Here is a 144,179-nt window from a genome sequence, read left to right on the forward strand (position 1 = left end):
TCTTCACTATCTCATCTCTGTTGTTACTCTCTCATTCTTTTAAACCAGGTTACTCTACCCTTTCTATTCTGTTATAAAACTTTCTCAATGTTTATTGTTTTTCTGAACATTTCTATTCTCTTTTCTCTTCAATGGAAGTATCTTAACCATGGTAGCAAACAAACCATTTTGAGTAGATTTCAGTGCTTTTATTTGGTGATGCTTTACAGATTTTGTATTTTTTTAAAGCTAAATGAAATAATATTGAAAAGTTTACATGTTTGATGACCTACTTCCAGTCACAATCTCCTTTTATTTCTGCAGTAACAGGCACTAAAAGACTAGAAATGCAGAGGCAACCTGAGAACCTAAACCCTGAGGTATGAGAGGATGCTGAGCTAATTAGGAAACATTGCAGTGATCATTGTTCTGTGCTTATGGGCAAAGTGCCATCTACATGGCATACATTTGGGAATCACTGGCTTTGGAAAAGGGGTGTCATATTCAATGTACTCTTCACTCACATTCAGAAATTCCCACACATCTGTGTTATTCTCTACATGTGATGAGAATACACCATCTTCTCAAGCATTTTTGTGCAATATTTGAGATAAGTCGACTTTTACTCAATCGTGTAAGGGCCGTAGACATTAACAGAGAACAAAGTTAAAAAGATCTTGACTTCCAGCTCCCAAAGAGGAAAGCAACAAAATTCTGAGCCTGTTGTCACAGGCTATTTCTTGCTCAGTAGAACAGGGTGGACTTAAGAATATGAGAGCTGTTACAGAAAGTTGTAGTATTTCTGATTTTTTCCTAGTGCTCTTAGTCTGTGCCTCTCCCTAGCACCTTCCACAGAGCCCCCTTCACATCCTTGTTCCTAAGGGTATAGATCAGAGGATTGAGCATGGGGGTGACGATAGTATAAAAAAGGGCCACAAACTTCCCCTTGCTTTCAGAATAACTGCTCTTGGGTTGCAAGTATGTGTAAATGGCTGAGCCATAGAACAGGGAAACGACCAGGAGGTGGGACCCACATGTCCCAAAAGCTTTTCTGCGTCCAGCTGTTGACTTGACCTTTAGTACTGCTTTAGCAATGTGTCCATAGGAGCCAAGAATTAATGTTGCAGGGAAGACCAAGATTATGGCTCTGGCCACAAACATCTTGGCCTCTGTTCCTCCTGTGTCCTGGCAGGCCAACTTGAGGAAGACAGGCATCTCACAGAAGAAGTGATTCAGTCGATGTCCACAGAGTGGCATGGTCATCATGAGGCCTGTTTGAATCAGAGAGTTCAAGAAGCCTCCTACCCAGGAAGAAATAGCCAATGCCTGACAGAGAAGTGGGTGCATGATGGTTGTGTAGTGCAGTGGACGACACACAGCAGCATAGCGGTCAAAAGCCATCACCACCAGGAGCACACACTCAGTGGATCCCAGAGCAAGATATATGAACAGCTGGGCCACACACCCTCCATAGCTGATGGTCTTGTCTTGTCCATAGAGGTTGATGAGGAGCTGGGGCACGGTGCTGGTGGTGAAGCAGAGATCCAGGAAGGAGAGATTTGAGAGGAAGAAGTACATGGGGGTGTGCAGTCGAAGGTCTATTCGGGAGAGAGCAATGATGGTAGTGTTGCCAAAGATAGTTAGGGAGTAAAAAATTGAGATAAAAACAAAAAGGATAAGTTCCAGCTGAGGCCAATCTGAAAAGCCCACCAAAAAGAATCTTTCTTCTAACGTGGCATTGAAACTATCCATAATCTTGTATGTGCACAAACAACACAGGGATAACTTAGTGCCCACTATGAAGATCACGAATCTAAACAGCATTTCCTGAACCAGGCCCTTTGATTTCCATGATGCTGCTCAGTTACATCTGTTGAATAGTCTTTCTCTCATTATTATAGCGACAAGTGGATTAGTAGGACAGAGCATTTGTTTGAACTTTAGCGCTACTGCCTGCGTGTTCTAGAACTCTAGCCACGTTTATTCAATCCCTTGAATCTGATGCCTCCTTTTCTGAAAGTAGAGTTGATGTCTTGCCTCACAGAACAGATGTTTGTATCCAAATGCACTAACCTGGAAATTGTGTGTTCACAATCCAATGCAGGGCTCCTGTTTGTCTTGCTAATAGAGTGTTTGGTTTTGATTCTAAGCACTTCAAAAGTCAAGCAAAATAAATGGAAATTGAACGTGCAAAGATGCACATAGAATTCTATGGTCTTCTCTTTTGCTCTCTACAAGGCACAGAGTTTCTGTCAAATAAGTCCCAGACTAAGCAGGCAGAGATGACGCGCTTGCCCCCTTCTGCACATCTGTGGCCTTCTGCTCAGTGTATGTAGTTTTTGCACCAATCTGCAAAGCCTTGTTCACACCACTGCCACCTGATATAAAAGATGATGAGGAGTGGAGCTCTGTAATTTTAAGGGGAAATTACTTATAAAAAATTTGTTTCTCTTCATTGTGATGTATGGCATCTTTTCAATCAACTTCTCAACCCACCTTTGGACTTCACGGGAGGAGTTTTTCTCATCTCTCCAATCCAGAGTTCTTTGCATCAATATTCTCTAGATTTTTTTGCATTCAATGAAAATATTTCACACCTCTTTATTCCTCAAAAGCTCAGTTTCTGGGTACCACACAACACAGTGAGCTAAAAAAGGCATGTCACCCCTTATGGCATGCTAACATTGACATATTAGCATTTTCTATGTTACTTTTCTATGTTACTTTTTTCTATGTTACTTCTACTTTCTTCCAGGGCATGTAGAAGATGTAAATAACTTTGCTTCATGTGAAATAGTTGATTTTTCTCTTTAATATAGTTTCATAAAATATAATTGACCATGAACACACTTTGATGAATTATAAGCAGTGGGATATGCATGAAATTCCTTGTCATTAAGGGTTAATAGTTCTAGTGGTGAAAAAAATGAAATATATATAAAAAAAACTTCATCACAAAGAAAGAAATAAGTGATTGATAGAAGTCTCATCTCTGCTTAGTATGAGAACTTGTTCCAAGTTCAAACATTTCCTTTTCATTAAATCTGTGTTAGAAGGTCACTAATGGCACCATGTTGGATAAATGCTCAAAGAATGTATTTGAGTACCACAATACTGCCATCTTGGAAAAAAATGTAAATTATAAAGATACAATGTTCAAATATATGGTTCTTTAATTAACACAAGCACGATAGATTTGACGGGGATTGAATGCTTTGAGGCGTTTTTACATTTTGAGAGATGTGCTGTATTTTTATTACTTGAATATCCTACTAATATTCTCCAAAGACCATCCAACTGGACCTGCTGAACTTACTCAGCATTGTGCCCTCAACTCACAGTACTGCATTGGAGGGGTAAATCTCTCAATGAACACTGCTGTGTGAATTAATGAATTGTTCCATGCCCTGAGATTCTGTGTAAAACATCCAAATATCTCAGGCATATTTATTTTCTGTGTAATAATGAAGAATGAACACTGCCCTATTGTCATTTAGAGATAAGTTAGATGCTAACCACAGATGCTGTAGATGCTAATATCAATTATATTTATACTATCATGTAGACATTCTTAACATACTACAATTCAACAAACATCAAAATAATTATTATTTGAAAATTCCTGAATCCTCGATTCCCAAAGGATTTAACACAATGTTACCAAGAGGGACAGACATTAAGCAGCTTCCACAGTCTATGAATCAATACTGAAGAGGCAAACTTGAAATGAGGTTCAAAACCTCATCTGGACTGAGGTAGAACTGAGGGGACCATCTCACAATCATTTATAAGTAGAAACCAAAGATTGACCCTAGAGTAGTGTCCAAAGGGTCGGCATGAATAAGTATTGCCCACTTGACAAATGGATTTTAACAAATGCAAGTTAAGATTTCATAAAATGGTGGTCCAGAGCCTAAAAATACCCTCAGTTTGGGAGGAAACCCAAAGGTAATTTCTTCATGTGCAGGTTCTCAAATCAAACCTGCTGAATAAAGCCCTGAGCTAGATTAATCGTGGGGATTTTTCTCTTTGACTCATTGATATATCATGTCAACTATTTTCTGGATAAAATCTTTAGTCTTCCATTTTCTTATGAATATAGCTATGAAAAAATTGCAAGCTTTTATAGTATCCCTGACAAAATCAGACTAGGAAGTTGGCCTTGTTCAGATTTAAGATTGTAGTATTTAGATTAATGACTGATGCATGAGAGTGCTTGATACACCCCTGAGCCTACAGGCACAAACTGGTTCCAGATTTGAGTAAGTCCTTAGGTATGAAGCACTGCCATTGTGTCTGTCATAGACAGTTGGGTGTTTATTTGGAATCTGGTCTTGTATTTGGAATCTAGTGTGCAGTGAGAGTCTCAATACCATGCTGACTGTAACTTGACATCTCTTCCATCTCCACTCCACTGTCTGACTTTCATCTGCCTCACAAAGACTCATGAATGCTTCTGTTTGTGAGAAAGGGTGTGAGGTTCTGATCCCCAGGGCCCTGTGGAGAATGGTCTGATCTTCAGAACAACAGCCATGCTGTCTGATGTAAAATTCTAAGTCGCATCTGAAGCCGATGCTAGTGACTGTCAATGTCTAGTAAAGCTTACCTCCCTCTCCCTGTGCGCCTCGTACTTAGGTGCCACTTGTTGCAGCAATGACAACTTCCTATCTCTCACAGAGGTTTTCTCTACTCTTTCCTGGGCTCAGATGTGCAAGTCAGCCTCACTGTATCTATACTGTGAACTCACACATTAAAATATGCTGGGAGCCTTTTCTAACTTTCAAAATTAGATCCAAATTTCTTTACATATGAACTGATGGGTCTTTTCTATCATTTCTAGTTCTATACCTCATTGCCCAGGCAAATATTAGATTGTGGTTGCACTAGCTCAGGGACTGGGTAGCACTGAAGTTTCCTGTGGGAGTCTAGTGCCTGTGGATAAGAGGTGGGGAACACACAAATAACAAGTAACAGTCTAAGACTGAATGTGAAGGAAAATAGTTCCTTTACAATCTTGAGTGAAGGTGACAACTTAAAACTTCTATTTCACTCTGTATTGCTTAACTATTGTATTCCGTTTAAGAAGAAAATGATGTTTATCTGACATATAACCATTTCATGATGGCTTCTGTTTCCATCACATCTATTTACTATTTTCCTACAACTGCATCCCTAAATAAAAAAAATGGTGTCTGACATCAGATAGAAAGCAGAGTATTAAGTCCTCGGTGGAAGGTTGCTTTAAAACTCTGATAACAGGCCAAAGGACAGTAAGATTGACAAAGCATGCCAACATCCTACATGTGGAGCAGGTGATTTAAATGAAAACAAGTGTGTAAATTCTTTACAAGCAGCTTATAGAAAACACACCCACTTTGTTTAAGGTCAAAATTTAACCAGCTAATACCATTTCCAAAAAGGCAGGTTGTGATTTAATGTGAGCAAAGCTCGAAAGAGGATGGAGTGATCTAAAAATACCATGCTGTGAATGGAAGGGACTCTCCTGTACCTGGAAAGGCACCTGCTCACTTAGAGCTGAAGATCTGATCAGAAAAATAAAAGGGTTCTGCAGTCATTGTCGGAAACATAGCAATGTTGGAGACAGCTTCCAACCCTGATCGTTGTTCTGTATGTCTTTTAGAAGTTTATTTCTTGTACCAAATCTCTATGGGCCATACAAATAGCTCTTGATATTTATGTAATTTATTTTTGGCTACAGCAAGGTCAGTGGTTGTCTGTGTTTATCTTGCTGTGTGTTTGTGTGCATGGGCCAGTGTATCTATTCTATAATCTCCATAATTACTTTACTGGTCAGGATTTATGGTTGAAGTTCTTTTCTAACAGCATGTGTTATTACATGATTCATGCCAGTCCACTAACTTAATATTGTCAGACTGCAGTGGAACCTTACTCATACCATAACATTTAATCTTCTGTCTGAGCAAGAAGTGGGGGGGGGGGCTTTTCAGGAATTCTTTTCTGATTACCTTCACCATGCCCTGTATTTTATAATCAAATCTAAGTCCACTTCTTTTTCCTATGACACACAGGTATCTCTGTCCTCAGTATCTGGGATATGAACTTATGGTCAAACCTTTTCAGGTAACTGACTAGTCTCCTGCCCCACATGTAAAGCTACAGTAACAACCATTTTCTGATCAGGATATTGTCCCTCCTCATTAGAACCCCATCATCCCATGCTATCTCACAGGTTTTATCAGGGTGATCTTCAATACTGAGAATCACTCAAAGCAACATGATGACATTGTCAGTTTACTGCAACAAAATCATGATTTTAATCCTGCTACCTTTACTGACATGAAAGACAAAATTGACAAATTGCTTATCTTGTGTCTCTGTCTAAGGCTGGATTCCCTCTCCTTGTCTATCTTCCAGAAAGTCTTCTTAGTTTTGAAATTTGAAAATGTAATATGCTGTACATATTCAGGTAAGAGGATAGATGCCAATGGAGACTGTCAATAATAAAACACCCTGTTTAATAAATTTAACGTTTTTATGTGCTCCAACCAGGAAGGTGGAGAGTAGGACCCAGTGCCCATTGCCATTAAATTTTTGACTGTGAATCCTTAGCATCTCATTCAATCATTACTCACCTAGAGCTCCAAGAGAGAACCATTTCATTTACAGCCTTTGATTCTGTTGGCTTGTGAGACACATTTGCAGTCTGTATCTAGAGTGGTTCAAGGTAGACTTATTTCTTTGATGTACTGCTACCCCTTTTATGGGGTAGAGTTCTTGGGTCAGGGCTCCTGTCCTGGAGAGGGCATGATTGACCTAGAAAGTAGAGGTACACCCCGTGTACCCAATGTTTATCCTAGCTAACAGAGACCAGGCAGGACCTGGTGCTTTATCAGAGAACCTTTGGACTTTAAGGCTATCTACACTTATCCTGACTCTCAGAGTATGAACACCTCAGTTCTGTCCTGGGGGCATTGTCTGTTCCTCCTGGCAAAAACATTGTTAATCAAGAATGGCCTTGGAGACCTCTGTGCCCCAAAGTGGCAATTATGTTCAGCTGGCAGACTCTCTGATGTGTCCTACAGGTCTACCTATACTCTATGCTGCATTCAAACTAAACAGCTCTATTCAGCATGCTCACAACACACCTTATTCACTCTCCAGACTCTGCATATTGAGATCTTCATATTTCCTCTGCTTTGACCCAAGTCCTATCAATAGTCAGACTGAATTCCACATCTCATTTGGAATTTGACAGCACATCTCTTTCTATGGACTCCTCAGAACAACACTTTGATTCTTCCCTGTGTGTGACCATGAGCCAACTAAACATTTACTTCCTTGATGAAAAGCTTGAAATGAAATACACAGTATTTTATGTCACCACCAATATTTAATGTATTATTGTTCCTTATTTTATCATGTTTTATCCACAATAATCTGATCTGAAAAATCATTTTTTCTGCAGCAATGCAGACTCAGGCAGAAAATGGGAGATTTTTAAAGGGGCCCATGGACAACCAAGGCACTGAGAACACTGCTCTCAACAAGTTCTAAGCCTTGTTTGTTTTTGTTTCTTGAGACTTTGCCATCTCTGCAAAGAGGAAAACCCTAAATGAGGGAAAGTCTCTCTTCTAAAGGGAAGATGGGCCTTCAGCTCTAGTGATGGCTGTCCTTGAAGACTATGGTTGTCCAAGTTTTTCTGGTGAAGCCCCTTTATTGATAACCATGTGATCTCTCAGGTAACTCAGCTCATCAAGTACAAATACATATTTCTGTCTGTATAAGAAGGCTTTCTTCTCTGCCTTGATTTGGATTGAGTAGTAACTTTACAAAAGATCACTAAATACTGCAGTATAGGAAAAATTCGTTTCCTTTAGTGGAATCTCACTGGTTAAACAAACTATGCTTAAGGCAGCCCCATGGCCAGCAGGAGATGACCAAACAAAGTGAACTCAGTGGCATTTTGGGCTTTATTTTATTTATTTATTTTTTAAATCTTACCAGATTTTTTTTACAGGATTTCTCTAGAGGTGTGTGTGTGTGTGTGTGTGTGTGTGCGCACACACACACACGCTCACACATGTTTATTTTGCTGGTTAATTTGTTTATTTAATTTCCTATTGAGAGAGAGAGAAATAAAGAGTGTGAATTTGGGTGGTTGAGAGGATGTGGGAGGAGTTTCAGGGAGGAGAAACTCTGGTTAGAATACCCTATGAAAAAAATCTATTTTTAATAAAAACAAAACCCTTTGCAGTAGATGTCCGCAAATACAAAGAACCACAGCCATTCAACATGCAGAGACTAAGAGACTCTGAAGAGCTCAGCTCTACGTGGGACATTTATATTAGGCCATCTCCCACAAAGCTCAGATATCATTGCAGGAGAAGGTTTATAAAGATTAAAAGAGCCACAGGCAGTGGATACCTGCAGTGAAATAGTATCTTTTAGGCATAACAGGGTTATTGTACACATGTAGTCATATTGGCCGCGGTCACATGCTCACTAAACATCACATTGGCCAAAACTCCAGCATGGAAGCGGGAGAGTTCATGAAGCACGACTCCTAGCTGAGGAGCTATTGACAATTGATGATTGTTGGTGGAGCAAAGGTCAGTTTCCCTCAAGGGTATGTTTCTGGAGAGTCACCACGTGCTCTCACACATGCCATAAAGGCAGTCAAGTAGACAGAGTAGGTTTAAAAACAAAGCACATGAAATTGGAAAGGAAAGATGTAAGGTGGTAGGGGAGAAGCTGGAGGGGACGTTAAGGGGAAAGTTTATCAAAACACATTATACACATATATGAGTTCTTAAACAATAGAAAGAAATTTTAAAAAGTCAGTAAATCTTTGATAGCAAAAATTTCAGGAGCAGCAAACATCTTCAACAAAATTATAGAAGAAAACTTCCCAAATCTAAAGAAAGAGATGCCCATGAACATACAAGAAGCCTACAGAACTCCAAATAGACTGGACCAGAAAAGAAATACCACCCGACACATAATAATCAGAACAACAGATGCTCTAAATAAAGATAGAATACTAAAAGCAGTAAGAGAAAAAGGCCAAGTAACATATAAAGGCAAGCCTATCAGAATTACACCAGATTTTTCACCAGAGACTATGAAAGCCAGAAGATCCTGGACGGATGTTATACAGACACTAAAAGAACACAAATTCCAGCCCAGGCTACTATACCCAGCCAAACTCTCAATTAACATAGATGGAGAAACCAAAGTATTCCACGACAAAACCAAATTCACACATTATCTCTCCACGAATCCAGCCCTTCAAAGGATAATAACAGAAAAAAACCAATACAAGGACAGGAACCACGCCCTAGAAACAACAAGAAGGTAATCCCTCAACAAACCTAAAAGAAGACAGCCACAAGAACAGAATGCCAACTTTAACAACAAAAATAACATGAAACAACAATTACTTTTCCTTAATATCTCTTAATATCAATGGACTCAACTCCCCGATAAAAAGACATAGACTAACAAACTGGCTACACAAACAAGACCCAACATTTTGCTGCTTACAGGAAACTCATCTCAGAGAAAAAGATAGACACTACCTCAGAATGAAAGGCTGGAAAACAATTTTCCAAGCAAATGGTATGAAGAAACAAGCTGGAGTAGCCATTCTAATATCTGATAAGATTGACTTCCAACCCAAAGTCATTAAAAAAGACAGGGAGGGACACTTCATACTCATCAAAGGTAAAATCCTCCAAGAGGAACTATCAATCCTGAATATCTATGCTCCAAATACAAAGGCAGCCACATTCATTAAAGAAACTTTAGTAAATCTCAAAGCACACATTGCACCTCATACAATAATAGTGGGAGACTTCAACACACCACTTTCACCAATGGACAGATCATGGAAACAGAAACTAAACAGGGACACAGAGAAACTAAGAGAAATTATGAATCAAATGGATCTGGCAGATATCTACAGAACATTCTATCCTAAAACAAAAGGATATACCTTCTTCTCAGCACCTCATGGTACCTTCTCCAAAATTGACCACATAATTGGTCACAAAACAGGCCTCAACAGATACAAAAATATTGAAATTGTCCCATGCATCCTATCAGATCACCATGGACTAAGGCTGATCTTCAATAACAAAATAAATAATAGAAAGCCAACCTTCACGTGGAAACTGAACAACACTCTTCTCAATGATACCTTGGTCAAGGAAGGAATAAAGAAAGAAATTAAGGACTTTTTAGAGTTCAATGAAAATGAAGCCACAACATACCCAAACTTATGGGACGCAATGAAAGCATTTCTAAGAGGAAAACTCATAGCTCTGAGTGCCTCCAAAAGGAAACTAGAGAGAGCACACATTAGCAGCTTGACAACATACCTAAAAGCACTAGAACAAAAGGAAGCAAATTCACCCAAGAGGAGTAGACGGCAGGAAATAATCAAACTCAGGGGCGAAATCAACCAAGTGGAAACAAGAAAAACTATTCAAAGAATCAACCAATCAAGGAGCTGGTTCTTTGAGAAAATCAACAAGATAGATAAACCCTTAGCCAGACTCACTAGAGGGCACAGGGAAAGCATCCTAATTAACAAAATCAGAAATGAAAAAGGAGACATAACAACAGATCCTGAAGACATCCAAAACACCATCAGATCCTTCTACCAAAGGCTATACTCAACAAAACTGGAGAACCTGGATGAAATGGAGAAGTTCCTAGACAGATACCAGGTACCAAAGTTGAATCAAGATCAGGTTAATGATCTAAACAGCCCTATATCCCCCAAAGAAATAGAAGCAGTCATTAATAGTCTCCCAACTAAAAAAAGCCCAGGACCAGATGGGTTTAGTGCAGAGTTCTATCAGACCTTCAAAGAAGATCTAATCCCAGTTCTTCACAAACTATTCCACAAAATAGAAACAGAAGGTACTCTACCCAACTCATTCTATGAAGCCACAATTACTCTGATACCTAAACCACAAAAAGACCCAACAAAGATAGAAAACTTCAGACCAATATCCCTTATGAATATTGATGCAAAAATCCTCAATAAAGTTCTTGCTAACCGAATCCAAGAACACATCAAAACAATCATCCATCCTGACCAAGTAGGTTTCATCCCAGGAATGCAGGGATGGTTCAATATACGGAAATCCATCAACGTAATCCAGAATATAAACAAACTCAAAGACAAAAACCACATGGTCATCTCGTTAGATGCGGAAAAAGCATTTGACAAGATCCAACACCCATTCATGATAAAAGTCTTGGAAAGATCAGGAATTCAAGGCCCATACCTAAACATGATAAAAGCAATCTACAGCAAACCAGTAGCCAACATCAAAGTAAATGGTGAGAAGCTTGAAGCAATCCCTCTAAAATCAGGGACTAGACAAGGCTGTCCACTTTCTCCATACCTATTCAACATTGTACTTGAAGTCCTAGCCAGAGCAATTCGACAACAAAAGGAGATCAAAGGGATACAAATTGGAAAAGATGAAGTCAAAATATCACTTTTTGCAGATGATATGATAGTATATCTAAGTGACCCTAAAAATTCCACCAGAGAACTCCTAAGCCTGATAAACAGCTTCGGCGAAGTAGCTGGATATAAAATTAACTCAAACAAATCAATGGCCTTTCTCTACACAAAGAATAAACAGGCCGAGAAAGAAATTAGGGAAACAACACCCTTTTTAATAGTCACAAATAATATAAAATATCTTGGCGTGACTCTAACTAAGGAAGTAAAAGATCTGTATAATAAAAACTTCAAGTCTCTGAAGAAAGAAATTATAGAAGATCTCAGAAGATGGAAAGATCTCCCATGCTCATGGATTGGCAGGATCAACATTGTAAAAATGGCTATCTTGCCAAAAGCAATCTACAGATTCAATGCAATCCCCATCAAAATTCCAAATCAATTCTTCAACGAATTAGAAATTGCAATCTGCAAATTCATCTGGAATAACAAAAAACCTAGGATAGCAAAAACTCTTCTCAAGGATAAAAGAACCTCTGGTGGAATCACCATGCCGGACCTAAAGCTTTACTACAGAGCAATTGTGATAAAAACTGCATGGTACTGGTATAGCGACAGACAAATAGACCAATGGAATAGAATTGAAGACCCAGAAATGAACCCACACACCTACGGTCACTTGATCTTCGACAAGGGAGCTAAAAACATCCAGTGGAAGAAAGACAGCATTTTCAACAAATGGTGCTGGCACAACTGGTTGTTAACATGTAGAAGAATGCGAATCGATCCATTCCTATCTCCTTGTACTAAGGTCAAGTCTAAGTGGATCAAGGAACTTCACATAAAACCAGAGACACTGAAACTTATAGAGGAGAAAGTGGGGAAAAGCCTTGAAGATATGGGCACAGGGGAAAAATTCCTGAATAGAACAGTAATGGCTTGTGCTGTAAGATCGAGAATTGACAAGTGGGACCTCATGAAACTGCAAAGCTTCTGCAAGGCTAAAGACACCATCAATAAGACAAAAAAACCACCAACAGATTGGGAAAGGATCTTCACCTATCCTAAATCAGATAAGGGACTAATATCCAATATATATAAAGAACTCAAGAAGGCGGACTCCAGAAAGTCAAATAACCCCATTAAAAAATGGGGCTCAGAACTGAACAAAGAATTCTCACCTGAGGAATACCGAATGGCAGAGAAGCACCTGAAAAAATGTTCAACATCCTTAATCATCAGGGAACTGCAAATCAAAACAACCCTGAGATTCCACCTCACACCAGTCAGAATGGCTAAGATCAAAAATTCAGGTGACAGCAGATGCTGGCGAGGATGTGGAGAAAGAGGAACACTCCTCCATTGTTGGTGGGATTGCAAGCTTGTACAACCACTCTGGAAATCAGTCTGGCGGTTCCTCAGAAAATTGGACATAGTACTACCGGAGGATCCAGCAATACCTCTCCTGGGCATATATCCAGAAGATGTCCCAACCGGTAAAAAGGACACATGCTCCACTATGTTCATAGCAGCCCTATTTATAATAGCCAGAAGCTGGAAAGGACCCAGATGTCCCTCAACAGAGGAATGGATACAGAAATTATGGTACATTTACACAATGGCGTACTACTCAGCTATTAAAAAGAATGAATTTATGAAATTCCTAGCCAAATGGATGGACCTGGAGGGCATCATCTTGAGTGAAGTAACACAATCACAAAAGAATTCACACAATATGTATTCACTGATAAGTGGATATTAGCCCAAAACTTAGGATACCCAAGATATGAGATACAATTTGCTAAACGCATGAAACTCAAGAAGAATGAAGACCAAAGTGTGGACACTGTGCCCCTTCTTAGAATTGGGAACAAAACACCCAGGGAAGGAGTTACAGAGACAAAGTTCGTAGCTGTGATGAAAGGATGGACCATTTAGAGACTGCCGTATCCAGGGATCCATCCCATAATCAGCTTCTAAACGCTGACACCATTGCATACACTAGCAAGATTTTGCTGAAAGGACCCAAATATAGCTGTCTCTTGTGAGACGATGCCTGGGCCTAGCAAACACAGGAGTGGATGTTCACAGTCAGCTATTGGATGTATCACAGGGCTCCCAATGGAGAAGCTAGAGAAAGTACCCAAGGAGCTAACGGGATCTGCAACCCTATTGTTGGAACAACATGATGTACTAACCAGAACCCTGGAGCTCTTGTCTCTAGCTGCATATGTATCGAAAGATGGCCTAGTCGGCCATCAATGGATAAGAGGCCCATTGGACTTGCAAACTTTATATGCCCCAATATATGGGAATGCCAGGGCCATAAGAATGGAAATGGGTGGGTAGGGAAGTTGGGGGCGCTATGGGGGACTTTTGGGATAGCATTGGAAATGTAATTGAGGAAAATATGTAATAAAAATATTTAAAAAATACATAAAAAAATTTCGGGAGCAAATGGAGTTATTGTTATAAGTGTTATCCTTGAGCATTCCCGACTTCAAAATATTTTGCCCTATATGTGGTGAAACCATTAGACATGGCATTGGAAGTTCTCAACCAAAAGTCAGGGAACATACATAGACCTGAATCAACTTTCTGTGGCTAGACTCTGTAGCATGGTATGTTCCTGGCCATGCATTGTAACCCATCTCAATCCCTATCAGATACGACAGCTCTGCTACCAGCATGACATCTTGTTCTATTTCCTTATCTAAATACCTCGTGGATCTTGAATGGGACTTTATAATCTCCTCTTAAACACCCCAAAGATTATCCAACTCCAGAAAATTACTGGTTGGCTTCACCTGTCCTGATATAAACAATAATACCTAAAATATTACAGTACATTGGACAACAGTGGTTGACAGCATTTAATTGCACATTTCAAGACAGCTACTTGAGATGATTATGATTGTTTTCAGAATAAAGAATAATAAATGCTTGAGGTGACAGACATGCCAATTAGCCAAAGCAATCATTGTATACATCGAATACACTATTTAAGCATTATGCCACACTCCAAAACTACTAAAGGAGTTAGGACTAGGCTATCTCAAAATATAAAATAAAATAGAAATAAAATAAAAAAAACAAAAACATTTTATTGGCATATAATGATTGAAGCTGAAATGATGTGAGAAAATGCATTTTTAGGCATGCCTATGTAGTCTGGCTTTCCCTGCAATCAGGAAGCCATGATGACTTTGACTTAGTCACCAAGACTTGTAATGAAGGATTGTAATGAATCTGAATAAACAAGCCAACTAAAGTAATCCTCATCTTAAGCTTGCTTTTATACTTACAGTATGTCTCTTAGTGAAATCTCTAGAATTTACTACTCTGGAAGAGATCTATTTGGTTGCCAGTCTTTTATAAATTATTTGTTCTTTTTCTGAAAAGTGTAAAAACAACTTGTTTCAGCATTTTTTCTTGGAAAGTTACTCTCCTGTAAAGCTCTTCATGTATACATAAATTAATAAAACGTGTACGCTTTTTTTTTCTTGACAATCAGCTTTGTATGAATTTGTTTATTCTACTCAGCCAAGGAACCCAAATAAGAACCAAGAGTTGGCCTCGGGAAATCACTCCCTTCAAAGTGACATTCACAATTACTATGTATCAGTTAAGTTGCCTAATATTAAAATGATCTCCACGATAAAGCCACAATAATTTTATGATCTTCTTTTAATAATTTAATATTCTTCCTTTTTTATGTTAGTTCCTTGAATCTATTTGGAGTATTGGGATGAGGCTGTCAAAGCTTCTCCAGAAGGATTCATACATAAGATCTGGAGCTGTATTTTTGCTGCTTTGTGGGTTCTTCTTTCTTCCATCCTTCTCCACCCTTTTTCTACCCCTTCAAACCCCTAGCACCAGATAGGACAGAAAAAAAGAGGGAGAGAAAAATAGAAAATCAAAGAGGGGAGAGAGGAAAAGGAAGAGATCCCTGAATTTAATTTCTTCTTGTTTCTTCTTTGAGCATAGCAAACAACAAACCACAAACCCCAAACCCCAACCCCAACGACAACCAACCACCAACCTTGCTTTTCAGGGCTCTAGCATTTATACACCCTCTGAAGAGTTCCCAGAGTTCCAAATGTCACACAATTGCAAAAACTATGTGCAGCTGGCAAAACACACCTCTGCTAGAGCATGAGGCAAATCAGTCAGCTAATGCAGACAGTTGGAAGCAGCCCCTTATCCTTTAACCTGGGATTAAAACAAAAACACCTTCTTATAATATTTCTGTGTTTGGAAACTAAAATTCCAAAAAATTCACTACAAAGCTCCAAAGCTCCATATGCCAAGTAAAATGTCTCAGGGCATGATTTCCTTATTTTCCCAGGAGGCTAGAAGGGTAAACCATGTCAGGAAAGTGAGGGACAGCCTTAAGCTGTTGGGAGGGTGTGAGCAGTGCCACAATTACTTAGGAAATAGCTGGTGAGCTAATGACTTATGTGTTTAGTGTTATCTGTGTTAGGAGTCATTGATTTTGTAAAAAGTGATGTCACATTTAATTATATCTCCTGTCACTGTCCCAAATATTTACAGCCTATTACAACTTTCTAGTGTGGCCAGAATATGCTCCCCAAGTACATTCTTGTGGAAAATTGTGATATAAATCACAGATGACTCTGTTTTACATGAAGACCATAGACACTGACCTATAAAGCATCTCAATGTATGTGTACTCAAAAGAAAGTCTTTAAAATCCTGAGAGCTACTGAGCTGTTTTCTGGGACCAGAGAAAGATCAAGGTGGGATTCTAGACATGAGAGCTACTACAGAGATGTTATGAGCTCTTCTCTTCACCTCCTACCCAGAGTCTGTGCCTCTCCCTAGCAACTTCCACAGAGCTCCCTTCACATCCTTGTTCCTCAGCGTATAGATCAAAGGATTGAACATGGGGGTAACAATAGTATAAAAAAGGGCAACAAACTTTCCCTTGCTTTCAGAATATCTATGGACTGGTTGAAGATATGTATAAATACCTGAGCCATAAAAGAGAGAAACCACCATGAGGTGGGACCCACAAGTCCCAAAAGCCTTTCTGCGTCCAGCCATTGATTTGACTTTCAGTACAGCCTTAGCAATGTGAACATAGGAGCCTAGTATCAGTACTGCAGGGCACACCAAGACTATTGTTCGAGCCACAAACATCTTAGCTTCTGTCCCTTCTGTGTCCTCACAGGCCAACTTCAAGAATATGGGCATTTCACAGAAGAAGTGATTGATTTGATGGCCACAGAGTCGCATGGCCATCACAAGCCCTGTTTGGATCAGAGAGTTCACAAGGCCTCCCACCCAGGAGGAGATGGCCAGTGCCCTGCAGAGGATGGGGTTCATAATGCTGGTGTAGTGGAGTGGATGACACACAGCAGCATAGCGGTCAAAGGCCATTGCCACCAAAATCAAACATTCTGTGGAGGCCAGAGCAAGGAAAATGAAGAGCTGGGCCACACACCCTCCATAGCTGATGGTCTTGTCAAGTCCACGGAGGTTGATGAGGAGCTGGGGCACAGTGCTCGTGGTGTAGCAGAGGTCCAGGAAGGAGAGGTGGGAGAGGAAGAAGTACATCGGTTTGTGCAGTCGAAGGTCTAGTCTTGCAAGAACAATGATGGTGGTATTGCCAAAGATAGTTAAGGAGTAGAAAATCAAGATAATGACAAAAAGGACGACTTGCAGTTGAGGCCAATCTGAGAAACCCACCAAAATGAAACTCTCTTGTGTACTGGTGTTGAAATTTCCCATAGCCTTTCACTTGCACAAATAGCAAACTCTCCTCATTGTTTCCTGTAAGGAGTATGGGTTAAAACACTATTTTATAAATACTCAAAAACGATGCATGTTATCTTTTAGTTTGCTATTCTATCCCATCTGTCCATTCTTCTTTCTATTTCGCTCTTCAAATGGGAGATCACTGGCTTAAGGTGTTGTGGCTCTTGTTAGAACTCCAATCTTGCTGTCTGGACTTTGCCAGACAACTCAGTACTTTCAGTCCAAATGCTTCTCTTTGTCTGAAAGGAGAGAGGTTCTATATTGCTTCCCTGAAAGCACGAAGGTGCAAGATCCAAATGCACACTCTTTGAAACTGCATTTAGAAATCTGATGTTGGTATTTGATACCTGCTATGAGAGAGAGAGAGAGAGAGAGAGAGAGAGAGAGAGAGAGAGAGAGAGAGAGAGAGAGAGTTAGTTTTATTTAATGATATGACCCAGTAGGTCGAACACACACCAGGTCAGGCCCTGATCCCAACATTAGTTGGGCAACACAAACCAGACTGGATGGGGGGGGCAGGGAGGGAGGGAGAGAGAGAGAGAGAGAGAGAGAGAGAGAGAGAGAGAAGAGTTAGAAGAAAGAGAGAAGAGAAAGTCAGATCTCAAATTTGGATAGGAGGGTAGAGAAGGGGGTTATGAGAGGATTTAGGAGAGAGGTGAATATGTGAAAAGTACAGTGTATGAAATTCTCAAAGAATTAATAAAAATACTATTAAAAATCTGATGTGGGGCCCATCATGGAGATGGCTGAAAAAGAAGTTGTCTAGCATGTGTAGGATTCCCATATCCAACCCCCAGCACTTAAGAAAACTAAAATAAATATATAGATAAAATAAACTCTGCAAAAAAATGGCACAAGAGCTATTCTCCATTCTTCCTCTTTTTGGTTTATGAAGCAGAATTCTGCAAGTAGCTAAAGATCTGAATTAACCAGGCTAAGGTCACAAACCTGACCTTAGTGCTTATCTGCTTCCCTTTGCTGAGCATACACGACCCAGGTGGCACTCGCAGAAGAATCACTGCTTCAGCTGTTTTCTATCACAAGGGTAAAGAAGAGTACAGATCTGTTTCTGTAGGAAAACAAAATGACTTGCAATGCATATGTGACTTCCCATGTATCACCATGCCTGGAACACGCTCCTACTTTGCACCCACTGTTAAAACCCACCTCTGAACGTCACTGGAAGAGGACTCTTCTCCTCTCAAGCCAAAATTTCTTTGTATGCTTTCTATCTACATGTATATACTGATTTTCAGTTCATAGCACAAGGATTTTATCTGTCCCTGCTTTATCAATGATGCCTATAATGAACTCACTAAAAATTTTCCACTCCCTTGTCTTCTTCCAACCTGAGAAGCTCCTAGGCACTTAGGAACATGGCCAATTAAAAAAAAAAAGCTAAAGTCTTCTCTTACAGTATATAAGATGCATTGCATTAGTGCTAACTTCATTCATGGCATTTAGTCAATATTAAATAACGGGTAAAACATTTGACTCTCCAATTTCATGAAAATCTGCCTTCTACATCTTTGAGAATTAACTATGAACCCATTTCATAAACTATATTAGCAAGGTATGGATAGAATTAATTACAAGTGGACATTTATCATAGTTTAAAAAATATGAATTGGATATAGGAAAGCAGAAAAAGATGTTAGTAACCAACAGAACCTTCACCCATGCTCCACACAAGTAACTATGGCAAATTAACACATTCTCCTTTTCACTGAGTCTACTATACTGGAAGTCATCACCAGTGACCTAGTGTTGGGATGATGACTCGAGGAAGACACTTGACTGCCAAGCTCGAAGCCTCCCTGGGAAACACAAACAAGAAGTGAATTGTGAGAGAAAGTGAATATACATGCACTATAGCCAGAACACCTAAGATGGTTTTGAGTGACTCTGTTGAACACAGCTGATTCTGAATGGCTCTGACAGTCGAGTATAGCTGTTTATGAAGGTCACAGTCACCCCCTTCCCCTATATTCAAATGGACTCCCTCCTCTCCTGACACATACGCATATGGAATTTACCACCTGTTCTGGAAGTTTGCTTCACGTAAGTATAAAATAATCTATTTTACAAGATTTTGATGGGGATTAAGTTCTCTAAAAGAGTTCTTTACTCTTCTTTTCTTGACCTGGCTAACTGGGGCCTTCTTGATTATGCACATGTTCTGAAATCACAAAAGGAAAATCTCTTGGGAGGCTTTTGCAGCTTTTAGGATCACCTGTAAGCTGCTCCTCACATGAATCCAACGGAGGACTTTGGCAGATGCCACACATCACTCCTAGTTGTACAACTCATATCCCAGGTTGATTTTGACCTTTGTAATACTGGCTCAGGGACTGGACAGGACTTTCCATGTGAGCCCAGAACACATGAGCAAAGATGGGGCAGAGGTGCTAGGGTACCCATATTCAGACATAGATCTTTCCCAGCTGACTTCTCTCCATACAACAGAAGAATAATGACCTTCAAGTAGAGTAACATTTCAACAATTTATATTTCCTTTTATACTGCATAAATCTTTTATTCAGTAAGAAAATGACATTATGTTAACGAATGCAACAGGTCTTAATTATTCATTCTTGCATCTCAGCCACCCACTAGCTGCTCAAACACATTATCTTGCTATAACTTTACACTTTCTTGGCTCAGTGTGAAAAACTTTAAAATAAAGAAGTATAAAAATAGACTGTCTAGAAAAAAATTGATCTTCTCAAAAAGACAAAGCTTCTATATCAAATTCTGAAAGTTGAACATTCCATGAAGTTAGAAAAATGTTTCTGCATTAACTGAATAATTGGGTGCACTTGGACCCTCCTGCTGAGCTGTGATTTTCCTTATTTTTCTGATCTCAAGTTTTTAAAGGTTGCATCCACTACTCCTAATCTCCTCGGCACACATAAGGCATTTTGACATTTATGTGTTTGCTTTCTGAAATATCATAGTCAGTAGCCATCTTTGGCTCATAAAATATGCGTTTATGTCTGAGCAGGTGCACATACCTGTGAGCCAGTGCATGAGCTCTGTAGATAATGCTTATGATCAGCCATCAGGAAGAGTGTCCATGCTATATCCTTCATGGGAGCCTCCCTACCTTTTAAAAGGTAGAAACTTACTGTATAGTCTAGGATGACCATGACCTCAAATCCTCTCGCCCTTTCCTCTCAAGTTCTGGGATTATAGGCTTGAACCACCATGGCCAGCTTGCAGTCAACTAATCGCATGGCATTTTCAAATTACAATACAGTGACATTCAAGAAGTGACATTCAGCCTACCTCAGCAAAGGGCACATTGTTCATTTCTTCCTGTACCTCTATTGTTCAACCATCTACTTTTAACTTTTAATCTGATTTCTCTTCCACTTGTTATGCCTGTGTGTGGGGCTCTCTTGTTACTCTATTAATGGTTAACTTACTTTCAAACCTTTCCAGCCACCTGAGTGTCCTACTAACCTCCATTACCATTTATTATTCTGTAAACTGTTGTTTTCTGATCTGGACCATATTCCTTTCTCACTAAAAATTATCCCATATCTCTTCCAGTTTCACAAATGTTTAAGGTGATCTTTATTATCTCAAACACCCCAAGTGCGACTACAAAATTTTCTAGTATAACAACAGATAACCAAGGTTTGAATTCAGTCAGGTTAGTAGACAATGACTACACTGAGTTAGTGGTTTAAATAGCAACACCTGATACAAAATGTCAGCTCTATCTAAGACCAACTCCCAGTTTTAAACTCATCTTCTAGCTAGCCTGCCTTGATTTCACTTCAATGTTGATTGCCCCCACTCCTGTTCTGTACTTGGAGAATATTTTTACATGTTATGTGTAGTGAAATGAGACGATAGAATGGATCTTAGAGAAAGCTGACTAGTGATAAAACGTTCTTGTTTTAATTTAACATTTCTCTATCCACAAACCAGGCAAAGAGCAGAAGGAAATTCTATTAGTCACCTAGTGGAATTATTTTTGATTCTGTTTAAGTTGTGAGGGTGGTGTAGCCCATCCAGTCAGTACTCACTCAGACCTCCAGCAAAGGAAACTGTTGCACTACAACCATTAATTTTCTTGGTTTCAAAGGTGATGTGTGTGGCCCATTTGCAGCTAGAGATGTTCTAGGTAGAGCTGATTTATTTATTCTGTAGGATGTCAGCCTTGGATGGGAGCTCCTATCTGGAGATATTATTTATTTTTTATGATTATCCATGATTCTCTCTCCAGGGAGACTTTTCTCACTGGTGCCAATAACCTGGGGGTGGCTGCATCTTCCCAGTTTGTCACTTATCAGTGAGACATGGAAGGACCTGGCATATTACCAAACCTCCTCTTAGCTTAGTGCATCATACATGCCATGGGGAAATTGTCAGAGATTCAGTAGTGGCAAAGAAAAATTGTTTAGTAAGGACAGCCTTGGAGATGTCTGAGCCCCAGGGAGGCAATTACAACCAACCAATGGACTCTAAGTTGTGAACTTAAGTCTTCAATGCTCTATATTCCTAAATGCCCAAGTGAAATTGCTCTAGTTAGTATCTCCATATACCATGATCTCTTGCCCTGATGAATCTACCATCTGAGATTCTGCAGACTGCATTTACCTTCATCTCATTTCTTATTTCCTTTGACCAACCAGGCCAAATCTCCTTTCCCAACTGAGGTGTACTGTGTTGACCACACTTTAGACTTTTTCATAGTCTTACTTATATGCACCATTGACCTAAGTATTTCCTTAAGGAAAGTCTGATGTTTTATCGTTCACACACAGACTCAACGTATTGCTATTGTCCTAGGTTAGTTTCTAATACTGTGATAAAATACCACAATCAAAAACAACTTAGGAAGAAAAGCTTATTTCATTTTACAACTCTGAGGTTATAGTCCACCATTAGGTGAAGTCGATGTATGAATTCAAAGCAGGAACCTAGAGGCAGAAAGAACCAGTGGTCACTGAGGGATGCTACTTACTGGCTTGCTTTCCGTGTTTTGCTCAGTTTGCTTTTCATCTCACCCGAGACCCCTGCCAGGGGTTGGGGTGGGACACTGCCCACAGTGCCTGGACCATCTTGCACCAATCACCAATCAAGAAAATGTCCCCACAGACTTTCCAACAGGCCAATATGACTGTCAATTATACAACTGATGCCCTCTCTTCCCAGATGGCTCTAGCTTATGTCAGGTTGGCAAAAAACAAAACAAAACAAAACAAAACAAAACAAAACAAAACGAACAAAACAAAACAAAACCCACACCCCAAACCAATTATCTTTTCCTATTGTCTAGTTTCATCAATAACAAACTCAAAAACAAAATTTCATTAATGTACTCCAGTTTATATACTAAAAATTAATGTTATTTTATATGGAGTTAAATTTTTAATAATCAAAATTATTTAATTTAATTTTAATTAAATGTAAATATTTAAGGAGTTATAACATAATATAGAAAAACAGCTGTAGATTACAAGCTTTTTAATCCTGAAAATTTTAATTAACCTGTTTAAGACTCAATTTCTCCATGAGGGAGGTGATGATGTGACTTATCCTGTAATGCTGTTTAAGGATTAATGAAAGTGTATGCAGATGCTTGGGTATGGTAGAAATTCATTAAGAGGAAAGCTTCAGGGTAAGATGGCAGGTTAGAGGTTGGTAAAGGAGAGATGGTAAAGGAGAGTTAGAAAAATTAAAATTAAGAAGAGAGTTCACCCCTAAGAGAATTTTGAGCGTCTATTGTCAAAATCCATATCCATTGGAACTTAAATCATGTGTCATATGACTTGGGTGTTTGATGCTGGACTGCAGGCTTTAATGTGTGAGCTGCTGTTTCAGTCTTAGTTTGGAGCCATCTCTTCTTTCTATGTTCCCATCTCCCTACTTTAGGAAAAGAATGTTCATTTTTTGTTACTGTATGTTGGAAGTATATAGACTCATTTTTTTGTTGTTTTTGCTTTTGCTTTCACTTTCAAGACAGGATTTTGCTGTGTAGCTTTTGAATGTTCTGGAACTCCCTCTGTAGACCAGGCTGGCCCCAAACTCATAGAGCTCTGCCTGCCTCTGCCTCTTGAGTGCTGGGATTAAAGGCATGGGCCATCACCACCACAGAGTTATAAATCCCTTTTCAATGTTTACAGTGGCTCATAGTCAAAACTTTGCAGTGAGTCTGACAGGAGAATTTGAACTTGACCTTCTAAACAATTCTTGAGTTGTTAAGACAAAAGGGACTCATGGTGAGAGGCTGGATAATTTTTTTCCTGATAAAACAGATATGATCTTTTTGATGGAATCATAAGCAGGATGCTATAACTTCAAAGTGATATGTTTGGGTTTCAGGTTGACTGGCTGATATATAGTGATTGTTCTTCTTTGACAACTTGACTGAATTTAGAATCACCAAGGAATAAGATTTGAGACACGTCTTTGGATGCGTCTGTGAATACTGTTGTAGAAAGGATTGTCTGAGGTGAATGCATGTGGCAAGACTTATGGACTAGAGGCTTGGAGAGAATAAAAGGGGAAAAGAGGAAGCAGTGTATCTGCATTTTATCCCTCTCTGCTTCCCAGCCATGGTGTGAAGCTGCTTTGCTCTTTTGTTCGTACCTTCCCCATCATTATAGATGGAATCTTCTGCAGCTGCAAGCAAAATAAATCTCTAAGTTGTCTGGTAATTTGGTCACAACAGGAAAAAAAGCTACTGGAATACAGAAATTTGATCAAATGTTACTAAGATTTTAATCATTGTAGCAAATTTATTTGTCACCAACTGCCATGACTCAGTGAAACATTTTCTTTGTTTGAGATGGAATTTGTATAACTTTCCTGACATGCTTTTATCACATAGAGTAAAGCCACAAACCTGTAATGAGAAGTTAACTACACTCAAGAAACGAGTAGCTAGGGATGGCCAAATTAAGAGCTAATTCTTTAGATTCTGGGTATGAAAATGGATCTCACATCTACTAAAATGCATAGCAGTGAACTCATGTACTTTGCAATAAGATTCAGCGTTTCCTCTTCCCCACAGGGAATTAGAGACTATTTTGGAAAATATGCTAGCACATTTATGGGTCTTTTCTCACTCTGAGGATGTTCACTAGTCAGTAGACTCTGCATGGAGCTAGAACACATCATCTTCCCAAGCCTTTTTTTGAATGTGATATAAGCCAACTTTCATTCTATGGAAATGATACTGAAAGAACTTCAACCAGTCCCACCTCCCCAATAGGAAGACACTAAAACTCTGAGGTCTACTGAAGGCTTTTTGCTAGTGACCAATGGTCCTAGAACAGACTATGAAAACTGTAACAGAAAAAATATCCCGGTCCTTCTTCTTTCCACTTACTCAGAGTCTGTGCCTCTCCCTAGCACCTTCCACAGAGCCCCCTTCACATCCTTGTTCCTCAGCGTATAAATCAGAGGATTGAGCATGGGGGTGACGATAGTATAAAAAAGGGCAACAAACTTTCCCTCACTTTCAGAATAGGTGTGAGTGGGTTGAAGGTATGTGTAAATGGCTGAACCGTAAAACAGAGAGACCACCAGAATGTGGGATCCACAAGTCCCAAAAGCTTTTCTGCGTCCAGCTGTTGACTTGACCTTCAGTACTGCCCTGGTGATGTGAGCATAGGAACCCAGGATAAGTGCTGCAGGGCAGACCAAAACTATTGTTCGGGCCACAAACATCTTGGCCTCTGTTCTTTTTGTTTCCTCACAAGCCAACTTGAGGAATATGGGCATCTCACAGAAGAAGTGATTCAGTCGATAGCCACAGAGTGGCATGGCCATCATGAGGCCTGTCTGAGTCAGAGAGTTCACAAGGCCCCCTACCCAGGAGGAGATGGCCAGTGTATGACACAGCTGGGGATGCATAATGGTCGTGTAGTGCAGTGGACGACACACAGCAGCATAGCGGTCAAAGGCCATGACCCCCAATAGCACACACTCTGTAGATGCCAGGGCAAGAAAAATGAGGAGCTGGGCCACACACCTTTCATAGCTGATGGTCCTGTCAAGTCCATGGAGGTTGATGAGGAGCTGGGGCACAGTGCTGGTAGTGTAGCAGAGGTCCAGGAAGGAGAGGTGGCAGAGGAAGAAGTACATGGGTGTTTGCAGTCGAAGGTCCAGTCGAGAGAGAGCAATGATGGATGAGTTGCCAAAGAGAGTGAGGGAGTAGAAAATTGAAATGGTGACAAAAAAGACAAGTTCCAGGTGAGGCCAATCTGAGAATCCCACCAAAAAGAAGGCCCTATCTGAACTGGAATTGAAGGTTCCCATTGCCTTTGACCAGTGCAAACCATGAACAACGCAATGCTTTCAACGAGTAGTGTGGGTTTCCAAATTATATCTTAATACTACAAATTCATAGGTTGCGTTCTCCATTTTGCTATTTAGTTCCACATATACAGTTATCTGTCTCTTTTCATCTTTAGATCCAAGACATGGATGTCCTCTTTGCTTGAGTTCTAGTTCTGATGATTTGTGTCAAAATTTCATTGAGACCACTCAATTTTGTGGATTCAATGTTTTCATGTCTGGAAGGAGAGATGATATATTTATTGCTAGAATCACAACACCGAGATATGGATCCAAATGCAGTAATGGGAATCTGCTTTTAAAATCTAGTGTGGAGTTGCAGATGCAGCTCATAGGTTAAGTGCTTGTCCAGCACATGCAACTCCCTGAGTTTGAGCTCTGAGACAAATACTATCAGTCAATTAATAAAATCTAATGTGTACACTCGTGGTTCATTTTGCTCATCATCTTGGTCTATGTGACAGGGTTTTTCAGTAGTGAAGACTCCAGAATCACAAATTTGTCCTCTGATATTCATCTGCTTTTTCCTGCATAGCCAATGCTGTCATTACACCTGTTCTGGGCTCCACACTCGCACAACTGCCATCTGTCATAAAGGACTCAAAGAGTTTAGATCCCTTTAGATAAAAAAAAATATTACATATGTTCTCTGTCACAAATAAGCATTGCAGAACATACTCTGATTAATTTATTCCTGAAATTACCAGAAAGAGCTATTTTCTGCCCTCAAGCTAAAATGTTTTTGTACAATGTTCTCTCTAGAAATGTTTACATTCTGTGAAGACCTCTTCTATGTCATTGTCTTGTGAGATCTTGGGTGGTAGAGAACACAGTAAGTTTTTAAAATTTGAAGGAACCACTATCATATTTTTTAACTTGGAGAATCAGTTTTCTTAATTTTGAATTTCTTTTATTTTTGAGATTAGAATATAATTATACCATTTCCTCCCTTTCCTCTCCCAAACCCCTCCCATATACCTCTCCTTGCTCTTATTCAAATTCATGGACTCTTTGTTCAAATTTATGACTTATTTTCTCATTAATTGGTATTCCATGCATATATGTATATGTGTATATATTTCTGCTCAGGCTGTATAATGTTACTTGTACCTATGTTTTCAGAGCTGGCCATTGGCATTAGATAAATGATTGTTACATTATTCCCCAGGGAAGGCTATTTCTCCCACTGTCAGCATTCCTTAATTAACAGTTCTTTGTGTAGAGTTGAGGCCTTGTGGGTTCCCTCATCCATGTTATTCTACTATTGTCCTTGTTCATCTCACGGTGAAGAAGTCATGTAAAGACTTTTAGCATGTAACTTCTAACACAGTCTGAGCCTCTGGGTCTTATATTCCTTCTGCTTTCTCTTCCAGCACGATGTTCCCAGAGCTTTAGAAGCAACAGTTGTTCTGTAGAAGTATCCTTTCCACCATGAGCTTTGTCAAAACATCTGCTCCAAATATCTATGGTCGCTCTTATACCTTAGTTATTAGTAATTATTTACCTAAGGACAGTATGCAGAAATTCTAATTGGAAACAAGCTGTTATTGACCTGTAGACATAAATGTACCAAATAAATTTCAGTCTTAAAAAAATAGCTAGTGGTTGGGGGACTTTTGGGATAGCATTGGAAATGTAAATGAAATAAATACCCAATTAAAAAAATAGCTAGTGTCTTACCTCATGAAGTATAAGAGGTACCTAGTGTTACTTCTGTTCATATAATTTAGTAGATGTTATATAACTTTTGTTGATGGAAACATTTGATTCTATCTTCAAATCTTATGAAAATCCATTTCCATGAGAAACCTTGAGAAGTAACAGGAACAAATTTTAAAATGCCAGATACATAAAAGTTTGTTTTATTTCAAGGTTGAGACTTCTTATGATAGAAGTCAAAATTGGGACCAATGGAGAGAAAGCTCAGAGGCTAAGAGTGTTGTATTGCTCTTGTTATACTAGAGCTTGGTTCCCAACGTATTTGCTGGGTGGGTCAAACTAATAATTTCAGACTCAAGGATATCCTACAACTCTGGCCTCCAGCAGCACCAGTGTCCATACTCTGCCCCACCCCCACAAATACACATAACTGAAAAAAAATGCCATTAAAAATCAAAATAGAACACAGGTAAGTTCATCAGATAAGACTAAAAGAAAGAATTAATGGAAAGTTGACCTCTCAATATGAGAATATTTGCCAAATTAGCATCATCTTATCTTTATAGACAGTCCACCATGCTCCATTTTGATTCCAGGAAGTGTTTGTGTATCATACTTGAAGCCTTTTGTAGGAAAGATGGAAAGTGTGAATTATAAAGATGAAGTAGTAGCCACATATTAGCTGGCAAAGTCTGTAATCAGATTCCTACATATAACCTTTGTCACCATGTCACCTGTTCTGAAGACTTGCTTCTGTAAGTCTTAGATATAAAATAAAATTTTCATATAATCTTGAGATCTTGATTGACATTGTATGCTATTATAAATTCAGAAATGACAAGAGTACATGACACATGCTTTGGACAGTTGTCTATCTCTCTTCCATTCTTTAAAAAAATTATATACATATATATAGAGAGAGATACATATATACACATATAGGTGTATGTGTATATATGTATCCACATATATATGTATCTCTATATATAAAATTTATGTGTATGTAGGGTATGTGCACATAAGTGCAGTTACCCAAGAAACCCAGAGGAGTGTATTGGATCCCCCTAGAGCTGGACCAAAAGGAAATTGTGAGTCCCCTAAACATGGGTGCTGGAAACTGTATTCAAGTCCTCTGATAGAGCATTAAGTTCACTTAGTCACTGAGCTACCTTTCCAGCTCCTGCAATTCTATTCTTTGATGATCATGAAAGGGATACTTAACTTATTTAGCATTTTATACCATGTCAAATGCACTAGTGAGTCTCAGTGGTCACATGGCTTAAAATCCATCTTTCCTAGACTGCCCATATGTCTGTCACTCAGGGAAATAATCATGTTTATGACACATCTCTAATCTCTCATAGAGGCATTCTCTGCTCTTTCATTAATTTTGGTGATATGCTCTGCCTCATTATGTCCACATCTGGAAAATGTGAACACATGTTCCTGGAGGTCTTTTTCATGTGTCAAGAACACTTGTGAAAGCCTATTTACATGTGAAATAAATGATTGGATTCTGGTTTATTATACCTACTCTACATCTCTTATTCTAGTTGGGCTTTGACATGGCCACATTGGCCAAGACATTGGGCAGCACTAAGCTTAACCATGGAAAGCCAACGTATGGAGGTGAAATGCAGATCTATTTGTCAACCTCAGTTGACAGTCCTCCACAGCACAGTGATAATAACATCAGAAGATTTCCAAGCTCAACATTCCTCAATACAGAGGACAATTTGCAAATCTTCACTTTCTTATAACCCAAATTCTTTACCTCTATGAGCCAATGAAATTACGATAAATGCAGACAACTTAGTCCATTTGATGCAGCTTTTCACCTAAGGTGCCACTCTTTAGGAGTTATCCTTTTACAACTTCACACTTAAAGGATTAAAGAACAGCCCAACCAATATTTGGGCAAGCACACCGCTTGAGAAGCAGATTTTTTTTTAGTGACGTTTTCTAGATTAGAAAAAGACATCAAAAGACAACCATGATAACTTGCTCATGCCTAAAAATCTACCACATAGCAAAGATATCCAATTTGCTTTCTTCTTTGCAAAAAGCCAGAACTCAGACAAACTGATGAAGTTTACAAGACTGTGGTTCAGTCAGGAGTAAACTTGAAAATGAAGTTGTCTGAAATGGAGCTTACTGGCAGCTATCTTCTACCTTTGTATCTGTCTTCTCACTCGGAGACAATAAACTGATCTCTCAGTATAGGTTAAAACACTTTTTTACATTAACCAAATAGTTGGCTTAATAGTTTGAAGCATTCTACTCGATCTTAATGTTTGTTTTTCTTTTTTTTCCACGTTTGTTTTTCAAACAATAGAAAATCGCTTTTAAAATTTTCATCACTATTCTTTATTTTCCATCAAAGACAAAATATTTTGACACTTGCATACTTAGTTTTCTGTAATACAAATGTCAGTGATTTCCTGTGTCTTTTTGTGCCCATATGTGTCTACTCATGATCTCTATAAATGGTGAATTCACTGGTGAGAAACCATGTTTACTTCCTCAAACCGCGTAGTACTACTTCATTTACCCACTGGCTTAATGTAGAATTATTAGAATCACATTTAAATAAAAAATATTATTTTACATCTAATCAGAAGTTCCAAAAATTATTCCTTAATCATCTTCAGAGCTAACAGTACATATTGTATAATCTGAATTTAACTTAAATCTTCCCTTTGTGCCTATAGGTATAGATTTCTCATTAATTTTTGAGAAGCTAACTCAATATTAAACCTTATGACCAAAACATCCCTCTACCAATTCCCCATCACCACCTGTATGTTCACCTGCAGACTGACACTCTTTGATCTGGACCTTATTTCATTCACATGAGAAACCATACAGCAGCCCATTCTATACCACAGGGTTTCACAGCAACCTTCAAGACTCTTGAACACTCAGCATATCACAACTTCTACAGCAATGATTCTCACCTTTCCTAGTATTGAGACTCTTTAATCCAGTTCCTCATGTGGTGAGACCCAACCATAAAATTATTTTTGTTGCTACTTTATAACTGAAATTTTGCTACATTTATGAACCATAATACAAATATCTGTGTTTCCAATGGCCTAAGATGACCCCTGTGAAAGGGGCATTTGTCTCCAAAGGGGTCGCGACCCACAGGTTGAGAACAAGTGTTTTAGCATCATACCAGGTAACAAAGGTTTGAATCCAGGTACAGTATTAGACATTACAAGACTAAGTTAATAAATTGGTTTAACTTGTATGAATTACGCATAACACTGTTTCATTTAGAGGACATTTCTTCCCTGTCTATTCTTACAAATCTTCCTTAATGTATTGTCATATGGTCACACCCCTATTCTTACCTCCTGGTTCTGCTATGTACAAGTTACATTGCATATTAGAGCTTTGGATTTTTCAGATTTAGGTTTTAGAAAAGATTTTAAAGTTATTTTAAATTGATATTTCTTCTTCACATTAGAAAAATACTTATTCCTTTAACTGTGTGCACTTGGAGATAAATGCATGCAAGCGGGAATATTTTGGCATGCTGTGTCTAGTGAAGGTGATAGAGAAGGAAAGATTATCAGAAGTAAATCATAACTTCAATATCCTCAAGCCAGTCAACTATCAGATTGGAGGCCAGCCTTGCTTGCGTAATGGGATATTTATATCTTGAGTTTTATTTGTGAAGTTAGAGTAACTCACCTGGTCAGTACTTACCTAAATTACTAGGAAAGGAAACCACCCTGTTATCAGCCTGAATTCTATTGACTTCAATGGAGAAGTGAGACCCACTTGGGGCCGTTTACATATCGGGATGTGCAAGCTGTATATGTCCCTCCGTGGTCCTGAATTCTTTCCTGAAGTAGAGGGCTTATTCTGGAGATCATCATTTCACACAGTTCTGCACAGGAAAAGAAGTTGCTGAATCCCATGGCATCCTCTAGTGCACTCCAAGCTCCCTTTGGTTGGTTAACTGAGAATTGGAAGGATCTGGTGTATAACCAAATCACCCCCACGAGACTATTTTTAGTGCATCACAAATGCCCTGGGCACATTGCCAAGGCTCTATGGTAGCAGCAAAGAAAAATTGTTTGCAAAGTGTGGCCTTGGAGACACGTGGGCCCCATTGTGGCAATTATACTCAACTAATGGGCTCTCTATGATCCACCTTGTAGTTCTTAATTCCCTCTGTTCTCCAAACATAGATGTATTCAGCATCCTCAGCACACCTCCTCCTATTCACTTGACTGAGTTTCCCGATGCTTCCCTATTTCAACAACAGTCCTATCAGTCCTTGACCCATCAGAATACATTCCAAGACTCACTTAGGAACAAGCATAGACTAACTTAAATCTCTGGACTCTTCAAGTAGTGCTTGTGTATTCTATTTATATGAATCATCAATTCAGCTAAAATTGATTTCCATGATAAAAACTTTTATGATTTACATTTCTGTTGTGTTTGATTTATGAATATTAATTTTATCCACAACAAAGCTAAGAAAGAAATTTTGTCAATGCATTCTAAAATTACATATTATACATTTAACGCTATTGTACATAGTATAGGAAATACTTTTAACTTTTTATTGGTCCTTTATGAAATTCACACCATGCCCGCTATCCCACTCATATCTTCTCCTCTCATACCTACCCTTCATCCTTGCAACCTCCTCATAACAAAGGGAAAAAATTCATTGTGGAAACTGTAGTATGTCACAGTGTGTCCTACAGTATACCTTTTGTTCATACTTCTTTGCTTGCAAATGTTCATTGCAATGACTCCATGGTCTAGTAGGCTTCTGCTACTCTATAAATACTGGAGCCTCACGGGGTCTCCTCTCAGATGTTTTTGCCGTGTGTCCTGGAGATCCTGTTGCTTTGGATCTTTAGGACCAGACCCTTCATGCACTCTAGCAGTTCATCAGTGGGATAGATGTTGGGGTGGATCAATTCAAATCCCTAGATCTAAGACTGAGAGGTATCTGAGTTTGCCAATAAAAAACATTTACAGATAAGGTAGTTTGACAACATGACCATTTACCAATGTCATGTATGATGAAAAATTAAAATCTACAGTTCAGTGGATTTTAGTCTGTTCACTGAGTTGAGTATCTATTACTTCAGGCTTTCTTTTGTGAATTTATGAAAATATTTTGAACTGGCAGATACACAAGAGATGAAAATGTGTGTTTTAAAAGTTTGGTTTTGTTATGTACTAGGAAAATTTGAATCAAAACCACAATGAGATACCATCTCACTCTAGCTTTAATGGCCATTACCAAAACAAGCAAACCATCAATTACTGACGAGGACACAGAGAAATAGGAAATCTGACAGTTGGTAGGAATGTGATTTTGTTCAGACGTTATATAGAATGGTGTGCATGTTCTTCTAAAGACTGGAGTTATAACTGATTTATCGTGCAATCGAGGTGTCCCATTTCTGGTGTATATCCAAAGGAACTGAATCAGCATTCCATCGATATACATGCTTACTGTGTTTGTTGTGACAATATTCACACTAGTCATAATGCAGAATCACTCTGTATGCCAATCAGTGAATGAATGAATAAGAAAATATTCCACATATGTATAGTTTAATGTTACTCAGCAATAAAGAAGAATGAAATTCCATCATTTGAGCAAATTTGATGAATTAGAGGGTATTATGTTAGGTAAACCAGACATAGAAAGGCAATCACCTCATATGTAGATGATAAAAACATTAGCCTGAAAGAAAGTTAGTGATTACTAGAGTTGGCTAAGAATGGAGAGGAGTGTTGATAGAGGTAGGATTTTATAAGTTTATTTATATTCATCTATCATAATGAACCAAGTTAACATGTAAAATTAATATTAGCCAAACAAAAATTGAAAAAATAACATTTGCAGTGATTGGGAAGAAATAAACATTAATAAAAGTAGGCATATCTATTGGTGTGTAAGGGTGCATAGAAAACAGATGAAATGTTAACAAAATATTTAGAAGCTATTATGAGACCTTAGACAATATTTAAAAATATACTCTAAATTTCTTGAATGTAAAACAAAGAAATAAATAATAAATTGCTTGTATGTATCTACTTGCCTCATCTTAAAAACACTTTAAGGAGTAAGACTGTATCTTAGCATTATTGAATCTAGCATAGCATTATAAAAATTAAATGCTCAGAACCACCAAAAAAATATACCCCTATGTGCTTGCCTATGAGATGGTATGAAATCATCTCAGTGTCATGCTAATTTGCATTTCATTGATTATATGGAGATGGGAACACCTTTTTCATGGTTTATTTTCTGTTTCATTTTCTTCTTTTATTACGTACTCACATTTTCCCCCATCATAATAAGATTTTTGTACTTTTCTGGAAAAGTTAGGACATTGGTTGTGCACATGTATTGGGATTAAAGGCATGTGCCGCCACTGCAGGTAATGTGTGAAGTGGAAATTTTTGGTTTCTTTGGAGACTCAGTTGTGTCATGTGATGTTTTTCTGGAATCTGTCTTATCATAGGATGCTTTTGCTGAAGCAGAAATGTGGAGAGATGTTTTGTTGAGAACAGACGTGGTGTTTTTCTGGAAGCTGCCTGGAAAAGGGGCATATGATGTTTTGCTGGAGCAGATGCTTGACAGAACACATGATATTTGGAAAAGGTATAAATATAACCCAACAGACAGTAGATGATGCTGTATAGTGATCATAGTTGGGCTTTGCTGATGATGACAATGACGGCAAGGACACTGTGACTATGACTTGTATTGTATTGGTTCGCCTTACCATTCTTTGCTAGTCATCATTTGTTGTGACTTCATAGAGAGAAACGCCATCAAAGAACTTCTGGTGCTATTCTGGCAGCTTCTTGTTGCTTCCATGGACTCAGGCCCATTGGAAGAGCCTCTCAAACTGCTGTTGTTGATTCATTAATCAATTTTGCCAGTGGATCGAGCTGCCACTGCTGTTTTATGTGAACTGAACTACTGATATTCTGACATGGCATATTAGATTTGCTCAAAAGAACTATTTCTAAACATCCTCATTTGCTGTATTAACCTTTTCTTTCTACTACCTCTGATGGACGGAGGTCTGGAGGGGTCAAAGCACTTAAGAACTCTTATTAAAAGTAGGTTTTACAAAATATAAGCCTACAACTGTGCACATTGTAAGTCCTCATTTGCAGCTTGTTTTAGTTTTTTTACTTTATTTATGATAAGATAGATGGATGATAGGTAGATAGGTGATGGATGATAGATGATAGATAGATAGATAGATAGATAGATAGATAGATAGATAGATAGCATTTACTCATGCATCTAATCCTAATCCATTTTTCATGTTTTAAGGCTTCACAAAGACAACTACAACAACCAACTATATCTCTGTGAGAAAGGAAAGATAGTTCATAGGTCTCAGGGTTCTGTTGCATGAGAAGAACAACATCTTCTCCCTACATGAAAATTTAACTGTGGTTTATAACATTTGTCTCCTTCAAAATAGTGAGTAGAGGGATTTTGAATGTTCACCATACAAAAAAATGATACATTTTGAGGTTATAAATTTTCCAGTTACCCAGATCTAATTATTACAGATGTGTCTATTGTGATATTGCCATGGGCTTCATAAATATTAAAATAGTTGAGACTGAGCTGTGCCAAAAAAATACTGTCTAGGAAGAATCTTGATTATTTCAAACTTAAATCATTAGAGACAACAAAACTTCAGTAAGGGGCATTTAGATTGCCTTTTCCTAAAACAAACAAACAAACAAACAAACAAACAAACAAACAAACAAGATTCCTTGTGGAGATTGACAACACTCCCCTAACATGGTGAAAAAGACTCAACCACAAGATAGTAGGAGATAAAACTTTAATGCACCCAAATAAATAAATGATTTAAAATAATGATTATCTTACACAAGACTTGAGCCCCCCAGCCCAAGTATACCTCTTAGAGACATCCCTACACTCTTTGAGAAATGCACTCACTTTACCATTTATTTATATGTTATTTACTCTTTGTTTCAAAACATATAAAAGCAGTTTGCTTTAGTGATTTTCTTAGGATTTGTACTGTTCTATGAAGATCTCAATGTATATAAAATTTTATTAAAATGTCTCTGGGCTTTCTCTTGTTAGTCAACATTTTTATTAATCTGTGCACTATACTCAGTCAAATAGCTACAAATATTAGGGACTCTACTCTTCTTATGCATTCTTATTTTATATTTTTATTTTTTTGTTTTGTTTTTTTGTTTTGTTTTGGTTTTTTGAGACAGGGTTTCTCTGTGTAGCCTTGGCTGTCCTGGAACTCACTTTGTAGACCAGGCTGGCCTCGAACTCAGAAATCCGCCTGCCTCTGCCTCCCGAGTGCTGGGATTAAAGGCGTGTGCCACCACGCCCGGCTTATATTTTTAATTGAAAAATATAAACTACCTCCAAGATGAAGCTATATAAAATATTTTCCTATATAATCTTTTTTTTTTAAAGATTTTATTTATTATATGTAAGTACACTGTAGCTGTCTTCAGACACTCCAGAAGAGGGCGCCAGATCTCGTTGTGGATGGTTGTGAGCCACCATGTGGTTGCTGGGATTTGAACTCTGGACCTTCGGAAGAGCAGTCGGATGCTCTTACCCACTGAGCCATCTCACCAGCCCTCCTATATAATCTTAAAGCTTTAAAATCTGCCTTTTCGTATTCTTTGAATCAATATAGTGCTTGAGAATGAAACTTAAAAGTTTAGTTAGAAGGACATAGACACTTTGACAGAAAACCATCCTCTAAACATATGGAAAGGGCCATTGAGAGGGCTGGAGCTCCACACAGGGCCAGGAGAGCACTGATTGCTGTAAACTGTTTTCTGATCTCCACATGTATGCTCTAATGCACTTATACACACGTGGTCACATAAATAGGTAGATAGGTAGGTAGATAGATAAGTAGATAGATAGATAGATAGATAGATAGATAGATAGATAGATAGATAGATAGATAGATAGATTGATTGATAGATGTAAGCAAACTGTCTAATACATGGGGGAAATGACCATGATAGAATGTCAAGAACCCATTGTCTCTTTGAATTTCCCGGATCTGCCTATTTTAGAAACCTGGTTTTGTTTTCTTTCTTCTTTCATATACCTTTCCTTCATGGATCATTCCATTTATGCTCATGTCTTCTCTAGTCTCTTTCCTCTTACATGAAATCCTTTTCATGGCACTGAGCCTCCTGGCATGGTTTCCAAGTAATGTGAGCAACTGGAAGGTCAGTGGGGTAACTACTATCAGGAAATGTAGAAACAGAACATAAGGTGTTCAGGAATATTGAATTGAATTCATGCCCTATGCCTTTGAGCAAGGGTCTTCTACATGACATTACACTGGAAATCAATGACTTTAGATTGTATGATGTCATATATAATTAAGGCTTCCTCCACTTGTGAAATTCCTAGGGCCTTTATCTACTTTACTTCCAGTTTAAATGCAAGTCTTCCCTAATAGTCTTTTGGAACATAGCTAAATAGATCAGCCTCTCCTCTCTTGTACAAGGACCTTATATACTAACCTAGAAATCACTGCAAGAGACTCCTCCCATTTCCAAATTCCCAGAGGAATGGTTCTGGGACCCTGAGGGCTGTCACTAGTGTCCCTCAAAGGTGGGTTTCAGATTATGAGTGATATCACAGACAATGGTCTTACTTCCTCCTCTTACACTAAGTCTGTGCCTTTCCCAAGTACTTTCCACAGAGCCCCCTTCACATCCTTGTTCCTCAGAGTATATATTAAAGGGTTGAGAATGGGGGTGAGTATAGTATAAAAAACAGCAACAAACTTTCCCTCATTCTCTGAATATCTGTGGATGGGTTGGAGGTATGTATATATGCCTGAGCCGTAAAACAGAGAAACCACAATGAGGTGGGACCCACAAGTCCCAAAGGCCTTTCTGCGTCCAGCCATTGACTTGATTCTCAGAATTGCCCTGGCAATGTGTCCATAGGAGCCTAGAATCAGTGCAGCAGGAAAGATCAAGATTATTGTTCGGGCCACAAACATCTTGACCTCCGTTCCATTAGTGTCTTCACAAGCCAATTTCAGGAATATGGGCATCTCACAGAAGAAGTGATTCAGCCGATGGCTACAGAGGGGCATGGCCATAACAAGTCCTGTCTGAATCACAGAGTTCACAAGGCCAGAAACCCAGGAGGAGATGGCCAGTCCCTGACACAGCTGAGGGTGCATAATGGTTGTGTAGTGCAGTGGACGGCACACAGCAGCATAACGGTCAAAGGCCATGACCCCCAGGAGCAGACACTCTGTGGAGACCAAGGCAAGGAAAATGAGGAGCTGAGCCACACAGCCTCCATAGCTGATGGTCCTATCCAACCCACAGAGGTTAATGAGAAGCTGTGGTACGGTGCTTGTGGTGTAGCACAGGTCCAGGAAAGAAAGATGGGAGAGGAAAAAGTACATGGGTGTGTGCAATCTGACATCCAGCCTTGAGAGAGCAATGATGGTGGTGTTGCCAAGGAGAGTTAGCAGATAAAAGACTAGAATAAAGACAAAGAGGAAAACTTCCAGTTGAGGGAAATCAGAGAAGCCTACTAATATGAAGCCTTTCCCTAAACTGGCATTGAAAGTTCCCATCGCCTTTCACTTGAACAAAAAGTGGACATTCATGCAGAGCCTCTGATGAGCAGTGCATGTGAAAACATTATCCTCGTGGTTCCCTAAACATTCCAGAATCATTCATCACATTCTCCATTTTACTACCCAGTTCCACTTTTGCAGTACTTTCTCTCTTTTCCTCTTTAGAGAGGAGATCACTCAATAGGAGTGAATGGATTTTTTTTGAACTATGCTCCTGCTTCTTATATGTTCTCTGATTTTGTTCTTACCACTCAAGCCCTTGAGAGGATTCTTCTGATAGCAATGCTAGGCCTCCTTGTCTAAAGGTAATGTGACTACCGCCTCCCTCATAGCATGAGGCTAGTATTCAAATGCACCAACATGGAGGCTGCCTTCAGGATCCAGTGGGGACCTTTTGGCATGGCTGACTAATGGAGCATTTGTGGAGCTATGGCCCCCAAACAAAATAAAGAGGCAAAACAGAATGTAAAATGTAGCACTAGTGTTTCACTCTCTGTTGTTTGAATTGTTCCTCTTCTCTTTCTAGAAGGTGGAGTATTTCTGCAGATGCGGACTGAAGACTAACAAGGCTGACATCATGAGTCCCTCCTCTGAGCAGTCATCTGTTTCCATCCATCACTCCAGGTGCTGTCAGTGTGCCAACCCATTGGCAGCATCTGTTGCAAAGGATTGAGAAAAGTTCAGAATCAGTTTAGTGGTGACTGGGTTGCAACAAATTTTCTTTTTGCAAGTCACTATTTCCCAAATATATTTCACTTACAAAGTGTAGCTGGGAAATCCATCCCTGTCCTTCCCAGGAGGTCTTATTTTTTTTTCCTCTCTAGAAAAAACTCTTTGTAATGGCTCTGCTCTAGCATTTGTCATTCACAAGAAGTCGTTTGTCTGTCTGTGTCTCTCCCTGAGCTATGAGATCCTGGATGAGAGAAAACATAGTGAGTTTTCAAATAGTAATGTTCTTCTTTATGGTGTATAAGAGGCTGCCACATTGATAGTATTTTCATTCATGGCTTGCAGTAGATGTCAAAGTGAAAATTTGGGCTCTTCATTTCAACCTCTTACAAACCCATGTCCTCTACTCAGAATATTAGGCTACAAATGCATTTTAGTAAGTTGCAGCCTTGGGAAATACATAAAAGTAGCTTTCAGTGTTGATATTTCTGTGCTAAGAAAAACATCAAATAAGTGATAAGAAAGTTAATCAGAAACCAAGACAAGAAATTGAAAGCCAACTGAATTCTCACCTGTGCTCACTGGGAACAATTTTGGGATGCTGGTATGTTCCCTCTGTCTTAAACCTGCTGTAGAGGAGGGTCATCGATGCCTCAATGCTGAGCAGTGCTCCCAGGAAGGTACTCAGGTTCCATGCCTGAAAAGTGAGCAACAAAGACAAAATGTTATTGTACAGGTGGCATACCCAGCATGGCTAGGACGTCTTGGATGGCCACCTTAGGCACACATGGCATACCCAACATGGCTAGGACGTCTTGAATGGCCACCTTAGGCACACATGGCATACCCAGCATGGCTAGGATGTCTTGGATGGCCACCTTAGGCTCACACATACACCAAGCTCTGCAGTTAGACTCTGAGCTTTGCTTTCCCTACTTACCTGTCACTTGTTCCAAGGGACTTGGTTCACTTAATAAAAAAAAAAAAAAAAAAAAAAAAAAAAAAAAAAAAAAAAAACCTTGTTCACAAGATTTTGGTGGATATTAATTTCAAGTACATCCTAAATGACAAAAACATATTGCATATGGTTTCAACATTCTCTGTCTATACCACTGTTCTGCAAGTACTGTCCAACTGGGTCTGCTGAATTTATTCCGTGCTGCATTTCCATGCTCCAGTGCTGTTCCTAAGGCAGGAAAGGCTCCCAAAAAATATTGTTAAACCAATTAATAGATCCATTATATAGCTTGGCTCCAAGTCTGGTATACACAAGTGCCCCAGAAATGTTTATTTTCTGAGTCAGAAAATAAGAATACATCTGTCCTACATATAATTTAGTCATACAAGAATTCTTAGCCATCCATGATCTATACTTTCATTGCTGGTTATAACAACATTCAGACATGCTGATGACTTTTCAAATGAATAAAACCTCAAGCACGTTAAAATTCTGAAACCACAACTCAAAAGGATCTGAATATAATGAAATGTGAATACATAAGCAACTGTGGTCAGTTTGACAATGTTGTCAATTGTCAATATTGACACTATTGTCAGTAAGATGGTATCGAAGAGGAAAAATCAAATTTAGTTTTACCACTGCATCAGACAAACATGCATAGAGGGTATCATGCTGAAATCTTGATATGTACTTACTTACTTAGTATGTAGAAAAGATGACTTCTGAGGTAAGATGGAGGCTTGTAAACTTTCTATATGACTGTGAGAACACAGAAGAACTGGCTTGATTCCAAAGAGTGATGGAGGAAAAGCACCAGGAATCATGTAGAGCAAAGGGGAGCTAAGAAGTAGAGAATCAGAAAAGACACAGAGTGAGAAGTACAGAACATGGTTCCATCCCCAACTAGCAGCCAGGGGTAGTAGAGAAGGCCAAAGCCACAAGTTGTAGGGAATCCAGGTGAAAACACACCCTTGGCTTCAGCCAGGGGGTAATCCCATAATCCCCACAAGCTGTAAATGCACTGGGGGAGTGCGTGTGATGGTAACTATTCTTGGGAGGCCAGAGAACACCGAAAAGCAAATATGTTTGAGTAATCCCCCTATCTAAGAGAGTTTTAACCAAGCACCATCTTGAGAAGGTGCCTGTGTGAGATTAAGCTGCTTTGTGAGCTGAAAAACCAGTAACAGTTGGAAGTCAGAGACCCACCGGTGTTTAGATGGAAGAAACACCAACAGGGAATAGTGGAGAGAGAAAGTGAGGAAGTATGGGCTTTTCTATATATACTCTTGCTCTGAATATTTATTAAAAGCATCAAGCAATTTAGCTGGGCAGATAGCTATTCTAATCCAACAGTGCTGGCCTGGCCTTCTTCCCAGCTACTCGTTGAACTACATGCCATTTTAGTCTCTCTTTGACTTCACCTTCTTCATTTGTGTCCGATTCTCTCTCTCTCTCTCTCTCTCTCTCTCTCTCTCTCTCTCTCTCTCTCTCTCTCTCTCTCTCTCTCTCTCTCTCTCTCGATCTGAATGGAAGTTCCATCTTTTCCTCCCCTGCCCAACTATTGGCTGTTCAGCTCTTTATTTGACCAATCAGATGGTGATGGAGAACAATGTTTTTATAAAACATTGAGTCAGGAGATGCTTCATAGTAATGATAATACCAAAGTCTGGCCATCAACTAGATCTCTGGAAATCAGCATTTGAATACACAGTACACAAAATCATTACTCCAGCCAGGAAGGGAGAGTTGGACACGGAAACGTCAAGAACATCGACCAGCCAGTTTGGGTTCTGCAGACACAGTGGTCAGTGCCTGTAAGGAGCATACCTCACCATGTGGGCAATGACTGTAGAGTCTGTTAGCAGTGACCTGCTCAGTTTCTGGAGTGCCCTATGTGGTTTGCAACAAGACTGAGAGCTCTGAGCACAGATCCAGGAGTTTAGTTCTGCAGCCTCCTCCCTCTCACTGCATGATTCCCTGCTGGGGCAGACCTGAAAGGACCTGGCAGGCAAAGTGCCACGTCTCCTCTGCTTCCCTCCCTCCAGTGCATAGTTCAGTGCTATTTATGTTTCCCCTACACTCCAATGCCCCCAGGAGTCTTAACTTCAGTAGTAGCCACTTCTGGGTACACAACCTGAGATATGGGAGCTGTCCAGTTCACAAGTCACAAAACTAGGTGTGACCAACATCAGATGGTTTCACACAAAGAAGGAAAGCTCCCATAAACATGGCCATGGCAGACAACTGATTTTTATGGGCTCATGCTCAGCACCAGCATAGCCTCTTCCTGACTCTTCTGACTTGAGACTCTACCAAGTTAACTGGTCAAAGCTGAAGTCAAGTTTTCTGTTTCAGAAAATAATAATAATAATAAAAAAACAAAAACAAACCATCATATTCCAGTGCTTGTGCTGGCAACTCTCAGCCAGGCAATGGCCAACCTGTTATTATCTTGTGGAGACTCTCTAGCTGGAGCTCCCGAAACGTCTCCACCTGATTTGTCAAGTTCCCTCTGGCGGGTTGCTACCACGCCAACCCTGTACTTCAAATTCCCCACAGCCTTTGTGGTGCACATCTGGCAAACCCACGTTTTGCCTCTGTACCTTTATTTCTTGAACCCAGACAAGTTGACACGTGAAGACACAACACAAACTTAGTTCCAAACAACAGTAACTCAATTGCTGGGGGCAAAAACTAAAGTTTTAACTTGTAAACCTTATTAAATCTAAATCCTCCAGTGGTGAATCTTGATGGATCTGCCACTGAAACTGGGAGACACTCATAATTACATCTTGTCCTCACTCTATTCCCATCCAAAAGGACCTAACTCTCTTCTGCTTCCTCTCTTGCTCCATCCAACCCAGAAGTCCTGCCTACTCAACCAGTGATTGGCTCCTTTATTCATTAGGGGATTGGTTCATAAGAAGTCACCTGAGCATGACTCACTTCTTGTCCACAACCCCTCCTAGGAGAGCAGAGTTAGCATCAACATACAAACAGCACCAGGCCTATCCACAACAGTTCTCAACTTAAAGGATCCAGAAAGAAGCTGTTCAAATACTTATCATTTTTATAACTTCTCTGTACATAACCTCAAACCACAAACTCAGTGAAACCCCTGCCTAATTTCCTCATTCACAGTATTTCTTCACTCTAATCACCCATCTCTTGCTTCCAGTTCTTCAAGTGTGTACTTCTGTCTTTTACTCCACTGACTATCACCTACATCATTTTCTTGCTAATGCACGCAATCTACTATTCTGTGGTTTCCCTGACAAAAATCACATCAGCAAATTGATTTATTTAAGTGTGCAGTCTTAGTGCCCAATATAATGATTGTTCTCAGTATGACCCTGAGATTGGAGTCACTCACTTGCTCAAGTGCACTAACAGATCCTTAGAGACACAGAACCATGCAGTACTTTCTGCCTTGTTCAAAACTCTTGATGTGGAAGTAGTCCTTCCTCCTAGGGGACTGACCTTTTTCTCCCTTGTGATCTGGTGTTTGAAGAGAGAGTTTCAGTCTTTTGTAGCACCAAAGGTCATGTTTTCCTCTGTTACTATTCTAACATATTGGCTCTTATTTGCCTAAGGGGGTCCTTGGTCCCCCAGTTTAACGCTTTAAGTGAGCCATTTCTTTTAAGGATGTGTGCTGCTTCATAAATCCCATGATTCTGCTGATAACAGGACAATCTACATAGCAAAACATATATACCCGCCAAAGGATTGCATTAATGCTGTGCCAACACCGACTATAGTGGCTCTGTGTTCAGCACAGCTTACCTTCTTCTCCTTGCACTGTCCTTGAGCCTATAATTTATACACCACTGGGTGTAGTTATAGGACCTTCCTTGTCTCTCGAGAGTTTTCTTCCATTCCCTTCACAAAGCACTTGCTGAAGTCTGTCTCATCACATCCATAGCTGGAAATTTGAAAAGGAAACTCCCCTGGGAGCTCTTTAAGAACAGTTGAAAGTTCTCTATGTGAGACTAAGGATGGGCCTCAAGGAGGCATGCACATTATTCTTAGATTTACATGTAGGCTCTGATCCCAGACACCCTGGATAAGGAATGGGGCAGCACAGAGATTTCTGTGGGAACTTGGTACACATATGTGTGAGGTGTGGGAAAGTCCCATGAGAGTACACACATGTGAACATAGACCTTCTTAGGAAAATGATCAGGACTTGCAAGTACTAGTGGGACCCACATTCCACAAGAGAGGTTAACTCTTTGGTAATAATGTCTGTCTCCTTTCATAATGCCCCCAAACTTTCTTCTCTGTAAGAAAATGAAGTGATGTTGGGTGGGTGCAATTGGTTCTTAATGACCCACATGGAATATTAAGGGTTATGCATATGTTTGGCAGGAGAGCTGCTTTAACAGCTTAAAAAAATAGACTGCTTCAGTATAGTATCTAAATGAATCCTGACTGAAAAATGGATGCTTGTGATTGAGTTTCAGGTTGCAAAAAGGCTTCAAGATAAGCTCAACCCCTTGCATCCCCACTTGACAATATTTCACATGGAAAATACGTCCAACTTGGTTTTTTCTCAACAGGCTAAAACTCATCACAACCGATGAGATTTAGGAAGACAGATTGTGGTTTAGTATGGTGGAAAAGTGAAATAAAAATGAAGCAGTTTGAAGGCAGACTGCCTGGACAGGAAGTAATATCCCTCTGCCTAAACATTAGCCTGCTCTTTGGGAGCATGCAAGGTAAAATTCAGGGTTGATGTAAAAAACATTGACTTAACTAGCATGTTTAGAAACATCCACTTGGCCATTTTCCATATCTATTCTCCCAATGTAAGTTAACTTTGAAGGCTTATCTTCTACTATGGTCCTCCTTGGCAAACATAAAGCATTTTGATATGTGTCTGTTTGTGATTGTCTGTGCTCAGCTCTGTGTTTGCTTCTGAGTTGTGAATGCATCTGCATGAGCTGGCTTTGTAATGCATCTTTTTTTAAAATCAGAAATCATGTTTAAATGTGTACAACATTTTCTAGAATGGATTTACCTCTGCTGCACACTCTTCCTTTAAGTCTCCCTTGATTTATCAACAGCACCTGCAACCACGCCCCCATTCTTCGTCTCCTAGTGTGGATGTCTACAGTTTACTTTGCATATTAGTGCCTTGGCTATTCAGGAGTTGAGCTTCAGAAAGGACTTAAGATTATTCTAAACCAACATTCCCACTTTATTAAAGGGATATTTTTTCTTCTAATTTTATGCAGTTATAGAAAAAAAGATGCACATGAGGATGTTTTTAATGTGCCATGTATCCTTAGATAGTAGACGGATGTGTGGATGGTAGAAGGAATATCATTAGTAAAACCTTTTGCAAATCTTGACTTCTCTATGCTTCAATGAGATAATTAGCAGGAGTGGAACCTAATGCCAATTTCATCACAGAATATTGATTTTCTAGTTTTTAACTTTGAAGACAGAGTAGCCTATTTAGTCAGCACTTACCCACAGCAGAGGTAACTACTGCATTATCACCCTTGATTCTATTGGCTTCAAAGTCAATAGGAGACAAAATTAGGTCTGTCTATAACTAGAGATGTTCAAGGAAGACAAGCCTTTCTTAGTCTTAAATTTTTTGTGGGCAGAGACTGTGGATAAGGGCCTTGAGAAATCATGATCACATACCTTCTATCCCAGCAGAGACGTTGCAATGAGTCATAACTTAGAAGGTAGCAATATTCCCCCTGTGCACCCTAACACTTGCCCTATCCAACTGAGAACAGGAAGGAGCTGGTCCATTGTCAATCCACCTCATGAACCTAAGATTCAGTGCATCATACATTCCCTGGGGATATTGTCCCACATCCACAACAGCAGCATACAACCATTGTTTACAAAGTGTGGCTCTAGGGACATCTGGGCCCTGTAGTAGCAATTATAACCCACTGAGAGATTCCACAGGAAAAAAAAAAGTGTTTATCAAGTGCGGCCTTGGAGATCTCTGAGCCCCAGTATGGCAATTATAATAAATCAAGAGGCACCTATGTAAGAATTATTTCCTAAGTGTGGCTGTGGAGACCTGTGATTTCCAATGTAGTGATTATAACCAATTGACTGTGTCCCCAAGATCTGTCTTACAGACCTTATTTTCCCCAGTTCCCCACACTCTGACCAAATCAAGTTTCTGGAGCCAGAATCTTTCCTAGAATTCAGTTCCACAATTGTGCCTATCATCTGCTTGGAGTTCTCACACTCCCTCTACTCCAACCCCAATCTTGACAATAGCTCTTCACCAGTCAGTCCCACCTTCAACACACACTGAAAGTATTTCCTTTTCTAGAACTTTCACATCATGCTCATGTTCTTATCTGTGTTTATCATTGATCCAATTATCTAATTTCCTTCATGAAAAGCTTGATGTATATTTGGATCACATATAATGTTTAATATTTTAGTGTTCATTTTATCTCATTTTAATTAATATAAAAATATATTTTGTCAGTGTATTCCAGAGGTGTTTATTGAACAGTTAAGCTGTTTTACATAGTGTGGGAATAAAACTGACAATGTTAATCTCTAACCACTGAGGAAATTAGATCTCTCACTACAAACTAAGTACTGACTCAGAAGCTTTCTTGACCTCAGTTTCCTTGTCAGTAAAATAATATTAGTGAGACCTATAAAGTCCCACTGTTTGAGTGTTAGTGGTAATGCATTTGAAGTGTGTGATAGGAGACCAACAACACCATCTTTTCTGTGGAAAATACTGTCTCTGACTCCAAGGATGCTCACAATCTAAGGAGAGACAGGCATCATCCTGAGATCGTTGGATTAAAAGTAACAAGTGCAGTAACTCTTCCTTTCATCCAGAGGGCCATAAAACCATAAAGGGAAGGATTCAAAATACTTGAAATATTATTACTTTACTTAATCCTATTTATTGTACATTCAACATAAATGGCACAAAATACCATGTACAGTTGTGAGAGTGTTTTTAAGAGTGAGAAAGGACTTTTTTTTTTTTTTTTTTTACTGATTTATGAAAGAAAAGTATCATATGATACACCAGACCCTGTCCCATAACAACTCCATCTTAGCACGGGCCTCAAGTGCAGTGGAATTGAACAAAGCAGACTGCTGGCAATTTTTACTCCCTGATCCTTGACTGTGGATGCAATGTAACCAACCAACTTCTGCTCTCGCCACCATGATAGATTATTTTATATTATATTAATTATTATATTATATTCAGTGGGACCAACCACCTCCCACTCCTGCCACCATGAGGGATTATATTATATTAATTCTATTATGTTATATTCAATGTGATCAACCAACCCCTGCTCCTGCCACCATGATAGATTTTTATCATATTAATTATGTTACATTATATTACATTATATTATATTTAGTGTGACCAACCACCTCCCATTACCACTACCATGATGGATTATACCCTCAAAATGTGACCCAAATAAAAACTTCCTCCTTTAAATTGAATTTGTTGGGGTATTTTTATCACAGCACTAGGAGAAATAAGTAATATACCTTGCCTTCAATTTCTTATATTTTCATGTACGCTTCTGTGTTTTTATTGCTCATTATATTTTATCCTGCATCTCACCTAAGTAGCTACAGTTGCCCTTTCATCCTCTGAGTCTACTACTATACAATGCCTTCTCTGATATCTTTCATACCTCTAACCTATTCTTGGCTGAACATTCACACTTACTCTCTCCCTTTCTTTCCTCATTTTATTATCTCATTATTGATACTTAAAACTCAATAAAAGCACATTTCCTGAAAACATTACTCTCTGCTATTTTTTCTGAAAGTGTTCAGGAACACAAATGAAATACATGCTGTTTTCCAATGCAAGCTAACAGGGAATTGATTATTATCAAATCGTTGTGTTTGTTACTGCAGTCAGCTTCCCACTAAGTGGCAGTGGGGAGCATAAAGTCAAGTGAATATAACTGTACAGTACATATGAAAAGCAAAACAAACAAAAACAGTGTGAGGGGTGGAAGCAGAATAAGCAGGAAGAGAATTCATCCTAACAGATAACCAGACACAACAAAAAAATACAAAAGATATACGAGGAAAAGGCATTACAACACACCCGGGAGCTCACAAATCTTCAGTAGCAGAAACCAAAGACAACGAGGTAACTGAAATGTCAGTGAAACATTTCAGAATCTTACTTTAAAAGAGAAACCATGATTCCATAAGGCATTCAAATAAGACTATGAATGAAGTAGGAAAAGCCATTTAAGACATAAAAAAGACAGAGAAGTGGATTCAATGGTCAGAGAGTTCTCTCTCTCTCTTTTTAAAAATTTTAATATTTTTACTACGTATTTTCCTCAATTACATTTCCAGTGCTATCCCAAAAGTCCCCCATACCCTCCCCCCCACCTCCCTACCCACCCATTCCCATTTTTTTGGCCCTGGCGTTCCCCTGTACTGGGGCATATAAAGTTTGTGTGTCCAATGGGCCTCTCTTTCCAGTGATGGCCGACTAGGCCATCTTTTGATACATATGCAGCTAGAGTCAAGAGCTCCGGGGTACTGGTTAGTTCATAATGTTGTCAGAGAGTTCTCTTATCTCTAAGAAATGGAACTTAATGGCAACAACGTGCTGAGTCACAGGGTGGCAATCAACATACTGATTAAATGCAACCAAACAGCAAGCTCACATAGCTGAACTTATATATAATAACATAGACTTAAAATAAAACCACTTGTAAGCATAAAGATGAACATTGGTATTAATAAAGAGAACAATTCATCTAGAGGATATAACAGTTGAAAATATCTATACACTGACTGTCAGAGTGGCCAGATTTATAAATCAAATGCTAAAGGACTGACAGAGCAGATTGGACCAGATAAGGTAAAAGTGGAAGACTTCCAAGCCCCACCCTCCCCTTTAGATAGGTCTTCTAACTGAAAACCAACAAAGAAGCTTCAGAACTAAACTATGACTTGAATCAATTGGATTATTATATCTACAGAACACTCTGTCCAATAGCTGCAGAACTCACATTTTTCTCAGTGCTCAAAGAATAGCCTCTAAAATAGATCCCAATAGAAGTTAGAGAGATGGCTCAGTAGATAAGAGCACTGTCTGCTCTTCCAAAGAATCCAGTCAATTCTCAGTGTCCATATGCCATCCTTCAACCTCTGTACCCCATAGTACCTGATGCGCTCTTCTGGCCTTCATGGGTACCTAACCCCAACCCTAACCCTAACCTTTACCCTGTTAGATACATGGTACACAGTCACACAGGCAAGCAAAACACCCATACAAACAAACAAACAAACAAACAAACAAACAAGCAAATGAAATAAAGATAGATGCCATTAGAGACCACAAAGTAAGCCTGAACAAATACAAAAGAATTAAGTTCCTTATATTTTATTGGATTACAGTAGAATAAAATTAGAAAACACAATAGAAACTATGGAACTAGGGATTGGACAATACATAACTGTAGAAAAAGTCAGGAAGAAAAATTTAAAATTCTTAGAATAAAATAAAAAAATACAACTTACTAGAACATCTGGGATACAGCTAAGAATGTGTTGTCTTATAGAAGAATGTTTATAGCAATAAATGCTTACATTGAAAAATCAGAGATATCTCAGACAAGTAACCCACTGATGATTGTTCTAGATAAACAGAAGCTAAGCTACATTCAGTCGACAGCAGAAATAATAAATAGAGAAGAAATGAGTAAACTAGAGACTCAAAGAATGACACATTGTGATGGTTTGTATATGCTTGGGTCAGGGAGTGGCACTATTAGGAGGTGTGGTCTTGTTGGAGTAGGTGTGTCACTGTGGGCATGGGCTTTAAGACCTTTTTCCTAGATGTCTGAAAGCCAGTATTCTTCTAGCAGCGATGTAGAAGTCTTAGCTCCTCCTGCACCATGCCTGCCTGGATGTTGCCATGTTCCTGCCCTAATAATAATGGACTGAATCTCTGAACCTGTAAGCCAGCCCCAATTAAATGTTGTCTTTTATAAGACTTGCTTTGGTCATGGTGTCTGTTCACAGCAGTAAAACCCTAGCCAACACACACATAGAATCAATCAAAAATTGTTTCTGTGGATGGGGAGTGGATGGAGATGGGAAGATGGGGAAGGAGCTGGGAGGTGAGGAGAGAGAGGAAACTTCAGTCTGAATGTAAAATAAATAAAAATTGGTTATTGTTTCTGTAGTTGGGCATACTGGGCATGCCTTTAATCCCATCAATTGTCAGACAGAGGCAGGGGGATCTTTGTGAGTTCAGGGCCAGCCTGGTCTACACAATTCCAGAACAGCTGGAGTTACATAGTGAGACACTGTCTTGAAGAAAACAAACAAAAATGTTTCTTTGAAATGATAAACTGCCACAGACTATCCCTTTTTTGGATCTCCCATCTGCGTGGAACAGGTTTCTGGTTGCAGGTGGACCAGGAGTCTGCGAATGACAAACAGAAGCGACACACGAGATTGTGTAGAATCTGAATGTAATTTATCAAATCGAGCATCACACGTTTTATACAGAAGAAAATAGGGAAGTTGGGTGACACACTGGCAAGGTACAAAGAGGTTACTGGATTCTTACACAAAACAGAGGAATGCAAACACGGAAGGCCTGGCAGGAACCAACTGGGATAAAATTCAGTGTTAACAACTGGGATCAAAAACAGCTCCACCTAAGGTCCACTTAATCTTAGAAGCCAGGGTCAAGGACTTCGTGCCCTTGCCATAGTTTCTATTATAGTCTACTGTATAGTCCACCTTCCCCCTAGGCCATTATAAATACTTGTGTATGGGTGTAACTCAGCTATCTATAGTTCTAAGTATCTACTCTGGTTCCTTCTTAGATCACAAACTTCCTTCTTCTGAGATAATAGTAAATTCCTGTTTAGGGCAGTGACTTAGCTATCCATGCCCAAAGTCGGATCAAGGAATGCCTAGAATCTAACTTAGCTATATGTCAAAAAAAAAATCAATCCTTAGGAGCACTTATAATAAAGCAATATTAAGGGAAAGCACACAGATCCATTTACCAACTAAAGCAAGGACATTGGAGCATTCTTTATACAGGATGCCACGACTCCAGGAGACTAAGTTTCTGTGAACTTTTTGCTTCGGGACAGCACCCAGGTTTTCAGGGCCTGTCGTGCTTGTCACTACTGAGTGGATGTAGCAATAAACAAGATGGACAACTCCAAATTCAAACTAACCAAAGAAATAGAGAAGAAATACAAAGTAATGAAATTAGAGAGAAAAGGGAAAATGACCTCAGACTCCAAGGAAGTCCAGAGGGAATACTTTCAAAAGTTATATTGGCCAAAGCTTGAAAATCTGAAGAAATGAATAAATTTCTAATATATACGACCTGCCAAATTAAGCCACAAAGATATAAGTAACTCAAGTGTGTTCCCAACAAGCAATTATGTTGAAACAGTAATTAAGTCTCCCTACCAGGAGAAGCTCAGAGGAGTCCTGACATGTGTCAATGTTCCTTCCTCTTTCAGTTTAAGACAGGGTCCCCCACTCGACTTGAAGCTCACCAATTGGCTAGACTGTCTGGCTCCAGAGATCTGTCTCTCTGCTCTCAGGACCAGGGTCACAGATGCATACCATAGTCCCTGGCTTTGTGGTTTCTGGGGTTCTGAACTCAGGTCCTCATGATTGTACAGCAGATACTTCACTAGCTGAACCATCTCCAGGCCCTATAAATGTTTCAAGAAATAGTTAACATTAATACTTCTTATATTGGTCCACAAAATAAAAATAGAAAGAACATTACCAAACTCATTCTACAATGCCATAATTCCCTTATACAAAAACTGGATAACGATGTAACAAAAAACAAAATCATAGACCAACTTCTCCGATGAACACAGATGTAAATATTTCTTAATGAAAAAGATAAAACATCCTGCAAACTGAACATTGTACATCAAGACCAAGTGGGTTTCATCCCAGGGAGTCAAGTTTAGTTCAATATACGCAAATCAATAAGTGTAATATATCACATACATATACCTATGCATGCTGGTCAAGTGCTCTGCCACTGAGATTCATCCCCAAAAGTTGGAGAAAAAGGAACTTAAATCATATATTAGACAACAGATTACTATTCAGAATGTATAATAAATTCCTACAACTCTACACAAACAAACAGAACACACCACGATCTTAGGTTAAAGAGCCAGAAGTGGAACTACCCAATCATGCCATGTCATAGCTTCCATCCTGCCACTGTGGTAAAATACCATTAACAAAAACAGCTTGGGGAGAAAAGCATTATTTGGCTCACACTTCCACATCATAGTCTATGACTAGGGGTAATCAAGACAGGAATTAAAGGCAGGAACTTAAAGAGAGACCACAAAAAGAAAGCTACTTACTCCTTTAACAGCTAGGAGCACCTTCCAAGCGATGGCACCATCCATTGTGGACTGGACACTCCCATAGCAACCAATAAAATGTCCTACATTTTGTAGCAGGAACTACAGGGCCACCTCTATGTAAACACTGGGGGAAAGCAGCCACAAAAGCATCTCCTGCAGGAGGACCTAATTGAGGACTGCCTGAGAGACCAAGGATTGCTAGTGCAAAGAATGTCAGCCAATTAGGAATTGCTGTTCAGAAGAGATGCTTTCTTGGGACCGATGGGGGTGTGGGTGGAAAGTATTAAAGGAGCTTGCTGCAGTGCTCAGATGAGCTTGCTGCAGTGTTTCTCACCTGCTCTATGAGTCTGTGTTGTTGACTCTGTGCCAACTCACCCTTAACCCCCAAGGACAGATAGGATCCGGTGGTCTAGGGGGTTGGCAACAACACACCAGTCTGATGGCGACAGCTGAAGAGATCCTCTTCCCCATGATTCTAGTTTCCGTCAAGTTGACTAAACTAACCAGCATACAAAATAATTGAGAATTTTGTTTTGTTTGGTTTTAGGAAGTGACTCTATATGCTAACAACAATGGTGTATAAAAGTCCTATATTAAATATCTAGAATGAAGAAAGTTAATGGGGACAGGAAGTAAAATGGTGGTTATCTGTGGTGGAATGGGCAGGGAAATTAGTGTTTTCATGAAAACAGAGTTTTGGTTTGGGTTGAAAAATACTGTGATGAACACTAGTTATGAAAGAGGATATAAGGCTAATTGATTGTTTTTGTTTTTTGTTTTTAGTTCTAACAGCCATAGGTTTTTCATTTGAATGCTGGATAAATGCACAAAAATATGTCGGATAGTGGAAGTCTAAATCCAATGTGAGGCTCCACAAGGTCCATTCTGAATGACTATTCTAACCATATAGAAGTTCGTTGAGTTGCATAGTGTTTAGGTCTGGTTAACTTTGGTGTGTGATGGTGACTTTTTAAGCAATAAAACAATGCCTTTTTAAGCAATAAAGTTTACATTTAAAAAAAATAAGAGAGAGAAGGTTCTGAAATGGATGGTAACAATAGTTGCACAAGGTGAATGTAATTAATGCAATAAAAACTTCCTTTTAGGGCTGGAGAGTTGGCTCAGTGGGTAAGAGTACTTGATCTTGCAAAGGTTCCACGTTTGATTCCCCGCACCCACATGGAGGCTCACAACCTCCTCGGGAGTCAGGCATGCATGTGGTGGGCATACATGCAGTGAAAACACTCCTGCAACAAAATATAAAACAAATTTAAAATGTTTCAAATATTTTATTGCTATAAAAATTAATCTTGTGAAAATAATGTCATGTTGCTGAGGGAATTTAGGAATTTCAGAGCTTCTCAAGGCTTCTGGTCCACATCTACTTTTGGATAGAGAAGCCCTGCAGATCCCTGAAGGGTAGACAGCACTGTCTCACAGAGACTTCCAACCACTAGAGGGAGCTACAGTATTTAAAACAGGCCTTTCAAAATAGAAGACGCTCTGAGAGATGAGACCAGGGCCTTTGCCTTGCTTCTTCTGCTTGAATCTCAGGAGTGGTCTAAAAATCCACAGGCCTTCACTATGTATGCCCGGTGTTTTGTCAGTTTTAATAACACCTATACACATATAGTAACAACAGAGAAATCAGTGCAGTTATTCTAGAAAAACCAAAATTGCTGGGAGTTTTTGCTTTCATCTTTGTTTCCCCAGTGTGTTGAATATGACATTTCAACATTTTTCAAGGCATGCAACATGTACATTCTGTCTCCCTATATTCAGTACTGTTTCTAAGCTATCGGTGAGAAAATTGTGTTTGCAACCTGCTAACCTAATAAATACAGTGTTTAGGTCATCTTTGGGCTCATTGAGACAATATTCACATAGTTTTTAAATGTTTAAAATCTGACAGGTATTAAATCCATAGGTCATATTTTTATTCTAAGGGTAATTAATTTTCTGTGACTTGGGCCTATTCAAGGCTGATGCCCTCATTCCAAACCTCAGAAAATCCTCTACTTTGGAGAAAATGGAATGGGTTGCTTCAGTTACAATTCTGTATCAAGAAAAACTAGAACAAATTTCTTCTGTTGTGAACCCCGGTGTCAAAACAATAACAAAATAGGTTAGCAATGATAATTAAACGTACTTGTATACAAATATATACCAGAACTTCGATCAGTATCATCTCTTGGGACTGGAAAGATGGCTCATAGGTTAAGAGCACTGCTGCTATGCCAGAAGACCTGGGTTCAATTCCCAGCACCCACATGGCAGATCACAACTGTCTGTAACTCCAGTTCTATGGGACCCAACACCCTCACACAGCCATACATGAAGCAAAACACCAATGTATTGGCTGGCTTTGTGTGTCAACTTGACACAGACTAGAGTTATCACAGAGAAAGGAGCTTCAGTTGAGAAAAATGCCTCCATGAGATCTTGATATAAAGCATTTTCTCAATTAGTGACCAAGGGAGAAGGGCACCTGTGGGTGGTATCATCTCTGGACTGGTAGTCTTGGGTTCTATAAAAAAGCAAGCTGAGCAAGCCATGGGAAGCAAGCCAGTAAATAACATCCCTCCTTTGCCTCTGTATCAGCTCCTGCTTCATGACCTGTGTGAGTTCCAGTCATGGCTTCTTTTGGTGATGAACAGCAATGTAGAACTGTAAGCTGAATAAACCCTTTCCTCCCCAACTTGCTTCTTGGTTATGGTGTTTTGTCCAGGAATAGAAAATCTGACTAAGACAACCAATGTGCATAAAATAAAAATAAAATACTAATAAAAACATCATCCCTGATGTCCCCAGCCCCTCCTTCATAAGCACATTTCTGTCTCCTACTTCTATAAGTTTGACTTTGCACATGTAAGTGACATCATATGGTATTTGTTTTTTATGTCTGATTTATTTCATATAGTACACTTTTTTAGATTAATCAGTATTATAAATGAGAAAGTTCTTTTTATAATGCAGAATAATACTTCATTTAAATAGATCCTATATTTAATTTACTCATTTATGTGATATTTATAGCTATCATATATTTGTGACATATTTTCATAATTTTTTTAGGTATAATGGTTTCCTTTTGGCATATACCCAGAAGAGAGGTGGCTAGACAATAGAGTGGTTCTAGTTTCGCACAATAGCCACGCCTTTTCAGAAATAGGTTAGAGTGGTTATGTGCATGGCTTTTCTTTTTTTTTTTTTTTTTTGTTTTTTTTTTGTTTTTCGAGACAGGGTTTTTCTGTGTAGCTCTGGCTGTCCTGGAACTCACTCTGTAGACGAGGCTGGCCTCAAACTCAGAAATCCACCTGCCTCTGCCTCCCGAGTGCTGGGATTAAAGGCATGCGCCACCACTGCCTGGCTCATGGCTTTTCTAGAGAAGACATAAATGAAAACCTGCTCCCCCAGATGAGGCAACCAACAATAGAACCAAAACCAAGGCCCAGAACCAGGGTTCCAAATTAGCTCACTCCAACATCTACCCCATCTATGAACTTCAGGGGAGCATGAAGGAACCAGTTCTACAGATCCAAAGCTGCAGGATTTTCATGACACAGGACAACAACAGAATATCTAAAGAGTTCTGGTGAGGATCCAGAAATGATAGTGTAGCAGAAGCCAGAGGCCTCGAACCAGACCAGTGACTCATTGCAATGAACACTTGCAAGTAAAAAAGTTTGGACAAAAGAGTGTATAGTGGAACATGCTGTGGCACACTACAGTTTCCACAACAATTTCTTTTCCTTTTGAGTGGGAGGTTGCAAGGGCAGAGGTTTGGTATGAAGGGATGGGAAGATGAGAGGAATTGGGGTAATGCTGTGAAATTCACCAAGAACCAATAAAAATTTAAGTTAAAAAAAAAGGTTGGCATGTTTAAGGCCTTGATTTAAATAGAATTTATGTAACCTTATCTTCACATGTCAGCACAATGGTTTTAGATCCTTATATCATTCTCTAACACAGGAATCTCTCTCTCTCTCTCTCTCTCTCTCTCTCTCTCTCTCTCTCTCTCTGTGTCTCTCTCTTTTTCCCTCTCTCTTTCTCTCTGTGTGTCTGTCTCTCTGTCTCTATCTCTCTGTCTGTCTCTCTGTATCTCTCTCTCCTCCCTTTTTATTCTTTCCCTTATCTCTTCCTCTGGCTTGTTACATTTACGTTCACTTTTCTCTATTCTCTTCTTCCTTGAGTGGAAAGATTCTCTTCTTTCTATTACACAAAATTACACAATCAACATCTCTGTGCAGCTGTCAAGGTGTGGGGGGTCACCTTCTACTCAGCACTGCCTTAACCACACGGTTGTCCTTTAAGTGGGCAACTGCCATCTTATTGAAACTCTGACTGCTCTGGTAAGTACATTTGTTCACGATGTTTTCGTTTGAGTTAAATATAAGTGAAGGGAAACCAAGGTACAAGAAATTGGAAATGAGCCCTGAAATATGAGGAGATATGATCAGGGTCACAGCTAACTAGACAAAAAGAATGAACTCATGTCCTCTGGCTTTGGGTACAGTATAGAATAATCTGCATGGCACCATGGTGGCAAGTAGTAACTTTGCAAAAGCCATTGTGATTTTGGGTTAAGTCTTATACCACTCCATATAATGTTCTTTTATCCTTCTTTATGTGAATCATTGATATAAGTAAACATTTATGTCCTGTTTTCTCATACATAAGATTTAATAACTAAATAAACTAAATAACTAAATAGTCATTTTTATACCAGTTTTATCAACAAGTAATCTATACTGGCAGTTTCTCCATCAGTAAGATGTTAATATTTCTACCTCCACACAACCTGTACTACTCTATGTGAGGTGCCTGGTGTATGGAAGATGTTCATTCAGTGGGATTACTCTAAACCTAAAACTTTAATTTTTGTCTTATTTAGAACAAACGTGAAAATTCTGCCTATGATTCCAAAAGGATCCAAATCTAATGATCTAAGCTACAGTCAAAGTGCTAAGTGCAAAAGTTTCTTTATTTCAAGAGCTTAAGATGACTGAAGAAAAAGACATACTGAGTGATTGTAACCTTACTGGGTCTCACTTTATACACTGTTAGTGCAAATACTACAAAGCACGATGTGCAATTATGAAGGATGGGGAAAGGCTTCAATGAGCTGAGTCATCAAAATTAATAGCTAAAGCTGTGTAGAGTGTACAGTTTGTATAACATTACTATTACACTTCTCCATAAGTTGTCACCATTGGTCTTCATCATGATGCTCTGTTTACTTCTCTACTTTACTCAATGCAAATTCTTGAGATAATAAATTCAAAAGAAATGTTTTCTTTGGCTCATTTTAGAGTGCACCATTCCTTTGGCAACTGTGGCAAAGCAGCGCTCTTCAGCGAATGTGTAGAGGAACAAGAACATTTACTTTGTGGCCAAATGATGGACAAAAAAATACAAGACAGTGGTTAAGTAATCCCTGGAATAGCCAAGAGTTCAAATGATCTGAAAACAGTAAACCCAAACACTAGACTGCTAGGATCTGCACAGGAGGTCTGGGAGGGACATGGTTGCTACTATTATTTCCTCTTTTGGAACATAACTCCAACATTAGCAACTCTGAATTCTTAGCAATAGGACAGGTGGAAAGACTAAGAAATCTCGGACAATATATCATATTTAGAAGCAAAATTTATTGTCCTTATTTGATTGAGAATTTCCTAAGCCTGAACTGGACTGGACTGGACTGGACTGGACTGGACTAGACTGGACTGGGCTGGCCTGGACTGGACTGGATTGAACTGGACTGGACTGAACTGACCTGAACTGAACTGCTCTGAATTGAACTGAGCTAAACTGCTTTGAACTGAATGGAATTGAGTTGAATTCCCTCTCCCTTACTGATCTTTAAGTAGACTCTGTTTCCTGTTTGTTCTCGTGATAGTTGGGCATATCCTGTCTTTGACTCATTCCATCAACTCTTTCTCTGATTCATCACTTTGTCTGCCCCTGAAGTAGATGGCATGTCTATATTCCAATCAGGGAGATTAAAGATGTGTACTAAGGGCATGTCTGTATTCCAGCCTGAGGGATTAAAGGTGTGTGGCATGTCTGCATTTCAGCAAGATCCTATCTCTGGATGTGATCCCTTGCCAGAACAGCCATGTTGCTGGATTAAAAATCCTCTACACCCAGCAGTATAACTATATGGTGCTGGCTTTAATGGCATTAAGAATGCAGGAGTAAAGAGTCATGGATTATTCCTCTACCATTTGAGAGAGCTGCTGAGGCCAGGCAGTGTGTGGAAGGAGAGTTCCTGCATGAAGGTCCACAGAGATCAAGAGACTGTAAAGGGCCTTTGTACAAAGCTGTGAGTTTAGCCTGAGTTACATTGGAGATCCCAAAATGTTGGAGATCCTAAATCCATGGGATATCTGCTGAGGAAAGCTGTCTGTGGGTAGTAGAACCAGCGTAGGCAATAAAGCTGAGAAGGCAAGGCCATCTAAGCCCTTTGAATGGAAAGCAACAGATATTGGATGTGGATGGAGGGAATTTAGTATTTGCCCTGCTACATTTTGGTATTTTTAAAAAATGAATTTATTTCTATGAGTGTAAAACTTTTTGTGAGAAACCTCCCTAGTGTGGATGGGAATCCAGCTTCTTAGGCCTTGAACACAGATTCACTGTGGATTGAAGCAGTGGATACAGATGTAACCCTCTTTGACACTGCTCCTGTAGCTCTTCCATCAGGAAGGAAGACAATGTTGTTGATGGGTCTAGAGTGGCTCTTGACTCTTCCCAATTCTTCTTCAAAGGACAAGTGGAAGAACCTGGCCTCAAACTTGCCAGTCCTGATGGAAGTTGTGGTTGCATCTATGACTTACAACCTCCTAGCATGACATGGTCAGAGTTGGGAGAAAAAGCAGCTGAGATAAGTCTTTTGAAGTTCAAAACTCACAGAGTCAGAGCTAAGCCGTGCTCTCCTTGGATGCTATGGCAAACATGGCCATGTCTCCAGACAGCTAGATGTCATTGATCTACCAGGAGTACTCCTGAACATTCACCAACACCTCTCCAGACTTTGCACTATATTGGTTGAGCTCTCCACTCTCATGGCCTGTGGTAGATGAATTACTTCCTCAGGAGTTCACAAACAGCTCTGGTGATCTTGGGATCACTGCAGGGTATCTTCATATCACTGTCCATCTGTCTTGGATCTTGTAGATCAAAACTCTGATATCCCATCTGCTTCTCATGGAAAACATGTTGATGTTGCCCCCAAAAGTCAAAACCACACCTCCAGACAGCTGGTTGATCTTGAGTAGAGCCAGCTGTTTCCCTGTCTCAATCTCAGAACTGACAGCTCTTGTCAGCTGGGCTGTGGGACATGCTTGGTATCCATGTCAGTATACACACACTACACAGCTTCAATAAGAACCATGTAGGTGCCCAGCTTCTCCCCATTCACAGAGCACCACACATTCATGATAGGGTCTTTGGTAATGGTCAAGAGGAGGTCTCCTTCACAGTTATACTTGACTACATGATAAATCACTGATGGCCCTGCACAGAATGAGGAGAAAGACATTGAAGAGTTTTGGTCTTCCTTTACAACATCATTTCGGCACTAGTCCCCAGTTCCACTCTTTTGGCATAGTAATGTCTATTCTGTGGACTTATATGTTGTAAGTATGTAGCTGTCTTTTTTTTTTTTTTTTACAGGTTTTACAAACTTCCTGTTGCTTGGTGCCATGCTTCCTGTCCTTGATATATTTTAATCCTTCTAGAAACATAAGCCCAAATAAGTCCATTCTTCTATAAGTTTCCTTGATTGTAGTATTTTATTGCAGCAACAAAAAAGTAACTAATACAAAATCTTATTATATTCCTTAAAATATTCATCTGTTGATCATGTGCATTGTAAATATAACCTAGACTCTAACTTGATGTTCTATTTGTATATAAGTAGTATGCATGTACTCATAAATTTTTATGAATCCAATAGCAACATTTGTCATGTTTCTTATTAAAATGCATTTCAAAATAAGATGAAAAGAATATTTTCTGTGTTCTTCCAAAAGCTTTAGTGTCGTGCTTTTTAACATGTGCTGGCACTTTTTTGTGTGTGTGTTGGTACTTTTAACTTGACTCAATTTATTATTTTTTATCTTCAGATTAATTTATTACCCTGGCATTATTTATTAGATGTGCAGTCTTCTACAATGATTGATCTTTATCATATTTCAAATTTCAATATAAGTATATTTGGTTCTCTTTTTTGTGCCATTCTGTAATCTACCATATATTCCTATGTTAACAAGACTATTCTTATAGATCTACACAATACTGTCCAATTTTGTGACCCAACTTTCCAAATATTTTTCCAAAGTTTTGTTTACTATTTTGGTTCTTCATTTTTCTAGGAGAATTTTAAAAATGTTTATTGAAACTCTCTGTTGGGATCTTAATGCAATTATATAGAAGAGTAATTAGAATTAGTGTAGAGTTTCAGTGTGGAGTCATCACATTCATGAAAGTGCCTGGTTTCTGCATTTTCACATTCTGGTAGGATTTCATTTTCTTCACAATAGTCGGTAACTTTTAACAATGAGATAGTTTGTAACTTTTAACAATGATAATTATGCTAAACCTTTTTTGTATTCTTGGCATACTAATTTTAATATTTATGAGTGCTTCTTAAATTTTTCATTTCAGTTATGAAAAACCACATATAGCAAAATTTATCCACAAATATTTTCAGTAAGTGGCATGATCACATAAAGTATAGTCATATTATTATGCTACTATAGATCTTTAGAAGATTTTCATCTTTCACAATTGAGTACATTAAATTCCAATTATTTCCTTCCCCCCTGCTCTGCATAGTACAATGTCAGTCTGTAGCTCCATGAGCTCCACAGCTCTAAGTGCTTCTTTCTACACATGGAGTCGAAGAGTGTGTTTGTTGCTTGAAGAGCAGCTTATTTTACACAGCTTGGTATATTCAAAGTTTATTCCTGGTGTCTCATGCATCCGAACCTTATTTTCTTTTACAATAAAATACAAAACCAATCTAATATGTTTGGTAATTGAACATCTCTTATTCTAAAGACCAATCCCAACCAAACTAATAGATCAACTCTATTCAATTCCATTAAACAAGTATAGGTATCCTATCTCTAACTAATGTAGAGAGCAAACAAAGAAAGTTACTGATTATAGTGATTTGAGTTTTTGTAAGCTCAGTGAAATAAATCAAAGATATTAGAAACAAAAACATATAGATCAATCTGGTTTTTTTTACACATGTTTATTTTTATATTGTGTACATGAATGTTTGTCTGCAAGTATGTGTGTACACTAAGTATGCTACTTGTGCCCACAGAGGCCAGAAGAGGGTGTCAGATGTCCTAGAACTGGGGTTACAGGTGGTTGTGAGCCTCCCTGTGGATGCTGGGAATTGAACCCATGTCCTCTGCAAGAGCAGAAAGTACTCCTAACTGCCACCTCCCCAACTCCAGATCAATCCAGTTTTAAAACATAAATAATGTTCTAAGTAAAGTATTAGCTGAAATAATTCAGATAGACATAACCTGATTTACAGACTATGGTTAAGCTGGGTTGATTATAGCACCATAATATTTACCAACCTCACTTGTTAAGAAGATCGTCACATCTCCATTGGATGCTTTTTCAATTTTATTAGAAAAAAATCAGGTGACTATTTGGTATGATTCTATTTCTGGAACTTTTTGTTCTGTAAACTCATGCATCCATTACTTTTCAATACTGCTTGCTTTTCTTTTTCTGTTGCTCTATGGTAAGTCATAAATACAATGAGTTAGCCCTTCCACTGTCGCCTTCTTCAAAAGTGTCTTCAACTATTATAGTTGTTTTCCTTCCCATGTAAACTCCACTAATTCTTTTTACATCTAAATAAAAGCTCTTGCGTATTGATTGGCATTATAAACAATGTAATATTTGGACAGAGTAATGTTTAGAGAATTTGCATCTTTTCCACACTGGATCTTTTAATCATTGAACAAAACACCACCCTCTATTCATTATATATATTCTATTGATTATTGAACAGATCTTTGGTAATTTTAGCAAACATATCCTAGACATATTTTGTTAGATTATACAAGGATGCGTCTCTTTTAAAATACAATACATGGTGTTGTTCTTTTCCCCTGCTTCGGCTTTTACACGGTGATGCTGTGAAAATACAGTGTCTGTGTTTGTTTATTGATGTTTTCTCAGGAGTTATTAACTGATCTCTGTCTAGATTTCTTTGGATCATCTACACAGAATAATCACATCAGCTATGAATAATTGGAAGAGTTTTACTTCCACTTCATAGAACTTGTATTTTTATGTTAAAGTATTTATGATTTATTATGTGATTTTGAAGGAAAGTAAGACTAGTGTGTGTGATGGCTAATACTGATTGTTAAATTTACAGGATCTAAAATTATGTATGAGAAAAGTCTCTGTGAAAGCCTTTGAGGGATTCTCATAATCAGGCTGGCCTCTAAAATTATCTGTGAGGAACTTTCTAGATTAGATGAACTGGAGTACGAAAATTTACCTTCATTGTCAGACTGAATAAAAAGGAGAGAGCAGCCTGAAACCTGGCATCCATCTTTGATTAGTTCTGGACTGCCAAGGCACTGGACCAGGTGCTTCATGTTCCTGCCACATTGGTGTCATGATGGTCTGTACCCTCAACCTGTGAGCTAAAATGAGTCTTTTTTTTTCATTGTTGCTTTTGTAAGGTATTCTTCATCAGCAGTGTGTAAAGAAATCAATACAGTAATCACACTTGTCATTTTCCTAATATTAACAGGAAGGCATTTGATGAACAACGTAAGCCTCATATTAACTGGTCAATTTCAGGGTCTTAGAGGGGTAGGGTAAAAATCTAAAAGTAGCTTCAATTTGAATCTCCCTGAGGCTAAGAATGTTGAACATCTTTAAGGGTTTGTCAGCCATTCATGTTTTATCTTTTAAAACTATTCTTCTCTAATACAGTCCATTCCAATTTCAGTCTCCCTTCCTCCACACCTCTCAGTTCCTGCCTCCAACCTCCATCCACTTCTCCTGTGTTTTCCTTCAGAGGAAGAGCAGGACTTCCAGAGATATAATTTCCTGTCCTTTGCTGCACAGTTTTTCAGTTTCATTAGGTCCCATCAATAACAGATGACATTCATACCTGCAGGTTCTTCTTTAGATATTCTTTTTCTGTGCCAATGAATTCAAGCCTATTTCCTACTTGAGAAAGTCTATCATATTCAGGGTGTCTGGTATTATATTGAGGTCCTTGGTCCACTTGGAATTGATTTTTTTACAGCGGGATAAATATGGGTCAGTTTTTATTCTTCTGAATATAACCTTCAGCTTGACCAGAACCATTTGTTGAAGAAACTGTATTTTCTTCAGTGTATATTTATGGCTGTGTCAAAAATGAGTTATACATAGTTGTGTGACATTGTGTTTGGGTTATCAACTCAATTCCTCAATCAATGTGTCCATTTTTATGATGATTCAATGCTCTAAATTACTACAGATACAATGGTACACAATACAGATACAATAGTAGTACAGCTTGAAATCATAATGGTGGTTTCTCCAATAACTCTTTTATTATTCAGAATTGTTATGGCTATCCTGAGATTTCAATTATGAAATTGAAGATTGTTTTTTAATTTCTGTGAAGAATTTTGTTGGAATTATGATCAAGGTTACATTGAATCTGTACATTGCTTTTGGTAAGATGGCCACTTTTACAATATTAATTCTACTGATCCAGGAACAAAGATCTTTTCATCTTCTTGTGTGTTCTTTAATGTCACAAAGTTTTTAATTATGCAAATCTTTTACTTCCTTGGTTTGAGGTAACCCAAGATATTGTGGGATTTCCCTCCTCTGCAATGGCATGTTAGTTGTTATTATGTAGACCTTGTTTAGGCAACCATATTGTTGAGATTTCATGGGTATAGCATCCCTGCTTTGTCTAGAAAACATGATATTACAGCAGGTGCCCTGGTCCACTGGGTCTTGAAATATCTCCACTGCCTTTCTCTTGATGTTTACTAAGATTTATGTATTATAATCCTATGCATTTTATGTATTTATTTATTGTTATATGTGGATGTTTTGCCTTCATGTATGTTTGTGCACCACATGGAGGCAAGAAGAGAACATCAGATGCAGCTGGTTGTGGGCCTGCATGTGGATGCTAAGAATCAAACCCAGGTCTTAGAGGAATGCGAATTGATCCATTCCTATCTCCTTGTACTAAGGTCAAATCTAAGTGGATTAAGGAACTCCACATAAAACCAAAGACACTGAAACTTATAGAGGAAAAAGTGGGGAAAAGCCTTGAAGATATGGGCACAGGGGGAAAATTCCTGAATAGAACAGCAATGGTTTGTGCTATAAGATCGAGAATCGACAAATGGGACCTCAGAAAATTGCAAAGCTTCTGTAAGGCAAAAGACACCGTCAATAAGACAAAAAGACCACCAACAGATTGGGAAAGGACCTTTACCTATCCTAAATCAGATAGGGGACTCATATCCAATATATATAAAGAACTCAAGAAGGTGGACTCCAGAAAATCAAATAACCCCATTAAAAAATGGGGCTCAGAGCTAAACAAAGTATTCTCACCTGAGGAATACCAAATGGCGGAGAAGCACCTGAAAAATATGTTCAGCATCCTTAATCATCAGGGAAATGCAAATCAAAACAACCCTGAGATTCCATCTCACACCAGTCAGAATGGCTAAGATCAAAAATTCAGGTGACAGCAGATGCTGGCGAGGATGTGGAGAAAGAGGAACACTCCTCCATTGTTGGTGGGATTGCAAGCTTGTACAACCACTCTGGAAATCAGTCTGGTAGTTCCTCAAAAAATTGGACATATTACTACCGGAGGATCCTGCAATACCTCTCCTAGGCATATATACAGAAGATTTTTCAACTGGTAAGAGGACACACGCTCCACTATGTTCATAGCACCTTATTTATAATAGCCAGAAACTGGAAAGAACCCAGATGCCCCTCAACAGAGGAATGGATACACAAAATGTGGTACATTTACACAAGGGAGTACTACTCAGCTATTAGAAAGAATGAATTTATGAAATTCCTAGGCAAATGGATGGACCTGGAGGGCATCATCCTGAGTGAGGTAACACAATTACAAAAGAACTCACATGATATGTACTCATTGATAAGTGGATATTAGCCCAGAAACTTAGAATACCCAAGATATAAGATACAATTTGCGAAACACATGAAGCTCAGGAAGAACGAAGACCAAGCTGTGGATACTTTGCCCCTTCTTGGAATTGGGAACAAAACACCCATGGAAGGAGCTACAGAGACAGTGTTTGAAGCTGAGACGAAAGGATGGACCATCTAGAGACTGCCATACCTGAGGATCCATCCCATAATCAGCCTCCAAACAATGACACCATTGCATACACTAGCAAGATTTTGCTGAAAGGACCCTGATATAGCTGTCTCTTGTGAGACTATTCCTGGGCCTAGCAAATACAGAAGTGGATGCTCACAGTCAGCTATTGGATGGATCACAGGGTCCCCAATGGAGGAGCTAGAGAAAGTACCCAAGGAGCTAAAGGGATCTGCAACCCTATAGGTGGAACAACATTATGAACTAACCGCACCCCTCCCCCCAGAGCTTGTGTCTCTAGCTGCGTATGTATCAGAAGATGGCCTGGTCGGCCATCAGCGGAAAGAGAGGCCCATTGGTCATGCAGACCTTATATGCCTCAGTACAGGGGAATGCCAGGGCAAAGAGGTGGGAGTGGGTGGGAAGGGGAGTGGGTGTTGGAGGGTGTGGGGGACTTTTGGGATAGCATTGGAAATGTAAATGAAATAAATACCTAAAAAAAAAAAAGAATCAAACCCAGGTCTTTTAGAAGAACAGTCAATACTCTTAACAGCTGAGCCTTCTCTCCAACTTCCCAAAGGATACTCCTAAAACTTGCCCTAAACCACATACATGCATGTGTGTGTGTGTGTGTGTGCGTGCATGTATTGATATATTATGGTATATGTAAAGGTCAATGTAAATTAAATGAAAGTCCTTAGGGCAAGACCACAACTATAAAACTCATGGAGATCACAGAAGAAAATCTCCTCAGCATTGACCTTGGCAGTATGTTTTGGGCTTGCAAACAAAAGCTTAGGATTTAAAAGTAAGTAAAGGATTATTTTAAAATGATACTATGTCAGGATAAAAATCTTCGGAATTGCAAAAGAAATAATTTTCAAACCTGAACTGCATTGTACAAACTGGGGAAAAATATGTGAAAGTCATGTGACAGGTTGGAGAGAGATGTCCTAATTTATGACTAATTCTTACAATAGTAGAACAACTGAAAACCCATCTTTAAAGTAGGCACAGGCCATTACTCCATAGAGGACATTAAGCATTTCCAAGGAAACATATAAAATCTGTGTACTGTTAGTAGTTACCAGGAAGTAATATTGAAATTACTCTTGGTGTAACCTACACTCTCTAGGATCAATATTTGTGAAAAGATAAGAGGTGGTAGTGATGGCATGGAAAAATGTGGAAACCTGTACCTGAGATTATAGATTAATACAGACTTTGGGGAAAATAATAGAGTGATTCCTTAAGAACTTTTAAATAGAGCTGGAAGGACAGCTCAGTGGTAAGCTTTCTGGTCTTATAGGGGAGCTGGGTTTGATTCCTGGCACTCAGTTACACATAGTTACTCACAAGCATCTGTAACTCTTAATTCCAGAGTGTTCATTGCCAATTTCTGAACTCCGTTGGCTCTAGGCTTACACATGGTGTACAGAAATACATGTAGGCAAAGTACTTACATGTATTTTAAAATAATTATTTTCTTTTAAAACATCTACACACACACATACACACACATACAAACACACACACACACAATATAACAACCAGAGAATCTAGAGGTCTTTCTTCTGGGTGCATGAAAGCAAATGAAATTATCATCTTTTCAAGAAGTCTTCAATCATGGTTTCTGTTCTTTAGTTCATCACAGTAGTCTAACAGACGATGAAACCGTGATGTGTATTTGTAAGGAAATATGATTGAGTTTCAGAAAAAGACCTTGTTGTATGTTACTACTTGATAAGCTAAAAGGACATTGTATTAACTGAAATAAAATAGAAAGAAAACCATTAGCTTGCTTATCCATATTTTTTTAAGTTAATGCTGTGTAGTTGTTTCCTCTACAGGAAGCTCACCAGGCTTATAAAACTTAGGTGAAACTCCCAAGACTCAGAGGCTCATGAAACTTACACAACTCATGGGTCCCTCTCCAAGATTGTTGAAACAATAATTTCTCAGGAAGAGGATACTTTTCAATAGTTTATCTGATTACATGATACACAGGGAACTCCAATAGTGTGGCTTTCACTAGTTGACACCCATGCTTGAGTGAATTCCCCAATGATACAGCTCCCTTTGGGTCACCAAAGCTTAGTAATTAACTTAAACAAAATCACAGGTTCACAATGTGGATGTGGGTGAAATTGTTTCTTTGGCTTATCATTGCTCTCTTGATGGGGGTGAATAAAAATAGGCTTCCAGGGAAAGTTCACACAATAATCAAATTCACAGCGAATAAAGCAGAACCTATGATGTGTCATGAACTGAGAGGAAATAAGATGTGGCTCAAAGGATACAAATTTTCAATATCTAAAGTGGGCAAGTCTAGATACCTAAATACAAAACAGTGATGTAGCCAATAAAATTGCGTTCTGTGAGATACTTGTGTCCAGTAAGTAATTATTAGTAACCAGATCTTATTTTCTCTAATCCAAAAAGAGATTAAAAGTATCATGTAAGATGACAGTTACATCAATCTGCTTTAGATACTGGTGACCTTACTTCCTCTGTGCAACCCATATCATCCTTTTATGAATCTCAAATACATGCAATAAATTTTATATTTAAAACTAACAAACTAAGTATGAAATAAAACCATAAAAAGAAATGGCAAAAGGTATGTTAATATTCTACCGAATGCAAGAGCATTGCCTCTAACTACCTCGATCACAGTGGAGAGACTTGGGAATCACTAACTGACTCTGGAGTGGCTTGGGGATCCATGCTCTCTGATGACCAATTAGCTACTGTCCTGGATGAGAAGATCCTAAGGGGTGTAGGTTTCCATGGAAATGCAATTTCCTTCTCACAAGATAAAATATGTGGAAAGCCATGGACAACTGCGTGCCCAAATACACCAGTGGCTTCTTCAGAATTCTTGAATATGAATTATGTTTCTACTAATATAATTGAATTGTTACATTTTCTGCAAGCTTAATAAGAAAACATAGTAACCACAAAACAATTTATTATGTTGTATTCTGCATCCAAATAAATACCTTTTTTCTATTAGGTTATATAGATGCTTGAATTATTTAGACCTTGATAAACAAAATAAAGAAAAAAACACATTTATTTATGCACAATATTGACTTGTTTTCCCAGATAGTAAATATAAAATATAGAATTTTAGGTAACAGCTAGCTGGATAAAAGTTAGAACAAAATAGGGCATATTTAAATGATAAATTTCTATTTATTATTTGGGCAACCTGAAAATAACAACACAAAATAAATATCTGGCATTTGGTCTCTTGATAGATATATCTAATATGAGGTAGGAATATTCCACATTTACATAGTTAAATGTAACAACACAGAGTGTTCTATAGGTACAAGGCTTGAACTTATAGAGAACTCTTACAGTAAGCACAAGGTCGCCAATGAAGGAGCTAGAGGAAGTAGCCAAGGAGATGAAGGGGTTTGCAGCCCCATAGGAGGAACAACAATATGAGCTAACCAGTATCCCCAGAGCTCCCAGGGACTAAACCACCAATCAAAGAAACACATGGTGGGACTCATGACTCCAGCTGCATGTGTAGCAGGGTATGGCCTGACTGGTCACAAATGGGAGGAGAGGCCCTTGGTTCTGTGAAGGTTCTAAGTCCCAATGTAGGGGAACACCTGGGCCAGGAAACAGGAGTGGGTGGGTTGGTGAACAGGGGGAGGGGAGACGGGATAGGGGGCTTTCAGGGGGCAGGGAAACCATCAAAGGGTATAACATTTGAAATGTAAATAAATAATGAAAATATCTAATAAAAAAAAGAAATGCTGCTTGATGGTGGGAAGATGATAATGTTCACAAAAGAGAGAGACTATAGAAACTAGCCAATAAAAAAATTGAGTTCTTTATATATATTGGATATTAGCCCCCAATCAGATTTACATTTGGTAAAGATTTTGCCCAATCTGTTGGTTGCCGTTTTATCTTATTGACAGTGTCCTTTACCTTAGAGATGCTTTGCAATTTTATGAGGTCCCATTTGTTGATTCTTGATCTTACGCCACATGCCTTTGGTATTCTGTCCAAGAATTTCCCCCTCTGCCCATATCTTCGAGGCTCTTCCCGCTTTCTCCTCTATAAGTTTTAGTGTCTCTGGTTTTATGTGGAGTTCCTTGATCCACTTAGACTTGAGCTTTGTACAAGGAGATAAGAATGAATCAATTTGCATTCATTTACATGCTAATTGCCAGTTGAGCCAGCACCATTTCTTGAAAATGCTGTTTTTTTACCACTAGATGGTTTTAGATCCTTGGTCAAAGATCAAGTGACCATAGGTGTGTGGGTTCATTTCTGGGTCTTCAATTCTATTCTATTGATCTACCTGTCTGTCACTGTACCAGTACCATTCAGTTTTTTATCACAATTGCTCTGTAGTACAGCTTGAGGTCAGGCATAGTGATTCCCCCAGAGGTTCTTTTTTTTTTTTTTCTTTCCTTTTTTTTTATTAGGTATTTTCTTCATTTACATTTCCAATGCTATCCCAAAAGTCCCCCATCCCCCCCCACTCCCACTTCTTGACCCTGGCGTTCCCCTGTACTGAGACATATAAAGTTTGCGTGTCCAATGGGCCTCTCTTTCCACTGATGGCCGACTAGGCCATCTTCTGATTCATACGCAGCTAGAGTCAAGAGCTCTGGGGGGGTTACAGTTAGTTCATAATGTTGTTCCACCTATAGGGTTGCAGATCTCTTTAGCTCCTTGGGTACTTTCTCTAGCTTCTCCATTGGGGGCCCTGTGATCCATCCAATAGCTGACTGTGAGCATCCACTTCTGTGTTTGCTAGGCCTAAGATTAGCCTCACAAGAGAGAGCTATATCAGGGTCCTTTCAGCAAAATCTTGCTAGTGTATGCAATGGTGTCAGCGTTTGGAGGCTGATTATGGGATGGATCCCGGGTATGGCAGTCTCTAGATGGCCATCCTTTCATCTCAGCTCCAAACTTCCCCCAGAGGTTCTTTTACTGTTGAGAGTAGATTTTGCTATCCTAGGTTTATTGTTATTCCAGATGAATTTGCAAATTGCCCTTTCTAACTCGGTGAAGAATTGAGTTGGAATTTTGATGGGGATTGCATTGAATCTGTAGATTGCTTTTGGCAAGATAGACATTTTGACTATATTAATCCTGCCAATCCATGAGCATGGGAGATCTTTCCATCATCTGAGATCTTTTTCGATTTCTTTCTTCAGAGACTTGAAGTTCTTATCATATAGATCTTTTGCTTGCTTAGTTAGAGTCATGCCAAGGTATTTTATATTATTTGTGACTATTGTGAAGGGTGTTGTTTCCCTAATTTCTTCTCATCCCATTTACCCTTTGTGTAGAGAAAGGCAACTGATTTGTTTGAGTTAATTTCATATCCACTTACTTTACTGAAGTTGTTTATCATGTTTAGTTCTCTGGTGGAAATTTTGGGGTCAGTTATATATACTATCATATCATCTGCAAATAGTGATATTTTGACTTCTTCCTTTCCAATTTGTATCCCCTTGATCTCCTTTTGTTGTCGAATTACTCTGACCAGGACTTCAAGTTCTAGATTGAATAGGTAGGATGAAAGTCGGCATCAAGTAGCATTTCTGAGGTGCATTTCACAGCTGAGGAGACCATGGCACACACCCCTCCCATTACAGAATACCTCCCTAATAATTTGCATGCTGCCTCAAGTAGAAAAGCAACATTCATATCTGGCCTGTAGGTGCTCCATGAAACACCATTAATAATTATTTCCTTATGTTCTCCAAATATCATAGAAGTGTATTCACTTCAATAGACCTTAAAAGGGTTCTTGAGATGTGAAGGGACATAGACAAGATGGAAGGTATTAGAAGCATATGCATCAATGTACTTCTTGACTTTGTATCATAGGGCATTCTGCACAGCAACATGCTAGGATTCTGGAAGGCATTGCCATCAGGATAATGCCTCTGCTTCCTAAGATGGCCTAGGAACTGCCTCCTTTCTACAAGAGGAGACAATATTTATTCTCCAAGCACCATGGTACAAAATCAACTCTAGCTCTTTGTTTCATATGGACTATAGACACTGAACTACAAAGTGTTTCAAGAGATCTCCACTTCCAACTATGAAGCAAGGAAACAGCAGGCCCATGAGGTCTGTTGATGCTCATTTTGTACTAGCTGCTTTGCAAGGAGAGGATGTGTCTATAAGTCATGAACTGTTAAACCAGATTTTACTGGTCCTTTGCTATTCTATCCCAAGTCAGAAGCTCTTCCTAGGACATTCCATAGAGTCCCCTTCACATCCTTGTTCCTTAGGGTGTAGATCAGAGGGTTGAGCATGGGGGTGACTATAGTATAAAAAAGGGCCACAAACATCCTCTTGCTGTCAGAATAGGTGCCCTTGGGTTGTAAGTATGTGTACATGGCTGCACCATAAAACTTAGAAACCACGACAAGGTGGGACCCACAAGTCCCCAGAGCCTTTTTGCACCCTGCCATTGACTTGGTCTTCAGCACTGCCTGAGCAATATTTGCATAGGAGCCCAGAATTAGTGTTACAGGGAGAAATCAAGATTACAACTCATGCCACAAACATTTTGGCTTCTGTTCCTTCTGTGTCCTCACAGGCCAACTTCAAGTGAATAGGAATCTCACAGAAGAAGTGGTTCAGTCGGTGTCCACAAAGAGGCATTGCCATCATGAGGCTCATCTGAATTAGAGATTTCATGAATCCTCCTATCCATGAAACAACAGCTAGTGAGAGGCAGAGAACGGGGTGCATGATGGTCGTGTAGTGCAGTGGGCTGCACACAGCAGCATAGCGGTCAAAGGCCATCACAACCAGGAGCACACTCTCTGTGGAGGTCAAAGCAAGGAAAAGGAAGAGCTGGGCCACACACCCTTCATAGCTGATGGTTCTGTCATATCCCTGGAGGTTAATCAGAAGCTGGGGCACAATGCTAGTGGTATAGCACAGGTCCAGAAAGAACAGATGGCAGAGGAAGAAGTACATGGGCGTTTGAAACCGAGCATCCAGTTGTGAAAGAATAATGATGGTGGAGTTGCCAAAGAGAGTTAGGGAGTAGAAAATGGAAATGAGTACAGAGAGAAGAAGTTCCAGTTGAGGGAAATCAGAGAAACCCACCAAGAAGAAACCCTGTCTAAAACTCGTATTGAAACTTCCCATAGCCTTTCATGTGCTTCAATTACAGAACACAATTCAAGGATTGCTAGGAAGAGCACAGATCAGAGCATTGTTCCAGATAATTCTGAAATACTCCAGAATCAAGCTTTTTCTTCTCTACTTTGCTAGGTCAGTCTTTAATTCCTACCTTTTTCCTCTTCAAACTGGAAATCAAGGGACTGTGGTATTGTCTTTTGTTTAAACTATTACTATGCTCTGTATATGTCCTGAACTTCATCCAGTTCCCACAGTCCAATGAATGTCTCACTGTCTGGCAGCAGATGTAGAGTCTTTCCTACCTTCCTGCATTGATGTTAAGATCTATCCCAGGAACAGGTAATGTTAAAGTTTCCTTGAAAAATATAAAGAGTAAAATATAGCCTTATTAGGCCCTATCAGTCTCTTTGGCTCCTCTTTGGTTCACGCCAAGGTATTTTATATTATTTGTGACTATTGAGAAGGGTGTTGTTTCCCTAATTTCTTTCTCAGCCTTTTTATCCTTTGTGTACAGAAAGGCCATTGAATTGAGTTAATTTTATATCCAGCTACTCCATTGAAGCTGTTTATCAGGCTTAGGAGTTCTCTGGTGGAATTTTTAGGGTCACTTAGATATACTATCATATCATCTGCAAAAAGTGATATTTTGACTTCTTCCTTTCCAATTTGTATCCCCTTGATCTCCTTTTGTTGTCAAATTGCTCTGACTAGGACTTCAAGTACAATGTTGAATAGGTAGGGAGAAAGTGGGCAGCCTTGTCTAGTCCCTGATTTTAGTGGGATTGCTTCCAGCTTCTCACCATTTACTTTGATGTTGGCTACTGGTTTGCTGTAGATTGCTTTTATCATGTTTAGGCATGGGCATTGAATTCCTGATCTTTACAAGACTTTTATCATGAATGGGTGTTGGATTTTGTCAAATGCTTTCTCTGCGTCTAAGGAGATGATCATGTGATTTTTGTCTTTGAGTTTGTTTATAAACTGGATTACATTGATGGATTTCCATATATTAAACCTTCCCTGCATCCCGGGATTAAAACCTACTTGGTCAGAATGGATGATTGTTTTAATGTGTTCTTGGATTCGGTTAGCATGAATGTTATTGAGTATTTTTGCATCGATGTTCATAAAGGAAATTGGTCTGAAGTTCTCCTCCATCTTTGTTGGATCTTTCTGTGGTTTAGGATCAAAGTAATTGTGGCTTCTTAAAATGAGTTAGGTAGAGTACCTTCTACTTCTATTTTGTGGAATAGTTTGTGCAGAACTGGAATTAGATCTTCTTTGAAGGTCTGATAGAACTCTGCACTAAACCCATCTAGTCCCGGGCTTTTTTGGTTGGGAGACTATTAATGACTGCTTCTATTTCTCTAGGGCATATGGGACTGTTTAGATCATTACCTTGATCCTGATTTAACTTTGGTACCTGGTATCTGTCTAGAAATTTGTCCATTTCATCCAGGTTCTCCAGTTTTGTTGAGTATAGCCTTTTGTAGAAGGATCTGATGGTGTTTTGGTTTCTTCAGGATCTGTTGTTATGTCTCCCTTTTAATTTCTGATTTTGTTAATTAGGATGCTGTCCTTGCTGTGCCCTCTTGTGAGTCTGGCTAAGGGTTTATCTATCTTGTTGATTTTCCCAAAGAACCAACTCCTCGATTGGTTGATTCTTTGAATAGTTCTTGTTTCTACTTAGTTGATTTAGCCCCTGAGTTTATTTCCTGCCGTCTACTCCTCTTGGTTGAATTTGCTTCCTTTTGTTCTAGAGCTTTTAGGTGTGTTGTCAAGCTGCTAGTGTGTGCTCTCTCTAGTTTCTTTTTGGAGGCACTCAGAGCTATGTGTTTTCCTCTTAGAAATGCTTTCATTGTGTCCCATAAGTTTGGGTATGCTGTGGCTTCATTTTCATTAAACTCTAAAAAGTCCTTAATTCCTTTCTTTATTCCTTCCTTGACCAAGGTGTCATTGAGAAGAGTGTTGTTCAGTTTCCACGTGAATGTTGGCTTCCTATTATTTATTTTGTTATTAAAGATCAGCCTTAATCCATGATGATCTGATAGGATGCATGGGATAATTTCAATATTTTTGTATCTATAGAGGCTTTTTTGTGACCAATTATGTGGTCAGTTTTGGAGAAGGTACCATGAGGTGCTGAGAAGAAGGTATATCTTTTTGTTTTAGGATAAAATGTTCTGTAGATATCTGTCCATTTGTTTCATCACTTCTGTTAGTTTCACTGTGTCCCTGTTTAGTTTCTGTTTCCACGATCTGTCCATTGATGAAAGTGGTGTGTTGAAGTCGCCCACTATTATTGTGTGAGGTGCAATGTGTGCTTTGAGCTTTACCAAAGTTTCTTTAATGAATGTGGCTGCCCTTGTATTTGGAGCATAGATATTCAGAATTGCGAGTTCCTCTTGGAAGATTTTACCTTTGATGAGTATGAAGTTCCCCTCCTTGTCTTTTTTGATGACTTTGGTTGGACATAGATTTTATTAGATATTAGAATGGCTATTCCAGCTTGTTTCCTCAGACCATTTGCTTGGAAAATTGTTTTCCAGCCTTTCATTCTGAGGTAGTGTCTGTCTTTTCCTATGTGAAGGGTTTCCTGTAAGCAGCAAAGTGTTGGATCCTGTTTGTGTAGCCAGTCTGTTCATCTATGTCTTTTTATTGAGGAATTGAGTCCATTGATATTAAGAGATATTAAGGAAAAGTAATTGTTGCTTCCTATTATTTTTGTTGTTAACGTTGGCATTCTGTTATTTTGGCTCTCTTCTTTTAGTTTAGTTGAAGGATTACTCTCTTGTTTTTTCTAGGACGTGGTTTAAATCCTTGTATTGGTTTTTTTCTGTTATTATCCTTTGAAGGGCTGGATTCGTGTAAAGATAATGTGTGAATTTGGTTTTGTCGTGGAATACTTTGGTTTCTCCATCTACAGTAATTGAAAGTTTGGCTGGGTATAGTAGCCTGGGCTGGCATTTTTGTTCTCTTATTGTCTGTATAACATCTGTCCAGGATCTTCTGGCTTTCATAATCTCTGGTGAAAAGTCTTGTGTAATTCTGATAGGCTTGCCTTTATATGTTAGTTGACCTTTTTTCCTTACTGTTTTTAATATTCTACCTTTATTTAGTGCATTTGTTGTTCTGATTATTATGTGTCAGGAGGAATTTCTTTTCTGGTCCAGTCTATTTGGAGTTCTGTAGGCTTCTTGTATGTTCATGGGCATCTCTTTCTTTAGGTTAGTGAAGTTTTCTTCTATAATTTTGTTGAAGATATTTGCTGGCCCTTAAGTTGAAAATCTTCATTCTCATCTCCTATTATCTGTAGGTTTGGTCTTCTCATTGTGTCCTGTATTTCCTGGATGTTTTGAGTTAGGATATTTTTGCATTTTGTATTTTCTTTGATTGTTGTGCCGATGTTCTCTATGGAATCTTCTGCACCTGAGATTCTCTCTTCCATCTCTTGTATTCTGTTGCTGATGCTTACATCTATGGTTCCAGATTTCTTTCCTAGGATTTTTATCTCCAGAATTGCCTCATTTTGGGTTTTCTTTATTGTGTCTACTTCCCTTTTTAGGTTTAGTATGGTTTTGTTCATTTCCATCATCTGTTTGGATGTGTTTTCCTGTTTTTCTATAAGGACTTGCAACTCTTAGCAGTGTTCTCCTGTATTTCTTTAACTGAGTTATTAAAGACCTTCTTGATGTCTTCTACCATCATCATGAGATATGCCTTTAAATCTGAGTCTAGGTTTTCTGGTGTGTTGGGGTGCCCTGGACTGGCTGAGGTGGGAGTACTGGGTTCTAATGATGGTGAGTTTTCTTGGATTTTGTTTGTAAGATTCTTACGTCTGCCTTTTGCCATCTGGTAAACTCTGGAGTCAGTTGTTATAGTTGTCCCTGTTTATTTGACCTCCAAAAGTTGTGCAAACCAATCCACATCCTGTTTAAACACAGACGCCTTGTGTAGACCTGGGTTTCCCCTCATGGATCCGTCCTTGTCTACTCCAAGAAGTCTTCCTTGATGTATTGTCAACAGCTCTGACTTTGGCTCTACTCCTTGTCGTCTAGCTGTGATGTATGTGCCTTATTTTTCATGTTATTTCCTTGGCATCACAGAAGCTAAAATTTGCAAAAACGCTATTAAGCCAATCTTTATACTTAATGAGGTAACCAAGATGTTTAGCGAGTGCTCTAATTTTATGCAACTGAAAAGTTGGTAAAATTATTATGCAACCTGCTGTGTATGCTTGAGTGGGAGGACACAGAAAGACTCAATTAGTGCTGAAGTTGCCTGAGTTCCACCTTTCCACACTCAACTCCCAGGGACACAAGTGAGCCTTGCATAACTGCCTCATGCCATGCTTGGTGCTTTCTGGTTTTGTCTGTGGGGACAGAAATGCCACTGAGTCATTACTCACCCATGACTCCCTATGCCCTTACCTTTCTGGATTCTCTTGGCATCAAAGGTGAGGTGAGCACTTCCTGATACTATTATCATCTACCAGCCAGGGAAAACCACTTGGTACTTTGGACCTTACTTCATCTGTAAGGTGGAGTGCTTGTGAGAGAGTTACTGTCCAGGTGATGTTGTGAGGATAAGCGGTTTCTTCCTTGAGCTGCAGAGGTTGCTGAGATTCATAACTTAGTGCGAGGAACCACCACAGCCCTGCACTACCTCACTCAGGCTAAGTTGGACCAAGTAGCTGCTGTTTTACCACTACATCAGCTGTTGTCCCTAAAACTAAACCCTTTGATTTTGTCCTAGGGGCATTTCTCACTTTAAAATTCACAAAAGGGAGAGGTTTTTTTTTATGAGCTAAGTCTCTAGAGGCCTGTAGGCTCCAATGAGGCAGTTAAAATTAACCAATAGCCTTCCCAAGATCTGAATCACAAGTCTCAGTTTTTCCTATTCCCCATATGCTGCTTAAAAATAACTGATTATTATTCAGTATCCTCACCAAACTCCAAAGATCAGGAAATACTAGCCCCAAACTGCCTCACTGAAATTAATCAGCGGTGAGCAGCAGCTGCCTGTCCCTTTGAAGGAGCTTGCTATGTCTTCAGTGAACAATGTTTCTTTTTAGATACCTTAATCTTCATCCTGTAGGCCTTCTGGTTTTCAATCCTGAGATTTTAAATTATTTGCTATATTTCTTTCTTTCTCTTTTCTTTCTTGTGTGTGTGTGTGTGTGCTGGCTTGGAGGGCAGAGGGCAATTCACAAGAATGTGTTCTCTCTTTCTGGCATGTGGGTTCCAGAGATTGAAACCATGTCAGTTTTGGAAGCAGCCACATTGAGTCTGTATTCCCCATCTTGAACTCTTAAGAAGAGGACAGAAGAGAAAGCCAAGAGAATCAAGGACAACCTATCAGATATGGAAGCAAACTCTGAATTATTGTCCAACTCATAGAACTTCTCTGAATCTGTGTATAAATGTGGTCATGATTTAATGTCTCAGTGATGAGAGTCATGCCTTACATGGCTTTCAGCTCCTCCATCAGAAACTGCTCTTTGAGCTTCATGGCCTTGTCTTTCACTCTCACCTTCACTGCCACAGGGAAACTCATCTTCCACACACATAGCAGCTTCTCAAAGACTGAGGGCATGTACTAACTTCATGTAGTACACTTTATACATAAAAATAATGTACACATTTTAGTGCATGAGTTCTGTGAGATTAAATTTTAATTGTAGCTTAAGGAATTAAAGGTTAACAAGGAAAAAATCATGACTGATGAGATATTTTTAATATAATGTCCATTTTATACATTTTTATATCTTTTCTGTTGTTTGCTTACGTCTTATATTTAATTTTGCCACATTTAGTATTTTTTTCTTTTTTTTTTCTTTTTTTTTATTTTTTTTTTTTTAAGATTTATTTATTTATTATATGTAAGTACACTGTAGCTATCTTCAGACACTCCAGAAGAGGGCGCCAGATCTCGTTAGGGATGGTTGTGAGCCACCATGTGGTTGCTGGGATTTGAACTCTGGACCTTCGGAAGAGCAGTCGGGTGCTCTTACCCACTGAGCCATCTCACCAGCCCTATTTTTTTCTTTTGTTGCCTACTTTAATACCACATATGTAAAAAAAATATATAAATATGATCATTTTGCTTTCATTTGTCAATTTCTCATATATGTTTTAAGATTGATCTACATCTTTCTCCACAATGACAATTGGTACTCAATTCTGTTCCTCTTATTATAATGCATATACTTTACCTCTCCTCCCAACCTCTTCCTTTTTTATCTTTGTTATCTCCTCCTCTTTATACTTTACAACCATAATTTGACATAGCTTTAACAACCTCTAAATCCTATGGCTATTAGCAATATCCTAACTTTCTCCTCCCAGGTACTTTCCCACCATGGTATATTTCTAAATTAATCTAATGCTAGTTTGTATCCTGGGCCAGCCTACTTCCCTTCTGCTCCTAACTAAAATCCTAACACACTGTGTAGTATCCTTGTCAGTTCAGCCTTCACAGTTATTGAAGCCAACTGGACCATTGTTGATAGTTAGCTAGTATGCTATTTACCTACTGAGCTGTGACTGTCTGACTGTGTTTTGGTACAGTTTCTTCAACATTCAAAGTATTCCAATACCAGTAGGATGACAGCCTGCCAATGTGCAGACATAGACAGAGCCTTCCAAATGGTTCCTAGGCTAGCCACTGAGCTAAAAGTTAAGTTAACCTAAGAGGGATAGAAGTACTGTGCTAATGTGATACTCTAAGTTATACAAGAGCCACAAAAACCACACTGATGTCAAAGGAAGATGGCTTTCATGTAAACATTTTTCTGAAACACTAGATTATGCCTTACTTTGGTTCTTAGTTGGTTCTAAGTTTGTTTCACACTGGGTTTTGAAGACAAAACACATGTCATTGAGGCTAAGACTCACTCAGTAAGGAGAAAGCTCCCTATCATGAAAAAGTACCACACCAACAGTGCCGGAATGAAGCATGTCACAATTGTCCAACAAAAATGATGGCCAGTAGGAAGGTAGGTTGACAAAGGTGTACCTCAAAGGCCAACTGGAAACCCTGTTCCAGCATCCATAAGAAAAGTTCACTGGGAAGGGAGAGTCTTACATAGTCACAGACAGACTGACAACATAGGCACGATGTATAAAATTATACTCATTCTTTGTAAAGCTGGTACATTTGCATAAACCTCTGTGCAACTCAACCTTAAACAGGATATCTCCTGAAGGAACCCTGAAGAAGAGGAGGCACAAAGAGTGTAAGAGCCAGAGGGGATGGAGGACACCAAAGAGACAAAGCCTTCTACATCAACAGGATAGATGCATAGGGTCACTCACAGAGACCTAGGCAGCATGCCCAGGGCCTGCACCAGATGGGGTCCTAGAGCTGAAAGAAGTGGACATAGGCCCTCACCCTTAACCCAGAAGCTGTGTCCAATTGATAACCATTTGCAAATGAAAATTCAGTTTCTTCCAAGGGAGTCTCACTGAGGAAACACACTACTCTTATGTGTAGGATGCACGCCAGGAAGAAGATGGCCAACAGGCAATGAACTCAGTGGCATCTTTGGAAGTTCCTTGTCTTCTAGTGTAGTCTCAGGGTGATTTTTAACTTTACCTTATTTTTAATTTCTATTTTATTACATATGTGTGTGTATGTGTATGCATGTCTGTATTTTTTTCTCTCACACATCTTTTGCAAATATATTATGGCTTTCAGTTTAGTGGTTTTGTGGGGTTTCCTGAGTTCGGCAATGAGTGGGTCTCTGTTTTGTGTGCCTTCTCTTGAGCTCTTTTTCTTCCATTTGTTTATTTTGTCCAATTCTGATGTGTTAGTTTTGTTTGATCTTATTATATTTTATTATCCCATAGAAGTCTTTTCACTTTCTAATGAGAGACAGAAAAGCGTGGATCCAGATGGGAGGGGAAGTGGAGAGGAACTGGGAGGTGTAGAGGGAAAGGAAACTGTAATCAGGATCTACTATGTGAGAAAGAAATCTCTTCAATCAAAGAATAAAAAGACAAAACAAAGCTGGGCAGTGCTGGCACATGCCTGTAATCCCATCACTTGGTAGGCAGAGGCAGGTGGATTTCTGAGTTCGAGGCCAGCCTGGTCTACAGAGTGAGTTCCAGGACAGTCTTGAGAAACCCTGTCTTGAAAAACCAAAAAAAAAAAAAAAAAAAAAAAAGAAAAGAAAAGAAAAGAAAGACAGAAAGAAAGAAAAGAACAAAACAAAAACTGTCTGCAAGGTCTACAAAAGCAAAGAACATGTCACAAAAGTTGTCTCATAAAGACAATGATCTCGTATCTGCTTCCTAGAATGAGGTAGCAGTTATCCCTGTTACTACAAGTTACACCCAATGAGTCTTCTACTCCAAACATTATCACCTATACAGAGACTAATCAATATCGGGCACTTAGCTCCTGAGCTGAGTACAGTGAAGCTGTTTTGTTTGGGGCTGAACCCTAACCAAGCAGGAACAGAGTGAAACACTGTTGACTATGAATTGCTTGTGAGAGTTTGAACAGTTCATAGCCCAAGACCAAACACAACCTGTAAATCAACACCTCGATTTCTCTGCTAAAAATCTTTGTGGCTATAGAGTTTCGTGCAGACTGATTTGCATCTGCAGTACATACACAAGAGCTGGAAGACAGAGGCAGAGAAGACCTCCAGTAGAAATTGCTGTGGTATATAATAGGCTTTCAGAATGCCTAATGGGTAGGATGTTTGAATTACACTCAGAACATATGGTTGGAAGGGGCGGTATTTTGAGGAGCACAATAGCTCCATCTGATAGACAGCTTTTGAGAACAGTCCGTGGAAAGCACTAAAGGAATCAGTCCCATTTCCATGATTCACCATGAGAATATCTATCTGATGTTGCTCATCTCAGGAGTATTCAGGAAGTCTCTCAGGTCACCTGAGGGAAAATGACTCTACATTTCCAGGAACACTCTTTCACAGGTAAATTGGAGCTGGACACTGTTTGGGAAGCTGACTGAGATCCTAAGGTTCAGTTTAGTCCTGTGAGATACACTTCTATCTATGCACAATTACTATAGAGTAACAGTAAAGTATACTCTCTTACTATTTTTCATTATTTTCATATTGATTGAAAACAAGTGAGAAGGATGTTTGTGTCTTGGTTGGAGATGGAACCATGTCTATCTCTCCTTCTCAGGGAGTTTGGCTGGTTTGAACCTGTGTAGGTCCTGTGTATGCTGTCTATATGAGTTAATATGTGTATCCCAGTCCAAAGCCCCACACTTAACTAAGATGCTATTGGCAGTTGATGCCCCATGAGAAAGGGGAAATCAGTTTACCCAATGGCGTGTCACTGGGTATTTCAACCACACTCCAAGGCAGGCCCTATGCCAGAGAGAAGTTTGCCAACACACATTAAACAGACTCCATGGTGTGTGTGTGTGTGTGTGTGTGTGTGTGGTGTGCACACATTTTTTGTTTTGGTTTATTTTTGTAATGTTTTGTCTTAATTATTTTTGGTTGGTTGTTTGGTTGGTTGATTTGGGGTTTTGATCGCTTTGCTTTGAGAGAGAAAGAACACAAGTAAGAGGTATATGTGTGTATGGGTGTGTATGTGGAGAGATGGCCCAGCATTTAAGATCACTGATTAATCTTTCAAAGGCCCTGAGTTCAATTCTCAGCACCCACATGGCAGCTCATAACTGTCTGTAACTAACTCCAGTTCCACTGGATCCAACACCTTCACACAGATAAACATGCAGACAAAAGAACAGCGTGCATAAAATAAAAGTAAATAAATCATTTGTTAAAAGTATTTTAAAAAGGGTGGGGAATATTTGGGAGGAGTTAGGGGAGGGAAAAGAATATGATCAAAATATAATTTCTGAGAGAGAGAGCTGGAGAGATGGCTCAGTGATTAAGAACACTAGCTGGCATCTGCACAGGAGAGCGCATGGGTTGCAGAAGCAACATAGCCTCTTGGACAGGGTTTTCCAGACCTTCATCTTCAGCCAGGAGGCAGAGCTGAGACCCAAACCCCCGCCAAAGGAGAGCTGGCCTCCAGGGCGGGCTCTGACGACTGAGACTCAGGAAAGAGTAGAATTCCCAGGAGTGCTGACAGAGGCTAACAGAATCACAGGAGGAACAAGCTCCAACCAGAGACAGCTATAATTACTAACACCAGAGATTATCAGATGGTGAAAATAAAACATAAGAATCTTACTAACAAAAACCAAGAACACTCAGCATCATCAGAAACCAGCACTCCCACCACAGCGAGTCCTGGATACTCAAACACACCCGAAAAGCAAGATAAAATCATATCTCATGATGCTGGTAGAGGATTTTAAGAAGGACACTAGTAACTCTCTTAAGGAAATACAGGAGAACACTGCAAAACAGGTAGAAGTCCTTAAAGAGGAAACACACACACAAAAAAACCCTAAAGAATTACAGGAAAACACAACCAAACAGGTGATGGAATTGAACAAAACCATCCAAGATCTAAAAATGGAAGTAGAAACAATAAGGAAAACCCAAAGGGTGACAACTCTGGAGATAGAAGTCCTAGGAAATAGATCAGGAAGCATAAATGCAAGCATCAGAAACAGAATACAAGAGATGGAAGAGAGAATCTTAGGTGCAGATTCCATAGAGAACATGGACACAACAATTAAAGAAAAGGCAAAATGCAAACAGATACTAACTCAAAACATCTGGGAAATCCAGGACACAATGATAAGACCAAATCTAAGGATAATAGGTATAGAAGAGGATGAAGATTTTCAATGAAAAGGACCAGCAAATATCTTCAACAAAATTATAGAAGAAAACTTCCCTAACCTAAAGAAAGAGATGCCCATGAACATACAAGAAGCCTACAGAACTCCAAATAGACTGGACCAGAAAAGAAATTCCTCCTGACACATAATAATCAGAACAAAAAATGCACTAAATAAAGAGAGAATATTAAAAGCAGTAAGGGAAAAAAGGTCAAGTAACATATAAAGGCAGACCTATTAGAATTACACCAGACTTCTCACCAGAGACTATGAAAGCCAGAAGATCCTGGACAGATGTTATACAGACCCTAAGAGAACACAAATGCCAGCCCAGGCTACTATACCCAGCAAAATTCTCAATTACTATAGATGGAGAAACCAAGGTATTGCATGACAAAACCAAATTCACACAATATCTTTCTATGAATCCAGCCTTTAAAGGATAATAAAGGGAAAACACCAACAGAAGAACAGAAATTATGTCCTAGAAAAAGAAAGAAAGTATCCTTCAACCTAACAGGAGAAAGCTGCAAGAACAGAACCCCAACTCTAACAACAAAAATAACAGGAAGAAACAATTACTTTTCCTTAAGAGCTCTTAATATCAATGGACTCAATTCCACAATAAACAGACATAGACTAACAGACTGGCTACATAAACAGGACCCAGCATGTTGCTGGTTACAGGAAACCCATCTCTGGGAAAAGGACAAACACTACTTCAGAGTGAAAGACTGGAAAACAAATTTCCAAGCAAATGGTCTGAAGAAACAAGCTGGACTAGTCAATCTAAAGTCGAATAAAATCGACTTTCAACCCAAACTTATCAAAAAAGGCAAGGAGGGGCACCTCATACTCATCAAAGGTAAAAATCCTCCAAGAGGAACTCTCAATTCTGAATATCTACGCTCCAAATGCAAGGGCATCCACATTCATTAAAGAAACCATAGTAAAGCTCAAAGCACACATTGCACCTCACACAATAATAGTGGGAGACTTCAACACCTCACTCTCATCAATGAACAGATCATGGAAATAGAATCTAAACAGAGACACAGTGAAACTAACAAAAGTTATGAAACAAATGGATTTAACAGATATCTACAGAACATTTTATCCTAAATCAAAAGGATATACTTTCTTCTCAGCACCTCATGTTACCTATTCCAAAACTGACCATATAATTGGTCACAAAGCAGGCCTCAACAGATACAAAAATATTGAAATTATCCCATGCATCCTATCAGATTGCCACTGACTAAGGCTGAACTTCAACAACAACATAGATAATAGAAATCCAACATTCACATCGAAGCTGAACACTCTCCTCAATGATACCTTGGTCAAGGAAGGAATAAAGAAAGAAATTAAAGACTTTTTACAGTTTAATGAAAATGAAGCCACAACATACCAAAACTTATGAGACACAATGAAAGCAGTTCTAAGAGGAAAACTCATAGCTCCCAATGCTTCCAAAAAGAAACTAGAGAAAGCATACAATAGCAGCTTGTCAGCACACCTAAAAGCTCTAGAACAAAAGGAAGCAAATTCACCCAAGAGGAGTAGACAACAGGAAATAATCCATATCAGGGCTGAAGTCAACCACGTGGAAACAAAAAGAAATATTCAAAGAATCAACCAAACCAGGAGCAGTTTCTTTGAAAAAAATCAACAAGATAGATGAACCCTTAGCCAGACTAAGTAGAGGGCAGAGGGACAGCATCCTAATTAACAAAATTGATAATGAAAAGGAAGATATGCTCACAGTCAGCTATTGGATGGATCACAGGGCCCCCAATGGAGGAGCTAGAGAAAGTATCCAAGGAGCTAAAGAGATCTGCAACCCTGTAGGTGCAACAACATTATGAACTAACCAGTACCCCAGAGCTCTTGACTCTAGCTGCATATGTATCAAAAGATGGCCTAGTTGGCCATCAATGGAAAGAGAGGCCCATTGGACATGCAATCTTTATATGCCCCAGTATAGGGGAACGCCAGGGCCAAAAAGGAGAATGGGTGGGTAGGGAAGTTGGGGGGAGGGTGTGGGGGACTTTTGGGATAGCATTGGAAATGTAATTGAGGAAAATACGTAATAAAAAACTATTTTAAAAAAGGAAGATATAACAACAGAACACTAGAAATCCAAAGCATCATCAGATCCTACTACCAAAGACTATACTCATCAAAACTGGAAATACTGCATGAAATGGACAAATTTCTAGACAGATACCAGGTACCAAATTTAAATCACGATCAGATTAATGATCTAAACAGTCCTATATCCCTTAAAGAAATGGAAGCAGTCATTAATAGTCCTCCAACCAAAAAAAGCCCAGGACCAGATAGGTTTAGTGCAGAGTTCTATCAGACCTTCAAAGAAGACCTAATTCCAATTCTCCTCCAACAATTCCACAAAATAGAAACCGAAGATACTCAACCCAATTCATTCTATTAAACCACAATTACTCTGATACCTAAACCACATAAAGACCCAACAAAGAAAGAGGACTGCAGACCTGATTCCCTTATGAATATCAATGCAAAAATACTCAATAAAATTCTGGCTAACTGAATCCAAGAAAACATCAAAATGATCATCCATCATGATCAAGTCCGATTCGTTCCAGGGATGCAGGGATTGTTTAAATTATTGAACTTCGTTAATGTAATCCACTATATAAACCAACTCAATGACAAAAACCACATGATCATCTCTTTGATGCTGAGAAAGCATTTAACAAAATCCAACACCCATTCATTATAACAGTCTTGGAAAGATCAGGAATTCAAGGCCCATACCTAAACATAATAAAAGCAATATACAGCAAACCAGTAACCAAAATCAAACTAAAAGGAGAGAAGCTTGAAGCAATCCCACTAAAAGCAGGGACTAAACAGGGCTGCCTGCTTTCTTCCTCCAATTCAATATAGTACTTGAAGTTCTAACCAGAGCAATTTGACAACAAAAGGAGATCAAGGGGATACAAATTGGGAAGGAAGAAGTCAAAATATCACTATTTGCAGATGATATGATAATATATATAAGTGACCCTAAAAATTCAACCAGAGAACTCCTAAACCTGATAAACAGCTTCAGTGAAATAGCTGGATATAAAATTAACTCGAACAAATCTGTAGGTTTTTCTATACAAAGAATAAATGGGCTGAGAAAGAAATTAGGGAAACAACTTCCATCACAATAGTCACAAATAATATAAAATACCATGGTGAGATTCTGACTAAGTAAGTGAAAGATCTGTATGATAAGAACTTCAAGTCTCTGAAGAAAGAAATCGAAGTAGATCTCAGAAGATGGAAAGATTTCCCATGCTCGTGGATTGACAGGATTAATATAGTCAAAATGGCTATTTTGCCAAAAGCAATCTACAGATTCAATGCAATCCCCAACAAAATTCCAACTCAATTCTTCACAGAGTTAGAAAGGGCACTTTGCAAATTCATCTGGAATAACAAACATCCTAGGATAGCAAAAACTTTTCTCAACAATAAAAGAACCTCTGGTGGAATCACCATGCCTGACCCTAAGCTGTACTGCAGAGCAATTGTGATGAAAACTGCGTGGTACTGGTACAATGAAAGACAAGTAGATCAATGGAATAGAATTGAAGACCCAGAAATGAACCCACATACCTATGGCTACTTGATCTTTGACAAAGGAGTTAAAACCATCCAGTGGAAAATAGAAAGCATCTTCAACAAATGGTGCTGGCACAACTGGTGGTTATCATGTAAAGAATGTGAAGTCATCCATTCTTATCTCCAAATACAAAGCTCAAGTCTAAGTGGATCAAAGAACTCCACATAAAAACAGAGACACTGAAATTTATAGAGGAGAAAGTGGGAAAAAGTCTTAATGATATGGGCAGAAGGGAAAAATTCCCAAACAGAACAGAAATGGCTTGTGCTGTAAGTTTGGACATCTACAAATGGAACCTCATAAAATTGCAACGGTTCTGTAAGGCAAAAGACACTGTCAATAAGGCAAAAAGGTCACCAACAGATTGGAAGAGGAACTTTAACAATCCTAAATCAGATAGGGGACTAATATCCAATATATATAAAGAACTCAAGAAGCTGGACCCCAGAAAATCAAATAACCCTATTAAAAAATGGGTACAGATCTAAACAAAGAATTCTCAACTGAGGAATATCGAATGGCTGAGACGTACCTGAAAAAAAAAAAAAAGTTCAACATTCTTAGTCATCAGGGAAATGTAAATTAGAACAACCCTGAGATTCCACCTTATACCAGTCAGAATGGCTAAGATCAAAAATTCCGGTGACAGCAGATGCTGACAAGGATGTAGAGAAAGTGGGACACTCCTCTATTGCTGATGGGATTGCAAGCTGGTACAACCACTCTGTAAATCAGTCTGGCAGTTCCTCAGAAAATTGAACACAGTACTACCAGAAAATTCAGCAATACCTCTCCTGGGCATATACCCAAATTATGCTCCAACTTGTAATAAGGACATATGCTCCACTATGTTTATAGCAGCCCTATTTATAATAGCCAGAAGCTGGAAAGAACCCAGATATCCTCTAACAGAGGAATGGACACAGAAAATGTGGTATATTTACACAATGGAGTACTACCCAGCAATTAAAAACAATGAATTCATGAAATTCTTAGGCAAATGGATGCATCTGGAGGATATTATCCTGAGTGAGGTAACCCAATAACAATAGAACACACATGATATCCATTCACTGGTAATCGGATATTAGCCCAGAAACTTAGAATACCCAAGATACAATATGCAAAACAAATGAAACTCAAGAAGAAGGAAGACCAAAGTGTGTATACTTTGTTTTTTCCTTAGAATGGGGAACAAAATACCCATGGAAGAAGTTACAGAGACAAAGTTCAGAGCTGAGACAAAAGAAATGACCATCCAGAGACTGCCCCACCCAGGTATCCATCACATATACAACCACCAAACCCAGACACTATTGTATTTGCCAGGAAGATTTTGCTGACAGGACCCTAATATAGCTCTCTCTTGTGAGGCTATGCCAGTGCCTGGCAAATACAGAAGTGGATGCTCACAGTCATCTATTGGATGGAACACAAGGCACCTAATGAATGAGCCTGAGATAGTATTGAAGGAGCTAAAGGGGTCTGCAACCTTATAGGAACAACAACAACATGAACTAACCAGTACCCCACAGAGTTGTGTCTCTAGATGCATATGTAGCCTAGGATGGCCTTGTCGGTCATCAATTGGAGGAGAGGCCCTTGAGAGTGGGTGGGTTGGGGGGCAGAGTGGGGACAGAGAGGGTACAGGGGTCTTTCGGGATGGCATTTGAAATGCAAATGAAGAAAATATCTTTAAAAAAAAAGAAAAGAAAAGAGAACACAGGCTGTTCTTCTCAAGGACCCAGGTTCAGTTTCCAGCAACCACATGACACTTTTCAACACTTTGTAACTCCAGTTCCAGGGGATCTAACACCCTCACACAAACCTATGTGGAAACAGAACATCAATGCACAAACAAGAATACATAAATCATTTAAATATATTGTGTATGAAAATTTTCAATAAAAATGCACTTAGATTAGTCTGTAGAAATGGCTCTTTCATTAAATGCTAAGCTAACACCCCCAAAAATTGCTCATAGATGTAATCATTAATGATGACATTAAATCAACCTCATCTTCTTGTGTTACATCCTGCTAACCTTTTTCAGCTCAAGATGAGCAAAGTCCTATCTGAGTGAGACTGGCATTTGGGAGGGAGAGGCAGGATGATGTCTGTGAGTCCAAGGTGCAATATAGTGAGATAACTTGAGAGAGAGAGAGAGAGAGAGAGAGAGAGAGAGAGAGAGAGAGAGAGAGAGAGAGAGAGAGAGAAGAAGAGAGAGAAGAGAGAGAAGAGAAAGAGAAGGAGGAAGAAGAGGAGGGAGAGGAGAAAGAAGAAATGTAGAGGTAGGAGGAGGAATAAGGATGGTGAGAAGGAGGAGGAGGAAGAGGAGAAAGAGAAGAAGAAGGAGAAAGGGAAGGAGAGTGGGGAAGGGAAAGATAGGAAGTTCTATTAACACTTTAGATTCATAAGCACAGACTCATGCAGAAAGTTGTCTATGACAAGAAATTAGTAAGTAGGTCAAGCCATGATTAAAATGAGATACCTTCTGAGCATGAAAATCTTTCCCACTCACTACTAAAAATATATCCCAATACAGATAAAATAGAAGAAATGAGCAGTAAACAAAAATGGGTTTCCCCTGAGACAGTTCTCTTCTTAATTGCCATATAGAATTTGAAGACATCAAAATGCTGCAGTTTTACTAGTATGTTTTGAGAAAGAAGTCACAGAATCACTTTTTATATTTTTTTCTCAAAAAAATGAGACAGGGAACATGTGTGTACACAGCTACAGTGCTATGTGAAAGACTTTCTCGAGTCTTTCTTGGGACATAGGAGGTGGAGATCTTCAGTACTGAAAGATATTGACAGAGCTTGCTTATTAAATTTAATCGTTGACAATCCCAGACAAGTATATAATGCAATCTAATTACACTCACCCTCTTCATGGTGTGTGGGTGTGTGTTGAGAAAAGATACCCTAAACTACTTTACTTTCTATTTAACAAGAACAGGTAATGAAAATATTTATTGTATATATACTACACATCAAATGCTGAGAGTGGTTAATGTAATGCTCATTTTATTAAACAAGAAACTAACACTAAGATAAAATAGATGCTTGGACCACTCAGAGCTCCAGCAAGGTGTGAGCGCAAACATATGTGATAGCAAAGTTCTGGGCTTTTCAGCATGCAGATCAAGGCAATCAGTGGGAAGGTATGGTAGTCTGAATGAGAACAACCCCCATAGATACATATATTTTAATGCATAATCTCCAGTTGACAAAACTCTTTGGGAAGGATAAGGAGGTATGGCCATATGGGAGGAGATGTGTCACAAGAGGCAGGTTATGAAGTTTCTCTATTTAAGTAAATTTATCCATGTCTTAAAGTCACATACTCTATGAAATGGCTCTTTGTATGATCTGATCATTTTCTCCAACTATCATAGAAGAGGAAACACTGTGAAAAACGTTTGAGACAGACTCTGAAACAGCAAGAGTCTGACAAGGTTGCCAAAAGTAAGAAACTGACTTTGTGAAAAGTCATTCATTCATTCATTCATTCACTCCCCACAACTCCTCAGAGTGCACTCTTCTTAACTCAGATTACTTTTGAAGGCTGTGTAGCAATCAGCACTTACCCACTGCTGAGCAATGAACAGTGAGTTAAAATGAACCATAGGAGCTCCTTGCTTCCACCTTCCACAAGGAAGGCAGTGAGCCCTGGTGCCTACTGAGGACATGCTTAATATTTTTGACAGCTTCATAAATGCACACCTGAAATTTGAGCATTTTACCATGTTATCTTGTTTCATCTCCCTGTCTTTTTCATTTAAACTTTTCTCTTTCACAAGCCCAGAAGGATTGTTTCCTAGAGAACTACAGACTCAATCCAAAACATCATCAGATCCTGCTACAAAAGGCTATACTCAACAAAACTGGAAAACCTGGAAGAAATGGACAATTTTCGAGATAGATACAAGTACCAAATTAAATCATGTTCATATTAATGACCTAAACAGTCCCATATCCCCTAACGAAAGAGAAGTAGTCATTAATAGTCTCCCAACCAAAAAAAGCCTAGGAACTTATGGGTTTAGTGCAGAGTTCTATCAGACCTTCAAAGAAGATCTAATTCCAATTCTCCTCAAACTATTCCACAAAATAGAAATGGAATGTACGCTTCCCAATTCATTCTATTAAGACACAATAGAATGAAACCTAAACCATACCAAAGAAAGAGAACTTCAGACCAATTTCCCTTATGAATATTGATGCAAAAATACTCAATAAAATTCTAGCTAACCGAATCAAAGAACATGTCAAAACAACCATCCGTTTAGTGCAGAGTTCTATCAGATCTTCAAAGAAGATCTAATCCCAGTTCTTCGCAAACCATTCCACAAAATAGAAACAGAAGGTACTCTACCCAACTCATTCTATGAAGCCACAATTACTCTGATACCTAAGCCACCGAAAGACCCAACAAAGATAGAAAACTTCAGACCAATATCCCTTATGAATATTGATGCAAAAATCCTCAATAAAGTTCTCACTAACCGAATCCAAGAACACATCAAAACAATCACACATCCTGACCAAGTAGATTTCATCCAAGGGATGCAAGGATGGTTCAATATACAGAAATCCATCAATGTAATCCAGTATATAAACAAACTCAAAGACAAAAACCACATGATCATCTCGTTAGATGCTGAGAAAGCATTTGACAAAATCCAACACCCATTCATGATAAAAGTCTTGGAAAGATCAGGAATTCAATGCCCATACATGAACATGATAAAAGCAATCTACAGCAAACCAGTAGCCAACATCAAAGTAAATGGTGAGAAGCTGGAAGCAATCCCACTAAAATCAGGGACTAGACAAGGCTGTCCACTCTCTCCCTACCTATTCAACATTGTACTTAAAGTCCTAGCCAGAGCAATTCGACAACAAAAGGAGATCAAGGGGATACAAATTGGAAAAGATAAAGTCAAAATATCACTTTTTGCAGATGATATGATAGTATATATAAGTGACCTAAAAATTCCACCAGAGAACTCCTAAACCTGATAAACAGCTTCAGTGAAGTAGCTGGATATAAAATTAACTCAAACAAGTCAATGGCCTTTCTCTACACAAAGAATAAACAGGCTGAGAAAGAAATTAGGGAAACAACACCCTTCTCAATAGTCACAGATAATATAAAATACCTTGGCGTGACTCTAACTAAGGAAGTGAAAGATCGGTATGATAAAAACTTCAAGTCTCTGAAGAAAGAAATTAAAGAAGATCTCAAAAGATCGAAAGATCTCCCATGATCATGGATTGGCAGGATCAACATTGTAAAAATGGCTATCTTGCCAAAAGCAATCTACAGATTCAATGCAATCCCCATCAAAATTCCAACTCAATTCTTCACCGAATTAGAACGGGCAATCTGCAAATTCATCTGGAACAACAAAAAAACCTAGGATAGCAAAAACTCTTCTCAAGGATAAAAGAACCTCTGGTGGAATCACCATGCCTGACCTAAAGCTGTACTACAGAGCAATTGTGATAAAAACTTCATGGTACTGGTATAACGACAGACAAGTAGACCAATGGAACAGAATTGAAGATCCTGAGATGAACCCACACACCTATGGTCACTTGATCTTTGTCAAGGGAGCAAAAACCATCCAGTGGAAAAAAGACAGTATTTTCAAGCAATGGTGCTGGCACAACTGGCAGTTATCATGAAGAAGAATGCGAATTGATCCATTCTCCTTGTATTAAGGTCAAATCTAAGTGGATTAAGGAACTCCACATAAAACCAGAGACACTGAAACTTATAGAGGAGAAAGTGGGGAAAAGTCTCAAAGATATGGGTACAGGGGAAACATTCCTGAATAGAAGAGCAAAGGCTTGTGCTGTAAGATTGAGAATTGATAAATGGGACCTCATAAAGTTGCAAAGCTTCTGCAAGGCAAAAGACACCGTCAATAAGACAAAAAGACCACCAACAGATTGGGAAAGGATCTTTACCTATCCTAAATCAGATAGGGGACTAATATCCAATATATATATAAAGAACTCAAGAAGGTGGACTCCAGAAAAATCAAATAACCCCATTAAAAAATGGGGCTCAGAACTGAACAAAGAATTCTCACCTGAAGAATACCTAATGGCAGAGAAGCACCTGAAAAAATGTTCAACATCCTTAATCATCAGGGAAATGCAACTCAAAACAACCCTGAGATTCCACCTCACACCAGTCAGAATGGCTAAGATCAAATATTCAGGTGACAGCAAATGCTGGAGAGGATGTGGAGAAAGAGGAACACTCCTCCATTTTTGGTGGGATTGCAAGCTTGTACAACCACTCTGGAAATCAGTCTGGCGGTTCCTCAGAAAATTGGACATAATACTACCAGAGGATCCAGCAATACCTCTCCTGGGCATATATCCAGAAGATGTTCCAACTGGTACGAAGGACACATGCTCCACTATGTTCATAGCAGCCTTATTTGTAATAGCCAGAAGCTGGAAAGAACCCAGATGCCCCTCAACAGAGGAATGGATACAGAAAATGTGGTACATTTACACAATGGAGTACTACTCAGCTATTAAAAAATGAATTTATAAAATTCCTAGGCAAATGGATGGACCTGGAGGGCATTATCCTGAGTGAGGTAACACAATCACAAAGGAACTCACACAATATGTACTCATTGATAAGTGGATATTAGTCCCAAAACTTAGGATACCCAAGATATAAGATACAATTTATTAAACGCATGAAACTCAAGAAGAATGAAGACCAAAGTGTGGACACTCTGTCCCTTCTTAAAATTGGGAACAAAACACTTATGTTTTGTTACAGAGATAAAATTTGGAGCTGTGACGAAAGGATGGACCATCTAAAGGCTGCCATATCCAGGGATCCATCCCATAATCAGCTTCCAAATGCTGACACCATTGCATACACTAGCAAGATTTTGCTGAAAGGACCCAGATATAGCTGTCTCTTGTGAGACAATGCCGGGGCCTAGCAAACACAGAAGTGGATGCTCATAGTCAGCTATTGGATGGATCACAGGGCCCCCAATGGAGGAGCTAGAGAAAGTACCCAAGGAGCTAAAGGGATCTGTAACCCTATAGGTGGAACAACATTCTGAACTAACCAGTACCCCAGAGCTCTTGAGTCTAGCAGCATATGTATCAAAAGATGGCCTAGTCGGCCATCACTGGAAAGAGAGGCCCATTGGACTTGGAAACTTTATATGCCCCAGTACAGGGGAACTCCAGGGCCAAAAAGTGGGAGTGGGTGGGTAGGGAAGTGGGGGGGTGTGTATTGGGGATTCTTTGGATAGCATTGGAAATGTAAATGAGGAAAATTCCTAATTAAAAAAAAATAAAGTTAAGCAAAGAAATATGAGCATAAAGGGTAAAGAAAAGTATATGGAGTGAGAAATGGTTTGAAATCAACACTAAACTTAGCAGTATAAAATTTAAAAAAGACCAAGTTAAAAATCACTTACTTGAGCCCGAGGACAGTAGTCTGCCCTGCAGGGAGCGCCATCTTGGCTCCAGGACTCCGCCGAGCTTAGTCTGCACAGGTGAGAGTGAGGACCACAGAGGCAGACAGCTTCTGGGACAGGCGGGAGCCACAGAGCCGCTGAGGCAGCACCCTTTTGGGGCCGCAGACATCCGGCACCCTCCCAGCTGGAAGACAGTGGTCTGCCCTGCACAGGAGCCCTCTGCCTCAGGAGCAGGGAGCACATCTTGGATCCAGGACTCCACCGAACTTAGGAACTTAGTCTGCACAGCTGAGAGTGTGCACCACAGAAGCTGACAGCTTCTGTGACCTGCCAAAGCAACACAGCATCTGGGAAAGGTCCTGTTTTCAGCCTTCTTCTTCGGCCAGGAGGAGGTCCAAACGCCAGATATCTGTACACCTTCCCTTTAAGAGGAAAGCTTGTCAGCAGGGAGTGCCCTAACCACTGAAACTCAGAGGAGAGAGCCTGTCTCCCAGGTCTGCTAACAGACAGTACTCAGAATCACCAGAAGAACAACCTCTGAACAGAGACAAATATAACAACTCCAGAGATTACCAGATGGCGAGAGGTAAACATAAGAATCTTACTAACAGAAACCAAGACCACTCACCATCATCAAGACCCAGCACTCCCACTTCACCCAGTCCAGGGCACCCCAACACACCTGAAAAGCTATACCTGGATTTAAAAGCATATCTCATGATGATGGTAGAGGACATCAAGAAGGACTTTAAAGAACTACAGGAGAACATGGCTAAAGAGTTACAAGTCCTTAAAGAAAAACAGGAAAACACATCCAATCAGATGATGGAAATGAACAAAACCATACTAGACCTAAAAAGGGAAGTAGACACAATAAAGAAAACCCAAAATGAGGCAACACTGGAGATAGAAACCCTAGGAAAGAAATCTGGAACCATAGATGCGAGCATCAGCAACAGAATACAAGAGATGGAAGAGAGAATCTCAGGTGCAGAAGATTCCATAGAGAACATCGGCACAACAATCAAGGAAAATGGAACATGCAAAAAGATCCTAACTCAAAACATCCAGGAAATACAGGACACAATGAGAAGACCAAACCTACGGATAATAGGAGTGGATGAGAATGAAGATTTTCAACTCAAAGGAACAGCAAACATCTTCAACAAAATTATAGAAGAAAACTTCCCAAATCTAAAGAAAGAGATGCCCATGAACATACAAGAAGCCTACAGAACTCCAAATAGGCTGGACCAGAAAAGAAATACCTCCCGACACATAATAATCAGAACAACAAATGCACTAAATAAAGATAGAATACTAAAAGCAGTAAGAGGAAAAAGGCCAAGTAACATATAAAGGCAAGCCTATCAGAATTACACCAGATTTTTCACCAGAGACTATGAAAGCCAGAAGATCCTGGACGGATGTTATACAGACACTAAAGGAACACAAATTCCATCCCAGGCTACTATACCCAGCCAAACTCTCAATTAACATAGATGGAGAAACCAAAGTATTACACGACAAAACCAAATTCACACATTAACTCTCCAGGAATCCAGCCCTGCAAAGGATAATAACAGAAAAAAAACAATAAAAGGACGGGAACCACACCCTAGAAACAACAAGAAGGTAATCCCTCAACAAACCTAAAAGAAGACAGCCACAAGAACAGAATGCCAAATTTAACAACAAAAATAACAGGAAACAACAATTACTTTTCCTTAATATCTCTTAATATCAATGGACTCAACTCCCTGATAAAAAGACATAGACTAACAAACTGGCTACACAAACAAGACCCAACATTTTGCTGCTTACAGGAAACTCATCTCAGAGAAAAAGATAGACACTACCTCAGAATGAAAGGCTGGAAAACAATTTTCCAAGCAAATGGTATGAAGAAACAAGCTGGAGTAGCCATTCTAATATCTGATAAGATTGACTTCCAACCCAAAGTCATCAAAAAAGACAGGGAGGGGCACTTCATACTCATCAAAGGTAAAATCCTCCAAAAGGAACTATCAATCCTGAATATCTATGCTCCAAATACAAAGGCAGCCACATTCATTAAAGAAACTTTAGTAAATCTCACAGCACACATTGCACCTCATACAATAATAGTGGGAGACTTCAACACACCACTTTCACCAATGGACAGATCATGGAAACAGAAACTAAACAGGGACACAGGGAAACTAACAGAAGTTATGGATCGCTCTTCCGGTCAGAAAAGCACCGGGGCAGCTAGGGCGCAGGGTTGGCTGACACTCGCCAGCTACCCACAACACCCGCCACAGGATCTTAAGACTTCTGGTGAGTGGAACACAGCTTCTGCTCCAATCCAATTGCGCGTGGGACCTGAGACTGCATTAGTTAGGGAAGCAGAAACCGGCCTGAGTAGGGCCACAGGCCTCATCCGGCCGGATCAGCGCCGGGGTAGCTAGAGCGCAGGGTTGCCTGACACCTGCCAGCTACCCACGACCCCCGCCACAGGATTTTGGGACTGCTGGTGAGTGGAACACAGCTTCTGCTCCAGTCCAATCACGCAGGACCTGAGACTGCTCTGGTTGGGGAGAGAGAAATCCGGCCTACATAGGGCCACAAGCCTCTTCCGGGGCAGCTAGGGCGCAGGGTCGGCTGACACTCGTCAGCTACCCACAACACCCGCCACAGGATCTTAGGACTTCTGGTGAGTGGAACACAGCTTCTGCTCCAATCCAATTGCGCGTGGGACCTGAGACTGCATTAGTTAGGGAAGCAGAAAACCGGCCTGAGTAGGGCCACAGGCCTTATCCGGCCGGATCAGCACAGGGGTATCTTGAGTGCAGGGTCGCCTGACACCCGCCAGCTACCCACGACCCCCGCCACAGGATTTTGAGACTGCTGGTGAGTGGAACACAGCTACTGCTCCAGTCCAATCATGCAGGACCTAAGACTGCTTTGGTTGGGGAGGCAGAAATCCGGCCTACGTAGGGCCACAAGCCTCTTCCAGTCAGAAAAGCACTGGGGTAGCTAGGGCGCAGGGTCGGTTGACACTCGCCAGCTACCCACAACACCCGCCACAGGATCTTAAGACTTCTGGTGAGTGGAACACAGCTTCTGCTCCAATCCAATTGCACGCGGGACCAGAGACTGCATTAGTTAGGGAAGCAGAAAACCGGCCTGAGTAGGACCACAGGCCTCTTCCAGCTGGACCAGCACCGGGGTACCGCCAGCTACCCACAACCCCCGCCACAGGATTTTGAGACTGCTGGTGAGTGGAACACAGCTTCTGCTCCAATCTTTAAACAGTGACAACGATAACAACTAACCCCAGAGATTACCAGATGGCGAAAGGTAAACGTAATAATCTTACTAACAGAAACCAAGACCACTCACCATCATCAGAACCCAGCACCGCCACTTCGCCCAGTCCAGGGCAGCCCAACACACCGGAAAAGCTAGACACGGATCTAAAAGCATATCTCATGATGATGGTAGAGGACATCAAGAAGGACTTTAATAACTCACTTAAAGAATTACAGGAGAACATGGCTAAAGAGTTACAAGTCCTTAAAGAAAAACAGGATAACACAATCAAACAGGTAGAAGTCCTTAAAGAAAAACAGGATAACACAATCAAACAGGTAGAAGTCCTTAAAGAAAAACAGGATAACACATCCAAAGAGATGATGGAAATGAACAAAACCATACTAGACCTAAAAAGGGAAGTAGACACAATAAAGAAAACCCAAAATGAGGCAACACTGGAGATAGAAACCCTAGGAAAGAAATCTGGAACCATAGATACCAGCATCAGCAACAGAATACAAGAGATGGAAGAGAGAATCTCAGGTGCAGAAGATTCCATAGAGAACATTGGCACAACAATCAAGGAAAATGTAAAATGCAAAAAGATCCTAACTCAAAACATCCAAAAAATACAGGACACAATGAGAAGACCAAACCTATGGATAATAGGAGTGGATGAGAATGAAGATTTTCAACTCAAAGGACCAGCAAACATCTTCAACAAAATTATAGAAGAAAACTTCCCAAATCTAAAGAAAGAGATGCCCATGAACATACAAGAAGCCTACAGAACTCCAAATAGACTGGACCAGAAAAGAAATACCTCCCGACACATAATAATCAGAACAACAAATGCTCTAAATAAAGATAGAATACTAAAAGCAGTAAGAGAAAAAGGCCAAGTAACATATAAAGGCAAGCCTATCAGAATTACACCAGATTTTTCACCAGAGACTATGAAAGCCAGAAGATCCTGGACGGATGTTATACAGACACTAAAAGAACACAAATTCCATCCCAGGCTACTATACCCAGCCAAACTCTCAATTAACATAGATGGAGAAACCAAAGTATTCCACGACAAAACCAAATTCACACATTATCTCTCCACGAATCCAGCCCTTCAAAGGATAATAACAGAAAAAAACCAATACAAGGACAGGAACCACGCCCTAGAAACTACAAGAAGGTAATCCCTCAACAAACCTAAAAGAAGACAGCCACAAGAACAGAATGCCAACTTTAACAACAAAAATAAGAGGAAACAACAATTACTTTTCCTTAATATCTCTTAATATCAATGGACTCAACTCCCCGATAAAAAGACATAGACTAACAAACTGGCTACACAAACAAGACCCAACATTTTGCTGCTTACAGGAAACTCATCTCAGAGAAAAAGATAGACACTACCTCAGAATGAAAGGCTGGAAAACAATTTTCCAAGCAAATGGTATGAAGAAACAAGCTGGAGTAGCCATTCTAATATCTGATAAGATTGACTTCCAACCCAAAGTCATCAAAAAAGACAGGGAGGGGCACTTCATACTCATCAAAGGTAAAATCCTCCAAAAGGAACTATCAATCCTGAATATCTATGCTCCAAATACAAAGGCAGCCACATTCATTAAAGAAACTTTAGTAAATCTCAAGGCACACATTGCACCTCATACAATAATAGTGGGAGACTTCAAAACACCACTTTCACCAATGGACAGATCATGGAAACAGAAACTAAACAGGGACACAGAGAAACTAAGAGAAATTATGAATCAAATGGATCTGGCAGATATCTACAGAACATTCTATCCTAAAACAAAAGGATATACCTTCTTCTCAGCACCTCATGGCAACTTCTCCAAAATTGACCACATATTTGGTCACAAAACAGGCCTCAACAGATACAAAAATATTGAAATTGTCCCATGCATCCTATCAGATCACCATGGACTAAAGCTGATCTTCAATAACAAAATAAATAATAGAAAGCCAACCTTCACGTGGAAACTGAACAACACTCTTCTCAATGATACCTTGGTCAAGGAAGGAATAAAGAAAGAAATTAAGGACTTTTTAGAGTTCAATGAAAATGAAGCCACAACATACCCAAACTTATGGGACGCAATGAAAGCATTTCTAAGAGGAAAACACATAGCTCTGAGTGCCTCCAAAAGGAAACTAGAGAGAGCACACATTAGCAGCTTCACAACACACCTAAAAGCACTAGAACAAAAGGAAGCAAATTCACCCAAGAGGAGTAGACAGCAGGAAAGAATCAAACTCAGGGGTGAAATCAACCAAGTGGAAACAAGAAAAACTATTCAAAGAATCAACCAATCAAGGAGCTGGTTCTTTGAGAAAATCAACAAGATAGATAAACCCTTAGCCAGACTCACTAGAGGGCACAGGGAAAGCATCCTAATTAACAAAATCAGAAATGAAAAAGGAGACATAACAACAGATCCTGAAGACATCCAAAACACCATCAGATCCTTCTACCAAAGGCTATACTCAACAAAACTGGAGAACCTGGATGAAATGGAGAAGTTCCTAGACAGATACCAGGTACCAAAGTTGAATCAAGATCAGGTTAATGATCTAAACAGCCCTATATCCCCCAAAGAAATAGAAGCAGTCATTAATAGTCTCCCAACTAAAAAAAGCCCAGGACCAGATGGGTTTAGTGCAGAGTTCTATCAGACCTTCAAAGAAGATCTAATCCCAGTTCTTCACAAACTATTCCACAAAATAGAAACAGAAGGTACTCTACCCAACTCATTCTATGAAGCCACAATTACTCTGATTCCTAAACCACAAAAAGACCCAACAAAGATAGAAAACTTCAGACCAATATCCCTTATGAATATTGATGCAAAAATCCTCAATAAAGTTCTTGCTAACCGAATCCAAGAACACATCAAAACAATCATCCATCCTGACCAAGTAGGTTTCATTCCAGGGATGCAGGGATGGTTCAATATACGAAAATCCATCAACGTAATCCAGTATATAAACAAACTCAAAGACAAAAACCACATGGTCATCTCGTTAGATGCGGAAAAAGCATTTGACAAGATCCAACTTTTATCCCATTCATGATAAAAGTCTTGGAAAGATCAGGAATTCAAGGCCCATACCTAAACATGATAAAAGCAATCTACAGCAAACCAGTAGCCAACATCAAAGTAAATGGTGAGAAGCTTGAAGCAATTCCTCTAAAATCAGGGACTAGACAAGGCTGTCCACTTTCTCCATACCTATTCAACATTGTACTTGAAGTCCTAGCCAGAGCAATTCGACAACAAAAGGAGATCAAAGGGATACAAATTGGAAAAGATGAAGTCAAAATATCACTTTTTGCAGATGATATGATAGTATATATAAGTGACCCTAAAAATTCCACCAGAGAACTCCTAAGCCTGATAAACAGCTTCGGTGAAGTAGCTGGATATAAAATTAACTCAAACAAATCAATGGCCTTTCTCTACACAAAGAATAAACAGGCTGAGAAAGAAATTAGGGAAACAACACCCTTCTCAATAGTCACAAATAATATAAAATATCTTGGCGTGACTCTAACTAAGGAAGTGAAAGATCTGTATAATAAAAACTTCAAGTCTCTGAAGAAAGAAATACTAGAAGATCTCAGAAGATGGAAAGATCTCCCATGCTCATGGATTGGCAGGATCAACATTGTAAAAATGGCTATCTTGCCAAAAGCAATCTACACATTCAATGCAATCCCCATCAAAATTCCAAATCAATTCTTCAACGAATTAGAAAGTGCAATCTGCAAATTCATCTGGAATAACAAAAAACCTAGGATAGCAAAAACTCTTCTCAGGGATAAAAGAACCTCTGGTGGAATCACCATGCCGGACCTAAAGCTCTACTACAGAGCAATTGTGATAAAAACTGCATGGTACTGGTATAGTGACAGACAAATAGACCAATGGAATAGAATTGAAGACCCAGAAATGAACCCACACACCTATGGTCACTTGATCTTCGACAAGGGAGCTAAAAACATCCAGTGGAAGAAAGACAGCATTTTCAACAAATGGTGCTGGCACAACTGGTTGTTAACATGTAGAAGAATGCGAATCGATCCATTCCTATCCCCTTGTACTAAGGTCAAGTCTAAGTGTATCAAGGAACTTCACATAAAACCAGAGACACTGAAACTTATAGAGGAGAAAGTGGGGAAAAGCCTTGAAGATATGGGCACAGGGGAAAAATTCCTGAATAGAACAGTAATGGCTTGTGCTGTAAGATCGAGAATTGACAAGTGGGACCTCATGAAACTACAAAGCTTCTGCAAGGCTAAAGACACCATCAATAAGACAAAAAAACCACCAACATATTGGGAAAGGATCTTCACCTATCCTAAATCAGATAAGGGACTAATATCCAATATATATAAAGAACTCAAGAAGGTGGACTCCAGAAAGTCAAATAACCCCATTAAAAAATGGGGCTCAGAACTGAACAAAGAATTCTCACCTGAGGAATACTGAATGGCAGAGAAGCACCTGAAAAAATGTTCAACATCCTTAATCATCAGGGAAATGCAAATCAAAACAACCCTGAGATTCCACCTCACACCAGTCAGAATGGCTAAGATCAAAAATTCAGGTGACAGTAGATGCTGGCGAGGATGTGGAGAAAGAGGAACACTCCTCCATTGTTGGTGGGATTGCAAGCTTGTACAACCACTCTGGAAATCAGTCTGGCGGTTCCTCAGAAAATTGGACATAGTACTACCGGAGGATCCAGCAATACCTCTCCTGGGCATATATCCAGAAGATGTCCCAACCGGTAAAAAGGACACATGCTCCACTATGTTCATAGCAGCCCTATTTATAATAGCCAGAAGCTGGAAAGAACCCAGATGTCCCTCAACAGAGGAATGGATACAGAAATTATGGTACATTTACACAATGGAGTACTACTCAGCTATTAAAAAGAATGAATTTATGAAATTCCTAGCCAAATGGATGGACCTGGAGGGCATCATCTTGAGTGAAGTAACACAATCACAAAAGAACTCACACAATATGTATTCATTGATAAGTGGATATTAGCCCAAAACTTAGGATACCCAAGATATAAGATACAATTTGATAAACGCATGAAACTCAAGAAGAATGAAGACCAAAGTGTGGACACTGTGCACCTTCTTAGAATTGGGAACAAAACACCCAGGGAAGGAGTTACAGAGACAAAGTTCGTAGCTGTGATGAAAGGATGGACCATTTAGAGACTGCCGTATCCAGGGATCCATCCCATAATCAGCTTCTAAACACTGACACCATTGCATACACTAGCAAGATTTTGCTGAAAGGACCCAAATATAGCTGTCTCTTGTGAGAGGATGCCGGGGCCTAGCAAACACAGGAGTGGATGCTCACAGGCAGCTATTGGATGTATCACAGGGCTCCCAATGGAGAAGCTAGAGAAAGTACCCAAGGAGCTAAAGCGATCTGCAACCCTATTATTGGAACAACATGATGTACTAACCAGAACCCCGGAGCTCTTGTCTCTAGCTGCATATGTATCGAAAGATGGCCTAGTCGGCCATCAATGGAAAGAGAGGCCCATTGGACTTGCAAACTTTATATGCCCCAATATAGGGGAATGCCAGGGCCAAAAGAATGGGAATGGGTGGGTAGGGAAGTGGGGGGCGCTATGGGGGACTTTTGGGATAGCATTGGAAATGTAATTGAGGAAAATATGTAATAAAAATATTAAAAATTAAAAAAAATAAAATTAACTCAACAAATCAATGGTCTTTCTCTATACAAAGGATAAACAGGATGAGAAACTAATTAGGGAAACAACATATTTCACAATAGTCACAAATAATACAAAATACCTTGGCGTGACCCTAACTAAGGAAGTGAAAGATCTGTATGAAAGAATTTCAAGTCTCTGAAGAAAGAAATTAAAGAAGATATCAGAAGATGGAAAGATCTCCCATTCTCATGGATTGGCAGGATCAATATAGTAAAAATTGTTATATTGTCAAAAGCAATCTACAGATTCAATGCAATCCCCATCAAAATTCCAACTGAATTCTTCAACAAATTAGAAAGGGCAATCTGCAAATTCATCTTGAACAACAAAAAAGCTAGGATAGCAAAAACTCTTCTCAATGATAAAAGAACCTCTGGGGGAATCACCATGCCCAACCTACAGCTTTACGACAGAGCAGTAGTAATAAAAAACAAAACAAAACTGCATGGTACTGGCATAGCAACAGACAAGTAGACCAATGGAATAGAATTTAAGATCCAAAAATGAACCCACACACCTATGGTCACTTGATATTTGACAAGGGTGCTAAAACCATCCAGTGGAAAAAAGAGCATTTTCAACAAATGGTGCTGGCACAACTGGCAGTTATCATGTAGAAGAATGTGAATTGATCCATTACTATCTCCTTGTACTAAGGTCAAATCTAAGTGGATCAAGAAACTCCACATAAAACCAGAGACAGTGAAACTTATAGAGGAGAAAGTGGGGGAAAGCCTCAAAGATATGGGCACAGGCTTGTGCTGTAAGATCAAGAATCTACAAATGGAACTTAATAAAATTGCAAAGCTTCTGTAAGGCAAAAGACACTGACAATAAGACAAAAGGCCACCAACAGATTGGGAAAGGATCTTTACCTATCCTAAATCAGATTCGGTACTAATATCCAATACATACAAAGAGCTCAAGAAGCTGGACCCCAGAAAATCAAATAACCCCATTAAAAATGGGGTATAGGTTCCAGAACTGTGCCGAGAGTAGTCTGCATAGGTGAGAGTGTGGACTATAGAAGCTAACAGCTTCTGGGACAGGCGAGAGCCACAGAGCTTCTGAGGCAGCCCCCTTTTTATGGCTCCAGACATCTGGGCACCTTCTCTGCCAGAGGAGAGGTGTCTGCCCTGCCCTGGAGGGCTTTGCAGGAGCACCTGGAGGAGCCATCTTGGTTCCTGGATCCTTCAGAGACTAGTCTCTGCAGGTGAGAGTGTGGAATATAGAAGCTAACATCTTCTTAGACAGGCCGAAGCAACACAGCTTCTGTGACAGGTCCTGTTTTGGGCCTTCATCTTCAGCCAGGAGGGAGGTCCGACTCCAGACATCTGTGCACCTTCCCTGTAGAAGAGCTTGCCTGCAGAGAGTGTTCTGACCACTGAAACTCAGAGGAAAGAGCTAGTCTCCAAGGTCTGCTGATAGAGGCTAACAGAATCACGAGAGGAACAATCTCTAACCAGAGACAACTATAACAATTCCAGAGATTACCAGATGGCAAAGGGCAAACGTAAGAATCTTACTAATAGAAACCAAGACCACTCACCATCATCAGAAACCAGCACTCCCACCTCACCAAGTCCAGGGCACCCCAACACACCCAGAAAGCTAGACCCAGATTTAAAAGCATATCTCATGATGATGGTAGAGGACATCAAGAAGGACTTTAATAAGTCACTTAAAGAAATACATGAGAACACTGCTAAACAGGTAGAAGACCTTAAAGAGTAACCACAAAAATCCCTTAAAGAATACAGGAAGACACGACCATAGAGGTGATGGAATTGAATAAAACCATCCAGGACCTAAAAAGGGAAGTAGACACAATAAAGAAAACCCAAAGTGAGGCAATGCTGGAGATTGAAACCCTAGGAAAGAAATCTGGAACAATAGAAGCGAGCATCAGCAACAGAATAAAAGAGATGGAAGAGAGAATCTCAGGTGCAGAAGATTCCATAGAGAACATTGGCACAACAATCAAAGAGAATGGAAAATGCAATAAGATCCTAACTCAAAACATCCAGGAAATCCAGGACACAATGAGAAGACCAAACCTATGGATAATAGGAGTCGATGAGAATGAAGATTTTTCAACTCAAAGGGCCAGCAAAGATCTTTAACAAAATTACAGAAGAAAACTTCCCAAACCTAAAGAAAGAGATGCCCATGAACATACAAGAAGCCTACAGAACTCCAAATAGACTGGACCAGAAAAGAAATTCCTCCCGACACCTAATAATCAGAACAACCAATGCACTAAATAAAGATAGACTATTAAAAGCAGTAAGGGGAAAAGGTCAAGTAACATATAAAGGCAAGCCTATCAGAATTACACGAGATTGTTCACCAGAGACTATGAAAGCCAGAAGAGCGTGGACAGATGTTATACAGACACTAAGAGAACACAAATGCCAGCCCAGGCTACTATACCCAGCCAAACTTTCAAGTACCTTAGATGGACAAAAAAAAGTATTCCACGACAGAACCAAATTCACACATTATTAGCATGAATTTCGCCCTTCAAAGGATAGCAAAATATATATATATATATATATATATATATATATATATATATATATATATGTATAAGAAAGGAAACCACGTCCCAGGAAAAGCAAGAAGGTAATACCTCAACAAACCTAAAATAAGAGAGCCACAAGAACAGAATGTCCACTTTAACACCAAAAATAATAGGAAGCAACAAATACTTTTCCTTAATATCTCTTAATATCAATGGACTCAACTCCCCAATAAAAAAATGGACTAATAGACTGGCTACACAAACAGGACCCAACATTTTGCTGCTTACAGGAAACCCATCTCAGGGAAAAAGATAGACACTACCTCAGGATGAAAGGCTGGAAAACAATTTTCCAAGCAAATGGTCTAAAGAAACAAGCTGGAGTAGCCATTCTAATATCTAATAAAATAGACTTTCAACCCAAGGTCATCAAAAAAGACAAGGAGGGGCACTTCATACTCATCAAAGGTAAAATCTTCCAAGTGGAACTCTCAATTCTGAATATCTATGCTCCAAATACAAAGGCAGCCACATTCATTAAAGAAACTTTAGTAAAGCTTAAAGCACACATTGCACCTCACACAGTAATAGTGGGAGACTTCAACACACCACTTTCACCAATGGACAGATCATGGAAACAGAAACTAAACAGGGACACAGTGAAACTAACAGAAGTGATGAAACAAATGGATCTAACAGATATCTACAGAACATTTTATCCTAAAACAAAAGGATATACCTTCTTCTCAGCACCTCATGGTACTTTCTCCAAAATTGACCACATAATTGGACACAAAACAAGCCTCAACAGATACAAAAATATTGAAATTGTCCCATGCATCATATCAGATCACCATGGACTAAGGCTGATCTTAAATAACAAAATAAATAATAGAAAGCAAACATTCATGTGGAAACTGAACAACACTCTCCTCAATGATACCTTAGTCAAGGAAGGAATAAAGAAAGAAATTAAGGACTTTTTAGAGTTTAATGAAAATGAAGCCACAAGATACCCAAACTTATGGGATACAATGAAAGCATGTCTAAGAGGAAAACTCATAGCTCTGAGTGCCTCCAAATGAAACTAGAGAGAGCACACATTAGCAGCTTGACAACACACCTTAAAGCTCTAGAAAAAAAGGAAGCAAATTCACCCAAGAGGAGTAGATGGCAGGAAATAATCAAATTCAGGAACAAAATCAACCAAGTGGAAACAAGAAGAACTATTAAAAGAATCAACCAAAGGAGGAGCTGGTTCTTTCTTTGAGAAAATCAACAAGATAGATCAACCCTTAGCCAGACTCACTAGAGTTCACAGGGACAGCATCCTAATTAACAAAATCAGAAATGAAAAGGGAGACATAACAACAGATCCTGAAGAAATCCAAAACACCATCAGATCCTTCTATAAAGGCTATACTCATCAAAACTGGAGAACCTAGATGAAATGGACAAGTTTCTAGAAAGATACCAGGTACCAATGTTAAATCAAGATCAGGTTAATGATCTAAACAGTCCTATACCCACTAAAGAAATAGAAGCAGTCATTAATAGTCTCCCAACCAAAAAAAGCCCAGGACCAGATGGGTTTAGTACAGAGTTCTATCAGACCTTCAAAGAAGATCTAATCCCAGTTCTTCACAAACTCTTCCACAAAATAGAAGCAGAAGGTACTCTACCCAACTCATTCTATGAAGCCACAATTACTCTGATACCTAAACCACAAAAAGTCCCAACAAAGATAGACATCTTCAGACCAATTTCCCTTATGAATATTGATGCAAATATCCTCAATAAAGTTCTCGCTAACCGAATCCAAGAACACATCAAAACAATCATCCATCCTGACCAAGTAGGTTTCATCCCAGGTATGCAGGGATGGTTCAATATATGGAAATCCATCAATGTAATCCAGTATATAAACAAGCTCAAAGACAAAAACCACATGATCATCTTGTTAGATGCAGAAAAAGCATTTGACACAATCCAACACCCATTCATGATAAAAGTCTTGGAAAGATCAGGAACTCAAGGCCCATACCTAAACATGATAAAAGCTATCTACAGCAAACCAGTAGCCAACATCAAAGTAAATGGTGAGAAGCTTGAAGCAATCCCTCTAAAATCAGGGACTAGACAAGGCTGCCCACTTTCTCGCTACCTATTCAACATAGTACTTGAAGTCCTAGCCAGAGCAATTCGACAACAAAAGGAAATCAAGGGGATACAAATTGGAAAAGATGAAGTCAAAATATTACTTTTTGCAGATGATATGATAGTATATACAAGTGACCCTAAAAATTTTACCAGAGAACTCCTAAACCTGATAAACATCTTCAATGAAGTAACTGGATACAAAATTAACTCAAACAAGTGAATGGCCTTTCTCTACACAAAGGATAAAGAGGCTGAGAAAGAAATTAGGGAAACAACACCCTTCTCAATAGCCACAAATAATATAAAATACCTTGGTGTGACTCTAACTAAGGAAGTGAAAGGTCTGTATGATAAGAACTTTATGTCTCTGAAGAAAGAAATTAAAGAAGATCCCAGAAGATGGAAAGATCTCCCATACTCATGGATTGGCAGGATCAATATAGTAAAAATGGTTTTATTGCCAAAAACAATCTACAGATTCAATGCAATCCCCATTAAAATTCCAACTCAATTCTTCAACGAATTAGAAAGGGCAATCTGCAAATTCTACTGGAACAACAAAAAACCCAGGATAGCAAAAACCCTGCTCAAGGATAAAATACCCTCCGGTGGAATCACCATGTCTGACCTAAAGCTGTACTACAGAGCATTTTCACAAAAACTGCATGGTACTGGTATAGCTACAGACAAGTAGACCAATGGAATTGAATTGAAGGCCCAGAAAGGAACCCACACACCTATGGTCACTTGCTCTTTCACAAGGTAGCTAAAACCATCCAGTGGAAAATAGACAGCATTTTCAACAAATGGTCCTGGCACAACTACCAGTTATCATGTAGAAGAATGCGAATTGATCCATCTCCTTGTACTAAGGTCAAATCTAAGTGGATTAAGGAACTCCACATAAAACCAGAGCCACTGAAACTTATAGAGGAGAAAGTGGGGGGAAACCTAGAAGATATGGGTACAGGGGAAAAATTCCTGAATAGAATCGCAATGGCTTGTGCTGTAAGATCAAGAATCAAAAAATGGTACCTCATAAAATTGCAAGCTACTGCAGGGCAAAAGACACTGTCAATAAGACAAAAAGGCCACCAACAGATTGGGAAAGAATCTTTACCTATTCTAAATCAGATAGGGGACTAATATCCAATATATATATATATAAAGAACTCAAGAAGGTGGACTCCAGAAAAATCAAATAACCCCATTATAAAATGGGGTTCAGATTTCAACAAAGAATTCTCACCTGAGGAATACCATATGGCTGAGAAGCACCTGAAAAAAGGTTCAACATCCTTAATCATCAGGGAAATGGGAATCAAAACAACCCTGAGATTCCACCTCACACCAGTCAGAATGGCTAAGATTAAAAATTCAGGTGACAGCAGATGCTGGCGAGGATGTGGAGAAAGAGGAACACTCCTCCATTTTTGGTGGGATTGCAAGCTTGTACAACAACTCTGGAAATCAGTCTGGTGGTTCCTCAGAAAATTGGACATAGTACTACCAGAGGATCCCACAATACCTCTCCTGGGCATATATCCAGAAGATGTTCCAACTGGTAAGAAGGACACATGCTCCACTATGTTCATAGCAACCTTAATTATAATAGCCAGAAGCTGGAAAGAACCCAGATGTCCCTCAACAGAGGAATGGATACAGAAAATATGGTACATTTACACAATGGAGTACTACTCAGCTATTTAAAAAAATGAATTTGAAATCCTAGGTAAATGGATGGACCTGGAGGGCATCATCCTGAGTCAGGTAACCCACTCTCAAAAGAACTCACTTGATTTGTATTCACTGATAAGTGGATATTAGCCCAGAACCTTAGAATACCCAAGATACAAGATATAATCTGCAAAACACCTGAAACTCAAGAATGAAGACCAAAATGTGGACACTTTGACCCTTCTTAGAATTGGGAACAAACATCCATGGAAGGAGTTACAGAGACAAAGTTTGGAGCTGAGACAAAAGGATGGACCATCTAGAGACTGCCATTCCGGGTATCCATCCCATAATCAGATTCCATACACTGACCCCATTGCATACACTAGCAAGATTTTGCTGAAAGGACCCTGATATAGCTGTCTCTTGTGAGGCTATGCCGGGGCCTAGCAAACACAGAAGTGGATGCTCACAGTCAGCTATTGGATGGATCACAGGTCCTCAAATGGAGGAGCTAGAGAAAGTACCCAAGAACCTAAAGGGGTCTGTAACCCTATAGGTGGAACAATAATATGAACTAACCAGAACCTCCCCCCCCCCCGAGCTCATGTTTCTAGCTGCATATGTGTCTGAAGATGGCCTAGTTGGCCATCATTGGAAAGAGAGGCCCATTGGTCTTGAAAACTTTATATGCCTCAATACAGGGGAATGCCAGGGCCAAGAAGTTGGGGGGGGGGTGGAGTGGGATGAAGGGTATGGGGGGACTTTTGGGATAGCATTGGAAATGTAAATGAAGAAAATACCTAATTAAAAAAAAAGAAATTAGGGAAACAACACCTTTCACAATAGTCACAAATAATAAAAAATACCTTGGTGTGACTCTAAGGAAGTGAAAGATCTGTATGATAAGAACTTCTAGTCTATGACGAAAGAAATCAGAGAAGATCTCAGAAGATGGAAAGATCTCCCATTCTCATGAATTTGCAGGATTAAAATAGTAAAATTGGCTATCGTGCCAAAAGCAATCTACAGGTTCAATGCAATCCCCAACAAAATTCCAACTCAATTTTTAACCTAATTAAAAAGGGCAATTTGCAAGTTCATCTGGAATAACAAAAATTCTAGGATAGCAAAAACTTTTCTCAACAATAAAAGAACCTCTGGTGGAATCACCATGACTGACCTCAAGCTGTACTACAGAGCAATTGTGATTAAAAACTGCATGGTACTTGTATAGCAACAGACAGGTAGACCAATTGAATAGAATTGAAGACCCAGAAATGAATCTACACACCTATGATCACTTGATCTTGGACAAAGGAGCTAAAACTATCCAGTGGAAACAAGACAGCATCTTCAACAAATGGTGCTGGCTCAACTGGCAATTAGTATGTAGACACATGCAAATTGATACATTATTATCTCCTTATACAAAGCTCTAAGTGGATCAAGAAACTCCACGTAAAACCAGAGACACTGAAACTTATAGAGGAGAAAGTGGGGAAAAGCCTTGAAGATATGAGCATAGGGGAGAAATTCCTAAACACAAGAGCAAGGGCTTGTGCTGTAAAATCAAGAATCAACAAATGGGACCTCATAAAATTGCAAAGCTTCTGTAAGGCAAAAGACACCGTCAATAAGACAAAAAGGACAGCAACATATTGGGAAAGGACCTTTGCCTATCCTACATCTGATAGGGATCTATTATCCAATATATACAAAGAACTCAAGAAGCTGGACTCCAGAAAACCAAATAACCCCATCAAAAAGTGGGGTACAGAGCTAAACAAAGAATTCTCAACTGAGTAATACCGAATGACTGAGAAGTACCTAAAAAAAAATGTTCAACATCCTTAATCATGAGGGAAATGGAAATAAAAACAATCCTGAGATTCAACCTCACACCTGTCAGAATGGCTAAGATAAAAAATTCAGGTGACAGAGATGCTGGCGAGGATGTGGAGAAAGAGGGACACTCCTCCATTGTTGGTGAGATTGCAAGCTGGTACAACCACTCTGGAAATCAGTCTGGCAGTTCCTCAGAAAATTGGACATAGTACTACTGGAGGATCCCACAATACCTCTCCTGGGCATAAACCCAGATGTTTTTCCAACTTGTAATAAGGACACATGCTCCATTATGTTTATATCAGCCTTATTTATAATAGCCAGAAGCTGGAAAGAACCCAGATGTCCCTCAACAGAAAAATGGATATAAAAAATGTGGTATATTTACACAATAGACTACTACTCTGCTATTAAAAGCAATGAATTTTTGAAATTCTTAGAAAAATAGATGTGTCTGGAGGATATCATATTGTGTGAAGTAACCCAATCTCAAAAGAACACACATGATATGCACTCACTGATAAGTTTATGTTATCCCAGAAGCTCAGAATATTTCTCAAAAATGGGAACAAAGTACACATGGAAGGAGTTACAGAGACAAAGTTCAGAGCAGAGAGACTGGAGGAATGATTACTCAGAGACTGCCCTACTTGGGGATCCATCCCATAAACAACCCCCAAACCTAGACACTATTGCCAATGCCAACAAGAGACTGCTGACAGGAACCTGATATAGCTGTCTCCTGAGGGCCTCTGCCAGTGCCTGGCAAATACAGAAGTGGATGCTCAGAATCATCCGTTGGATGGAGTACAAGGTCCCCAATGAAGGACCTAGAGAAAGTACCCAAGGAGCTGAAGGGTTTTGAAGCCCCATAGAAGGAACATCAATATGAAGGAACCACTAGCCCCAGAGCTCCTTGGAACTAAACCACCAATCAAAGAAAACACATGGTGGAATTTGTGGTTCTAGCAGTATATATAGCAGAGGGTGGCCTAGTTGGTCATCAATGGGAGGAGAGGCCCTAGGTCCTTTGAAGGTTCTATGCCTAAATATAGGGGAATGCAAGTACATGGAAAGGGAGTGGGTGGGTTGGGGAGCAGGGGGAGGTGGAAGGGGATAGGGGATTTTTGGAGGGGAAACTAGGAAAGGGGATAACATTTGAAACATATATGAAGGAAATATGTAATAAAAAGATTGTGTTTTAATTTCTGTGAAGAAATTTGTTGGAATTATTATCGGGATTGCACTGAATCTGTAGATTGCTTTTGGTGAGATGGCCACTTCTACAATATTAATTCTACTAATCCATGAACAAAGATCTTTTCATCTTCTTGTGTCTTCTTTAATGGCATAAAGTTTTTAATTATGCAAATCTTTTACTTCCTTGGTTTGAGGTAACCCAAGATATTGTGGGATTTCCCTCCTCTGCAATGGCATGTTAGTTGTTATTATGTAGACCTTGTTTAGGCAACCATATTGTTGAGATTTCATGGGTATAGCATCCCTGCTTTGTCTAGAAAACATGATATTACAGCAGGTGCCCTGGTCCACTGGGTCTTGTAATATCTCCACTGCCTTTCTCTTGATGTTTACTAAGGGTTATGTATTATAATCCTATACATTTTTATTTATTTATTTATTTATTTATTTATTTATTTATTTATTTATTTATTTATTTATTGTTATATGTGGATGTTTTGCCTTCATGTATGTTTGTGCACCACATGGAGGCAAGAAGAGAGCATCAGATGCAGCTGGTTGTGAGCCTGCATGTGGATGCTAAGAATCAAACCCAGGTCTTTTAGAAGAGCAGTCAATACTTTTAACAGCTGAACCTTCTCTCCAACTTCCCAAAGGATACTCCTAAAACTTGCCCTAAAACACATACATGCACACATGCGTGTGTATGTGCGTGTGTGTGTGTGTGCATGTATTGATATATTATGGTATATGTAAAGGTCAATGTAAAGTAAATGAAAGTCCTTAGGGCAAGACCACAACTATAAAACTCATGGAGGAGATCACAGAAGAAAATCTCCTCAGCATTGACCTTGGCAGTATGTTTTCGGCTTGCAAACAAAAGCTCAGGATTAAAAAGTAAGCAAATGATTATTTTAAAATGATACTATGTTAAAAAAAATCTTCTGAATTGAAAAAAAAACATTTTTTTTCAAACCTGAACTGCATCGTACAAACTGGGGAAAATTATGTGAAAATCGTGTGACTGGAGAGGAGATGTCCCTAATTTATGACTAACTCTTACAATAGTAGAACGACTGAAAACCCATCTTCAGAGTAGGCTCAGGACATTATTCCATAGAAGACATTAGGCATTTCCAGGGAAACATAAAATCTGTTTACTGTAGTAGTTACCAGAAAGTAATATTGAAATTACTCGTGGTGTTACGTATATTCTCTAGGATGGATAATTGTGAATAGGTGAGAGGTGATAGCAATGGTATGGAAAAATGTGGAAGCTTGTACCTGGGACTGTAGATTAGTACAGACATTGGGGAAAATAAAAGGGTGAGTCCTTAGGAACTTTTAAATAGGGCTGGAAGGACAGCTCAGTGGTAAGCTTTCTGGTCTTATAGAGGAGCTGGGTTTGATTCTTGGCATTCAGTCACCGATGGTGACTCACAGCATCTGTAACTCTTAATTCCAGAGTGTTCAATGCCCTCTTTTGGACTCCATTGGCTCTAGGCATACACATGGTGTACAGAAATACATGTAGGCAAAGTACTTACATGTATTTTAAAATAATTATTTTCATTTAAAACATACACACACACACACACACACACACACACACACACTATAATGACCAGAGAATCTAGAGGTCTTTTTCTGGGTTGATGAAAGCAAATTAAATTATCACCTTTTCAAGATGTCTTCAATCATGGTTTCTGTTCTTTAGTTCATCACAGTAGTCTAATGGACAATGAAACCGTGATGTGTATTTGTAAGAAAATATGATTGAGTTTCAGAAAAAGACCTTATTGTATGCTACTATTTGATAACCTAAAAGGACATTATATTAAGTGAAGTAAAATAGAAAGAAAAACATTAGCTTGCTTGTCCATAGTTTTTTTATTATATATTTTCTTCCTTTACATTTCAAATGATATCCCAAAATCACCCTATACATTCCCCCGCCCCCGCGCTGCTCCCCTACCCACCCACTCCCACTTCCTGGCCCTGGCATTCCCTGTACTGGGGCATATGATCTTCACAAGACAAAGGGCCTCTCCTCTCATTGATGGCCAACTAGGCCATCCTCTGCTACATATGCAACTAGAGACACAGCTCTTGTGAGTACTGGTTAGTTCATACTCTTGTTCCTCCTGTAGGGTTGCAGACCCCTTTAGCTCCTTGGGTACTTTCTCTAGCTCCTTCTTTAGGTGTCATGTGTTCCATCCAATAGATGACTGTGAGCATCCACTTCTGTATTTGCCAGGCACTGGCATAGCCTCACAAGAGAGAGCTATGTCAGGGTCCTGTCAGAAAAATCTTTTTGGCATATGCAATAGTGTCTGGGTTTGGTGGTTGTATATGTGATGGATACCTGGGTGGGGCAGTCTCTGGATGGTCATTCCTTCCATCTCAGCTCCAAACTTTGTCTCTGTAACTCCTTCCATGGGTATTTCGTTCCCCATTCTAAGAAAAAAACGAAGTATACACACTTTGATCTTCCTTCTTCTTGAGTTTCATGTGTTTTGCATATTGTATGTTGAGTATTCTAAGTTTCTGGGCTAATATCTGATTATCAGTGAATGCATATGATGTGTGTTCTTTTGTGATTTTTGGGTTACCTCACTCAGGATGATATCCTCCAGATGCATCCATTTGCCTAAGAATTACATGAATTCATTGTTTTTAATTGCTGAGTATACTCCATTGTGTAAATGTACCACATTTTCTGTATCCATTCCTCTGTTGAAGGACATCTGGGTTCTTTCCAGCTTCTGGCTATTATAAATAAGGCTGCTATGAACATAGTGGAGCATGTGTCCTTATTACGAGTTGGAACACCTTTTGGGTATATGCCCAGGAGAGAAATTGCTGGATCTTCTGGTAGTACTATGTCCAATTTTCTAAGGAACTGCCAGACTGATTTCCAGAGTTGTACCAGCTTGCAATCTCACCAACAATGGAGGAGTGTCCCTCTTTCTCCACATGCTTGCCAGCATCTGCTGTCACCTGAATTTTTGATCTTAGCCATTCTGACTGGTGTGAGATGGAATATCAGGATTGTTTTGATTTCCCTTTCCCTGATGATTAAGGATGCTGAAGTTTTTTTTTTTTTTTCCAGGTACATCTCAGCCATTCATTATTCCTCAGTTGAGAACTCTTTGTTTAGGTCTGTACCCAATTTTTAACAGGGTTATTTGATTTTCTGGAGTCCATTTTTGTGAGTTCTTTATATATATTGTCTATTAGTCCCCTATCTGATTTAAGATTGGTAAAGATCCTTTCCCAATATGTTGCTGCCCTTTTTGTCTTATTGACAATGTCTTTTGCCTTACAGAAGCTTTGCAATTTTATGTGGTCCCATTTGTCCATTCTTGATCATACAGCACAAACCCTTCCTCTTATGTTCAGGAATTTCCCCCCTGTGCCCATATCTTTGAGGCTTTCCCCCACTTTCTCCTCTGGAAGTTTCAGTGTCTCAGGTTTTATGTGGAGTTCCTTGATCCATTTAGAATTGAGCTTTGTATAAGGAGATAAGAATGGATCACTTCACACTCTTCTACATGATAACTTCCAGCTGTGCCAGGACCATTTGTTATAAATGCTGTCTTTTTTCCACTGGAAGCTTTTTACTCCCTTGTCAAAGATCAAGTGATCATAGGTGTGTGGGTTCATTTCTGGGTCTTCAATTCTATTCCATTGGTCTACCTGTCTGTCGCTGTAAAAGTACCATGCAGTTTTTTTTGTTTGTTTGTTTGTTTGGTTTTTTTTTTTTATCACAATTGCTTTGTAGTACAGCTTGAGGTCAGGCATGGTGATTCCACCAGAAGTTCTTTTATCATTGAGAATAGACTTTGCTATCCTAGGTTTTTTGTTTTCCAGATGAATTTGCAAATTGCCTTTTCTAATTTGTTGAAGAATTGAGTTGGAATTTTGATGGGGATTGCATTGAATCTCTAGATTGCTTTTGGCATGATAGTCATTTTTACTATTTTAATCCTGCCATTCCTTGAGCATGGGAAATCTTTCCATCTTCTGAGATCTTCTTTGATTTCTTTCTTCAGAGACTTGAAGTCCTTCTCATAAAAATATTTCACTTCCTTAGTTAGAGTCACGCCAAGGTATTTTATATTATTTGTGACTATTGTGAAGGGTGTTGTTTCCCTAATTTCTTTCTAGCCATAATTTTTTTTAAAGTTAATGCTGTGTAGTTGTTTCCTCTACAAGAAGGAGACAGAAAGCTCACCAGGTTTATAAAAGTTAGACGAAATTCCAAAGACTCAGAGGCTCATAAAACTTCCACGACTCGTGGGTCCACTCCAAGATTGTTGAAACAATTTCTCAGAAAGAGGAGACTTTTCCATAGTATATCTGTCTACGAGATACACAGGGAACTCTAGTAGAATGGATTTCACTAGTTGACACCCATGCTCGAGTGAATTCTCCAATGATACAGCTCCCTTTGAGTCACCCAAGTTTAGCTAAGTAACACCAACAAAATCACTGGTTCACAATTAGGATGTGGGTGAAATTACTTCTTTGGTTTATCATTTCTCCCTTTATTGGGGTGAATAAAAATAGGCTTTCCAGGGAAAGTTCATACAATATTCAAATTCACAGAGAATAAAACAGAATGAATGATGTGTCATGACCTGAGAGGAAATCAGTAGATGAGTCCTTAAAAGGGCTCTTGAGATGTGAAGGGACACAGACAAGACAGAAGGACTTAGAAGTATAGTCATCAATGCACTTCTTGAATGCATAATAGGGCCTTCTGCACGGCACCATGCTAGGATACAAAAAGGATATAAAATTTTCAATATCTAAAGTGGGCAAATCTAGATATCTAATTATAAAACAGTGATGTAGTCAATAAAATTGCATTCTGTGAGATACTTGTGTCCAGTAAGTAATTATTAGTAACCAGATCTTCTTTTCTCTAATCCAAAAAGAGATTAAAAGTATCATGTAAGATGACAGCTACATCAATCTGCTTTAGATACTGGTGACCTTACTTCCTCTGCGGAACCCATAACATCCTTTTATGAATTTCAAATACATGCAATAAATTTTATATTTAAAACTAACAAACTAAGTATGAAATAAAACCATAAAAAGAAATGGCAAAAGGTATGTTAATATTCTACCGAATGCAAGAGCATTGCCTCTAACTACCTCGATCACAGTGGAGAGACTTGGGAATCACTAACTGACTCTGGAGTGGCTTGGGGATCCATGCTCTCTGATGACCAATTAGCTACTGTCCTGGATGAGAAGATCCTAAGGGGTGTAGGTTTCCATGGAAATGCAATTTCCTTCTCACAAGATAAAATATGTGGAAAGCCATGGACAACTGCGTGCCCAAATACACCAGTGGCTTCTTCAGAATTCTTGAATATGAATTATGTTTCTACTAATATAATTGAATTGTTACATTTTCTGCAAGCTTAATAAGAAAACATAGTAACCACAAAACAATTTATTATGTTGTATTCTGCATCCAAATAAATACTTCTTTTCTATTAGGTTATATAGATGCTTGAATTATTTAGACCTTGATAAACAAGATAAAGAAAAAACACATTTATTTGTGTACAATATTGTCTAGTTCTCTGAGCTAGTAAATATAAAATATAGAATCTCAAGTAGCAGCTAGCTGAATAAAATTTAGAGCAAAATAGGGCATATTTAAATGATTAATTTCTATTTAGTATTTGGGCAACCTGAAAATAACAACACAAAATAATTATCTGGCATTTGTTCCCTTGATAGATATAACTAATATGAGGTAGGAATTAGCTTATATTCCACATTTACATAATTAAATGTAACAACTCAGAGTTTTCTATAAGCAGAAGACAGGCTTATATGGAACTCTTATTTTAAACACAGGGTCCCCAATGAAGGAGCTAGAGAAAGTACCCAAAGAGCTGAAGGCATTTGCAGCCCCATAGGAGAAAAAACAATATGAACAAAACAGTATCCCCCAGAATTCCCAGAGTCTAAGCACAAACCAAAGAGTGGTGCTTAGATGGGACTCATGGCTCTAGTTGCATATGTAGCAGAGTATGGCCAGCTAGGTCATCAATGGGAGGAAAGGCCCTTGGTCCTATAAGGACTTTAACCCCCAGTGTAGGGGAATGCCAGGGCCAGAAAGAAGGAGTGGGTGGGTTGGTGATCAGGGGAAGGGAGTGGAGATAGGGCATTTTTGGATGGGAAAGTAGAAAAACGGATAAGGTTTGAAATGTAAATAGAAAATATCTAATAAAAATTGAAAAAAAGAATTCTAGAAATGAGAACAGTTACCATGGACTTGATAACCCTGTAAAGCTACATTATTTGGCCTCTGATGTAAGAATAAGTAAGTCAGGAGAATCTAGAACTTTGGAAAGAATGAACCAGACAAGACAGTAATGTTTAATGATTAAGCTGGTTTTTGGTTTATTCTCTAGTTTCTCTAGTCTCTCACTTTGGTGAAACATTATCATCTTCCCACCACCAAACGGCATTTCTGAGGTGCATTGCACACCTGAGGAAACCATGAGACACACCCCTCCCATTACAGAATGCCTCCCTAATAATTTGCATGCTGCCTCAAGTAGAAAAGCAGCCTTCATAGCTGGCCTCTAGGTGCTCCATGAAACACCATTAATTATTATTTCCTTATGTTCTCCAAATATCATAGAAGCATATCCATTTCAGTAGACCTTAAAAGGGCTCTTGAGATGTGAAGGGACACAGACAAGATGGAAGGACTTAGAAGTATAGTCATTAATGCACTTCTTGACTTTGCATAAAAGGGAATTTGGCACAGTATCATGCTAGGAATCTGGAAGGCACTGCCATCAGGATAATGCTTCTCTGCTTCCCACGATGGCCTAGGAACTGCCTCCTTTCTACAAGAGGAGACAATATCCATTCTCCAAGCACCACTGTACAAAATTGACTCTAGCTCTTTGTTTCATATGGACTAAAGACACTGAACTACAAAGCGTTTCAAGAGATCTCTACTTCCAACAACAAGGCAAGGAAACACCAGGCCCATGAGGTCTGTTGATGCTCATTTTGTACTAGCTGCTTTGCAAGGACAGGATGAGTGTGTAACTCATGACCATTAAATCAGATTGTACTGGCCCTTTGCTATTCTATCACAAGTCACTGGCTCTCCCTAGCACCTTCCACAGAGCCCCCTTGACATCCTTGTTCCTTAGGGTATAGATCAGAGGGTTGAGCATGGGGGTGACAATAATATAAAAAAGGGCCACAAACTTCCCCTTGCTCTCAGAATAGGTGCCCTTGGGTTGTAAGTATGTGTACATGGCTGCACCATAAAACATAGAAACCACCACAAGGTGGGACCCACAAGTCCCCAGAGCCTTTTTGCACCCTGCCATTGACTTGGTCTTCAGCACTGCCTGAGCAATGTTTGCATAGGAGCTTAGAATTAGTGTTATGGGAAAAATCAAAAATACAACTCGGACCACAAACATTTTGGCTTCTGTTCCTTCTGTGTCCTCACAGGCCAACTTCATGAGACTAGGTATCTCACAGAAGAAGTGGTTCAGTCGGTGTCCACAAAGAGGCACCACCATCATGAGGCTCGTCTGAATTAGAGAGTTCAGGAATCCTCCTACCCACGAAACAATAGCTAGTGAGAGGCAGAGAACGGGGTGCATGATGGTCGTGTAGTGCAGTGGGCGGCACACAGCAGCATAGCGGTCAAAGGCCATCACAACCAGGAGCACACTCTCTGTGGTGGCTAAAGCAAGGAAAAGGAAGAGCTGGGCCACACACCCTCCATAGCTGATGGTTCTGTCATATCCCTGGAGGTTAATCAGAAGCTGGGGCACAATGCTGGTGGTATAGCACAGGTCCAGGAAGGACAGGTGGCAGAGGAAGAAGTACATGGGCTTTTGAAGCCGAGCATCCAGTTGTGAAAGAATAATGATGGTGGAGTTGCCAAAGAGAGTTAGGGAGTAGAAAATGGAAATGAGGACAGAGAGAAGGAGTTCCAGTTGAGGGAAATCAGAGAAACCCACCAAGAAGAAACTCTGTCTAAAACTTGTATTGAAACTTCCCATAGTGTTTCACATGCTCCAATTACAGAACACAATTCAAGGTTTGCTAGGAAGAACACAGATCAGAGCATTGTTCCAGATAATTCTGAAATACTCCAGAATTAAGCTTTTTCTTCTCTACTTTGATAGTTCAGTCTTCAATTCTTACCTTTTTCCTCTTCAAACTGGAAATCACAGGACTGTGGTACTGTCTTTTGTTTAAACTATTACTATGCTCTGTATATGTCCTGAACTTCATCCAGTTCCCACAGTCCCATGAATGTCTCACTGTCTGGCAGCAGATGTAGAGTCTTTCCTACCTTCCTGTATTGATGTTAAGATCTATCCCAGGAACAGGTAATGTTAAAGTTTCTTTGAAAAATATAAAGAGTAAAATATAGCCTTATAAGTCCCTATCAGTCTCTTTGACTCTTCTTTGGTTCACTTGACAGAGTGTTTTGTGTAGACCCAGGACTAACCAGGATGAAATCACAATTTTGGCTCCACCGCCCCATTTCCATCATGGTGGTGACAAGAACCCCAACCCCCAAGCCCTACTTGTGATCAGATATCTAGTCCTCTTCTCTTGCAAAGTTTGATGAATTAGAAGGCTAAGGACTCAAGGATTCCAGGAAGCCATTTGGACTCCATCTTTGACACTGCTGTGGAAAAGATATTGAAGCATAAATGGTACAGTAAATATTAATTACCATGTAGATAAACTAATATATTAAAGCCATTTACTAACATAAAACACATTCATTAGTTCTTTGTGATGGTACCTGAGGTGTCACTGTTACCAATTTTTTATATGCATACTTTCAAGTGTATAATGTCAAAGTTGGCATTTGCATGGCCATCTTCTTAGAATGGTGTGCTGTATTTAGAGTCCTTACTAAAGTCCCTGGGAATCATCTCTAATCCTAACAAGCTGAATCACCTGTTCAGACAAGTTCACTTTCAATTCTGTGAGTTTCGGACTGGTGAGATGGCTTAGTGGGTAAGAGCACCCGACTGCTCTTCCGAAGGTCCAAGGTTCAAATCCCAGCAGCCACATGGTGGCTCAATTCTGTGAGTCTCATTTTATCTATTATGCAACAGATTAAAACAAGGCTTTAAAGGAGATTGAACGATATTATATCTTCTTCAAGCTATTAATAATATGCTACATGAAGTTTTTCAAATGTTCTATTATATATTTTAATGACATGTATAAATTATACCTGTAACTGGGTCCTGTGAGGCAATTCAACACACACATAGAATATAAACTCACAGAACCCAGCCTCCCCTTATTCACATTTTACACTTGCCTTTCCAAACTCTAGTGACCAGCATTCTACACTTAGTTTGGCAACTTTACCTTCCACATTAGAAAGTTCGTGAAACTCATATATTTCTGGGTCCTGAAGCCTTTGTCTGTACCATTTATCTTGATCGTGCAGCAAGGTCTGCTTCATTAACTGCTGAAGATCCATCTCCAAACACACTGTCTAGGGAATGAACAGAACTCAACAAATATTGTTAAATGAATTGGTAAATTCATTCTTCTTAGTGAGAACACAGAAATATCATAGAAATGTGTTTACTGGGTGACATAAAGGGAATAAACACTTATTGTTTCTAACTTAGTGAAATAATGTTTTGACATTTTAACCATTCCTATTCTATATTTTATAAATGATGCTGTTCGTGAATATAGCCATGCTTAATATTTATATGAATATAAATGAATCAAAGCTTGGAAACCTTAATAAAGTGATGATTTACATTAATATGAATCAGTAAAAAAAATGAACTGAGCTTCAAATCTTGAAGCATAAGACAGATGAAACTCAGCATGAAAACCTGAAGTCCACATAGTAGAAAACTAGGTGACCTGGGAATGTACTCACAGAAGGCTCAGCACAGATAATCCTTACCCGCTGACTGTTGAGTCTTATCAAGACTACACAAAAATCTAATAAGGGCCTCCTTTCACATGGAGAGGGAAAGTTGAAAGCCATTTCCTCACCTGATTGTGTCTTCTGTCTCTTGACTCTCTGACATGGAATCTGAGACCAGTGATAACTGATGACGGCCTGTCTCCACTCCTCACCACCTGGACCTTTTAATTCCTTTGTGCCCATGAGTTCCCTAGTCCATTGATGTATATATTCGTTGCCCCATTATTTCTATCATTTTCTTTTTAATAACCTTAAGCATACCAAAGTAGGATCTACCCAATTCTGCAAGAATGGGTTATTTTATAGGCTCCATCACTAAAATCAGGCTAATCAATTCTGCAGAAAATAAATAATTCAAATGCCCAAATCAGTACCAATAAATGTCATGTTCTTGCTAACATATGTCTTACCTTGCCTTTTCGTCTGGCTACTTGTCTATAGAATTTATCTATTATCAGGCTGCACAATATTAAGACACTCATTCCATCTCATCCCAGTTTCCTTGGTCACCCTCTGCTTGTTCTCATCCTTATAGCATCTGACATGTTAAGTAGCTGTCCCTTGCTGTTCAGTCCTTTCCCCTCCCTTCCTGGATGTCTCCATCCTTCCCTATCATCTGCTCTCACAGTCTTCTTTACCTGTACATCATTGAACCTCTTCTATTCCCATATCATAAACTCTTCCTGGAAAAGAGCACCCATGTCAGGGCTTGAGTCAAATTCACTCTGTTGATTATACACAAATATCTCTCCATTCCTATGTATTGTCTGCATTGCAAACTTTCACTGTTTATTTATTTCAATCTTTTCATTTTATGTGTTTCTGATGATTTGACACTTGAGACTTTGATTCACCATAAAGCTACTTCCCTTTTTATGTACAGAAATTCTCACAGATAGCAAAGGACTTTCTGGTAAGAAACATCTCCTGAAAACAGTCAACATTCTTCCCAGCTCCTTTGTTGGGTTCATAAATGATGCTGAAATTATTCAAAACTACAGTATCTAAGGTTTATACACTGTCTCGTGGTCTGTGGCTTTCGTCTGCATCTCCTCTCAACGTCCTTTCTTCCTATCAAACTCTGGCACATCACTCTGTGGAGCCACAGACACCAGGCCTCTTCCTTTTGAGAACTGTGAATAATGAGTTACTGATAAATTACAGCTATGTTGTTAAAAGGGGCCTCTCTTGACCATTAATTTAACAAAGCCTCTGTGTTAGTTGACATCTCCTTGCCTGTCACATTCACTAGGAAGACTCCTGGACTTCAGCATGTCCAACATGAAACTCATTCTTTTCAGTTATTAAGAAAATGAAATCCAACTGCTTATTCTCTTTTGTCCTTCATCTCATGGAAGCACTTTTCAGCTATGCTGGCCAACGGACCAGAAAATTTGTCATCAGCCTCTGCACTGACATTTTCTGTGAGCACACCCTACATGCCACACCATCTACAATAGCATTTCTCAATCAGAGATGAGGTCAGTCATTCTAGAAGATTTTCCCACATGTACATACATTTCTGTTGTGTGTAGAGGCCAGGATTGGTGCTGTGTCTTTTTCAATGCACACAGCCTACCATCACCACCACATATACATGAATTATCTAATCCCAAATGTCAGTGTATGAACTTAACACTCTTGCTTCTTGGGAGAATTCTTTTCTACTTTGGTGTGAACTGAAGGCTCCTTGCCATATAGCCATATGGACACTTCATCTTCTCACATATCACTTATCATCTGTGACACTACGTTATGACCTTTAGATCTGTCATGACAGGGCTTATGAGAAACAGAGCTATGTCTGCCTTGTTCCTCACAGTTGTTTTTTAGCAACATAAAGACATTTATGATCTATGAAAATAATAAAATCCTTGAGAGCAAAGGTCACAATTAATATTTTTCCAATTTCTCAATGCCATTCCACTACATTATTGATTTTAATAAACAGAGTCAGATTCGAGTGAGAAACATCAATCATTCTACCAAGCAAAGGATGTTGTACTAACTCCATTGTTGGTAGAGTCAGCCTTAAATCACTCAGTGTTTGGTAGCATGGATTTCCTTCTTATCTATGCTTTTCTATCCTTGCATAAGTGTTTCTCATGGCATGTTTTTCATACATTTTAAATTAAAATATAATTGCATTACTTTCCCCCATTGTTTTCCTCCCTCCAGCCCTTCCCAAGTCACCTCCCTCCAACTCATTTCATGTGCCATCCTCAAATTGGTAACTCCTCTGATTATTAGTGTGATGTGATGTGTGTGTATATAGATACTCTATTTTATCTGCCCTTGTACTTTTTATTAGTTGATAGAAGACTCAGCTCACCATCAAAAGTTCTTAGGCACCATTGCATCCTTCTGTACATGTTCCATCATGGCCACCCACTCCTCCTTCTCTTCCTCCTTCTCCTCTTCTTCCTCAACCTTCTCCTCTTTCTCCTCCTTCTCTTCCTCCTCCCCCCATAGACATAACTGCTGCTTACTCCTCTCAACCTTCTCATGCTAAAATCATCCAGCACCTCACTCTAGTCCACATCTTCCTTATGACATGAGTTTCAAGGTTCTATCGTATTCTTAGAAAAAATAACCAGCATTATCCAGCATTTTGTCAGCTCATTTGACCTCCAAAAGTTGAGCAAACCAATCCACGTCCTGTTTAAACACAGATACCTTTTGTAGACCTTGGTCTCCCCTCATGGCTCCCTTCTTGTCTACTCCAAGAAGTCTTTCTTGATGTATTGTCAACAGCTCTGACTTTGCCTCTACTCCTTGTTGCCTAGCTGTGATGTATGTGCCTTATTTTGCATGTTATTTCCTTGGCATCACAGAAGCTAAAATTTGCAAAAATGTTATTAAGCCAATCTTTACACTTAATGAGGTAACCAAGATGTTTAGCGAGTGCTCTAATTTTATGCAACTAAAAAGTTGGTAAAATTACTGTGCAACCTGCTGTGTATGCTTGAGTGGGAGGACAGAGAAAGAAAGACTCAATTAGTGCTGAAGTTGCCTGAGTTCCACCTTTCCACACTCAAACCAGGGACACAACTGAGCCTTGTATAACTGCCTCATGCTATGCCTGGCGTTGTCTGGTTTTATCTGTGGAGACAGAAATGCCACCAAGTCATTACGAGAGAGAGAGAGACCACGACTCCCGATGCCCTTACCTTTCTGAATTCTCTTGTCATCAAAGGTGAGGCGAGCACTCCATGACACTATTATCATCTACCAGCCAGGGAAAACCACTTGGTACTTTGGACCTTACTTCATCTGTAAGGTGGAGTGCTTGTGAGAGAGTTACTGTCCAGGAGATGTTGTGAGGATAAGCGGTTTCTTCCTTGAACTGCAGAGGTTGCTGAGATTCATAACTTAGTGCGAGGAACCACCACAGCCCTGCACTACCTCACTCAGGCTAAGTTGGACCAAGTGGCAGTTTTAACACTACATAAGCTACTATCCCTAAAACTGAACCCTTCGATTCTGTCCTAGGGGCATTGCCAACTTTAAAATTCTCAAAAGGGAGAGTTATTTATATATTTATTTACTCATTTATTTATTTATTTATATGAACCAAGTCTCTAGAGGTCTCAAGGCTCAAATGAGACAATTAAAATTAACCAATAGCCTTCCCAAGATCTGAATCGCAGGCCTTTGTTTTTTCCTATTCCCCATATATTGCTTAAAATAGCTGATAATTATTCAGTATCCTCACCAAACTCCAAAGATCAGGAAATACTAGCCCCAAACTGCCTCACTGAAATTAACAGGAGCTGAATAGCAGCTGCCTGTCCCTTTGAAGGAACATGCTATGTCTCCAGTGAACAACGTCTCTTTTTAGATACCTTAATTTCCATCCTGTAGGCCTTCTGGTTTTCAATCCTGAGATATTAAATTGTTTACTATATTTCTTTCTTTCTCTTTTTGTTCTTTAGTGTGTGTGTGTGTGTGTGTGTGTGTGCTGGCTTGGAGGTCAAAAGACAATCACAAGAGTGCGTTCTCTCTTTCTGGCGTGTGAGTTACAGAAATTGAAACCATGTCAGGTTTGGAAGCAGACACATTGAGTCTCTAATCCCTATCCTGAACTCTTAAGAAGAGGACAGAAGAGAAAACCTGGAGAATCAAGGACAACATATCAGACTTGGAAGGAAACCCTGAAGTCCTTGTCCAATTCACAGAACTTCTCTGAATGTGTACAACTGTGCTCATGATTTAATGTCTCAGTGATGAGAATCATGCCTTATATGGCTTTTGGCTCTTCCTTCAGAAACTACCCTTTTAGATTCAAGGCCTTGTCCTTCTCTTGACCTTCACTGCCACAGGGACACTCATGTTCCACACACATAGCAGCTTAACAAAGACTGAGGGCATGTACTAACTTCATGTAGTACAGTTTATACATAGAAATAATGTACATATTTTAGTGCATGAGTTCTGTGGTATTAAATTTTAATTTTAGTTTAAGGAATTAAAAGTTAACAAGGAAAAATCATGACTGATGAGATATTTTTAATATAATGTCCATATTATACCTTATCCTTTCTGTTGTTTGCTCACATCATATATTTAATTTTACCACATTTAGTATTTTTTCTTTTGTTGCCTACTTTAAAATTATATATATCTATATATATCTATCTATATATACATGTATACATGATAATCATTTTGCTTTTGTTTGTGAATTTCTCGTGTATGTTTTATGATTGTTCTGCATGTTTCTTCACAATGATAGCCTTCACAGTTATTGAAGCCAACTGGACCATTGTTGTTAGTTAGCTAGTATGCTATTTACCTACTGAGCTGTGACTGTCTGACTGTGTTTTGGTACAGTTTCTTCAACATTCAAAGTCTTCCAATAGCAGTAGGACCACAGCTGTTAATGTGGAGACACAGACAGAGCCTTCCAAATGGTTCCTAGGCTAACCACTGAGCTGAAAGGTAAGTTAACCTAAGAGGATTAGAAGTACTGTGCTAATGCGATACTCTAAGTTAGACAAGAGCCACAAAAACCACACTGATGCCAGGCGTGGTGGCGCACGACTTTAATCCCAGCACTCAGGAGGCAGAGGCAGGCAGATTTCTGAGTTCGAAGCCAGCCTGGTCTACAGAGTGAGTTCCAGGACAGCCAGGGCTATACAGAAAAACCCTGTCTCGAAAAAAACCAAAAAACCAAAAAACCAAAAAAAAAAAAAAAAACACTGATGTCAAAGGGGGATTGCTTTCATGTACACATTTTTTTTTTTTTTTTGAGAAAGGGTTTCTCTGTGTAGCCCTGGCTGTCCTGGAACTCGATCTGTAGACCAGGCTGGCCTTGAACTCAGAAATCTGCCTGCCTCTGCCTCCCAAATGCTGGGATTTAAGGCATGCACCACCACTGCCCGGCTAAACATTTTTATGAAACACTAGATTAAGCCTTACTTTGGTTCTTAGTTGGTTCTAAGTTTGTTTCACACTGGGTTTTGAAGACAAAACACATGTCATTGAGGCTAAGACTCACTCAGTAAGGTGGAAGCTTCCCATCATGAAAAAGTACCACACCAACAGTGCTGGAATGAAGCATGTCACAACTGTCCAACAAAAATGATGGCCAGTAGGAAGGTAGGTTGACAAAGGTGTACCTCAAAGGCCAGCTGGAAACCCTGTTCCAGCATCCATAAGAAAAGTTCATTGGGAAGGGACAGAGTCTTACATAGCCACAGACAGACTGACAACATAGGCAAGATGTATAAAATTATACTCATTCTTTGTAAAGCTGGTACATTTACATAAACCTCTGTGCAACCCAACCCTAAACAGGATATCTCCTGAAGGAACCCTGAAGAAGAGGAGGCACAAAGAGTGTAAGAGCCAGAGGGGATGGAGGACACCAAAGAGACAAAGCCTTCTACATCAACAGGATAGATGCATAGGGTTACTCACAGAGACCTAGGCAGCATGCCCAGAGCCTGCACCAGATGGGGCCCTAGAGCTGAAAGAAGTGGACATAGGCCCTCACCCTTAACCCAGAAGCTGTGTCCAATTGATAACCATTTGCAAATGAAAATTCAGTTTCTTCTAAGGGAGTCTCAGGGACTCTCACTGAGGAAACAAACTACTCTTAAGTGTAAGATGCATGCCAGGAAGAAGATGGCCAACAGGCAATGAACTCAGTGGCATCTTTGGAAGTTCCTTGTTTTCTAGTGTAGTCTCAGGGTGATGTTTTAACTTTACCTTATTTTTAATTTCTATTTTAGTGTGTGTGTGTGTGTGTGTGTGTGTGTGTGTGTGTTTGTGTGTGTAGTATGCACACACTTATTGGTTTGGTTCATTTTTGTATTTTTTGTCTTAATTATTTTTGGTTGGTTGGTTGATTTGGGGTTTTGATTCACTTTGCTTAGAGAGAGAGAGAGAGAGAGAGAGAGAGAGAGAGAGAGAGAGAGAGAGAGAGAGAGAGAGAGAGAGAGAGAGAGAGAACACAAGAGAGTAAATGGTATATGTGGGGGTGGGGGTTGGAGTGATGACCCAGCAGTTAAGATCACTGATTAATCTTCTAAAGATCCTGAGTTCAATTCTCAGCACCCACATGGCAGCTCATAACTGTCTGTAACTAACCCCAGTCCCACTGGATCCAACACCCTCACACAGATAAACATGCAGACAAAACACCAGTGTGCATAAAATAAAAGTAAATAAATCATTTGTTATTTAAAAAGGGTGGAAAAGATCTGGGAGGAGTTAGAGGAGGGAAAAGAATATGATCAAAATATAATTGTATGGGAGAGAGAGCTGGAGAGAAGGCTCAGTGGTTAAGAACACTGGCTGTTCTTCCGGAATACCCAGGTTCAATTTCCAGCAACCGCATGACAGCTCACAACTCTTTGTAACTCCAGTTTCAGGGGATCTAACACCCTCACACAAACCTACATGGAGGCAAAGCACCAATGCACAAATTGCACAAACAAGAATAAATAAATCATTTAAACATATGGTGTATGAAAAAATTAAATAAAAATGCTCTTAGATTAGGCTGGATAAATGGCTCAGCCATTAAAGCCTAAACTCACACCCAAGAAATGCTCATAGATTGTAATCATTAATGATGACATTAAATCAGCCTTATCTTCTTGTGTTACATCCTGTTAACATTTCTTTGCTCAAGATGTGCAAGCTTCACAGTAGAAAGTCCTATCTGAGTGGGACTGGCACTTGGGAGGCAGAGGCAGGAGGATGTCTTTGAGTCCAAGGTCCTATATAGTGAGATAACTTTTCAGAGAGAGAGAGAGGGAAAGAGAGAAAGAGAGGAAGAGAGAGAGAGAGAGAGAGAGAGAGAGAGAGAGAGAGAGAGAGAGAGAGAGAGAGAGAGAGAGAGAGAGAGAGAGAGAAGAGAGAAGAGAGAAGAGAGAAGGGAAAGAAGAGTGATGAAGCAAAAGCGGAAGAGGGAGAAGAGGATGAGGAAGAGGAGGAGAAGAAGAAGGAAGAGGAGGAGAAAAAGGAAAAGAAGGAGGAGAAAGATAGGGGGAGGGAAAGATAGAAAGTCCTACAACACTTTAGATTCTTAAGCACAGATTCATGCTAAAAGTTGTCTGTGTCAAGAATTTAGTAAGTAGAACAAGCCATGATTAAAATGAGATAGCTTCTGTTCTGAGCATGAAAATCTTTCCCACTCACTACTAAAAATATATCCCAATGCAGATAAAATAGAAGAAATGAGCAGTAAGCAAAAATAGCTGTCCCCTGAGACAGTTCTCTTCTTAATTGCCATATAGAATTTCAAGACATCAAAATGCTGCAGTTTTACTAGTATGTTTTGAGAAAGAAGTCACAGAATCACTTTTTATATTATTTTTTTCTCAGAAAAAGAGGCAGGGAACAAGTGCACACCACTACAGTGGTATGTGAAAGACTTTATCGAGTCTTTCTTGGGACATAGGACATGGAGATCTTCAGTACTGAAAGATATATCATATTTACAGAGCTTGCTTATTAAATTTAATCATTGACAATTCCAGACAAGTATATAATACAATCTAATTACACTCACCCTCTTCATGGTGTGTGTGTGTTGAGAAAAAAAATACTCTAAACTACTTTACTTTCTATTTAACAAGAACAGGTACTGAAAATATTTATTGTATATACACTACACATCAAATGCTGAGAGTGGTTAATGTAATGCTCATTTTATTAAACAAGAAACTAACACTAAGGTAAAATAGATGCTTGGACCACTCAGAGCTCCAGCAAGGTGTAAGCGCAAACATATGTGATAGCAAAGTTCTGGGCTTTTCAGCATGCAGACCAAGGCAACCAGTGGGAAGGTATGGTAGTCTGAATGAGAACAACCCCCATAGATACATATATTTTAATGCATGATCTCCAGTTGACAAAACTCTTTGGGAAGGATAAGGAGGTATGGCCATATGGGAGAAGATGTGTCACAAGAGGCAGGTTTTGAAGTTTCTCTATTTAAGTAAATAAAGCCATGTCTTAAAGTCACATGCTCTATGAAACGGCTCTGTGCATGATCTGATCATTTTCTCCAAGTATCATAGAAGAGGAAACACTGTGATAAACTTTTGAAACAGACTCTGAAACAGCAAGAGTCTGACAAGGTCACCAAAATTTATAAACAGCAACAGTGAACTTGTGTGCTCTGCCTAGGATCATACCACGAACTGTGTGACATCACGTTAGGATCTGACTTTGTGAAAAGTCATTAAGAATTAATTAATTAATTAATTAACTCCCCACAACTCCTCAGAGTGCACTCTTCTTAACTCAGATTACTTTTGAAGGCTGTGTAGCCATCAGCACTTACCCACTGCTGAGCAATGAACAGTGAGTTAAAATGAACCATAGGAGCTCCTTGCTTCCACCTTCCACAAGGAAGGCAGTGAGCCCTGGTGCCTACTGAGGACATGCTTAATATTTTTTGACAGCTTCATAAATGCATATCTGAATTTTGATCATTTTACCCCATGTTATCTTGTCTCATCTCTCTGCCTTTTCCAATGAAACTTTTCTTCTTCACAAGCCCAGAAGGATTGTTTCCTAGAGAACCCTGGGCTCAATTCTCCTGAAGCTATCACAGAATCAAAAAAATTTTTTTTTACTACCTGGAGTCTGTGCCTCTCCCTAGCACCTTCCACAGAGCCCCCTTTACATCCTTGTTCCTCAGTGTATAGATCAGAGGGTTGAGCATGGGGGTAACTATAGTATAAAAAAGGGCCACAAACTTTCCCTCATTCTCAGAATAACTGTCATTTGGTTACAAGTATGTGTAGATGGTTGAGCCATAAAACATAGAAACTACAAGGAGGTGTGATCCACATGTCCCAAAAGCTTTTCTGCGACCAGATGTTGACTTGACCTTCAATATAGCCCTGGCAATATGTGCATATGATCCTAGAATCAGTGTTGCTGGGAATACCAAGATTATGGCTCTCGCCACAAACATCTTGGCCTCTGTTCCAGCTGTATCCTTGCAAGCCAACTTGAGGAAGACAGGCATCTCACAGAAGTGATTCAGTCGATACCTGCAGAGAGGCATGGCCATCATGAGACCTGTCTGGATCAGAGAGTTCACGAGGCCTGCTACCCAAGAAGAAATAGCTAAAGCCTGGCACAGAAGAGGGTGCATAATGGTTGTGTAGTGTAGTGGACGACATACAGCCGCATAGCGGTCAAAGGCCATCACCACTAGAAGCATACTCTCTGTAGAGCCCAGGGCAAGGACACTGAACAGCTGGGCCACACACCTTCCATAGGTGATGGTATGATCCTGTGCCTCAATATTGATGAGAAGCTGGGGCACAGTGCTCGTGGTGTAGCAGAGGTCCAGGAAGGAGAGGTGGGAGAGGAAGAAGTACATGGGGGTGTGCAGTCGAAGGTCCAGTTGTGACAGAGCGATGATGGTGGTGTTGCCAAAGAGAGTTAAGGAGTAGAAAATCAAAACATAGATAAAAAGAATGAGTTCTAATTGAGGCCAGTCTGAAAAGCCCACCAAAATGAAGCCTTTACCCAAACTGGCATTAAAGCTTCCCATAGCCTCTGACCTGCACTGTAGCAGAAGACAATTCAATGCATCCGATGAAGAAAATGGATTAAGGCTGTTCAGAGTCTTCTTCAAGCAATCCTAAATCATCTGTTTTATTATTCAATTCTATTTTATCCAGTGTTTCATTCCTATCTTCTCTTCTATAGACTGAACATCTCTGGATTAGGAATAATGTTTCTTTTCTTTGGAACATTATAGCTCAGCTATTTGTTCCAAGACTTTGACCTGGCAGTTCTTCTGTCTTGCAGATCATAACTTTCTTGTTCAAAAGTAAAGAAGATCTTTGAAATTCCAAGGTCTACATACATACCATAGCATTCTATGTTGTTAGCTTTTATTCCTTCTTTTAATCTAGTTGTTAGCTTGTTGCAGATCTGAATCCAGGCTCGGGCAGATGGCAATCACAATGTTGACCCCTGGGTCCTCCTCGGCCTCCTTCTGCACCATGGATATTGTCAGTTTACCCATCCTGGAGTCCCACTCACAGCCACTGCCATCTGCCACAGAACACTGAGAAGTAGTTTCATTTCACTGGGGAAGGAAATAGCAAGAAATATGTCCCTTGTGATAAGTAAGAAGAATGCCCCTCCTTGAACCTGGTTCTTCAAATAAAAACGTCTATATAATTCAGCTCCACAAAAAGATCTTTTCCTATTCTCTATCCAAACCTTCTTTAAACTATTTCTTGCTAGCTCCTTCTGTTCATTTGATGACATCCACGCTACATATGTCTGTCTTGCTAGGAGCAACTGGAGCAGAAGACAAGCCAAATATAAAAATAAAAACTAATGTTTATCACAAAAAATAATAAATAGTGAATAAATATTGTCACTGCCTTTTTGGTACTGAGGGTGACAAATGAGCACTACCTTCATTTAAGATACACCATGGCTATTGAAATGTGCTTTTACCATTTTATCTTATAAAAATAAGATTTCTCTAAGCCTGCAGATTAATTGCTGACGTACTGGTAAATGATGGAAGTACGATAGACAAACTACCACTCTCCTCAAGAGGTGGAGGCTTCTCAAAAACACAGGAATATGATTATATGAACATGCCAAAGAGAGAGAAAAACAGAGATGAGACTCCAAAGTCTAGCCTATGATTAGTATGAAACGCCTTTGCATACTTAACTAGTTCCTTTTTCTGTCAAGTTTAACAAACCAGAATAATGTCATCAGTGGTCAATGCTGAACTCAAAGCAGTATCATATTCCCACAGATCAACTCTATCAGGGGTCAGCTGTGCCTTCTGCTCTGAAGTATATGCTTCTGTGAGTCTTGGCTTATATACCTGTAAAAAATATGGTAATAATAACTTGATCCAAGCATTGTGGCTATGGTTACATGAAATATCATATCATGTATACTGCAAAATTTTTGTTTGTTCTCACTGTTAATGCTGTTCTGCCTTCAGCACTTAACAGTTAACTCATGCAAATGAGACTGCATAACTCACTCACAATTGTATGTCCACCACTCATTTCAGTAGCTCGAAAATAACTATCAAAGAAAATTATTGCCTGCCTGCCTGACTGACTGACTGAGTAAATGAATGAATGTGTGTTGAATGAATGAATGAGTGTATAAATGAATGAGTGTGTGCCTTTGTAACCCTGGCAACATGTCTGTTGTACATGGATGTTCCAGAAATCTGGACTGTTCTTCACTTATTAGCACAGGGTTTTTATTCACTCCTACTGTATCCTTCTATACAAGATTTTATATCATGACATGTAGAAATAAATAACAGATTTTCTTTTATATTTCCATTTTAAAATTTTGTGTGATTGGGTGTTTTGTCTGCATCTATGTCTGGGCACCCTATGTATACCTGGTGGCCACAGAGCCCAGAAGGGGACATTGAATCTCCTAGGACCAGAACTACAGATAATTGTGACCCGCTAGGTGGGTGTTAGGAGTAGGACCTAGGTCCTCTGGAAAAACAGAAAGTTCACTTAACCATGAGCAGTGATCCAACATGATAAAACTCAGAGCTTGATCTCACTGATGTTCATTTTAACTAATGAAAAGTTTAGATAATTCTGAAGCAGGGGCATGAAGCTGAATTTTCAACAGTTGTTGTTTCCAAGATAGATGTTAGACCCAGGGCAGGGCTGGCAATACCCGTGAGCAACCAGGAGCTGAGCAGGCAGAATCAGAAACTTATAGGCTCCAAACCCTAAAAAAAAAAAAAAAAAAAAAAAAAAAAGGTGCTTAGGCTTTAAAAAGTAGCCAGCCTTATAGCTTCTGGGATACAAATAGGGGGTGGGAAGGACCAAGAAGCCATCTTCAACTGATAGCCACCAGCAAATGAAAATTTAGTTTTTTCCAAGGGTGTCACAGTGGGGGGGAAAAAACTATATGACCAGCAGTAGATGACTGACAGGAAATGAACTTGACAGCATATTAGGAGGCTCCCTGCCTCACAATGTTTTGTTAGGGCATTTTAAAATCTTATTTTTATTTTTATATTATTAGATGATTACATATTTATTCATAGCTTTTTATCCTATAGGTCCTCTGCATGTATATATTATGACTTCCAGGTTAGTGCTTTTAAGGGATTCCTGAGTGTGTAAATGGGAAGGTTTCTGTGTCTGTATCAGTATATTGTGCCTTTTCTTGGGCTCTTCTATTTCTGCTGTTTTTACTGTTCTATTCTGATGTGTTAGTTTTTGTTTTCTCTTATTATACATCATACTCTATTATTATCCTTGAGAAGCCTGTTTGTTTGCTATTGAGAGACAAAAAGGGGGTGGGATGAGGGTGGGGAGAAGCTCATAGGAGTAGAAGGAGAGAAAATCATAATCAGGAAGTATGATGTGTGGAAAAAATAAAAGGGGAAAATACAACTCATGACTACAGATCGTGTGACTGGAAGCTTAGTGCTCTGGGCTTTCACCACCAGTGGCCAGGAGGGAATTCTGACAGCAGCCACCAAGAGGATGTCCTCTGCTCAAGAAAGCTAGGGACCAGGGAAGGTCTAACAGCTCTCTACTGGGGATTTTTACTTCCCCGGCATCTAACATCTTCCCTATTTAAAATAAAAACAAACGTAAATGTCTGTTTACTACATATATGCAAGGAACACTAAATAAACCCAGTAGAGTGCATGTATGTGTGTAAAAAGAATTTAAAAAGGAGAGGTCATGAGTTTGAGAGGGAGTGTGGGTATGGAAGAAGTCAGGGTAGAAGGGGAGATGGAAATGATATAACCACACTACCTGCTTATGAAAATCTCCAAAAATCCAAATTTACAGTAAGAAATTAGGTTTTTTTAAGTATGTGTGTTTACAATTGAGGCTTATTGTTAACATTAACAGCACTTTAGTCTTTGTCTCAGTCACAGTTGGATAATTTTAATAATGGTGGATACAGAAGTTGCAAAACTTTTAACTAGGTCACATGAATGTAGATGACAATCCCTAATAACCAAATTAACTCTAAGAGAAAAAAAAAGTCAGATGTGTCACACTTCCAAGTACATTACAGAGAAACAGTAATTTTAAAAACAGTAAAGAACATAGAGAGCATTGGGAGGGAAGAGAGAGCCAGACACAAATCTGAATGCACACAGCCAACTGCTGTTCTAAGGGCGGCAGGAGAACACAACAAATGCAGGAGAGTCTCTCATGTAAGCAGTACTGGGAGAGATGCATTTACACAGCAAAGACAAGACTACCACTGTTGAACACCCTACACAAAACTCAGCTCAACAATGACAAAGGAGGCAGCAGCCCTTGAAAAATATCATGGAGCCAACTGAGGGACACTGTGTAAGTGGAATAAGTGGTCAGAATTGGAAACACAACTTGTATAACCTCAATGGTCCATCAGTCCGCCTTTCTACACATACCATCATTGTCTCTTGCCTACAGCATTGCATAATGAAGAGAAATCACACTATATTCACTCTATCCCATAAGCATTTAGGGTAATATTCAAGACTCCTTTATGAAATATTTAATAATAACACACCAATATTTTATAATATAAGACCAGGAAAGATGAGTCTAGCCACCTTAATAACAATTCAAAGTCTTAACAAATAAATTATAGTTTATAATCTGACTTCCAACATAGAACCCTACCTCCAAGTAAGGATGCTTTCCCATCCTCTGCCTCTCTAATAAACAGTTCCTCATTTACTTTGATCATCTCAGACCATGGCTCAGTCTCTGTTGCCTGCTTCTGGTGTCTACAATTGGCTTTGCATCTTAGATCCTAGGCATCCAAGAAATTGACTTTCAGAAGGAATCATGAATTCAGGGTATCTCACCCAGTCAGTACTCACCACAGCTTTGGAAAGAAAACAGTTGTGTTGACTTTCCCCAATCCTGCTGGTTTCTGGATTATATGAAACCCAGGACACACTGGTGTCATCTAGAAGTGTGTGAGATAAACCTGTTTCTCTTTGGTGCCAACTGCATCTGTGGTACTGAAGACTGAACCTCAGCTCTATGTTCCTGGATAAATCATGTTTTTTTTTTTTTATGCCACCAACCCTAGCAGGCTCACCTGCTGAGGGCTATAACTAAGGGGAAGGGGAGAGCCTGTACTTTTCTCTGGCTCATCTCCATAATCAACTCAACCTAGAGCTGGTTTATCATCCAATCTGACCTTAGGGCAGACTGCACTATGTTTGCCCCTGGGACACTGCCTGGCCTCTCTAATCGAAGTGGAAACATGATTGTTTACTCAAGTGTGGTCTTGGAGACCTCTGGGGATCCTAAGCATATTATAATTAACTGACTGCTTCCATATCTGCTCTCCTCAGATCCCTTTATCCCCTTATACTGCTCAATCCAAGGCGACCCTTCCAGGTCCTCAAACCACACCTTTTTTTTTATATAATTTCCTCATAGTTTCCCAACTTTGACCAATGTCTAATCAGCTTTTCCATCAGACCATATATCAGGTCTCATATAACCCAACCATGTTCATCATAATCCAAATATCTTCTTCTTATGGAAGTTTCATTTAAGTTTGTTCCCATGCATGGAGACAGTCTTTCCAACTAAACATTTTCTTTCATCTAAAATCTGATATACTTTTGCTCTTGTATTTCATACATTTGAAGTTCTTATTTTATACCATGGTTTTGTCCACAACAAATTTAAAAATTGAAAGCATTATTTTTTTTAATTACTGTTTGTCAAATGGACTGCATAGGGGAGAAGCTGACAGCCTAGTGTTGTGTAGTGAGATTCTGGAAGAATTTAAATCCTGACAACTGTTCACAGGAGAAATACTAAGCCTGTCCTACAGTGCACAGACATCCTCAGAGCATGTAGAATAAGGGAAGCAATGGTCACAGGTTGCTTACCCAGCCTAGAGCCCTTTCAGACAATGAGATTTAAAAGCCACAGGGGTAGCCTGTATCTTGGTAGGTCTGAATGTCTAACTCTAAGAAGCAGGCTTACCAAGCCTGAATGCTGCCCTTGGGCCTGACCCTGCCTGAGCATCACAAGATAGACCTTGCAAGAGCATCATGGGAAGAGAAATGCACAGTAGCCTTGTGTCAGCCACACATCCCCAGGAAGAGGGCAGTCAATTGGGTGGTGTCTTCTCTCCATGCTGCTGTCCCCAATAATTAAATGATTTGTAGAACTCATGCAATCTGTTTGTACTGTAATACAGTTCACTATCATTTCCTTTGTATATCCTACTGGATGCTCAACATCAACTGGCACTTATTTGAAATGGATGATGGTGGGCCTTCAGAAATCCTGTCCACTCTCTATAAAAGGGTTTCTTTACATTTTGGTACACTCTTGAGCATCTCACTGATTTGTAAAAGAATCTGTAAGAACTCTACTGATAGCACTCAAAGAGTTAAACAAAAACAGAACAGTTGAGTGAGAAAAAGCCCTGCCAGAGACCTTAAGTAAAAGGAGTAAAAATTTGGGAGTAAAATCCCAATAAGAAAAATGAGCGCTCCCTGGTGGGGGCTGTTCATGGCGGTTTCGGGGTCTCCAACAACTTCTCAAGTCCAAAAGCCTCCCGAGGCGGGGTCTGCGGAGTTTGAGGTTTTTGCTGGTGTGAAATGACTGAGTACAAACTGGTGATGGTTGGAGCAGGTGGTGTTGGGAAAAGTGCTTTGACGATCCAGCTAATCCAGAACCACTTTGTGGATGAATATGATCCCACCATAGAGGATTCTTACCGAAAACAAGTGGTGATTGATGGTGAGACCTGCCTGCTGGACATACTGGACACAGCTGGACAAGAGGAGTACAGTGCCATGAGAGACCAGTACATGAGGACAGGCGAAGGGTTCCTCTGTGTATTTGCCATCAATAATAGCAAATCGTTTGCAGATATTAACCTCTACAGGGAGCAAATTAAGCGTGTGAAAGATTCTGATGATGTACCCATGGTGCTGGTAGGGAACAAGTGTGACTTGCCAACAAGGACAGTTGACACAAAGCAAGCCCACGAACTGGCCAAGAGTTACGGAATTCCATTCATTGAGACCTCAGCCAAGACCCGACAGGGTGTGGAGGATGCCTTTTACACACTGGTAAGGGAGATACACCAGTACCGAATGAAAAAGCTCAACAGCAGTGACGATGGCACTCAAGGTTGTATGGGGCTGCCCTGTGCGCTGATGTAGTAAGACGCTTTGAAAGTTCTGTCATCAGAAGAGAGCCACTTTGAAGCTGCACTGATTGATGCCCTGGTTCTGACATCGCTGGAGGAGACGTATTCCTGCTGCTCTCTGCATCTCAGAGAAGCTCCTGCTTCCTGCTGCCCCGACTCAGTTACTGAGCACAGCCATCTAACCTGAGACCTCTTCAGAATAACTACCTCCTCGCTCGGCCGTCTGACCAGAGAAATGGGCCTGTTTCTCCCCAGTCGTTCTCTGCCCTGGGTTTCCCCTAGAAACAGACACAGCCTCCAGCTGGCTTTGTCCACTGAAAAGCAGTTTACATTGATGCAGAGAACCAAACTAGACATGCCACTCTGTTGACAACAGTTTCTTATGCTCTGAGGTAACAACTGCTGGTGATTTTCCCCTGCCCCCAACTGCTGAACTTGGCCTTGTTAGTTTGGGGGGAAAATGTCATAAATTACTTTCTTCCCAAAATATAATTAATGTTGCTGATTGATTTGTAATGTGATCAGCTATATTCTATAAACTGGCATCTGCTCTGTATTCATAAATGCAAACACGAATACTCTCAACTGCATGCAATTAAATCCAACATTCACAACAAAGTGCCTTTTTCCTAAAAGTGCTCTGTAGGCTCCATTACAGTTTGTAATTGGAATAGATGTTTCAAGAAGCATTGTATAGGAAAGTGACTATGAGCCATCTACCTTTGAGGGAAAGGTGTATCTACCTGATGGCAGATGCTTTGTGTATGTACATGAAGATAGTTTCCCTGTCTGGGATTCTCCTAGGAGAAAGATGGAACTGAAACAATTATGAGTAATTTCATTTAATTCTAGCTAATCTTTTTTTTTCAGTAGGTTATCGCTTATAAATATTTGTAATATCTTCTAGCTTACTGGTAATCTCATAATGAGCTTCCATTATAATGAAGTGGTTCATACCAGGAAGCCCACCATTTATCGTATAGATACTGTAAAAATTGGCATGTTGTTACTTTATAGCTGTGATTAATGATTCCTCAGACCTTGCTAAGATAAAGTTATTAGCAGACAGGTTATATCTTTGCTGCATAGTTTCTTCATGGAATATATATCTATCTGTATGTGGAGAGAGCGTGGCCCTCAGTTCCCTTCTCAGCATCCCTCATCTCTCAGCCTAGAGAAGTTCGAGCATCCTATAGGGGCTTGAATAATTATCTCGGTTGAATAAACCATGGTGCTAATGGACCGGGTCATGGTTTCAAAACTTGAACAAGCCAGTTAGCATCACAGAGAAACAGTCCATCCATATTTGCTCCCTGCCTATTATTCCTGCTTACATACTTTTGCCTGATGCCTGCTGTTAGTGCTACAAGGATAAAACTTAGTGTGGTTCTCACCAGGACTGGAAATGCCTGGTGAGCTCTGGGGTGAGCCTCGATATCTTTACATTTCCAGACCCTTATTTTTAGCCACACGGAAACTGAAGCCAGAGTCCATATCTCCATCTCCACCATCCCCCCACCCCCAAAAAAATTAGATTAATGTTCTTTATATAGCTTTTTTAAAGTATTTAAAACATGTCTATAAGTTAGGCTGCCAACTAACAAAAGCTGATGTGTTTGTTCAAATAAAGGGGTATCCTTCGTTCCTCAAGAAGAGAATGTAAAATGCCATTAATTGTTGTCACTTAGAGGCTTGGCATTTGCTCTGATAATTCATTAGTGGGTTTTGTTTGTCATGGGATACTTAAGATATAGCTCAGCTCAGTAATTCTAATGAAAACATAAATTGGATACCTTGATTGAAAAACGCAAACCTAATTCCAAAATGGCCATTTTCTCTTCTGATCTTGTAATACCTATAATTCTGAGGTCCTTGGGATTCTTTTGTTCATAGCAGGATCTTGCTGTGTAGTCCTGGCTGGCCTCAAACTCACAACACTCTTCCTGGATCAATCTCCCACGTGCTGGGTTACAGGCACATTCCACCACACACCCCTGGCTGATGTAGTTCCTAAGAGTTTTCATTAAGCCAATTCCCCATCACCTTGAAACTAAGCAGAAGGGGAGAAACACTTGCTCTGCTCCTGAGTGCTCACACTGGGGTCATTTACATGGGGTTTGCATTCCTAGGCGAACTAAAAGGCTGCCTTTTACAGCAAGGCTCAGTCATCTTCCTGAAGCTGCTGAGGCCAGCACTTGCTCTTGCTTTGTTTTAATGTGTCTAAATTCTTGAACAGTAGTTTTTATTTTGCTATTTCTTTAAGCTGACTGATGTGCCACAAAATTATTTTAAGGTATTTGTGTTTTAAGAGTGTTCTCATGAGATTAGTTGTAGATATTTTTAAAAATACAACTGGTTTTTTAAAATCTGAGTATTGCTCTAAGCAAGTGTTTAAACTCTTAAGGGAAGGTGGATGGAAGTTGTTTGGCTTTTGTATTTCCGTGCGTGCCGTCAAATATAGGTCAGAACGTCAACTGTGCGATCCTGCTGTTTAAAGAACTCTTGGCCTCTGTGGCCCTCATGAAGGGGCTGATGTTTTAAGTTGACTGTTTGATTGTAAATTAATCCATTCTAATTTTTAAAGACTTGCTTGACTGTTTTCTTTGTTAAATAATTTAAAAAAAAATAAAAAACTGGAAGTTCTTTGCTAAAAAAAAATAAAGAAGAAAAATGAGCTACTTCTCTATGACTTGTTAGCCAGGGAAGGCCATTGAGTCTCTGAGGATAGGCTATGATACTATTGCTGACAGTGTTGGTGGATGGTAGAACTACACAGAAAGTCCTTATTGCTGGAGACATACATGCTTTGGCAGTCAATCATGGAAAACTAAAGCTAGGACTAAACTGGTAGCTTTTCCCCCATTAGTCGACTATTGAATCTTAGAAAACACTAATTTGACTATAGGAGGAGAATTGTCACCAACCGTTCTACTCAACTATGGACCTCATGTGCCACATTACTAAAACCAGGCAAGCTGTGCTATACCGAGGTAGGCTTTTTGGAAATGCAGCTGCCTTTGAGTCATCCCCCCTCCTGAAAGTAACACTAAATCTAATCTCTGGTTTGCTAATATAAAGTTGGGTAAAATGACTTCTTTGATTTTTTTGCTCTGTCTTGGGTTAATAGATGTTTTCTCACCTTTCAAGGAGAGAAGTGCACTTTTTCATTGATGAATTAGACAAAATAAAGTTTAACAAACCTGTGACCCTGAGAAAGGATTAAGATAAGATATGAAAATATGTTCCAAACATAAACAAAGTTGATGCAAACTAGTTATAATAAAACAAGGTTGAGGTAACACAAAATTTATTACATTTATAGAAGTTTATTAACAGAGATACCTCACTTTTAGACATAAAACCACCATTTAAATGAATGGAATAAGCAATTTGATGGAATTCTGGTAGTTGGATAAAACAGAGGAAGAGAAAGGAAATGGAACCCAACGGAACTTTTAGATTCCTGGCCAATGATAAGTAGGAGCCTTTCCCTTGATTTTTTTAAAATTTTGATTGCTTATTTCTTACAAATATAGATTTTTCTATATTAATATTTGCATCTGGACATATATAAAATATCAAATTTTTGAATTTTTCCTTTAGTCTACTAATATTGCATCTGGATGTATATTAGTTGTTGAGCTCTTAGACATTTGTATACTCATTTATACTGTTCACATCACTAACAGGGAAGGAAGGAATCTAGCCAGTTGGTAAGACAGACACTCATAGTTCTGCTGGGAGAGCTTTGTTGCTTGACTGCAGCAGAAATGATTCTGGCTTCTTCTCTAAGATGGAAAATTAACCCATGATTCAAATTCACATGGTACACGGGGCAGTTTCGCTCACGATCTTCTTCTTTCTTCCACGCAAATGGAAAGCACTAAAGTAAGAGGCCTAGAAAACAGGGCTTAAGTTATGACCGACGTTAGACAGGGTGATGATCGATACGTTAGAAAAGTGGGGTGATATCAAGGTCCCACTTGGAGCTGATGCTTTGACCCATGCACATTCAGATAATTCTACACAAAGCCGGTGAGTCATAAAGTCTATAAAAAGGAATGAAGTTGTGAGCGCAAAGTGGTGCTGAGGAACATGGGAGAAATTGAAGAAGAAGCTAGGGATAAATTTGATCAAAGTATAGTATCCTTGTATGGATAAGAATGTTTGGATACTAAATTAAAATTGAAAATTCAAAAAGGAGAGATAATCAGAGTGACTTCAAGCCCTCTGTCTTGGGTCACAGTGTCCACTGTAGGACACAACATGGGGATCAGACTTTGAGTGTTGCCATTCAAAACTTAAATTCCTCTGACAATCAGACTTGTCAAGAACTCAGCCCATTTTCATGGGTGCTCACAATCCACCTCTCCTAGGTTCCTTCTGTGCAAAGTTGTATCTGCATCTGCATTTATCTTTGCTGAGCAGCAAGGACAGACAGTAACCCAGGGAGAAGATCCTCACTCCAGCTCCCAAACAAGGAAGGCATTAAAACCCTATGGCTGCTGGGGAAAGTTTTGTTTTGTTTTGTTTTGTTTCAAGTTTTGTGATTTATTTGCTTTACACACACAAACACACACACATACACACACTCTTGTGTATGGAGGACTTAATTGTGTCCTTCTACGATGTGGAATACAGATATCAAACTCAGATCCTCAGGGTTGGCCACAAGTGCCTTAATCCTCTGAGCATCTTTTCATCCTAGGACTGGTTTTCTTGTTGTTTGTTTTGGTTTGGTTTGCTGTCTTGTCTTCTATT

General features: G+C 39.4%; 6 protein-coding genes and 3 pseudogenes across 7 annotated transcripts; 1 reads left to right on the forward strand and 8 right to left on the reverse strand.

Annotated features, from left to right (window-relative positions):
- Positions 1-801: 801 nt before the first annotated feature.
- LOC110304987 (olfactory receptor 2Y1B-like) lies at positions 802-1,734 on the reverse strand. The gene has a single exon (XM_021176717.2). The coding sequence runs from the start codon at positions 1,729-1,731 to the stop codon at positions 802-804; it is 930 nt and encodes a 309-aa protein (XP_021032376.2). The 5' UTR covers positions 1,732-1,734.
- Positions 1,735-16,261: 14,527 nt separating this feature from the next.
- LOC110305412 (olfactory receptor 2Y1-like) lies at positions 16,262-17,197 on the reverse strand. Its single transcript, XM_021177377.1, has one exon. The coding sequence runs from the start codon at positions 17,195-17,197 to the stop codon at positions 16,262-16,264; it is 936 nt and encodes a 311-aa protein (XP_021033036.1).
- A 7,371-nt stretch (positions 17,198-24,568) lies between these two features.
- On the reverse strand, positions 24,569-25,504 carry LOC110305568 (olfactory receptor 2Y1B-like). Its single transcript, XM_021177582.1, has one exon. The coding sequence runs from the start codon at positions 25,502-25,504 to the stop codon at positions 24,569-24,571; it is 936 nt and encodes a 311-aa protein (XP_021033241.1).
- Positions 25,505-36,909: 11,405 nt separating this feature from the next.
- Positions 36,910-37,845, reverse strand: LOC110305106 (olfactory receptor 2Y1-like). The gene has a single exon (XM_021176893.2). It carries the CDS (start codon positions 37,843-37,845, stop codon positions 36,910-36,912), a length of 936 nt encoding a protein of 311 aa, XP_021032552.1.
- Positions 37,846-58,502: 20,657 nt separating this feature from the next.
- LOC110304470 (eukaryotic translation initiation factor 3 subunit I pseudogene) lies at positions 58,503-59,410 on the reverse strand (annotated as a pseudogene).
- A 12,050-nt stretch (positions 59,411-71,460) lies between these two features.
- On the reverse strand, positions 71,461-72,397 carry LOC110305600 (olfactory receptor 2Y1B-like; annotated as a pseudogene).
- A 47,519-nt stretch (positions 72,398-119,916) lies between these two features.
- On the reverse strand, positions 119,917-120,880 carry LOC110305615 (olfactory receptor 2Y1B-like). The gene has a single exon (XM_021177644.2). It carries the CDS (start codon positions 120,847-120,849, stop codon positions 119,917-119,919), a length of 933 nt encoding a protein of 310 aa, XP_021033303.1. The 5' UTR covers positions 120,850-120,880.
- A 10,985-nt stretch (positions 120,881-131,865) lies between these two features.
- Positions 131,866-132,798, reverse strand: LOC110305559 (olfactory receptor 2Y1B-like; annotated as a pseudogene).
- A 5,974-nt stretch (positions 132,799-138,772) lies between these two features.
- Positions 138,773-140,260, forward strand: LOC110305409 (GTPase NRas-like). Of its 2 annotated transcripts, XM_085830063.1 has the most exons (2): positions 138,773-138,844; positions 138,973-140,260. In XM_085830063.1, exons 1-2 carry the CDS (start codon positions 138,773-138,775, stop codon positions 139,429-139,431), a joined length of 531 nt encoding a protein of 176 aa, XP_085686189.1. In that variant the 3' UTR covers positions 139,432-140,260. The 2 variants fall into 2 exon arrangements, with proteins under 2 accessions (XP_085686189.1, XP_085686188.1); XM_085830062.1 differs by having other exon boundaries at positions 138,817-140,259.
- The last annotated feature ends 3,919 nt before the right edge of the window (positions 140,261-144,179 follow it).

Source organism: Mus caroli, unplaced genomic scaffold (genome assembly GCF_978045245.1).
Source record: "Mus caroli unplaced genomic scaffold, Mus_caroli_1 scaffold_13, whole genome shotgun sequence".
Classification (NCBI taxonomy): domain Eukaryota; kingdom Metazoa; phylum Chordata; class Mammalia; order Rodentia; family Muridae; genus Mus; species Mus caroli.

Coding starts and splice junctions, on each gene's coding strand:
- LOC110304987 (XM_021176717.2), bottom strand. CDS start 1,731: ATGGATAGTTTCAATGCCACGTTAGAAGAAAGATTCTTTTTGGTGGGC.
- LOC110305615 (XM_021177644.2), bottom strand. CDS start 120,849: ATGGGAAGTTTCAATACAAGTTTTAGACAGAGTTTCTTCTTGGTGGGT.
- LOC110305106 (XM_021176893.2), bottom strand. CDS start 37,845: ATGGGAACTTTCAATGCCAGTTTAGGGAAAGGCTTCATATTAGTAGGC.
- LOC110305409 (XM_085830062.1), top strand. CDS start 138,862: ATGACTGAGTACAAACTGGTGATGGTTGGAGCAGGTGGTGTTGGGAAA.
- LOC110305568 (XM_021177582.1), bottom strand. CDS start 25,504: ATGGGAACCTTCAATTCCAGTTCAGATAGGGCCTTCTTTTTGGTGGGA.
- LOC110305412 (XM_021177377.1), bottom strand. CDS start 17,197: ATGGGAAATTTCAACACCAGTACACAAGAGAGTTTCATTTTGGTGGGT.